The sequence below is a fragment of the Engystomops pustulosus genome, chromosome 7 (assembly GCF_040894005.1).
Source record: "Engystomops pustulosus chromosome 7, aEngPut4.maternal, whole genome shotgun sequence".
Classification (NCBI taxonomy): Eukaryota; Metazoa; Chordata; class Amphibia; order Anura; family Leptodactylidae; genus Engystomops; species Engystomops pustulosus.
The window spans coordinates 159,200,138-159,314,074 of NC_092417.1; the positions used below are offsets into that span (position 1 = coordinate 159,200,138).

General features: G+C 45.7%; 2 long non-coding RNA genes across 2 annotated transcripts; one reads left to right on the top strand and one right to left on the bottom strand.

The window, feature by feature from the left end:
• Positions 1 to 39,238: 39,238 nt before the first annotated feature.
• LOC140069031 (uncharacterized) lies at positions 39,239 to 41,520 on the bottom strand. The gene is made up of 3 exons (XR_011848683.1): positions 41,074 to 41,520; positions 39,704 to 40,052; positions 39,239 to 39,567 (listed from the first exon to the last, which is right to left on the bottom strand). It is a non-coding gene; the product is annotated as an uncharacterized lncRNA (long non-coding RNA).
• A 2,971-nt stretch (positions 41,521 to 44,491) lies between these two features.
• On the top strand, positions 44,492 to 113,209 carry LOC140069032 (uncharacterized). Its single transcript, XR_011848684.1, has 3 exons — positions 44,492 to 44,607; positions 106,944 to 107,067; positions 112,906 to 113,209. It is a non-coding gene; the product is annotated as an uncharacterized lncRNA (long non-coding RNA).
• Positions 113,210 to 113,937: the final 728 nt, after the last annotated feature.

A 113,937-nucleotide genomic window follows, 5' to 3' on the forward strand; every position in this document is an offset into this window, starting at 1 on the left:
CGAGACAGATTTGTGCACTATAACCGACAAAAAAATTCTGCACTGAATGGGCGTTTTGGTGCTTAGTCGGACCGTGCGCCACATTTATCATGAGGAGTCCAACAGAATTGTGTTGTACGTCCTATGTTAAAGGTGCACTCTTTTGGGGCAGTACAGGGGGCACCAGATTCATGAAGAACGGGCACCAGAAATCCTGAATCTGTTGCCCCCTGCACACTACACAGGCAAACTGCACAGAGTACACACTGCGCTGCTTTAGATAAATGTTGCCCATGGTCTTCATGAATCTAGCGCCCCCTGCGCTGCTCCAGCAGAATGCACCATTATTTTTTTTTTTTGGTGCACTTGGTTCATGCTGCAGAATTGTAGCACACGGTCCGACTAAGCAGTAACATGTCCCCGTTAGTGCACATTTTTTCTATCTTCTTGGACACAATAGGGGTCATTTACTAAGGGCCCGAATCGCTTTTTTTTCGTCGGGTTTCCCGAAAATTACCGATTTGCGCCGAATTGCCCGCGTTTGTGGCGCATCGGCGCCGGCATGCACACGACGGACGGAAATTGGGGGGCGTGGCCGTCGGAAAACCCAACGGATTCGGAAAAAACGCAGAGTTAAAAAAAAAAATGTGTCGCTTGACACACGCTTACCTGCACCCAGGATAGCTCGGTGAACTCCAGTGAACTGTGACGGACTTCAGCGCAGCAGTGACACCTGGTGGACATTGGGCGCACTAAATTAGTGAATCTCCGGAAGACCCGAATCAGCGTCAGAGCACCCATCGCAATTGTTACTGGTTGGGGGTCTGGGATATAGGTACCCAAACAGGTGTTTAAAATTTGGACAAATCTGCTCATCACTAGTCTTGAATGAGAAAGATTAAGTTGACACAACTCACATGATAATATTTCACTTATACATAACATAGATACAGTATATTAACATAGCAGAAAGATGTCCTCTATCTGCTGGGAGATAAGTGTTTTGTACAGACAGTTAACTATTCTATCAGTCAGTGATGCAGATAACAGATATGGTAATGTTCACCTGAACTGTGCAATAAATAACTGGGCAGTGCCCACACTATGACATGTAATGGGAGTAGCCACGGAACAAGATGGAACATCTGGCTACGTAAATGGAGTAAGCACACAATGCAAATGTGCGTGAATATGGCTGTGAAAAGACTAAGGGAAGGATTAGTAGGTGCACACAGAAATTTACTCTCTAGCCCCACCGGTCCTGAACAATTGGTGGCATTCATTTTTGCACCCGAAACATCGGGTCCGCTCCGCTAATCTCTAGTCTCTAGAGATGAGCGAGCACTAAAATGCTCGGGTGCTCGTTATTCGAGACGAACTTTTCCCGATGCTCGAGTGCTCGTCTCGAATAACGAACCCCATTGAAGTCAATGGGAGACTCGAGCATTTTTCAAGGGGACCAAGGCTCTGCACAGGGAAGCTTGGCCAAACACCTGGGAACCTCAGAAAAGGATGGAAACACCACGGAAATGGACAGGAAACAGCAGGGGCAGCATGCATGGATGCCTCTGAGGCTGCCTAATCGCACCATTATGCCAAAATTATGGGCAACAGCATGGCCATGACAGAGTGACAGAATGAAGCTAGATAGCATCTAAAACAGTGATGGGCAACCTTTTGAACTTGGTGTGTCAAAGTTCGCCAAAAAAACGAGCATAACTCGGGTGGTGTGTCACCTTGAGAAAAAAAAACATAATTTTGTGATATTTAGAGTTTAAATAACAAATATGTATAATTATTTAACTTACCTGCTTATTGACTTCTTTGTTAATCTGTCAGTTGGTTTCTTTTGTTGGTCTTACTGTTATTTAACTTGTGTGGGGTGCCATGAACTAAGATAAGTGAGGGGGAGGGGGAATTCTTCCAGTGATAGCGAACCTGTGGCAGTCCAGCAACAGCTGGACTGCCACAGGTTCGCCATCACCAGTCTATATGCAGCTATTCTATACATATAATGACCTAGTGACTTTTTTGTTGCTGAATTTCAATTGAAGGTTGGTATTTCGTACACTTCATGCCCAAGCAAGCGCTACTAAGTCCATCTGTCAATCTGTTTCTTTTGTTGTTTTTCATATTATTTAATGCTGAGAATAAGGTCTCACAAAAGTACGTAGAGGGAAAAATAATAAGTAAAGCCATTGCTATATTTTTCAGGGTGCTAAAAGTGTCTGGTAACCGGTTCCAGGCACTCCAAATTTCCTGTTCATAGTGGCACTCCTTTTGATTCTCCAAGCGGCACCTTTCTAGATTATCAAGATTTGACCTCAAGTCAACAAACGCCTGACCCCAGATGCTGTCCTGAAATTCTGCAAGTTGCATCTCCAAATCATCAATTTGTATCCATATTGACCATTTAATTCCAAACTACTGTAGACTACTACATCAGGATACTTAATTATTTTCATGGTCTGTTCTAGGCTTCTACCTTTATTAAATCTATCACTGAACTGGTCAAGTAAGGAGTCTAAAACATGCTGGTACTTTATATGCAAGGGTTTCATTTCATTTTGTAACTTTTCAACTCTCCAGTGGCCGCGTGTCACTGAAAATGGCTACGTGTGTCAGTGCTGACACGCGTGTCATAGGTTCGCCATCACTGATCTAAAACATCCAATAATTGACCCTGACACTATAGGGGACGGCATGCAGAGGCAGCGGCAGCAGGCTAGAGAGTGGCATGGCGACATACCCTAAATGGACTCAGGCTTCAAACCAATGGGTGGCAGAGAGGAACCAAAGGAGGTGAGCAAGAAGCGCTCAAATAATATCGGTACATGATAAAAGTTTGCCAGTATATTTTGTGGATTACACAGCAGGGTGGCGACAAAGTTAACATGGAAGCCATGAAAACAACCCAAAATTCTGCCTGACACAGCTCGTTTGATAAGGGGACCATGTATGGAGGCAGTGAACTAGTAGTAGATTAAAGGTGCTGCAGTTAAAACTATGTTAGTTGGATCTTGGCATGGAGCTGGCGCTCCGCTGCCAGGCGAGCTTTCGCCAATCCAAGCCCCTGTCTCTAGGCTACTCCCCAAACAGCACTTCTAAGAACCTTTTGTATAAGATCAAGTGTAGTAGCGTTCTTATAAGTTTAGGATATGCCGGGTGAGGGGAATGTAAACAGATGCGCAAGAAGCGCTGAAATAATATCGGTAAATGATAAAAGTTTGCAAGTATATTTTGTGGATTACACAGCAGGGTGGCGACAAAGTTAACAAGTTTGATGTGGAATGCCCTGTAATAGCTCTTGGGCGGTGTGCCTTTTATCGCCTAGGCTCAGCAGTTTGAGCACCGCCTGCTGTCGCTTAGCGACGGCACTGCTGCTGTGCCTAGAGCTACCGACTGATGGCGCCATGCCCACGGATGGTAATTCGGAGGAGGAGGAGGTGGAGGAGGGTTGGGAGGAGGTATAGTAGGCCTTTGAGACCTGGACCGAGGTAGGCCCCGCAATTCTCTGCGTCGGCAGTATATGACCAGCCCCAGGGTCAGACTCGGTCCCAGCCTGCACCAAGTTAAGTGTAGTAGCGTTCTTATAAGTTTGGGATATGGTGGGTGAGGGGAATGTAAACAGATGCGCAAGAAGCGCATGATGCGCATGGAGCTGGCGCTCCGCTGCCAGGCGAGCTTTCGCCAATCCAAGCCCCTGTCTCTAGGCTACTCCCCAAACAGCACTTCTAAGAACCTTTTGTATAAGATCAAGTGTAGTAGCGTTCTTATAAGTTTAGGATATGCCGGGTGAGGGGAATGTAAACAGATGCGCAAGAAGCGCTGAAATAATATTGGTAAATGATAAAAGTTTGCCAGTATATTTTGTGGATAACACAGCAGGGTGGCGACAAAGTTAACAACTTTGATGTGGAATCCATGAAAACAACCCAAATTTCTGCCTGACACACCTCGTTTGATAAAGGGACGATGTATGGAGGCAGCTATATGGACGACTTTTGGAGGTAGCAATGGAGACAACGTGTGGAAGGTGCTATGGAGACAATTTAATTTGGATAGTGCCTGTATGTGGCAGTCCCAAAAATTTTTCAAACCAGAGGAGCAGGTAGGTGGCCCTCCAGTAAAATGGAATAGATTGAGTGCCTGTATGTGGCAGTCCAAAAAAATTTTCAAACCAGAGGAGCAGGTAGGTGGCCCTCCAGAAAAATTGAATAGATTGAGTGCCTGTATGTGGCACTCCCAAAAATTGTTTAAAACAGAGGACCGGGTAGGTGGCCCTCCAGAAAAATTGAATAGATTGAGTGCCTGTATGTGGCACTCCCAAAAATTGTTTAAAACAGAGGACCGGGTAGGTGGCCCTCCAGAAAAATTGAATAGATTGAGTGCCTGTATGTGGCACTCCCAAAAATTGTTTAAAACAGAGGACCGGGTAGGTGGCCCTCCAGAAAAATTGAATAGATTGAGTGCCTGTATGTGGCACTCCCAAAAATTGTTTAAAACAGAGGACCGGGTCGGTGGCCCTCCAGAAAAATTAAATGCATAAAGTACTATAGCTAGAGCCAGTGGGCCCTGTCAAAAAATAGCCAGTTTCCTCTGCTTTACTGTACAAAGAGGAGGAGAAGGAGGAAAATGAGGAGGAGGAGGAGTGGATCAATTATTCAGGTTGAGCTTCCTTCACCTGGTGGAGATTGGAAATTATGAGAAATCCAGCCTTTATTCACTTTAATAAGCGTCAGCCTGTCAGCGCTGTCAGTCGACAGGCGTGTACGCTTATCGGTGATGATGCCACCAGCTGCACTGAAAACCCGCTCGGACAAGACGCTAGCGGCAGGGCAGGCAAGAACCTCCAAGGCGTACAGCGCCAGTTCGTGCCACATGTCCAGCTTTGAAACCCAGTAGTTGTAGGGAGCTGTGTGATCATTTAGGACGATGGTATGGTCAGCTACGTACTCCCTCACCATCTTTCTGTAAAGATCAGCCCTACTCTGCCGAGACTGGGGACAGGTGACAGTGTCTTGCTGGGGTGACATAAAGCTGGCAAAAGCCTTGTAAAGCGTACCCTTGCCAGTGCTGGACAAGCTGCCTGCTCGCCTACTCTCCCTCGCTACTTGTCCCGCAGAACTACGCACTCTGCCGCTAGCGCTGTCAGAAGGGAAATACTGTTTCAGCTTGTGCACCAGGGCCTGCTGGTATTCATGCATTCTCACACTCCTTTCCTCTGCAGGGATGAGAGTGGAAAGATTTTGCTTGTACCGTGGGTCCAGGAGAGTGAACACCCAGTAATCGGTGCTGGAATAAATTCTTTGAACGCGAGGGTCACGGGATAGGCAGCCTAGCATGAAATCTGCCATATGCGCCAGAGTACCAACGCGTAAGAATTCACTCCCCTCACTGGCCTGACTGTCCATTTCCTCCTCCTCCAACTCCTCCAACTCCTCTTCTTCTGCCCATACACGCTGAACAGTGAAGGACTCAACAATGGTCCCCTCTTGTGTCTCGCCAACATTCTCCTCCTCTTCCTCCTCATCCTCCTCCACCTCCTCCGATATGCGCTGAGAAACAGACCTGAGGGTGCTTTGGCTATCAACAAGGGAATCTTCTTCCCCCGTCTCTTGTGACGAGCGCAAAGCTTCTGACTTCATGCTGATCAGAGAGTTTTTCAACAGGCCAAGCAGCGGGATGGTGAGGCTGATGATGGCGGCATCGCCACTGACCATCTGTGTTGACTCCTCAAAGTTACTCAGCACCTGACAGATATCAGACATCCACGTCCACTCCTCATTGTAGACTTGAGGAAGCTGACTGACCTGACTACCAGTTCTGGTGGAAGTTGACATCTGGCAGTCTACAATCGCTCGGCGCTGCTGGTAAACTCTGGATAACATGGTCAGTGTTGAATTCCACCTCGTGGGCACGTCGCACAACAGTCGGTGAGCGGGCAGTTGGAGGCGGCGCTGTGCTGCCCTGAGAGTGGCAGCATCTGTGCTGGACTTCCTGAAATGCGCACAGATGCGGCGCACCTTCGTGAGCAAATCAGACAGATTGGGGTATGTCTTGAGGAAAGGCTGAACTATCAGATTTAACACATGGGCCAGGCATGGCACATGTGTCAGTCTGCCGAGTTGCAGAGCCGCCACCAGGTTACGGCCGTTGTCACACACAACCATGCCTGGCTTCAGGTTCAGCGGTGCCAGCCACAGATCAGTCTGCGCTGTGATGCCCTGTAATAGCTCTTGGGCGGTGTGCCTTTTATCGCCTAGGCTCAGCAGTTTGAGCACCGCCTGCTGTCGCTTAGCGACGGCACTGCTGCTGTGCCTAGAGCTACCGACTGATGGCGCCGTGCCCACGGATGGTAGTTCGGAGGAGGAGGTGGAGGAGGGGTGGGAGGAGGAGGAGGCATAGTAGGCCTGAAACACCTGGACCGAGGTAGGCCCCGCAATCCTCGGCGTCGGCAGTATATGACCAGCCGCAGGGTCAGACTCGCTCCCAGCCTCCACCAAGTTAACCCAATGTGCCGTCAGCGATATATAGTGGCCCTGCCCGGCAGCACTCGTCCACGTGTCCGTGGTCAGGTGGACCTTGTCAGAAACGGCGTTGGTCAGGGCACGGATGATGTTGTCTGACACGTGCTGGTGCAGGGCTGGGACGGCACATCGGGAAAAGTATTGGCGGCTGGGGACCGAATACCGAGGGGCGGCCGCCGCCATGAGGTTGCGAAAGGCCTCGGTCTCTACTAGCCTATAGGGCAGCATCTCCAGGCTAAGCAATCTGGAGATGTGCACATTAAGGGCTTGGGCGTGCGGGTGGGTTGCACTATATTTGCGTTTCCGCTCCAGCGTCTGGGGTATGGAGAGCTGAACGCTGGTGGATGCTGTGGAGGATCGTGGAGGCGACGATGGGGTTTTTGTGGCAGGGTCCTGGGCAGCTGACACAGGGGAAGGAGCAGTGGTGTGCACGGCCGGAGGTGAACGGGCTTGTTGCCACTGAGTGGGGTGTTTAGCATTCATATGCCTGCGCATACTGGTGGTAGTTAAGCTAGTAGTGGTGGAACCCCTGCTGAGCCTGGTTTGGCAAATGTTGCACACCACAGTCCGTCGGTCATCCGGTGTTTCCTTAAAGAACCTCCAGACTTCTGAAGATCTAGCCCTCGCCGCAAGAGCCCTCGCCACGGGAGCTTCACTAGTTGACACATTTGGCGCTGATGCACCAGCTCTGGCCCTGCCTCTCCGTCTGGCCCCACCACTGCCTCTTCCAACCTGTTCTGGTCGAGGACTCTCCTCCGTCTCAGAAGCACTGTGTTCACCCGGCCTCTCAACCCAGCTTGGGTCTGTCACCTCATCATCCTCCGATCCCTCAGTCTGCTCCCCCCTCGGACTTCCTGCCCTGACAACAACTTCCCCACTGTCTGACAACCGTGTCTCCTCATCGTCGGACACCTCTTTACACACTTCCACTATGTCAAGAAGGTCATCATCACCCACAGACTGTGACTGGTGGAAAACCTGGGCATCGGAAAATTGCTCAGCAGCAACCGGACAAGTGGTTTGTGACTGTGGGAAGGGTCCAGAAAACAGTTCCTCAGAGTATGCCGGTTCAAATGCCAAATTTTCCTGGGAGGGGGCAGACTGGGGGGGAGGAGGCTGAGGTGCAGGAGCTGGAGGAGTGGCGATTTCGGTGACATGGGTGGACTGCGTGGAAGACTGACTGGTGGACAAATTGCTCGAAGCATTGTCAGCAATCCACGACATCACCTGTTCGCACTGTTCTGGCCTCAACAGTGCTCTACCACGAGTCCCAGTAACTTCAGACATGAACCTAGGGAGTGTAGCTCTGCGGCGTTCCCCTGCTCCCTCATAAGCAGGTGGTGTCTCACCCCGGCCAGGACCACGGCCTCTGACCCCTGCAGTAGTTGGACGCCCACGTACCCGCCCTCGTCCTCTACCCCTAGCCCTCGGGTTAAACATTTTTAAAATGAGAGTTATAGCTTTAATTTTTTTTAAACTTTTTTTTGTGTTTTTTTTTTGTGTTTTTGAGTTTTTAAAACCAAACGATGCTATCCTATTGCTATGGCTATTTTCTAGCCAAGTATGAAAGCACACTACTATGCCAGATGAGATGACACTGAGTTATTAAACAAAATAAACGTAAAATAAAAAAGGACAAATGGCAGACTGTGCCTAATTGAAATCCAACCCCTACTAAATTTTCCCACTTCGGTCTTTGCAATGGATATGTGCGTCACTAAGCGCAAAACACAGCGGTCGCAAATCTCACTACAAATTGCTCACAATTGGCTAGTAGATGCACTGCAGCAAGTACAGCCACCAGCAGATCAACCAGAAATCAAATATATAACGCTACTGTAGGCGTAAGTAAGCCGTTTGGATTCTCCTATGGCTATTTTCTAGCCAAGTATGAAAGCACACTACTATGCCAGATGAGATGACGCTGAGTTATTAAACAAAATAAACGTAAAATAAAAAAGGACAAATGGCAGACTGTGCCTAATTGAAATCCAACCCCTACTAAATTTTCCCACTTCGGTCTTTGCAATGGATATGTGCGTCACTAAGCGCAAAACACAGCGGTCGCAAGTCTCACTACAAATTGCTCACAATTGGCTAGTAGATGCACTGCAGCAAGTACAGCCACCAGCAGATCAACCAGAAATCAAATATATAACGCTACTGTAGGCGTAAGTAAGCCGTTTGGATTCTCCTATGGCTATTTTCTAGCCAAGTATGAAAGCACACTACTATGCCAGATGAGATGACGCTGAGTTATTAAACAAAATAAACGTAAAATAAAAAAGGACAAATGGCAGACTGTGCCTAATTGAAATCCAACCCCTACTAAATTTTCCCACTTCGGTCTTTGCAATGGATATGTGCGTCACTAAGCGCAAAACACAGCGGTCGCAAGTCTCACTACAAATTGCTCACAATTGGCTAGTAGATGCACTGCAGCAAGTACAGCCACCAGCAGATCAACCAGAAATCAAATATATAACGCTACTGTAGGCGTAAGTAAGCCGTTTGGATTCTCCTATGGCTATTTTCTAGCCAAGTATGAAAGCACACTACTATGCCAGATGAGATGACACTGAGTTATTAAACAAAATAAACGTAAAATAAAAAAGGAAAAATGGCAGACTGTGCCTAATTGAAATCCAACCCCTACTAAATTTTCCCACTTTGGTGTTTGAGGTGGATATGTGTGCCACTAAGAGCTAAACACAACGGTAGCAAGTCCCCCTGCTAATTCCTCACAAAATGGTACTAGATGCAAATAAAAAAAAAAAAAAGTAGAACGTTATTGTAGCCCTAAGAAGGGCTGTTGGGTTCTTGGAGAATCACTCCTGCCTAACAGTAAGCTAATAGAACACCCTAACGCTTTCCCTGACCAGCAGCAGCTCTCTCCCTAGCGGCATCCAGACACAGAATGATCCGAGCAGCGCGGGCAGCGGCTAGTCTATCCCAGGGTCACCTGATCTGGCCAGCCAACCACTGCTATCGACGTGTAAGGGTACCACGTCATGCTGGGTGGAGTGCAGAGTCTCCTGGCTTGTGATTGGCTCTGTTTCTGGCCGCCAAAAAGCAAAACGGCGGGAGCTGCCATTTTCTCGAGCGGGCGAAGTATTCGTCCGAGCAACGAGCAGTTTCGAGTACGCTAATGCTCGAACGAGCATCAAGCTCGGACGAGCATGTTCGCTCATCTCTACTAGTCTCCATGGCTACATAAGTACAAACAAACGCGTCTACCTTCTGTCTAGCACTTCTTGGAAATCTATAGAGTAGAAAAGGTGTTTTGGTACTTTGTAACTAGAGATGAGTGAATGAATACATTGGTTTGTAGATTTGGTATGAATCTGCTATTGATGTGTCGTTCGCGAACGAGCCGGCTCTTGTTCGTGAAGGACAGGATCCGACTCCCTTCAGTGAGCCAATGCCCCCAACCGGATCACCATGCCCCCTTTAACCTAACATAATCTGGTTAAAAGTGGAGTGGTGTGGGGTGATTGACCGGCTCTTCTAAGTGAGCGGAGCCTAATGAGTCAGATCACTAAGAAGAGCCGGAAGTCCCATCTCTAGAATTTGCCATATTTCATTAATCGAATCCGATCTTTTCTTATTTGCTAAGGACCATGCAATCGTTCAAAATTGCGCCTGCTACTGCCTTTATTCATTGCAGAGTTTAAGGAGAAGGGATGGGCAAAGGAAAATGTAAAAAAAAAAGTCAAAACTTAAAACAATCTCCAGAACAATTGTGGCAACATCTGTTCAGACTGATTTCATTCCAATCCCACCTTGTCCTTGGCATGCCCCTCCAACCACTGACATGGAAGTGGTGTTCATGTATGGGGTGGGCATCCAGTAGTGATGGTAAGGCTCCATGATCTGCTGGAAGTCCACAGGAAATTGATTGCCCGAAAAAGACCCAGGGCTCCTCTGGACACAAAAGGAAGGTTTACCAGGTTGATTAGGTGATCCTATTAGGGGTTCGTACTTAACCTGAACCCTTCACGATAATCCTGTCCTGGGGTCACCTTTCCCTTTACTCCTGCTTTTTGCCTTTACAAGTTTTGTAAATGTTATAGTCCAATAAACTGCTGCCTAATTCCCATATCACTTTAAACACATAATACGATATGTTCGTGGCCCGAAGTTAAATTTGCTAAATGTTGCCAGTCTTTGTTCCTGTACGATAGGGGCATGTGAGGGCGCTGTCCTCATCTCTCCAAGATTTACTTTCCAGGGGAGATTGTCCTGTAAAATATAAAAAAAAAAACATTCACGACTTTTACGGATACAAAGTTGTTGCGGAATCCAACATTTGTCTTTCCTTACTTATTATATTTTATAGGTGTTGAGTACGAGGCAGTAAAGTCCAACCAATAACATCCAGGGCGGACAGTAAATCCCCGGAATGTCCTCTCTATTGCTGGCGACTCTTCAATTCGCTTTGCAGGGACATTTTGCTCATTTGGCCCTGCAGTCATGTCTGTGTTATTATAGACTATTGGCGGCTTATTGTTACTTGAACGCCAAGTTAAACTGAGTTACATAAGAGCATTTCTTTGCCTGTCCATGTAACTATATTCCACTACAATTTTTTTTTTACAATTTTTAGTTATTTATTTATTTACTTTCTTTTTGTAAATCTAGTATAATTGTAAGAATTGGGACAAAACCTTGGAACTCTCTTGATTCCAAGCAGAGCAGACAAGGTTAGGTATGAACCGAAATATGAGGGTGGTACTGGGTAATACTGTTATTGTAGAGATGATACAGTGGTGCTACAAAAAGGGACTTTTATCATAAAGGTAGGTATAAAATCAGGGTGGAGTCTAGGGCAGTACCAACAGCTTATAGGTGATGGAGGTGGTGGAAGACTCCCTTTGTGACCACTTCTGAACTTGTATAATGACTTCTTTAACCAGGGCCAGATTATAGGGAGGGTTCAGGGGGCGCGCGACCCAGGGCCCCCACCACTTTAGTCATAAGTGACCCCCCCTCACCAGCAGCGCTGCTACCTCCAAGCTGTGTCTGACTCTTTAGCAATGTTAGTGAGACTGTGCCTGCTCAGCCTGCCATACTCAATCTCACTCTATATGTTTTTCATGGGCTGTGCTGCATGTAGAATGACACCTAATCTTAGTACCTAACACTGGTTGGCTGAATAGGTTGCCAACCAGGTCCTAACCAATCAATGATAGGTTTATTTCCTCAAAGATCACTAGGCCCAATCTGTGATAGGAGGAAAGAGAACTCTTGAGGAAACAGTGGCGCGTGGGCTGGCACAGTGACCTAGATTAGCAGTCAATATTACTATTACGGCCACTGTGCCAGCTGGACCAGCAGCTAGGCGAACATGGAAGTAGGAAAAGGTTTAGAATATTTATGATAATTTGTGCCCAAAGGGTCTCCACCTCATCACAACTATCACAAGATGCAAATTCCATAAGCAAGCATTTCAATCTTTAACCTCGAAAGTTGATTCCATTGAGTGTTTCACTCTTTGTTTCATTGCAACCAATTGGTAAGATCAAAGAAAGTAATTTTTTTGCTCATTAATGTGCACTCTGCCCCCATCTTGACAGAAAAATGACAGAAATGTAGATATTATTGGTAATTTATTAAACAAGAAAAACTGTAATATCACATGGTGATAAGTATTCGGACCCTCTGCTCAGTATTAAGTAGAAGCAGCTTTGGAGCTGGTGCAGCCCGGAGTCTTCTTGGGAAGATGCAACAATTTTTCACCCCTGGATTTGGGGATCCTCTGCCTCTTCCTTGTAGATCCTCTCCAGTTCCTTCCGGTTGGATGGTGAACGATGGTGGAAATCATTTTCCAGTCTCTCCAGAGATGCTCAATTAGGTTTAGGTCCGGGCTCTGGCTGAGCCAGTCAGGAATGGTCACAGAGTTGTTCTGAAGCCTCTGTTTTGTTATTTTTACCTGTGTGCTTAGGGTCACCTTGTTGTGGTCTAAACACAATGGTGGGGAGGTACGGAATCATAAGGCAAACAAGTTGTCAAGATCATAGAAATGGTCAGAATACAGCAAAGCAGAAGATCTTGAGTTGAGGAGGAGCAAGAATTTGAGGAGTTCATGGACGCCGCCCCAGTAGCTGACTGACATAGTTATCCAGCTATCACAGAATTCACACCGGACACTCACTTGCTCCAAGAGGACACCACCCGGCTTTCCATAGGTTCTGACCTCAGAATTGAAATCTATGCTAACCTCTGGTACAGGTTATAGTAAATATGGAGGGCCAAGGTATCCTTGCTATAGCCCTCCTTATACCCAAAAGTTTTCTGATGTGACAAGCAGGGCGTAAATATATTAGAAGTTGCAATCTACATGCTTTCCATGCCAGAAAACTGCTATACTGACATGATAAAATGGGCTTATAGTATTTTTCATGATCCCTCAAAGGTACATGCATTTATTCAATTGTCAATATAGTCATAAAGACAATGAAGAATGTCGCTTTTGGAATTTCACAAAGCTTCAGAAATTGCTTCATTCCAATAAAAATGTGTTGTACTTGTCGGACACAACTCAGTAAACCTGACAGGTATAGTAAGAGTTGTATCTGTGGAATTGCACTTCCATCAGCAAAGTGTATGGACCCTGATCCTTGTTAATGGTCAAACCTGAAATGATCATTAACAAAATCACCAGTATTAGTTGCTGTACACATTTTTAAAAGACGAATTACAACTTGAGGTCATAAGGTTAAATACCAGAGTAGAGTTTCACTTGAATCTACTCACTTTAGTAGTGAAAATTAGGACATTTATAGGGTTTCTCGAAATAGTAATGTTTCAAAGAAAATAGTGTAACGTCAAAGCATCTTATAGTGAAGGACTGGTTAACAACTTGGCACAGGGGTTGTTCTACAAACTGGTAGAATTTTTTTTGTATCTGTGAAGTAATTTGCCACATTTGGGAAGAAATCCTATATTTTTTTAAGAGCATATAGGGCATCATGTATAATTAATAAAGAATATGTAGAAGCATGTATTTATTGTCTATGTCATCTTGACTCCTTCTTCTCTTCTGTTGTGACTCAGATAATACAGTTTATAATCCCCATAATTTCCCTGGGTTATGTCTCAAAAACTCCAAAGCTTGGATTTAGTCTTTGTTGTGCAGCTTCACCCAATTCCGATTGCCTCCTGTATGTAATAGTTTTATCTTTGTCAGCTCTTACAAGCAGTAGGCTGGGGAGGGGACACATAGATTATGAGGATATATAATAAAAAGGAACAAATATTGTTGCATCTTTTCAAATCTTTTAGAGAAAACACTTTCATTTTTACGTAAGTGGTGTAATGTTTGTTTAAAGTACAACTGTAAAGTATAAAAAACTTTTGCCTAAAACTGCACTAAGTGAAAAGGATTTACTATAGTTAGATATCTGCAGCTGTTTAACAGCTAACACAAGTTTTACCTTGCCCCCCAGGCTAATCTCCATTTGTCATGCTTACTTGATGCCATGGTAATCCGTATAGTACAGGTAAAGATGACAGGAGACTTGTTGAGGGGGGCTGTAGGACCTGTAGTGATCACATGCTTCAGGTCGTCCAATTACAAACAAGCTGTCCTACATCATTAGGAAGTACTTAGTACTTTGATGGCAAAGGGCCTTCAGTGATGTCACAAACATGTGACTCATCCCATGCTATAGATCGGCCAATTACAAACTTGCTGTCTTCGCCTAGCTTCATTGCTCTGAGCTAATGTCACAACCTGGAAGGGCCACCCACATCAGGAATAGCTGATTCCAAATCTAATGTTAAATATACCAGATAAATTATAGGCTAGAATTAAGCCAGCAGCATAATACAGATATCATTGGAATTGTTATCAAAGTCTCTCTCCAGCTGTCCTAACAATATTTTTTTTTGTCAGTAACTTTACATTTACACTTTAACTGTATTTGCACAATGCAAAACTCTATAGGACACAACCTTCTGTAGCACATAATAAAGAACCATACCAAACAAGGAAAGTTGAAAAAGATAAAAGTTAAAGAGGTTGGCCACGTGTCTATTAGACACTTCTCCAAATGTACATGTACCGGTGTCTTTGTTGCCTTTAAAAGCTTCTCCTTGTTCTCAGCATGGTGCCCTCTGTATAAACACACATCTGCTGTTTCTCTCACTGCTCTAGGTCATCCTTATGATGTCTGTCCACACTGACAGAGACAGGAAGAGAGGAGGGAGGGAGCAGGATAATTCTTACTCTCCAGCTACAGTTCCTCCTATTCAGCAGAGCTGAGAGATGTAAAGAAAGAAGCACAGACGGTCTGCACACAGATAAAAAAGTAAGTAGCTGGACTGCTGAAACCCTTGATGAACATTCAGGGATTATCCACAAGGCAATAAAGGCACATGTAACTATGTAAAATAGTGGTCAGCTCCTTCAAGTTTGTCACGTTAAGAGCCAAAACAAATCCAAATTACTGGGCCGATCAGGATGAACATTTATCTCTGTGGTTCTGGCAGAATTTATGATCCATCAGTTTTCCACCATTGATTTGCATTAACTACCCCAGAAAGAGTACAGCAGAATTTTAGAACATTTTTCTAATTTATTACAATTCAAAAGTTATATATTTTACATGGAACACCAGGGGGTGGGGTGCTGTGGCGGTGGTCGTGACTCATTGGTTTTGACAATTTTGGTATTATTGAAAAAATGGGTGACCATCGCCACACTCTTGTTCTTGTGGATTTTATTAGATGTTTTTAATTGTTTATTGTTTGATGGCCATATTTAATGTTAATAAAGTTTGTATAATGATCTCATTGAAGTAAGTAGTAATGAGTATGATTTATTGATTAGGAATATTTAGGTCCTATACACCTCTATTGGTATTCTATGTTTTGTATTGGTAATAGGAGCTGTTTACCTAGTATTGGGTTTTCTTTTTTTGGTATTTATTATATATTTTACATGGTTGTGAGAATTCTCGTTGATGCGTATTGCCTCATATCAATTACTACAATATATAATGATATATGATATATTTTCTCTATACTTTTAGGTAAATCTCTGGACACGGGCTGTGTCTGGCAATGATTAAAAGATGTGGGGCCACTTACTGGTGATAAGAGGTGAGATATGTTGGTCACTAAGTTATCCCCAAGTGAGGGTCAACAGTTTCCTCAAACTTTCCTGTTATATCGGTTCTATTAAACCCCAGTCCTGTTATTTCGGATCGCCATACGTATGGACTCTACCTGCCCAGGTGTGGCATGGTTGAGTCCCACTTTATGCATAGGTTGCGGGAATGCAGGGAAGAGGGGAAATACTGAGAGGATGTTCTCTCTCCTTACGCTTGTGTTTCAGATTCCTCTCGTATAGAAAACATGTCTTCCCATCCTCTGTCTCTCACCCGACAAGCAGCAGTACAGAAAGCTTACAGTGATCATAAAGTCATGATCAGTCACATGCTTCTGACATCACAGGTCCTTATCCTCCTTTATTCATGTTGGGCCAGGAGAGGGCAGTGCAAAGATCGGATACAAAGCTTTGTCAGCACTTCACCCAATTTCCAGGAGAGTCTGGCAGTGTTGGATTCCCCTGACCTTCGGACTATAAAATACAGGCACTTTCAAACAAGATTTATAATCTGAAAAATATGGTGTGTAAAATTGAAAAATTTCAATAAAAATGATCAGATAAAAAAAAAATAGTACTCAGTTTTCAGACCCTTTACTATGATACATAACTTTTGGCCCATTGATTATCTTTTAGATGTTTGTAAACATTGATTAGAGTCCAAATTCAGATAAACGCCAATGATTGGACATGATTTGGAGAGGTGTAACCCTGTCTGTAAGGTCTAACAGTGGACGGAACATTTCATAGCAAGAACCAAGACGTAAATCACCAATCTGTACTTTATGGCAAAGGTTTTTCAGTGGCTGGAACAGGAAGACCAGTCACGGCTCAAGAGACGCTCAATGGAGCCAAGAGCCAAGTAAGGAGATTTTCCTAAAAATAGCCTGACCCAAAGTGATCTGGACATTCTCTGAACTGGGCTGAAGGTTCACCTTCCAAAAAGACATTTGGGCACATTACTAAGAACAGTGCTGTGTACTCTAAATGCAGTTTGGCTGTGTAGTGTGCAGGGGGTGCCAGATTCTGGATTTCTGATGCACATTCTTCATGAATGAGTGTTCCAACTTTTTTTTCTATCAAACTTTGCATGACAAATGTGGTGCACGGTCTGACTGAGCACCATCACCCCGTTTCAGTTCAGAAATTTGTGTTGCATAAAGAATAGTGCATCGAGCGCCACAAAGTGTCTCAGATACTTCTTAAATAAATGTTCAAGAATTTTGCACTGAAAAGAACGTGCAAAGTTAGACAGAAAACTGGCACAATCATCTTAGTAAATGTGGGCCAATGTCCCTATATCAGGACACTTCTTTAAATGGCTCAGCCAAACCCAATTGAACATTTCTGGAGAGACCAAAAAAAATGTCTGTCGCCAACCAACTTGAAAGAGTTTCATACCTGGTGTGTAAATTCCGTGGTATCATACCCAACTAGACTGGTGAAAATGAGGTTCAATGTCAATAAATGTAAGGTTATGCACCTGGGGGCTAATAATCCAAAGGCAAAATATGTCCTTAGGGGAGTAAATCTGGGAGAGTCCCTTGTCGAGAAGGACCTGGGTGACTAGTAGATCATAGATTAAATAACAGCATGCAATATCAATCAGCTGCCTCTAAAGCTAGTAGGATCATGTCATGTATCAGCAGTGGTCTGGACTCTCGTGATAGGGATGTAATATTACCACTGTATAAGGCATAGGGTTCAGCCTCACCTGGAATATGCCATCCAGTTCTGGGCTCTGGTCCATAAAAAGGATGCCCTGGAGCTGGAGAGGGTAGAGCCACAAAAGCCACAAAAAAGGATTAGATTTATTTAATCTCAGGAAGATACAACAAGGGGGGACATGATCAGTGGTTAAACAAGACTCCTTTAGGGAGTCCCGGTGAGAACTTAGGATCAGTGCCCGTATACCTTAACCCTCACTGCTGCCCCCAGTCGCACACATTGGGGCACATTTACTTACCCGGTCCCTGCGTGATCCTCGAGGTGCGTTGTCGGACGAGGATGAAGTTTGCCGCGATTCACTAAGATCGTGCGCCCGATATCCTGCATGTGTCGCTTCCCCGCTCAGGTCCGCCGGAGTTCACCTTCTTCTTCCCGGTGCATGTAAGTGCATGGCTTGCAACACAATTTTGAATGTTAAATCCCGCCCTGAGTCTGAATAAGTTGGGTTGTCCGACGGCTACGGCCCCCCGATTTTGTCGCATGAAAGTCGGTGCAATTGTGCCAAAATCCGATTGCGTGCACCAAAATCGCCTGTTAAATGCGGCGCAATATGGAAATAGTCAAGAAACCCGTTCGGAAATGCGGTGTGCAGACCCTTAGTAAATGTGCCCCATTATGTACATTGGGGCACATTTGCTTACCTTGTCCCTGTGCGATCCTGGATGTGCGTTGTCCGCTGGAATCCACATCTGCCGCGATTCATGAAGATCGTGCACCCGAGTTCCTACATATGTCGCTTCCCCACTGAGATCCGCTGGAGTTCACCTTCTTCTTCCTGGGGTATGTGAGTGCATGTCTTGCGCATGTCTTGCATGTCCGCGGACCCTTAGTAAATAAACCCCATTATGTTCACCCCATTCTCACGATGTGGCGTGGCCGCCACCGGATAGCTATCATGAAGCCAGGATTTGAATCATACGCTGGTGCATCATAAATAGATTATAGGTTTAACTTCACAAACCTACCGTATGTCTAGAATCATCTGTAACACATTCAAATACATGATACATAAGGTCAGACGTGGTTTTTCTATCCCATTTCATCCACTTTATCTAGATTTTGGCATTTTAAAAACGTTACAATCATAAAAAATGATACAAAACAAGAGAAACTTTATTGATGTTTTGCACTAAAGTAAATTCCACTCCCTCGGCATGCACTGATATGTGGTTGGACTTTGCGTTGGCGTCTTATCACTTACACGTGTCATAACAATTCCTTACATGAGCTTCTTTTTACAATTGTTTTTATTATGCAGAAACCAAGCGGGTGAGGGTCATTTTTTTCACCCATTAGGGTCTTGTTAACAGGTGTTTATAGGTTTCTAATTAAAGAAAGTTAAAAAGTGGCCAATCCCAGATCAGCAAAACTTAAAAAATGTAAAGGAAATCTACCATTTGCTTTCATGCATTGTGAACCAAACATACCTTGAGAATGCTGTAGCTACACTGATGCAGAAACATATCTTGTTTTATCCCTGAGCCGAGTGGTTTTCCTCAAAAAACAATCATAAAATTATGATAATGAGACTTTGTCGCTTCTGTGTCAGCTCCGACTCTTACCCTAACTATGCATGGCTTCAGCCTTGTCCTGCCCAGCATAAGTCGAGAATACGTCATCACTGTGTTGTCCCTGACAGGCAGAAGTAATCAATCCCTGCACCACCCCCCAGCTGCTGTACATGAGTCATCCAGTTCAGTTTGATAAGTCCTGTCTGGACAGTTCAGGCAGCTCCATGTAATGTGTTTATGAATGACAAGCTGAATACAATCCAGCTTTCCCAAGGTCCTGTATTTTATAATTGTGTTTTGTGCAAAACCACTTGGATCAGGGATTAAACAAGATATGTTTCTGCATCAGTGCAGCTAAAGATTCCTCAAGGTATGTTTGGTTCACAATGCATGAAAACAAATGGTAAATTTCCTTTAAGGGGATATGAGAGAAACATGTTTTAGCTAAAAGAATGGTGCCACTTGGTTAATAGGGCTGTTTGGGAAGCTGTCACTAGCTGCATATGTGAAAATTTAAGAGCTTGAAATAATGTTTGAAAAATGTTGCACCCCTTAGCCTTATAAACAATCAGCAATATAGTGCAGTTTACATTCTAACAAAGATCATGTTTAGAGATAGAAAGAGCCGACGTTTCCATTAATTATTATATGACATACTTTTATGGTAACAGGGTATATCATGCACCCTGTGCGGGGAAAGCTCTGCCGATTATCCAGACAGGGGTCAAGGCCCCAGCTTACAAGTACAGAAGTAACTATCTGCACAATCTTCACCTTTAAGAGGACTTTATACCAATGGCATGTGTGCAGGCTCGGTCTGGCCCGCCGGGGGGCCGGGTAATTCCCCGGTGGGCCCCGACTCCGGTCATTATGGCAGGGGCCTCCGTTCATATCCATCGGAGGCCCCTGCCAGTGGCTGCAATAGTACTCGTTGCGGCTGAAACGGCCGCACGAGTACTATTCCTGCAGTCAAAGCTGTCAGTGTGACGCGGCCGGCTGCTTTGCGGCGCACGTCACACTGTAACTTAGATGCGCGCGCCGCGTCGTGACGTCATTGCGCGGCCGCGCCGTGACGTAACGACGTGGGCGCGCATCTCTCCCCCGTCCCACGGCAGCAGCAGAGACAGGACGCAGGATGAGGTGAGTACATTTTTTTTTTCTATTGGCAAAACAGATGGAGGTGGGGGGCTAACTATTATATGAAGGGGGGTTAATGTGTATGGGGGGGGAGGTAACTATTATATGAAGGGGGTTAATGTGTATGGGGGGGCTAACTATTATATGAAGGGGGGGGTTAATGTGTATGGGGGGCCTAACTATTATATGAAGGGGGTTAATGTGTATGGGGGCCTAACTATTATATGAAGGGGGGGGGGTTAATGTGTATGGGGGGCCTAACTATTATATGAAGGGGGGTTAATGTGCATGGGGGGCCTAACTATTATATGAAGGGGAGGTTAATGTGTATGGGGGGCCTAACTATTATATGAAGGGGGATTCATGTGTATGGGGGGGCCTAACTATTATATGAAGGGGGATTAATGTGTATGGGGGGGCCTAACTATTATATGAAGGGGAGGTTAATGTGTATGGGGGGGCTAACTATTATATGAAGGGGGGGTTAATGTGTATGGGGGGCCTAACTATTATATGAAGGGGGGTTAATGTGTATGGGGGGGGGCTAACTATTATATGAAGGGGGTTAATGTGTATGGGGGGCCTAACTATTATATGAAGGGGGTTAATGTGTATGGGGGGGCCTAACTATTATAGGAAGGGGGGTTAATGTGTATGGGGGGGTAACTATAATATGAAGGGGGATTTAATGTGTATGGAGGGGCCTAACTATATTATGAAGGGGGGTTTAATGTGTATGGGGGGGGGCCTAACTTTAATATGAAGGGGGGTTTAATGTGTATGGGGGCCTAACTATAATATGAAAGGGGGGAGGTTTAATATGTATGGGGGCCTAACTATAATATGAAGCTGGGTTTAATGTGTATGGGGGGGGGGGGTAACATGTATGGGGGGGTCTTACTAGAATCTGGAGGGTGGATGGCAATGTGTATGGGGGGTCTTACTAGAATCTGGAGGGGGCAGTGTGTATGGAGGGTGCCTATTTAAAATCTGGAGGGGGGCAAATGTTAAATTCTTGGGGGTGGTGTATAATAAGGGGGACAGTGTGTATGGAGGTGGAGGGGGGGATGTATAATAAGTGGGGCAGTGTGTATATACAATATACAGAAATAAAACTATTTATATGTAGATGGAACGTGTCAGCAGGGAGTTTCCCAGTAACCAGCGACCTGTGCAGCAAGTCATTCACTTTATATTATAATACAATTAAATAATGTGCAGATACTATGTGTAAATAAATAGGAGGCAAGTTGTAGAAATGTATAACTGAAGGGATGCTATATGCGCATTAATAAATTGGAGGGGATTATATGTATACAGGCAGTCCCCTAGTTAAGGACACCCGACTTACAGACAACCCATAGTTACAGACGGACCCCTCTGCCCACTGTGACCTCTGGTGAAGCTCTCTGGATGCTTTAAAATAGTCCCAGATTGCAATAATCAGCTTAAAATTGTCTGCAATGAAGCTTTATTGATAATTCTTGGTCCTATTACAGCAAAAAAATTTGAAACTCCAATTGTCACTGGGGCAAAAAAAAAAAATTGTCGGGAACTACAATGATAAAATATACAGTTTCGACTTACATACAAATTCAACTTAAGAACAAACCTACAGTCCCTATCTTGTATGTAACCCGGGGACTGCCTGTAATTATAATTAGGACATGGTATAAAAACGTATTAGTACATTTTGTATAAAAATAATAAGTAGATTGTTATATAACACATTTCTTAGTAGGGGAAATGTATGAAAATAATTAGAAGGGACATTAAATAGATAAATTAATTCATTAAAATAATTCACAGGGGAACCAAATATTATGTAATTAATGGGGGGAACCATACTTTTTAAAGGCACGGTATTATTTATTCACAGACTGTAATGTAGTAATATATTTGGGGGTAACAATGTAATTTTTGATATGCTGGGGGCACAGAGGGGTTTCTTATGTAGATTCTTTATACGTACAGTGTGGGACATTGTTTTATCCAGGTGACATTATACTGTAAGTAATTGTGGTATTTTTAGGGGCGCATTGCGGCGGATCTGCTTCCCAGAGCTGAACACATCTGCCAGAAAATTCTGCAACCAGATTTTACGATGATTCTGGTTGTGAAGGAGAAGACAAGTCACCTGTGAGGTACTAGATGCTACTTCTTCCTGTGTCAGATCAGTATTGTAGTCACTGACTAACCTTCTAGTGTGAGACAGGTCTCAGAGTATGTACGGTTACATCTATAGGGTCAGAGAGCCAGGTGTGACTTGTCTATGTGGTGCGGGATGCCAGAGTAGGGTAGCATTTCCTTATTGAAAGGTCGGTGTGCAGTGCGAACACTTACATCCCTAACCATAGTCCGGCCGCCAGCAGAAAGCCCTTGAAACCAGTGGTAATTCTTATACCATTCCTAACATTATTGCCCCGGAGTTGACGTCACCCCTGCAGGGAGAAAGGGCTTAGCTTATCCGTTGCTTCACTGCCCCTGCTAGTGCGTATAAATTCCCTTATTCCAGAATATTTCTATGTAGTAGTAGGTGGGCCCCCAAAATCAATTTCACTGGTGGGCCCCAGGTATCCCAGTCCGACCCTGCATGTGTGTGGAAAAAAAAGAAATCCGGATCATGGAAACACTGAAGTGTAGTATGGTGTAGTTATACTAAATGGACACTAGATGGCGATGTTTAAAATGTATAGAAGATGAGCAGAGTGAAAGATAAAAAGTTGTCTAAACTTTCTCAAAAGTCACTCCCATTACACACAGTACAAGTGGTGACCCAACCTAATCCTGGATATTGGGGATTATAAATTGTCTATATGTCTCTAGCTTACAGAGATGAGTGGACCCCCAACGGTTGTGTTCGGGGGTTCGACTGTGTGACCAGGACATATTGCCGAATTGGTGGCACTCCGGTAAATTGACAGCTAACTATGTGTAGAAAACGATAAATATCATTACTGTGAAAGAAAACCACTTTATTATACAGTGAAACCTGCAAAGCATAGAAAACATCCAAAGTTTATTTAAAGGTGGTCTTTTGTTGGGGGTGGTCTACTCATCTGCAAAATGATGGGTGGAACCGAAAGTCTATCACAGAAGTTTTGGTCTGCAAATGCACAGTCATCTTCTCATTGAGCGCCCGGCTGGTAGATTTGGTGGAAGATTTGCTTTTACTAGCATTTTCGTAAATCCCCTTTAAGAAGCATTTGCACCATTTTTGGAAGATTTTGTACTTAAACTATGGCGATGATACCGGGCGGTGGTCACTGAGAAGGTGTTATTCTATCTGTGTGAGGTCACTTGGGGACATTATGCCGTGTGGGGGCCACAAATCATATATTGTTATGTGCTGGGGTATTTAACTGGAGGAGTTAAAGGGAACCACACATCTCCCCAAAACAGTACCTTTAAGTGGAGTTCAAAAGTGTTCCTTTTATGTCTCTATTAGTGATGAACAGACCTGTTAAAATTCAAAACTAAAATGTAAAAACCTGTACCCCAACCAGCAACATCCATGATCGGTGCCAGCTGAGGTCAAAGGTGTTTAAAACTGTTTAAAGGACATCTACCACCAGGATGAAGGATAGTAAAACGAGCAAAGGTGTGCGCCTCCGCTGGCAAGATCCCCTCTTCTTCAAGCTTTCTATTCACTTGTTTTTAAGAAAAAAATTATTAAAAATTATATAAATGAGTCCGAGGGGGTCTGGGCTCCATTAACAGCCAGAGCCCCTCAAGCTAATTTTCAGAATTTTGAAAGCCTCTTTTTGTAAAAAACCAGGGCATACAAAGCTAAAACAAGAGCATATCCTGCCATAGGGGGTGCACACCAGTATGTCAGTGTGCTTGGTGTGCAAACCTTCATCCTGGTGGGAGATGTCCTTTAAATGCCACTGGCAAAGTCGCCATGAGCATTTAAGTTACTGTGACTGTGCCGCCATTTTGGGGAGGGTCGTCGCTCCTGATGAAGTTATCGCAGAGCAGCCGAAGTTATTTAAATTCTACTGGTGACTTTACCAGTGACATTTTAAGAGTTAATGCACTGATCACAGGCATTAATGGTGGGAAATGGGGAGATTGAGTCAAAGCTGGACTTCTAATGAACTTTGTGACCTATACTCGCAAAGTTCAAGTCCGCTCAACACTAGTCTTGTTTGTTGCCACTATTGGTGTAAAAATAACTTTTATTTCTCCTCTTGAACTGTATAATTTAGGAGGCAGGAGAACTGGCATACAGTTAAGTTTCCCCGCTTGACCTTTAGAATGACAGGTGCTGTCTGGAAAGTTGTTTACACTTTAGAATCCTGTTGCCATAGAATATTATGGGGACTTATGTAAGTCTATGGGAGAATGCTTTGTAATTGTTTTTTAGCCAAATTGTAACCACTCCTCTCCTGGTAGAAAGTATAAAAGAAATATAGTCCCAGTCCTTAGTGTCTTGCAGTTAGGGAAAAGAGCTTGGAGGAGACGACTGCAAGTCTACCGGAGCAACCAGAAGAAGAAGCTGAGATGGGAATACCCTGCCCTAGATCCTGAGCTCCAGCCTGTGACCAGGGTACCTTCTTAGAAAGAGAGGGACTGCTAGCTAGCTTCAGGGAGAAGATGGGGGAAGTCAGCCCTTTGATTTGCTTGTATTGTTTTGCACTGTAAAGAAGGAAACTGTTTGCTGCAGACCCTGACTCTCTGGACTTATTTCCCATTTGGGTCCCTCACGCCTTACTATCCCTTCCAGAGACCAGCAACACATGGTCCCACCTCAACACTGTCTGACGGACCCAGCATAGCGTTGGGGCCACCTCTAACCTGTGCACTGCATAGGCCTGCGCCATCAGGGGATGCACAGGGCCTGAATCATGCTCAAACACGCACTGCGCATGCGCAGGAACTTGGACAAAGAAGAGGCTTTCATGGCTGAAGAGGAGGTTGGGTTTAGACTGTGAGCAACAGAGAGGAGACAAAGTTTCCTGTCCTCCTTCACATTTTTTTCAGTACGCAAGAGGAGGAATGAAAGTTATTTTTACACGGATAGTGGCAGCAAAAATTGAAATGAAGATATGAAAGGAATATTATAACACTCCACTTAAAGGTCCTGTGTTTAGGTTTGTACAGGGGATCTGTAGTAACAGGTTCCCTTTAAGGGAGAATTACACTTTACAAATATGAGCAATATCACTGTATGGGGGTGAAAAGAACAGGAATTGGTAGGAGATGGGGGTAATCTTAGGGTCACATCAGGGAATTCTGTAACCATTGCATGTGACCTATCATTGGCTGGACTCTTGGTGGTCACATCCCTGGTATCGCTGGTAGAAACCACCAGTAATAGTCTTTCCTTACAATTATTTTACACTTTTTTTGACTTTACCTACTTAAAACATTCCTACTCCTCTCCACCTTGAAGACTATTTTCAACAATCTGGTATATGAGGGTCTTCGTCCCGACCCCCCGACCCTCCGCCCATCAAGGCTTCTTCACAGGGCAGGTGATATATGTATATATAATTAGTACAGACACCATCAATATAACATCCCATTCATTACTTTGTAGTCTGTTTTCCACCTTTCAGCAAGTAAAGAAGCACATGTTCCCGGGGAGGTAAGTGGCCTCACAAAAGACTATCTGTCAGGAAGGAGAAGATTGTGAGCAGATCTGCAAATGAGAAAGCAAATACATTAAATGAATAGATGGGGCATTAGCGGCCGCGATGATGACACAAGCGCAATCGCTGTTTATTTTTGTTTTCGGGTTTATTTAGCGTTTATTTGGTCGTATTTAGTTTCCCCTGAGGAGCATTTAGAGGAACTAATGGGTTAAAAATATGCCCGAGGATACTTACAAGATACAAGACGGCGTCTGTCTCCCTCCGTACACTTCATGCGTCACTCATTCGTCCGTGGCACCTCAAGGGACTCTTGTGTAAGAAAAAGCCTGAAACTGATTAAATAGATGTTTGTGAATTAGGAAAAAAATCCTTTTAAAATGGCTACAGCCCTCACTTTCCTCAAATTTCAATGAAGACTTTGATTGGTTACTATATAGCAATATTATAAAAAAAAATGTCAGATTCTACGATGCATCTCATGACCACTAGGTGGCAGAAACACAGAATACATAAGATGATTGGGTGTTGTGAAATAAAAATTTAAAAAACTCCTTTAAGAGGTTTTCACTTCATAGCAAGCTAGCCCCTATCCACAGGGGGATAGCGATGGAACCACCACCGTTCACGAGAACGGTGGTCCAATGTCCCCCTGTCGCACCCTGATATGACTGAAACAGTCGGTCACGCATGTGCAGGTTGTCCCGTTGCTCTCTAAGGAGCTGACAGATATAGCCGAACACCATACTTGCCAATCTTCATCAGCTCCATAGAGATGAATGGGGCAGCCTGTGCATGCGCGACCGGCTGCTCTTATCATCTGATGGTTGTGATGGGGGTACAATGGACCCTCACCGATCAGCAAGTTAGACTCTATCTTGTGTATAGGGCCCCTTTAATGACCGCCATATCTGGATTAAAGGGACCTCTTCTGGCACAACGCCATTCGGTTCCATAAACGAAAAAGTTGCAGGGCAGCCCAGCTCCTGGGATTGGGAAAAGCTCTGTCTCTAAGTGGGTTCAGAGGAGCAAGCTCTGCCACCCATTGGCACCCCACAGCTGCAATGGTGTTGCACAGCAGCTTGGGGTCCAGTGATGGACCTCAGCAGGGTCCTAACTACAGGGGTAGCAGATGTATCAAAAATATTCATATGGCCCATAATCGGTGGTTCCACATATTTTCTTATTCCCTAAGGATTATAAATTACCCAGATTATTTTTTCTCAGAATTTCTGCTATGGTGATTATGATCGACTTTCTGCTCCATAAACTCAGAAGTTCAAAGGTTCTTCTATGTCTAGTGGAAAAAAACGACAGCATTTTCCGATGGTTTTATGACTAATGTTTGTTTTTTTGCTGACTTCCTTTCAGGTGGGAATCCGTCCTGTGTTCCACACTATAAATTATACATATTTTATGCAGAGGTCGGATTGTAAATCATTGGGATGAAGCTTTCCAGGGGTTATTGTCTTCTGCATATTTCAGCTGTGGTTTTACGTAAAATCATTGATGAATGTATCACAGACAGAGATGCAGTCCTGCTGCCTCCGAGTTTTTAACCGATACACAATGGGGGGGAGGGGGTCATTTATCGTAGGGTTTTCTCGGGTTTTTCGGTTATATTAACCTTTTTTGGTGCATTTGGATATATGCGCCAAAGTTTGCGACTTTTTTTGTGTTGCACTTGATATATAGTCCAGAGGTGGGCGTTAAAAAAAAAAGGGGGGTCATTTACTAAGGGCCCAATTCGCGTTTTCCCGGCGTGTTACCCGAATATTTCCGATTTGCGCCGATTTTCCCTGTATTGCCCTGGGATTTTGGCGCACGTGATCGGATTGTGGCGCATTGGCGCTGGCATGCACCCGACGGAAATCGGGAGGCGTGGCCGAACGAAAACCCGACGGATTCAGAAAAAACGCTGCATTTAATTAAAAAAAAGTGTCGCGGAACTCGCTCTTACCTTCACTCGGTCCGGCTTGGTGAAGATCAGTGCATTCCGGGGAACTTCAGCGCAGCAGCGCCACCTGGTGGACGTCGGAAGAACTGCCTTAGTGAATCCCGGCCGGACCCGAATCCACCGCAGAGAACGCGCCGCTGGATCGCGAATGGTCAGGTAAGTAAATCTGCCCCCTTGTCTCAAATTGTAGTTAAAAGGTGACATTTTGGCACGAATACATTTCAGTACAAAGCAGACGAATGAACTATTTTAGAACAGTGTTGCAAAAGAATTTGGAACTTTTCTGCAACTTTTTTTAAAATCACATGTGTCTGATATATCAACCTCTTAGATAAATGAAAAAAAAGGGGGAAAAAGTTTATATAACACAACAATGTTCCCTTTTAAAGAATATTTTATGGATTTTTTTAATCCAAGGGCAGCATAGGATACAGGGGGAAAATTCCACTTTCTATTACTGTAATTTACTCAGTCTGGGACAGCAGGACTCATAGGTTTTCATAGTCCTGGTGGCATATTCTTGGGATTTGTTGGATGCTAGTCTACAGAGGAGTTTTAGGGATTTGCCATCCAGATCTGTGTACAGTCATTACACTTTTGTGTGTGTTCTTAGTAGCAGCAGGACTGTGAAAAATTGATTCATATCCCCAGGATTGGGGATAATACACTGTATCCTGTGATTCACTAAGATCTTGTTCCCGATATCCTGCATGTGTCGCTTCCCCGCTCAGGTCCGACAGAGTTTTCTTTTCTTCCTGGTCGGATCGTCCGACGGCCTCCCCCCCCCAATTTCAGTCGCATGAATGCCAGCGCAGATGCGCCACAATCCGATTGTGTGCGACACAATCCCCTGTTAACTACCTGTCCCAACGGCGCAAATCCAGAAAACGTCTGAAGATCCGGCCGTGGACTCCTCTGTTCTCAAGGACTTCTGTAGTATTAAACCAGAAGCCCTCTTCTCATAGTAGAAGCTCAGTGGAGAGAGCTAAGAGCACAGCTGTGTCAGGACAAACCTGGTATTCAAATACATTTTTATAGTCTTATTTCTAACAACATACAAATGTTATTTGTAATCATACCTGTGTGTATGTTTATAAATCATATTTTAGCTTGGGGTTGTGTCCTCACACTGCTGTGCTCTTAGCTCTCTACATTGAACTGCTTCACATATCCTACCCTCTTTTGCTCTGAGTTAGTGCTGTTATATTCAACCAGAAACCTGCTAGAGGTTTTCTTATAGAAAAGGGGATGAGGCACTTTGGAGTAGCTTGGTGTAGAGAGTTAAGAGCAAAGCTGTGTGAGGGCACATCTTCAGTGAATGTGGAGAATTACTAACAATATAAGTGTATATAAACCCTGTACCCTGATGATCTAAGCACATTGTCAGCACACAGCATCTCATAGCACTAGAGGGATCATGAAGTGTCTGCTTAGAGAGTCCCCGCCCACACTGTGGAATATTACATTGACCATCACTGAGTGATAGGAGCTAAAACAGCAATAAAACTGAGTAAAATTGTAAAATAAGGGGCTAAAAATGATCTTTATTGTATAAACATCACTAGGGGATTAAAATTTGAAAAATTTCTTTCATGGGCAAACCCCTTTAAATATCCTAGAGCCAAAAATTCTGTATTAAAAATTTCATAAATAATTGGGTCTGTCCCATTGCCAGGAATGGACAAGTCTTCTATAATCTGAAGCCCTACATAATATTTCTGCTTTCCTCATCCGGGTTTTAGAATGTATCAAGTTTTATCATAACTAAAAAAAAAAATCTAATATTTGCTGATATTTTGCAGAGGAAGCCGGAGAAATGTATCCGAGCTTCTGCTGGTGCTGAGTTCATTGCAGCAGCTGGATTTTCACTTCCATTGCAGAGATCCAGTAATGAGTAATGAGAGCTCGGCTTGTTTCTGGCCCCGTCCCAGGTAGAACGTATGTCCCTGTTGGACTCCGCTTATTTGCATTTCCAAGATAAACAGACTCTGCTCCGTAACGCCAGAGGCGCTTTACGCTGAACACTGGTCAGTTGTAACTTGGCATCTGCACAATAGCGGCTGTAAGCTGAGGCCACACTTCACAATGCCTGGCATTAGAAGGTACTGCTCCATTCATTAACTATCCAACATCTGGTCTTATTGGTCCTGGAGGACAGTGGTCCCCAACTTTTTATCACCAGGGACCAGCTTCACACCACCCCCCTTTTTCCCATTCCTAACCCAATGTCCCCTTTTCCACAGCCCCATCTCCTTTCATGCAGCTGTCCTCCTTAAAATGCCCCGTTCCCTGAAACCGCCCCCTGATATTGCCTATTACCTGGAGAGCCCCCCATTTATAGTGTCCTCTTTTCTGACCCCCCCTCCTTATAGTGCCCCCATTTCTGCAGACCCCTTAATAATGCCCCTGTTTCTGTATGTCCCCTTTTTTGAATCCCCAATCCTAAAGTGTACATTTATCTGTAGCCCCCTCCTTATAATGCCCTCTTTACTGTAGCCCCCTCCTTATAATGCCCCCTTTACTGTAGCCCCCTCCTTATAATGCCCTCTTTACTGTAGCCCCCTCCTTATAATGCCCTCTTTACTGTAGCCCCTCCTTATAATGCCCTCTTTACTGTAGCCCCTCCTTATAATGCCCTCTTTACTGTAGCCCCCTTCTTATAATGCCCTCTTTACTGTAGCCCCTACTTATAATGCCCTCTTTACTGTAGCCCCCTCCTTAAATGTCCTCTTTACTGTTGCCCCTCCTTATAATGCCCTATTTACTGTAGCCCCTACTTATAATGCCCTCTTTACTGTTGCCCCTACTTATAATGCCCTCTTTACTGTTGCCCCTCCTTATAATGCCCTCTTTACTGTTGCCCCTACTTATAATGCCCTCTTTACTGTAGCCCCTCCTTATAATGCCCTCTTTACTGTAGCCCCCTCTTTATAATGCCCTCTTTACTGTAGCCCCCTCTTTATAATGCCCTCTTTACTGTAGCCCCTACTTATAATACCCTCTTTACTGTAGCCCCCTCTTTATAATGCCCTCTTTACTGTAGCCCCTCCTTATAATGCCCTCTTTACTGTAGCCCCTACTTATAATGCCCTCTTTACTGTAGCCCCCTCTTTATAATGCCCTCTTTACTGTAGCCCCTCCTTATAATGCCCTCTTTACTGTAGCCCCTCCTTATAATGCCCTCTTTACTGTAGCCCCTACTTATAATGCCCTCTTTACTGTAGCCCTACTTATAATGCCATCTTTACTGTAGCCCCCTCCTTATAATGCCATCTTTATTGTAGCCCCCTCCTTATAATGCCCTCTTTACTGTTGCCCCTCCTTATAATGCCCTCTTTACTGTTGCCCCTACTTATAATGCCCTCTTTACTGTAGCCCCTCCTTATAACGCCCTCTTTACTGTAGCCCCCTCTTTATAATGTCCTCTTTACTGTAGCCCCCTCCTTATAATGCCATCTTTACTGTTGCCCCTACATATAATGCCCTCTTTACTGTAGCCCCTCCTTATAATGCCCTCTTTACTGTAGCCCCTACTTATAATGCCCTCTTTACTGTAGCCCCCTCTTTATAATGCCCTCTTTACTGTAGCCCCTCCTTATAATGCCCTCTTTACTGTAGCCCCTACTTATAATGCCCTCTTTACTGTAGCCCCTACTTATAATACCCTCTTTACTGTAGCCCCCTCTTTATAATGCCCTCTTTACTGTAGCCCCTCCTTATAATGCCCTCTTTACTGTAGCCACTCCTTATAATGCCCTCTTTACTGTAGCCCCTACTTATAATGCCCTCTTTACTGTAGCCCCCTACTTATAATGCCCTCTTTACTGTAGCCCCTACTTATAATGCCATCTGTATTGTAGCCCCCTACTTATAATGCCCTCTTTACTGTAGCCCCTACTTATAATGCCCTCTTTACTGTAGCCCCCTACTTATAATGCCCTCTTCACTGTAGCCCTACTTATAATGCCCTCTTTACTGTAGCCCCCTCCTTATAATGCCCTCTTTACTGTAGCCCCCTCCTTATAATACCCTCTTTACTGTAGCCCCCTCCTTATAATGCCCTCTTTACTGTAGCCCCCTACTTATAATGCCCTCTTTACTGTAGCCCCTACTTATAATGCCCTCTTCACTGTAGCCCTACTTATAATGCCCTCTTTACTGTAGCCCCCTCCTTATAATACCCTCTTTACTGTAGCCCCTCCTTATAATGCCATCTTTATTGTAGCCCCCTCCTTATAATGCCCTCTTTACTGTAGCCCCTACTTATAATGCCATCTGTATTGTAGCCCCCCCCCCCCCCCAGACAGTACAGGCCACAGAAATCGGGGTTATTGGAATGAGGGGGCAACAGAAAAAGAGCTTTATTAACACAACCTTTTCTCTATTTACCTTAAATATAAGGGCCATATGTGCAACCCCCACCCCGTATATACACCCCCTCTATCCACATTCACTGTGAATAAAAACAAAAACAACCATGTACTCAACAATAAGCAGGTCTTCATACAGGGACATTTTTTAATAACATCCAATTAAAGAAATATATCTAAATAGCAGATAAATTAAATTGGATGACAATATCTGGACCGCTGCTGTAGGATACTTCATAATGGGGCTCATTTACTTACCTGGTCCCTGCGCAATCCCCGATCCGGACTGTCCGACAAGGATGACCTCTGCCGCGATTCATGAAGATCATGTGCCCGATATCCTGCATGTGTCGCTTCCCCGCTCAGGTCCGCTGGAGTTCACCATCTTCCTCCCAGAGCATGTAAGTGCTTGGCTTGCAACACAATTTTTAAGTTAAATACCATGGTTGGTCTGAATCCGTCGGATCGTCCGATGGCTAGGCCTCCGATTTGTATCGCATGTAAGCCGGCGTGATTGTGCCAAAATCCGATCGCGTGCGCCAAAAACCCCTTCTAAATCCCTGTTCCAGCAGAAACGCAAAACGGAAATCGCTGGGATGTCCGACGAAAGTTCGGTCCGCGGGGCCCTTAGTAAATAAGCCCCAATGTCTTTGATTCTTAAAGAAGTTTTACAGTGATATTATAATCATCATTGGGGAGTGGGGAAAAATAGTAATAGGCACCCATCTCCCTCTGGCTGCACAGGATGGAATTAAATGTATGGTGTTTGTTTTCCTGGACAATCCCTTTAAGCTGGCTGTATATTATAGTTGAAGGGGCTCTACCTGTTATCCTTTATCAACAGGGGGTTTGACTGATTGAGGGTCCGGCCACTGGAACCCCCACCAATCTGGCACTCTCATAAACAGTGAATGGTAGAATCAATGATAGCCAAGTGCTGTGCTTGGCAACTTCAAGCACTCCCATAGTATTGAATGGAGCAGCAGGACGTTTACTCAACCTTTTGGTCCAGCAATAAGTAAGAAGGAAAACCACCTTATAGGTGGGGTCGCAGCAGTCGGTCCTATGAGTAGAAAACTAAAATTAAGCTTTAATACCAGTCAATCCCAACAATTTTAGTAATCTTTATAAAGGCTATGTTGGTCTCCATATTCTTTATAAGTGGCTGAGGAGAGAGGGATCAAGGAATCGAGTTCTCCTTAATAATAATACTAATTCTTTAGTATTATGCACAAAGCATGTCAAATTGGTCCCTGTCCCCATGGGGCTCACAATCTAAACAACCTACCAGTATGTTTTGGAGTATGGGAGGAAACCCACGCAAACACGGAGAGAACATACAAACTCTTTGCAGATGTTGACCCGGGTGGGATTTGAACCCAGGACCCCAGCACTGCAAGGCAGAGGTGCTACTCACCCACTGTGCCGCCCCTACCATATGGAGAGTTTACCAATTAAGGCCGCCTTGTAGGCATGTGGAGACTTATAGCCATTGACGCTCCACTAGGGAATTCTGGGAAATATGCAAATACATTCTCCAGAATGGGAAAATGAAAACCATGCCTCTTTTGCTACCTCGTTAGAAAGCTCCCTTAACACCAAGCGAAGGGATCAGGCAGCTCTAGTAGAACATGGTCAATCCTTTTGTTCTCAATGATTATCAGGGATAATGTACAGATCACACTGTGCGTCTTCAGTCCTAGTTGGCCTTAACCAGGAAAAGTCAAATAGTTTCACGCCCTTTCATAGGTAAGGTTCAAGTTTGACCCACTTCAAGGCTCGGCTTAACCATGTGTCACAATATTTTCATCACAGTGTTGGTAAAAGTTACCCTTCTCTGATTTTCTCCTGCCCTCAATGTTTATGATATAGAGATCTTTCTATATCCAAGAACATCCAGTGGTCAAAAGAAACAGTCAGACTGTCAAGGGCTCACCCTATTTTGGATGGGATGACGCAATTGTCCTTTGTGTAGACCAATGGGGGTCATTTACTAAGGGCCCAATCGCTTTTTCACGACGTGTTACCCGAATATTTCCGATTTGCGCCGATTTTCCATGAATTGCCCCGGGTTTTTGGCGCACGCGATCGGATTGTGGCACATCGGCGCTGGCATGCACGCGACGGAAATCGGGGGGCGTGGCCGAATGAAAACCCGACGGATTCGGAAAAACCGCCGCATTTAAGACAAAAAATTGGTTGCACGCGCCATACTTACATGCACAAGGAAGAGATCAGTGAACTCCGACGCAACTCGGCGGACCTCGGCGCAGCAGCGACACCTGGTGGACATCGGGCACAGGACCTTCATGAATCGCCGGAAGACCCGAACGCTCGTCCGATAAGCCGCCGCTGGAACGCGCAATGGACCGGGTAAGTAAATGTGCCCCAATGTTTAGTGACAGAACATCCTGAGACCTCCAATGTAATCCAGTCTTCAATGGCCAGGATTAAGTTAAAGAATTTGGACCTCATCTGTCCTCTTCTACATTCTGTTGGAAGATCAATGTACCATCGTTAGGAAGGAAGGATCAGTTTGGATAAATATAGCTTCTAGGACAGTGGTAGCAAACCTATGGCATGGGTGCCAAAGGTGGCACTCAAAGACCTCTCTGTGGGCACGCAAAGCACAACCTTAAAGGAGCACAACCTCGGCTAACTGGGACTACAGAAGGAGCAAGAAGGTATGGACAGGCTTGGATAATCATTGGAGCTCCTGGAGGAAAGCTACAGTAATATTACAAATTTCTCCTCCTTCTTTCTACTGTATTCATGCCCTCAAGACGCCAATACAATTGAAAGCTGTGACAGAGCAGTATTAAATTGCTTCTTAAATTGCTGTGTTGGCACTTTGCAGTAAGTGAGTTTTGGGCACTCCGTCTCTCTGTCGCCATCCCTGTTCTAGGAGGTTAACCAATGGGCAGTCGGACTGAATTTAAGCTCTTGAGAACTTACAGAACTTATGGACTATTCAACACCATGTTCATTTTGAGATGCCTACATGTTCTCTTCTTCTGGAACTAATGGACACCCTGTGTGACTTTTCTCAAGAGAAGCCTACAACAGATTTTGGTGCTTTATATGCAACCCCTAATGACCAACCCTGTTATGAAAGCCTGGAACCTATTGAAGGACACGTCAATGTTTGTAAGAAAATGCCTTTTCATAAAGTGGGAATAGATGTCTATCAAGCACTACCAAAGGGTGGTCCACCACAAGCTCAGAGATTTCTTTTCTTGGACATTCCAGACACCAATGAAGAAGAGTTTGGAGAAACTTCCTCAACTCAATTTTTCTCCATGACATCATTGCAATTGTCCTATTATATTGGAAATCCCATTGTTCGTCATCCACAGCCTGTGGTATTAGATGTTGGACTTCCACATCGTCGTTTCTGGAAGGTTTCTGCTGGAAGACGCCAGTGAGGTCTACATTTTTGTAGATTAAGAGACTTAAAAGTCCTCCAGCTGCCGAGTATGAACCACACGCACTCAATCCCTGTTTTGTGTTTGGAGATTTTGTGCACTTTTAGTTCTTCCAAGAGTCTGCCACATATTTATTGCTTGAATTTATATCTATGAGGATGTTTTTGGAAGCCAGCGCCCCTTACTCGGGAAATAGTGCAAATTACATCTATCCAGTGGAGAGGTGGTGAGCATTTTAGCCGTCTGTTCTTGTAGACCTCACTAGAGATGGAAATCCTAAAGCCATGTTCTGCCAAAAGGTTTATGTGAACTAAAGCTGCAGCAGTGTTGAAGGTTCAGGGTGTCCAGGGGTGCAAAATAGTCACGGTCAAGGTATTTAAATACCATATGTGGTTAGGGTAAGGAATCTGTGCCCAGGAGCCACCCCAGTAACACTGTCAAGAATGAGTGCAAAAGGTAGAAGAAAACTAGAAACATGCTACCTGCAGATAGCCCACTATGTATAATCTGCTCAGCTCCTCCTGCTCTATAACATGCTGCCAGCAGATAGGACACTATGCATAATCTGCTCATCCCCTCCTGCTCTATAACGTGCTGCCTGCAGATAGAACATTATAGATAATCTGCTCAGCTCCTCCTGCTCTATAACATGCTGCCTGCAGAAAGGACACTATGTATAATGTGTTCAGCTCCTCCTGCTCTATAACATGCTTCCTGCAAATAGGGCACAATGTACACTCTGCTCAGCTCCTCCTGCTCTATAACATGCTGCCTGCAGAAAGGACACTATGTATAATGTGTTCAGCTGCTCCTGCTCTATAACATGCTTCCTGCAAATAGGGCACAATGTACACTCTGCTCAGCTCCTCCTGCTCTATAACATGCTGCCTGCAGATAGGACACAGTGTACAATCTGCTCAGCTCCTCCTGCTCTATAACATGCTGCCTGCAGAAAGGACACTATGTATAATGTGTTCAGCTCTTCCTGCTCTATAACATGCTGCAAGCAGATAGGACACTATGTACAGTCTGCTTAGCTCCCCTTGCTCTATAACATGATGCTAGCACTCCTCTGTACTGTGTATAACACTCGGGAGACCCCCCCTGTACTGTGTATAACACTAAGGAGACCCCCCCCTGTACTGTGTATAACACTCGGGAGACCCCCCTGTACTGCGTATAACATCAGGAGACCCCCCCTTTAGTGTGTATAACACTCAGGAGACCCTCCTGTACTGTGTATAACACTCGGGAGACCCCCCTGTACTATGTATAACACTCGGGAGACCCCCCTGTACTATGTATAACACTCGGGAGACCCCCCTGTACTGTGTATAACACTCGGGAGACCCCCCTGTACTGTGTATAACACTCGGGAGACCCCCCTGTACTATGTATAACACTCGGGAGACCCCCTGTACTGTGTATAACACTCGGGAGACCCCCCTGTACTGTGTATAACACTCGGGAGACCCCCCCTGTACTGTGTATAACACTCGGGAGACCCCCCCTGTACTGTGTATAACACTCGGGAGACCCCCCTGTACTGTGTATAACACTCGGGAGACCCCCCTGTACTGTGTATAACACTCGGGAGACCCCCCCTGTACTGTGTATAACACTCGGGAGACCCCCCTGTACTGTGTATAACACTCGGGAGACCCCCCTGTACTGTGTATAACACTCGGGAGACCCCCCTGTACTGTGTATGTATAGAAAAGGTGGACAAGGAGAGACCAGAAAGTGGGTTTTAGTGGAGCCTATCATGGATCCAGTACAGCAGACCATAGTCTCCTGACACTGACATAAGCCGTTTAATGGTCAAAAGTCAAAAACCTCAGTATAAAGGTTGTGTAGATGTTCAGATCTTCATGGTCATAGACGTCCAGCTCTGACACCAGGGGCGGGAGGACGCGTCTATAGGGGCGGGAGGACGCGTCTATTGGCCTAATGAAAGAACAAAGATATATCACTACTTACATCCTCATCAAGTGGCTGCTACATGCTACAAGACTGGACCCATCTGGAATGATCCATATCTAGTGTCCGCTAGCAGTGATGATACCACATGGACATCGCCTAGATGGGAATATCTTATGGACATTGCTCACTAGTAGAGAAGTGATAGGTTTCCATCTATGTGGCAGAGTATAGACTATCAGGACTTACAGGTTCGGTAGGTTACAGGTCATCTAGAAGAACTTCTTATCCTTGGGGATGAAGTGCAGAGCAGTCAAGAATGAAGTTCAAGAATGAAAGCTGCAAAAAAAAAAAAAAAAATTCTGGATTATCTTCATTGGAAAGTCTCACATTAGGTCATATAATCCAACGCAAAAGCCAAAAAATCAGTCAGTGTATGTTATAAATATATTTTTTGAGCTCCCATAATGCACTTTTCCAAACTAAGAGGAAAACAGCAGTAGCATCAACTTAGCTGTAGACATGTAATAGTAAAATAGTGTGTGATATCGGGACAAGAGAAGTTAATTAGATAATTTGCAAAGTCACTGACAAGTTCTGAAGACTCCGATCTGCAGAATCTCAGATCTCCCTGATGTGTCCTTGTCACAATGTACTGATGTGCGTTCCACCTACCTCAGAACTCATCCTCATTGACCTGGGTGGAAGCGTCAACCATAAGGAATGGTCCATGGGTTTCACGTGGATCAAGGTGACTTTTGGCCCAAGGCTGAGCTCTTCCTCTGTCACTTGGCATCCAAAGTCCTTGGTGCTCGGTCTGTTGAGAGCCGGCGTGAAAGGAGTCACCTCCACTGATTCCCGGCACTACAGAGGAAACATGAGAGAAAGCTGATGATGATGTGTGTATCACGAGTCCAGTCACTTGTGAATGAGATCCTGAGATACACGACATGTATCACCAGGCTGAGATACATGTCCTAGACTGAGATTTCCTCACCATGCAGAAGAGGCTCCTCAGTCTTTGTCTCCATCGTGATCCAGATGATCTTCTTCTGGTTCATCCTGTTGAGAATTTGGATACACAGAAATTTAGAGTGATAGAAAGCAAATGAATCCTCCATTCAGCTATAAACATGGGTCCAGACTTACTATGGAAAAGCACCAAAAATTGTACACACAGCGGACACCACACACTAAATGACTATATAGTAATGGCCTCCTTACCGATCTAACAATCCAGCAGGGCTCAGGTGACTCCGGCATCAGCTCTCCTGGTCCATCATCAGTAGCAGCGGCAAAATTATACAAGGCAGGAGAAGGACCTGCTGTGGGACATAAAATAGAAACATTACTTTCAGATCAATGACATCTTATTGAGGAGGTGAACCCCAGATATCCCCAATATCACATGTTATGTATAATGTGGTGATGGCTGATGACGTCTCTAGAATTATTTACCCCGTCCTCGTATGAATTAATCCATGCGTGTTCAGCCTCCGGCTCCAGTGCCCTGCGGGTCAGAACTTGGACATGGTGTGCCCAGTAAGATTATCCTATAGGGGAGAGAGAAGAACAGAATTTTGGGTCAGTGAAATTATTTGTGGTTCCACATGATGGAGACGTCTCCAGAAGGAATCATGCAAAGTAACATAGACCTTCAGGAGCGGAGATGGTGGAGACCACTGGTGGAGTATAGGAGGACATTGGTGGAAACCAATAAACCAGGATCAATTACTCATACACATATCTGTTACCCATAGACTCCTTCCTTCTAAAATCAACCTTTATCATTCTGCTGATGAGCCAGAAGCGATCTGGGGGGTATTACCAGTGTCCCTCTGTGCTGTAACTCCACAGACCGTTACCCAGTCTCCTCCCCAGGAGGGAAGTGCTGGGGGAGAAGGAGGTGGGGAAGACAGTGTAATAGTCTGTAGAGTCTCTGGTAACAAACCCAAGAGTTCTATAGGCTCATTGGCATCATTTTAAAAGTTGAATTTAGAAGGAAGGAGACCATAGATAACAAATATAAGAAGATTACCACAGTCACGGTGCCTGGATCTAAGAAACGTACAGCGGACACCAGATGTAACTATTACATCTAAATTTGTAAATCATGTACTTGATAACACGCTCTAGTTTATCTTGCGTCTATTAGAGAATATTAGTAAATCTGCCCCATTGTCTATAAGTCGTGTGTGGATCATAGAGGAGAAGAGACATTACCGTGATGATGCAGTCCAAGTCCAGCGGCTGTTTTCCTGTACTATACTCAGGAGCCGGATCCAGGGGTAGGAAATTCTCCTGTCAATACATATTAAGTGTCAAATTTGAATCATTTTCCCTCAATTAATCATCACCTCCATCATCATCATCAATAACATCAGCAGCAGTTATGGGACATGGTGAGTCCATGACTATATAGTAATGGCCTCCTTACCGATCTAACAATCCAGCAGGGGGGCTCAGGTGACTCCGGCATCAGCTCTCCTGGTCCATCCTGTGCAGCAGCGGCCAAATTATAGAAGGCAGGAGAAGGACCTAGCTGTGGGACATAAAAATAGAAACATTACTTTCAGATCAATGACATCTTATTGATAAGATGTCATGGAGGAGGTGAACCCCAGATAACCCCAATATCACATGTTATGTATAATGTGGTGACGGCTGATGACGTCTCTAGAATTATTTACCCCGTCGTTGTAGGATTTAATCCATGTGCGCCTAGCCTCCGGCTCCAGTGCCCTGCGGGACAGGACTTGGACACGGGTGCGCCCAGTAAGTTTATCCTATAGGGGAGAGAGAAGAACAGAATTTTGGGTCAGTGAAATTATTTGTGGCTCCACATGATGGAGACGTCTCTAGAAGGAATCATGCAAAGTAACCATAGACCTTCAGGAGCGGAGATGGTGGAGACCACTAGTGGAGTATAGGAGGACATTGGTGGAAAGAGACATTGATATAACCAGAAATGAGTAAAGATGTAGTAGACGGCTCTAGAACATCTTCAATATCACATAGTCTATCTCTCAGAGCATTATGGGTAATACCAGGCTGTATACAGCAGTGATAGAGAAAGTAAATGGAGAAAGATTCTATTGCTATGGTAACCAGTACACACATCCGCCATCTTTATTTTAGAGTAAATTACGGTATACAATTTTTGCAATTTCTTCACATAAAGTTTATAATTTTAAACTGTTATCAGCAAGAGGAGTGTAAGAATGAGTCTGGGGGTGACATATTATAACTCGTGCACAGTAGATACAGGGTTTAGATCTTCCCCTCACCCTCCCAGACACCTCAATGTCACCCTAATGACAGATCTAGGATGTCAGTATAACCAGGAATGGGTGGAGGGGACATCAGGACCTGGACATAATGTCACCATGTTTTATATCAAGTCCTCTAGGGACAGGGGTCTGGGGGTAAATCTTCTTCCTGCTCCTCTGGACACACATCACTATCAATAATGTCCCAAATGTAGAACAGAAACCAAAAATGAGAGCAGATATTCCCCAGGATCCGTGTCGGACTGTCCCACCAGAGGATCGGAGGCTCCAACCTTATACTGGATTACAAAGATACAGCAGAAGACAACTAAATTTGGAAGCTGGAAGGGTCTTTTTTTGAGTTGAATGTGAAGAGGGTCCTCCAGAATAATGTTATCTGGTGGACCTAAGTAGCCCAACTACGACACCGCCCAGGATTCCCCTTATCTACATTACAATCCGACCGTCTATTTCCTGATGTCTAAATTTCACCACTAAAAATAATCCTGATATCCGTCAGTAAATAAAGTCTACTTACCAAAAATCTTTCCATCATTCGTCTGTAAAACAGCAACAAAATCTCCTCTTCACTCTCCACTCCTCTACTATACAACCCTCAGAGAATTATGCGTACACAGCGGGAGTTTTATAGCAGTGATGACATCACAGCGGGTATGACATCATGTTAAGAACTCAGTTGAATGGGGAGGATTCTGATTCCATGGCAACCCAGTACAGGGAGCGGCCATCTTGTATAATAAATGATGGAGACATGATAAATGTATATTAAATATGGCAAATTTAACCCTTTTGACTCTCTTCTATTCCGGGAGTTACTCATATATCAGTATATCAACTTCTGATAGGACAGCCAAAATATTTCTGCCTAAACCCAAAGACATTTGTATAATAGTGTCCAGGTGGTGACCTCATACCTGCCATACAGGGCCGCATCTGCCATGAGGCGAGATGAAAATCTCGCCTCAGGCGGCAGAATGCGGATCCCTGTAAAGGGCGGCGAAATTCGCCGCTCTAAAGTGGGCGATTCGGCCGCCCGTTAACGCCCGAATCGCCCACTAGCTAAATAAATCGTGCCTGTCTCTTTAAGACACAGGCGCGATTTATATGCGGAGCGACGCAGCGCCTTTCCGGCTGCTGCGTCGCTCCGTTCTAATCAGTGACACAGGCGTCATGACGTCACGCCGCCTCTCTCTCACAGGAGAGCCGCGTGAAACCGGGACCCGCGCGCCGAGGGAGCAGCTGCCTGCAGGTGAGTATATATTTTATTATTTTTCCTCTTCTTTCATTCATTTATCTATACATTATATGTGGCCATAATTGTTGTATACTGTGGGGGGGGGGATTGTATACATTACATGGAGCCAGAATTGTTTTATACTGGGGGGGGGGGTACTGTATATATTTTATGGGGCCAGAATTGTTTTATACCGAGGTGGGGGGGGGGGGGGTACTGTATATATTTTATGGGGCCAGAATTGTTTTATACTGGGGGGGGGGGGGGGGGTACTGTATATATTTTATGGGGCCAGAATTGTTTTACACTGGGGGGGGGGGGGTACTGTATATATTATATGGGGCCAGATTCATTTAAACTGGGGTGGGGGGTGCTCTATATATTATATGGGGCCAGAATAATTTTACACTGGCGGGCTGTATATTGTATGAGGCCAGTTTATTCTTTTCCTGGGGGGGTTATATATTTATATGGGTCCAGATTTCAACTGGGGGGCTGTATATGGGATACAGTATAATACTAAGCTGGGGGGCTGTATATGGGATACAGTATAATACTAAGCTGGGGGCTGTATATGGGATACAGTATATTACTAAGCTGGGGGCTGTATATGGGATACAGTATAATACTAAGCTGGGGGCTGTATATGGGATACAGTATATTACTAAGCTGGGGGCTGTATATGGGATACAGTATATTACTAAGCTGGGGGGCTGTATATGGGATACAGTATAATACTAAGCTGGGGGCTGTATATGGGATACAGTATATTACTAAGCTGGGGGCTGTATATGGGATACAGTATATTACTAAGCTGGGGGCTGTATATGGGATACAGTATAATACTAAGCTGGGGGACTGTATATGGGGTACAGTATATTACTAAGCTGGGGGCTGTATATGGGATACAGTATATTACTAAGCTGGGGGGATGTATATGGGATACAGTATATTACTAAGCTGGGGGCTGTATATGGGATACAGTATATTACTAAGCTGGGGGCTGTATATGGGATACAGTATAATACTAAGCTGGGGGCTGTATATGGGATACAGTATATTACTAAGCTGGGGGGGCTGTATATGGGATACAGTATATTACTAAGCTGGGGGGATGTATATGGGATACAGTATATTACTAAGCTGGGGGATGTATATGGGATACAGTATATTACTAAGCTGGGGGCTGTATATGGGATACAGTATATTACTAAGCTGGGGGATGTATATGGGATACAGTATATTACTAAGCTGGGGGATGTATATGGGGTACAGTATATTACTAAGCTGGGGGTGTATATGGGATACAGTATATTACTAAGCTGGGAGGATGTATATGGGATACAGTATATTACTAAGCTGGGGGGCTGTATATGGGATACAGTATATTACTAAGCTGGGGGATGTATATGGGATACAGTATATTACTAAGCTGGGGGGGCTGTATATGGGGTACAATATATTACTAAGCTGGGGGGGCTGTATATGGGATACAGTATATTACTAAGCTGGGGGGATGTATATGGGATACAGTATATTACTAAGCTGGGGGGCTGTATATGGGATACAGTTTATTACTAAGCTGGGAGGGGGCTGTATATATGATATAGTATATTACTAAGCTGGGGGGATGTATATGGGATACAGTATATTACTAAGCTGGGGGGATGTATATGGGGTACAGTATATTACTAAGCTGGGGGCTGTATATGGGATACAGTATATTACTAAGCTGGGGGCTGTATATGGGATACAGTATAATACTAAGCTGGGGGCTGTATATGGGATACAGTATATTACTAAGCTGGGGGCTGTATATGGGATACAGTATAATACTAAGCTGGGGGCTGTATATGGGATACAGTATATTACTAAGCTGGGGGCCTGTATATGGGATACAGTATATCACTAAGCTGGGGGGATGTATATGGGGTACAGTATATTACTAAGCTGGGGGGCTGTATATGGGGTACAGTATATCACTAAGCTGGGGTGGTGTATATGGGATACAGTATATTACTAAGCTGGGGGGGCTGTATATGGGATACAGTATATTACTAAGCTGGGGGGCTGTATATGGGATACAGTATATTACTAAGCTGGGGGGATGTATATGGGATACAGTATATTACTAAGCTGGGGGGCTGTATATGGGATACAGTATATTACTAAGCTGGGGGGCTGTATATGGGATACAGTATATTACTAAGCTGGGGGGCTGTATATGGGATACAGTATATTACTAAGCTGGGGGGATGTATATGGGATACAGTATATTACTAAGCTGGGGGGCTGTATATGGGATACAGTATATTACTAAGCTGGGGGCTGTATATGGGATACAGTATATTACTAAGCTGGGGGGGGCTGTATATGGGATACAGTATAATACTAAGCTGGGGGGCTGTATATTCACATTGGTCAGGGGAGCACTGTATGTAAAATCATGTAACATAATAACAGAGTGGGATATATTAGTTATAGGATACAATAGATTACTTTGCATAATTTAAGCTAAATGTTAGGGGTCTGTATTAATAAATTGGGGGTGTTGTATATTGATTGGTGCTGTGTATGCTATAATTCCAGTAGAATATACATAATGAAGGGATGTTTTATATGTGGGAGAGTGCGGTCAGTTGTGTTGTGAGGGGTATATACTTCATACTGTAAGTGACTGTGGTATTTTTAGGGACGCCGGGTGGAGATGTGCTGCACGGAGCTGAAGATATCCGGCCGTGAACTCAGCCTTGATACGTCATGGATTGGAGAACCCGGAATAAAGTCCTCCTGATGGAAGAGATTGTCATCTATAAGGTACTAGATGCCACTAATGACTCCGAGAACCTGTAGTCAGTCACACAGTGTCAGGGAGCTGCCTGTGGGGATGTTAATTGTTAGTAAAGTTTTCAGCATTTACTTAACAGGGAGCCGGGGGGGGGGCAGCATTTTAATATTCGCCTCAGGCAGCAAATATGCTAGAATCGGCCCTGGCTAGCAGATAGGACACCATGTGCAATCTGCTCAGCACTTCCTGCTCTATAACATGCTGCCTGCAGATAGGACACTATGTACAATCTACTTGGCTACTCTTGGTCTATAACATGTTGCTAGCAAATCTTAAAGGACATCTACCGCCAGGATCAAGGATTGTAAAACAATCCCCCTTTGGCAGGATCAGATAATATTTTAGTTTTTTATACCCTGGCTTTTACAAATGAGCCACCTGAGGGGCTCTGGGCTCCATAGGTGCTAATGGAGACTGTAGCCCCTCAGGCTCATTTGCATGATTTTACCTTTTTTGCCTGCAGATAGGACACTATGTACAATCTGCTCAGCTCCTCCTGCTCTATAATATGCTGTCTGCTGATAGGACACTATGTACAATCTGCTCAGCTCCTCCTGCTCTATAACAAGCTGCCTCCAGATAGCGCACTATGTACAATTTGCTGAGATCCTTCTGCTCTATAACATGCTGCCTGCAGATAGGACACTATGCACAATCTCCTCAGCTCCTCTTGCTCTATGACATGCTGCCTGCATATAGGACACTATGTACAATCTGTTCAACTCCTCCTGCTCTATAACATACTGCCTGCAGATAGGACACTATGGGGGTCATTTACTAAGGGCCCGAATCGCGTTTTCCCGACGTGTTACCCGAATATTTCCGATTTGCGCCGATTGTACCTGAATTGCCCCGGGATTGTGTCGCACGCGATCGGATTGTGGCGCATCGGCGCCGGCATGCGCGCGACGGAAATCGGGGGGCGTGGCCGAACGAAAACCCGACGTATTCGGAAAAACCGCCGCATTTAAAAACCGAAAAAGTGTCGCTTGGGGACCGCTTACCTTCACCTGGTCCGAGGTGGTGCATTCCGGCGCGTGGAGATGATTTTCAGCGCAGCAGCGCCACCTGGTGGACGGCGGAGGAACTGCCTTCATGAATCCCGGACGGACCCGAATCCAGAGCAGAGAACGCGCCGCTGGATCGCGAATGGGCCGGGTAAGTAAATTTGCCCCTATGTACAATCTGCTCAGCTCCTCCTGCTCTATAACATGCTGCCTCCAGATAGGACACTATGTACAATCTGCTGAGCTCCTTCTGCTCTATAACATACTGCCTGCAGATAGGACACTATGTACAATCTGCTCAGCTCCTTCTGCTCTATAACATACTGCCTGCAGATAGGACACTATGTACAATCTGCTCAGCTCCTTCTGCTCTATAACATGCTGCCTCCAGATAGGACACTATGTACAATCTGCTGAGCTCCTTCTGCTCTATAACATACTGCCTGCAGATAGGACACTATGTACAATCTGCTCAGCTCCTTCTGCTCTATAACATACTGCCTGCAGATAGGACACTATGTACAATATGCTCAGCTCCTTCTGCTCTATAACATACTGCCTGCAGATAGGACACTATGTACAATCTGCTCAGCTCCTTCTGCTCTATAACATGCTGCCTACAGATAGGACACTATGTACAATCTGCTGAGCTCCTTCTGCTCTATAACATACTGCCTGCAGATAGGACACTATGTACAATCTGCTCAGCTCCTTCTGCTCTATAACATACTGCCTGCAGATAGGACACTATGTACAATCTGCTCAGCTCCTTCTGCTCTATAACATGCCGCCTACATATAGGACACTATGTACAATATGCTGAGCTCCTTCTGTTCTATAACTTGCTGCCTGCAGATAGGACACTATGTACAATCTGCTCAGCTCCTTCTGCTCTATAACATGCCGCCTGCATATAGGACACTATGTACAATCTGCTCAGCTCCTCCTGCTCTATAACTTGCTGCCTGCAGATAGGACACTATGTACAATATGCTGAGCTCCTTCTGTTCTATAACATGCTGCCTGCAGGAATAATCCATGTATTCATGTAAGTTGTAATTGTATCAGTTTTCTGTGTATCTAATGGTCTATAATTAAAATGTTTCCATACATTGTACAATATAACAATAATTGTGTATGGTATATAAGAAAACACTTGAAAAAAAACCCATGGAAAATGAAAATGTGCAGAAAAGTAGCAAATTTTATTTTTTTTTTAGAGAGGGAGAGAATCCAGAAGTCTATGTCAGCAATGAAATCTAAACTAGTGGGTTATTGAGCCCGGAATTTAAAATCGGGAACATATTTCCAGCTGAACGTGTCAGTCACATGTAGATGAGGACAGGATAAATATTTTTGGAGATATTACTACTTGGAGCGTCAGCTATAAAACCCGCTCTGTAAAGCCCAGACAGGCAGCTCCATTTATGGGGGATTAAGTGGTGACGTAAAAGTCCCATTCATGTAATGAATACTCCGGATCTGTTTATATTGGGAACATAAAGGAAACAGAAGCAGTTGTTACATTCTCCTCCATCCAGGGAGTAACGCTCTGTTTCTGCAGAATATCACTCCAACTGATTATACTGATTCCAATCACAATGGGGGTCATTTACTAAGGGCCCGATTCGTGTTTTCCCGACGTGTTACCCGAATATTTCCGATTTGCGCCGATTTTCCCTGTATTGCTCCGGGATTTTGACGCACGCGATTGGATTTTGTCGCATTGGCGCTGGCATGCACGCGACGGAAATCGGGGGCGTGGCCGAACGAAAACCCGAAGGATTCGGAAAAACCGCCGCATTTAAAAAATAAAAAGTGTCGCGGAGCTTGCACTTACCTTCACCAGGAATAGGCCGGTGAACTTGAGTGCATTCAGCGCAGCAGCGCCACCTGGTGGACGCCTTAGTGAATCTTGGGCGGACCCGAATCCACCGCAGAGAATGCGCCGCTGGATCGTGAATGGACCGGGTAAGTAAATCTGCCCCAATGTTTGGTATATAAACTGTACACTAACAATATATACAGTATACAGGTGGTCCCCTACTTAACAACACCCAACTTACAGACGACCCCTAGTTACAAACGGACCTCTGGATGTTGGTAATTTACTGAACTTTAGTCCTAGGCTACAATAATCAGTTATAACAGTTATCACAGGCGTCTGTAATGAATCTTTATTGGTAATCCTGGTTCGTATGACAATCCAACATTTTAAAAATCCAATTGTCACAGAGACCAAAAAAATTAGAATTCAACTTAAGAACCAACCTACAGAACCTATCTTGTACATAACCCGGGGACTGCCTGTATTCTTTTATGAAAAAGAAGAATTTGTCAGTTGCCTCCAATTCAAGACTGTTTTAACCGTAGGGTACAGGCCTTGTGGCAGTCGGGGGCCCCATGTCAGTCCCAAATTCCACTCTGTATTCAATAACAATGGGGCAGATTTACTTACCCGGCCAATTCGCGATCCAGCGGTGCGTTCTCTGCGCTGGATTCGGGTCCGGCCGGGATTTATGAAGGTAGTTCCTCCGCCGTCCACCAGGTGGCGCTGCAGCGCAGAAAAGCATATGAATAGAGATGAGCGAACATGCTCGTCCGAGCTTGATGCTCGGTCGAGCATTAGGGTACTCGAAACTGCTCGTTACTCGGACGAATACTTCGCCCGCTCGAGAAAATGGCAGCTCCCGCCGTTTTGCTTTTTGGCGGCCAGAAACAGAGCCAATCACAAGCCAGGAGACTCTGCACTCCACCCAGCATGACGTGGTACCCTTACACGTCGATAGCAGTGGTTGGCTGGCCAGATCAGGTGACCCTGGGATAGACTAGCCCCTGCCTGCGCTGCTCGGATCATTCTGTCTCTGGATGCCGCTAGGGAGAGAGCTGCTGCTGGTCAGGGAAAGCGTTAGGGTGTTCTATTAGCTTACTGTTAGGCAGGAGTGATTCTCCAAGAACCCAACAGCCCTTCTTAGGGCTACAATAACGTTCTACTTTTTTTATTTTAATTTGCATCTATTACCATTTTGTGAGGAATTAGCAGGGGGACTTGCTACCGTTGTGTTTAGCTCTTAGTGGCACACATATCCATAGCAAAGACCGAAGTGGGAAAATTCAGTAGGGGTTGGATTTCTATTAGGCAATAACTCAGTGTCATCTCATCTGGCATAGTAGTGTGCTTCCTTTGATACTTGGCTAGAAAATAGCCATAGGAGAATACAAACAGCTTCTTGAAGCCTACAGTAGCGTTCTATATATTTGATTTCTGGTTGATCTGCTGGTGGCTTTAGTTTCTGCAGTGCATGTACTTGCCAATTCTGAGCAATTTGTAGTGAGACTTGCGACCGCTGTGTTCTGCGCTTAGTGGCGCACATATCCATAGCAAAGGCCGAAGTGGGAAAATTCAGTAGGGGTTGGATTTCTATTAGGCAATAACTCAGTGTCATCTCATCTGGCATAGTAGTGTGCTTCCTTTGATACTTGGCTAGAAAATAGCCATAGGAGAATACAAACAGCTTCTTGAAGCCTACAGTAGCGTTCTATATATTTGATTTCTGGTTGATCTGCTGGTGGCTGTAGTTTCTGCAGTGCATGTACTTGCCAATTCTGAGCAATTTGTAGTGAGACTTGCGACCGCTGTGTTCTGCGCTTAGTGGCGCACATATCCATAGCAAAGGCCGAAGTGGCAAAATTCAGTAGGGGTTGGATTTCTATTAGGCACTAACTCAGTGTCATCTCATCTGGCATAGTAGTGTGCTTCCTTTGATACTTGGCTAGAAAATAGCCATAGCAATAGGATAGGATTGTTTGGTTTTAAAAACTCAAAAAAAAACAAAAAACACAAAAAAAAAAAAAAAAACACAAAAAAACACAAAAAAAAACAAAAAGAAGTAAAAAAAAAAAAAAAAAGTTATAACTCTCATTTTAAAAATGTTTAACCCGAGGGCTAGGGGTAGAGGACGAGGGCGGGGACGTGGGCGTCCAACTACTGCAGGGGTCAGAGGCCGTGGTCCTGGGCGGGGTGAGACACCACCTGCTGATGAGGGAGCAGGGGAACGCCGCAGAGCTACACTCCCTAGGTTCATGTCTGAAGTTACTGGGATTCGTGGTAGAGCACTGTTGAGGCCAGAACAGTGCGAACAGGTGATGTCGTGGATTGCTGACAATGCTTCGAGCAATTTGTCCACCACCAGTCAGTCTTCCACGCAGTCCACCCATGTCACCGAAATCCCCACTCCTCCAGCTCCTGCACCTCAGCCTCCTCCCCCCCAGTCTGCCCCCTCCCAGGAAAATTTGCCATTTGAACCGGCATACTCTGAGGAACTGTTTTCTGGACCCTTCCCACAGTCACAAACCACTTGTCCGGTTGCTGCTGAGCAATTTTCCGATGCCCAGGTTTTCCACCAGTCACAGTCTGTGGGTGATGATGACCTTCTTGACGTAGTGGAAGTGTGTAAAGAGGTGTCCGACGATGAGGAGACACGGTTGTCAGACAGTGGGGAAGTTGTTGTCAGGGCAGGAAGTCCGAGGGGGGAGCAGACTGAGGGATCGGAGGATGATGAGGTGACAGACCCAAGCTGGGTTGAGAGGCCGGGTGAACACAGTGCTTCTGAGACGGAGGAGAGTCCTCGACCTGAACAGGTTGGAAGAGGCAGTGGTGGGGCCAGACGGAGAGGCAGGGCCAGAGCTGGTGCATCAGCGCCACTGTCAACTAGTGAAGCTCCCGTGGTGAGGGCTCTTGCGGCGAGGGCTAGATCTTCAGAAGTGTGGAGGTTCTTTAAGGAAACACCGGATGACCGACGGACTGTGGTGTGCAACATTTGCCAAACCAGGCTCAGCAGGGGTTCCACCACTACTAGCTTAACTACCACCAGTATGCGCAGGCATATGAATGCTAAGCACCCCACTCAGTGGCAACAAGCCCGTTCACCTCCGGCCGTGCACACCACTGCTCCTTCCCCTGTGTCAGCTGCTAGTCAGCCCCCTGCCCAGGACCCTGGCACAAAAACCCCATCGTCGCCTCCACGATCCTCCACAGCATCCACCAGCGTTCAGCTCTCCATACCCCAGACGCTGGAGCGGAAACGCAAATATAGTGCAACCCACCCGCACGCCCAAGCCCTTAATGTGCACATCTCCAGATTGCTTAGCCTGGAGATGCTGCCCTATAGGCTAGTAGAGACCGAGGCCTTTCGCAACCTCATGGCGGCGGCCGCCCCTCGGTATTCGGTCCCCAGCCGCCACTACTTTTCCCGATGTGCCGTCCCAGCCCTGCACCAGCACGTGTCAGACAACATCATCCGTGCCCTGACCAACGCCGTTTCTGACAAGGTCCACCTGACCACGGACACGTGGACGAGTGCTGCCGGGCAGGGCCACTATATATCGCTGACGGCACATTGGGTTAACTTGGTGGAGGCTGGGACCGAGTCTGACTCTGGGGCTGCTCATATACTGCCGACGCCGAGGATTGCGGGGCCTACCTCGGTCCAGGTGTTTCAGGCCTACTATGCCTCCTCCTCCTCCCACCCCTCCTCCACCTCCTCCTCCGAACTACCATCCGTGGGCACGGCGCCATCAGTCGGTAGCTCTAGGCACAGCAGCACTGCCGTCGCTAAGCGACAGCAGGCGGTGCTCAAACTGCTGAGCCTAGGCGACAAAAGGCACACCGCCCAAGAGCTATTACAGGGCATCACGGCGCAGACTGATCTGTGGCTGGCACCGCTGAACCTCAAGCCGGGAATGGTTGTGTGTGACAACGGCCGTAACCTGGTGGCGGCTCTGCAACTCGGCAGACTGACACATGTGCCATGCCTGGCCCATGTGTTAAATCTGATAGTGCAGCGTTTCCTCAAGACATACCCCAATCTGTCTGATTTGCTCACGAAGGTGCGCCGCATCTGTGCGCATTTCAGGAAGTCCAGCCCAGATGCTGCCACTCTCAGGGCAGCGCAGCGCCGCCTCCAACTGCCCGCTCACCGACTGTTGTGCGACGTGCCCACGAGGTGGAATTCAACACTGACCATGTTATCCAGAGTTTACCAGCAGCGCAGAGCGATTGTAGACTGCCAGATGTCAACTTCCACCAGAACTGGTAGTCAGGTCAGTCAGCTTCCTCAAGTCTACAATGAGGAGTGGACGTGGATGTCTGATATCTGTCAGGTGCTGAGTAACTTTGAGGAGTCAACACAGATGGTCAGTGGCGATGCCGCCATCATCAGCCTCACCATCCCGCTGCTTGGCCTGTTGAAAAACTCTCTGGTCAGCATGAAGTCGGAAGCTTTGCGCTCGTCACAAGAGACGGGGGAAGAATATTCCCTTGTTGATAGCCAAAGCACCCTAAGGTCTGTTTCTCAGCGCATATCGGAGGAGGTGGAGGTGGATGAGGAGGAAGAGGAGGAGAATGTTGGCGAGACACAAGAGGGGACCATTGTTGAGTCCTTCACTGTTCAGCGTGTATGGGCAGAAGAAGAGGAGTTGGAGGAGTTGGAGGAGGAGGAAATGGACAGTCAGGCCAGTGAGGGGAGTGAATTCTTACGCGTTGGTACTCTGGCGCATATGGCAGATTTCATGCTAGGCTGCCTATCCCGTGACCCTCGCGTTCAAAGAATTTATTCCAGCACCGATTACTGGGTGTTCACTCTCCTGGACCCACGGTACAAGCAAAATCTTTCCACTCTCATCCCTGCAGAGGAAAGGAGTGTGAGAATGCATGAATACCAGCAGGCCCTGGTGCACAAGCTGAAACAGTATTTCCCTTCTGACAGCGCTAGCGGCAGAGTGCGTAGTTCTGCGGGACAAGTAGCGAGGGAGAGTAGGCGAGCAGGCAGCTTGTCCAGCACTGGCAAGGGTACGCTTTACAAGGCTTTTGCCAGCTTTATGTCACCCCAGCAAGACACTGTCACCTGTCCCCAGTCTCGGCAGAGTAGGGCTGATCTTTACAGAAAGATGGTGAGGGAGTACGTAGCTGACCATACCATCGTCCTAAATGATCACACAGCTCCCTACAACTACTGGGTTTCAAAGCTGGACATGTGGCACGAACTGGCGCTGTACGCCTTGGAGGTTCTTGCCTGCCCTGCCGCTAGCGTCTTGTCCGAGCGGGTTTTCAGTGCAGCTGGTGGCATCATCACCGATAAGCGTACACGCCTGTCGACTGACAGCGCTGACAGGCTGACGCTTATTAAAATGAATAAAGGCTGGATTTCTCAGAATTTCCAATCTCCACCAGGTGAAGGAAGCTCAACCTGAATAATTGATCCACTCCTCCTCCTCCTCCTCATTTTCCTCCTTCTCCTCCTCTTTGTACAGTAAAGCAGAGGAAAATGGCTATTTTTTGACAGGGCCCACTGGCTCTTGCTATAGTACTTCATGCATTTAATTTTTCTGGAGGGCCACCTACCCGGTCCTCTGTTTGAAACAATTTTTGTGAGTGCCACATACAGGCACTCAATCTATTCCATTTTTCTGGAGGGCCACCTACCCGGTCCTCTGTTTTAAAAAATTTTTGGGACTGCCACATACAGGCACTCAATCTATTCCATTTTACTGGAGGGCCACCTACCTGCTCCTCTGGTTTGAAACATTTTTGGGACTGCCACATACAGGCACTCAATCTATTCCATTTTACTGCAGGGCCACCTACCTGCTCCTCTGGTTTGAACAATTTTTGGGACTGCCACATACAGGCACTCAATCTATTCCATTTTACTGGAGGGCCACCTACCTGCTCCTCTGGTTTGAAGAATTTTTGGGACTGCCACATACAGGCACTCAATCTATTCCATTTTACTGGAGGGCCACCTACCTGCTCCTCTGGTTTGAAACATTTTTGGGACTGCCACATACAGGCACTCAATCTATTCCATTTTACTGGAGGGCCACCTACCTGCTCCTCTGGTTTGAAACATTTTTGGGACTGCCACATACAGGCACTCAATCTATTCCATTTTACTGCAGGGCCACCTACCTGCTCCTCTGGTTTGAACAATTTTTGGGACTGCCACATACAGGCACTCAATCTATTCCATTTTACTGGAGGGCCACCTACCTGCTCCTCTGGTTTGAAACATTTTTGGGACTGCCACATACAGGCACTCAATCTATTCCATTTTACTGCAGGGCCACCTACCTGCTCCTCTGGTTTGAAGAATTTTTGGGACTGCCACATACAGGCACTCAATCTATTCCATTTTACTGGAGGGCCACCTACCTGCTCCTCTGGTTTGAAGAATTTTTGGGACTGCCACATACAGGCACTCAATCTATTCCATTTTACTGGAGGGCCACCTACCTGCTCCTCTGGTTTGAAACATTTTTGGGACTGCCACATACAGGCACTCAATCTATTCCATTTTACTGGAGGGCCACCTACCTGCTCCTCTGGTTTGAAAAATGTTTGGGACTGCCACATACAGGCACTATCCAAATTAAATTGTCTCCATAGCAGCCTCCACACGTTGTCTCCATTGCTACCTCCAAAAGTCGTCCATATAGCTGCCTCCATACATCGTCCCTTTATCAAACGAGGTGTGTCAGGCAGAAATTTGGGTTGTTTTCATGGATTCCACATCAAAGTTGTTAACTTTGTCGCCACCCTGCTGTGTTATCCACAAAATATACTGGCAAACTTTTACCATTTAGGGATATTATTTCAGCGCTTCTTGCGCATCTGTTTACATTCCCCTCACCCGGCATATCCTAAACTTATAAGAACGCTACTACACTTGATCTTATACAAAAGGTTCTTAGAAGTGCTGTTTGGGGAGTAGCCTAGAGACAGGGGCTTGGATTGGCGAAAGCTCGCCTGGCAGCGGAGCGCCAGCTCCATGCGCATCATGCGCTTCTTGCGCATCTGTTTACATTCCCCTCACCCGCCATATCCCAAACTTATAAGAACGCTACTACACTTAACTTGGTGCAGGCTGGGACCGAGTCTGACCCTGGGGCTGCTCATATACTGGCGACGCAGAGAATTGCGGGGCCTACCTCGGTCCAGGTCTCAAAGGCCTACTATACCTCCTCCCACCCCTCCTCCACCTCCTCCTCCTCCGAATTACCATCCGTGGGCATGGCGCCATCAGTCGGTAGCTCTAGGCACAGCAGCAGTGCCGTCGCTAAGCGACAGCAGGCGGTGCTGAAACTGCTGAGCCTAGGCGATAAAAGGCACACCGCCCAAGAGCTATTACAGGGCATTCCACATCAAAGTTGTTAACTTTGTCGCCACCCTGCTGTGTAATCCACAAAATATACTGGCAAACTTTTACCATTTAGGGATATTATTTCAGCGCTTCTTGCGCATCTGTTTACATTCCCCTCACCCGGCATATCCTAAACTTATAAGAACGCTACTACACTTGATCTTATACAAAAGGTTCTTAGAAGTGCTGTTTGGGGAGTAGCCTAGAGACAGGGGCTTGGATTGGCGAAAGCTCGCCTGGCTGCAGAGCGCCAGCTCCATCACAAGATCCAACTAACATAGTTGCAGCACCTTTAATCTACTACTAGTTCACTGCCTCCATAATAATAATAATCTTTATTTATATAGCGTCATCATATTCTGCAGCGCTTTACAAATCATAGGAAACAAATACAAATGTAATGTAACAGAGCACAACATTTGTATGGAATAACAGGAGTGAGGTCCCTGCTCGCCAGAGCTTACGGTTTATGAAGATGATGGGGTAACACGAGGTAAAAGAATATTTAATGGTCAAGCCATTCTTCTTAGGGAATAGAAAAAAATATAATAAATGGAATTGCTGTCGCTTGAAACACTCAGCCGTCATCTTATATACCAGGTCCAGGGTGAATGGGACTGCAGAGAAGTCTGGTGCCTGTTGGTTGCTGGATAACAGATGGGAGGACGACACAGGACGGGTTAGTAGAAGAGTTAAAACTTCATGCAGTTAATGAGTGTTATAGGCTTGCCTAAAGAAATGGGTTTTAAGAGCACGTTTGAAACTTTGGAGGTTAGGTATTAGTCCGGGGCAGAGCATTCCATAGAATTGGTGCAGCTCTAGAGAAGTCTTGGAGACGCGAGTGGGAGGTCCGCACTAGGGTAGAGGTTAATCTAAGATCACTGGCGGATCTAAGAGCACGGGTTGGGCGATAGACTGAGATAAGAGAGGAGAGGTAGGGGGGTGCAGCATTATACAGAGCTTTATGGATGAGGGTTATTATTATTTTAAACTATTCGAAAGGAGACTGGCAGCAAGTGCAGCGACTGGCATGAACTTTAAGCATACATGGTCCCCTTATCAAACGAGCTGTGTCAGGCAGAATTTGGGGTTGTTTTCATGGCTTCCATGTTAACTTTGTCGCCACCCTGCTGTGTAATCCACAAAATATACTGGCAAACTTTTATCATGTAGCGATATTATTTGAGCGCTTCTTGCTCACCTCCTTTGGTTCCTCTCTGCCACCCATTGGTTTGAAGCCTGAGTCCATTTAGGGTATGTCGCCATGCCACTCTCTAGCCTGCCGCTGCTGCCTCTGCATGCCGTCCCCTATAGTGTCAGGGTCAATTATTGCATGTTTTAGATGCTATCTAGCTTCATTCTGTCACTCTGTCATGGCCATGCTGTTGCCCATAATTTTGGCATAATGGTGCGATTAAGCAGCCTCAGAGGCATCCATGCATGCTGCCCCTGCTGTTTCCTGTCCATTTCCGTGGTGTTTCCATCCTTTTCTGAGGTTCCCAGGTGTTTGGCCAAGCTTCCCTGTGCAGAGCCTTGGTCCCCTTGAAAAATGCTCGAGTCTCCCATTGACTTCAATGGGGTTCGTTATTCGAGACGAGCACTCGAGCATCGGGAAAAGTTCGTCTCGAATAACGAGTACCCGAGCATTTTAGTGTTCGCTCATCTCTACATATGAACTCTCCGGAATACACCGAGCTGGACCAAGTGAAGGTAAGCGCTTCCCAAGCGACACATTTTCGGTTTTTAAATGCTGCGGTTTTTCCGAATACGTCGGGTTTTCGTTCAGCCACGCCCCCCGATTTCCGTTGCGCGCATGCCAGCGCCGATGCGCCACAATTCGATCGTGTGCGCCAAAATCCCGGGGCAATACAGGGGAAATCGGCGCAAATCAGAAATATTCGGGTAACACGTCGGGAAAACGCGAATCGGGCCCTTAGTAAATGACCCCCAGTATGTCTATAAAGTAACGTGTGTCTGTCTATAAAGTATGGACACATCACAGTAGTACTACTTCTCCTATCCTGTATATATGGGCAAGGTGTCAGGATTCAGGGGACATGGGTGGCAGGAGCACTCGTGACACAAGGTACAGTACTACTTCTATTACCCTGTATGTATGCACTATGTATGGACAGTACTACTACTCCTAGCATGTATATAGTGGCACTGCTCATCACTGCTGCACCTATCCTGCATATATTGACACTGCACAGAACTACTACTCCTATCCTGCATTAATGGGCACAGCTCAGTACTAGTACTCCTATCTTACATTAATGGGCACAGCTCATCACTACTACTCCTATGTATATGTACACTTATACGTATATGTAACACTTTACTACTCCTAATATACACTCACCGGCCACTTTATTACAGGTTAAGATTAAGACGGTATACCGTCGAAACGCGTCAACCGATTTGTATCCTCATTGTATGACTTTTTAATTAATAAAGAAGAAGAATTTGGCATCTTACCCCTGTGGAGTGTCTCGTGTCGTGCCGGTCCCAAGTTGTTTTTCCTCTTATGCTACATGGCTATGGTCTGCGTTTTCCGAGCACCAGGACATCCACACAGCGAGAGTACAGCCAAGACGGTCTGAAGGTTGGGTGAGCCGGCTTCATTTTCTTTACCTTTGTCTACATAGTAGTGGAGGTTGAACTTTTTTGGCCACTTTATTAGGTACACCTGTCCAACTGCTCGTTAACACTTAATTTCTAATCAGCCAATCACATGGCGGCAACTCAGTGCATTTAGGCATGTAGACATGGTCAAGACAATCTCCTGCAGTTCAAACCGAGCATCAGTATGGGGAAGAAAGGTGATTTGATGCCTTTGAACGTGGCATGGTTGTTGGTGCCAGAAGGGCTGGTCTGAGTATTTCAGAAACTGCTGATCTACTGGGATTTTCACGCACAACCATCTCTAGGGTTTCCAGAGAATGGTCCGAAAAAGAAAAAACATCCAGTGAGCGGCAGTTCTGTGGGCGGAAATGCCTTGTTGATGCCAGAGGTCAGAGGAGAATGGGCAGACTGGTTCGAGCTAATAGAAAGGCAACAGTGACTCAAATCGCCACCCGTTACAACCAAGGTAGGCAGAAGAGCATCTCTGAACGCACAGTACGTCGAACTTTCAGGCAGATGGGCTACAGCAGCAGAAGACCACACTGGGTGCCACTCCTTTCAGCTAAGAACAGGAAACTGAGGCTACAATTTGCACAAGCTCATCGAAATTGTACAGTAGAAGATTGGAAAAACGTTGCCTGGTCTGATGAGTCTCGATTTCTGCTGCGACATTCGGATGGTAGGGTCAGAATTTGGCGTCAACAACATGAAAGCATGGATCCATCCTGCCTTGTATCAACGGTTCAGGCTGGTGGTGGTGGTGTCATGGTGTGGGGAATATTTTCTTGGCACTCTTTGGGCCCCTTGGTACCAATTGAGCATCGTTGCAACGCCACAGCCTACCTGAGTATTGTTGCTGACCATGTCCATCCCTTTATGAGCACAATGTACCCTGTAACATCTGATGGCTACTTTCAGCAGGATAATGCGCCATGTCATAAAGCTGGAATCATCTCAGACTGGTTTCTTGAACATGACAATGAGGTCACTGGACTCAAATGGCCTCCACAGTCACCAGATCTCAATCCAATAGAGCATCTTTGGGATGTGGTGGAACGGGAGATTCCCATCATGGATGTGCAGCCGACAAATCTGCGGCAACTGTGTGATGCCATCATGTCAATATGGACCAAAATCTCTGAGGAGCTTCCAGCACCTTGTTGTATCTATGCCAGGCAAAAGGGGGTCCAACCCGTTACTAGCATGGTGTACCTAATAAAGTGGCCGGTGAGTGTATATATATACTACAAAGAACTACTAATCCTTTCATATACATGGCCACTTCACAGTACTACCACTCCCATTCTGTATATATGGCAACTGCACAGTACTACTACTCTTATCCCGTGTATATGGGCACAGCACAATACTACTACTCCTATCCTTTAAATATAGGCATAGCACAGTACTACTACTCCTATCCTGTATATATGGGCACAGCACAATACTACTACTCTTATCATGTATTTATGGGCACAGCACAGTACTACTACTCTTATCCTGCATATATAGGCACAGCACAGTACTACTACTCCTCTTATCCTGCATATATAGGCACAGCACAGTACTACTACTCCTCTTATGCGGTATATATAGGCACAACACAATACTACTACTCTTATCCTGCATATATAGGCACAGCACAGTACTACTACTCCTCTTATCCGGTATATATAAGCACAACACAATACTACTACTCTTATCCTGTATATATGTGCACAGCACAGTACTACTCCTCCTTTCCTGTATATATAGGCACAGCATAGTACTACTATTCTTATCCTGTATATATGTACACAGCACAGTACTACGACTCCTATCCTGTATATATGGGCACAGCACAGTACTACTACTCCTATCCTGTATATATAGGCACAGCACAGTACTACTCCTCCTATCCTGTATATATAGGCACAGCACAGTACTACTACTCCTATCCTGTATATATAGGCACAGCACAGTACTACTATTCTTATCCTGTATATATAGGCACAGCACAGTACTACTACTCCTATCCTGTATATATAGGCACAGCACAGTACTACTACTCCTATCCTGTATATATAGGCACAGCACAGTACTACTGGAGGTCTTCTTTAATAAGAACATAATTTAATAAAATTACAATATCTGCTACATCTAGTTGCACATGCTTAGCGCAGCAGAAATTTGCTGTCAGGTTCCCTTTAAATTAAGCGTTGTGAAATAAAGTTTTGACATGTACCAAGTGGCCACTCCGATCTACTCCGGCTTGGATATAACTTGGCAGAGATGTCCTACAATACTAAAACAATGTACTTGCAAAAGGTCGCTCATAGTCCACACCTATCTTCCAAAAAGTTGTGTGAAGTCAAACAAAGTAGACAATGATTTGGCTGAGAATTAATACAGATGGAAAATTTTAAGACGTATTATGTAATTCTGAAAGTGTCATTACCACATGAAATAAAAAAGCTATAGTTTTAACCATTCCCTATTCTGAAATGTTCCATGTATGGCTTCACGCTGGCACGTGAGACAGAACATGTGTCCTAGTATTAGGTTGCCCAGGTAGACGTTGTCTCCACTGCACCAGATAGTCGCCAATCCATAAAATCCCAAATCCTCCTCTAACGTTAAACACAAACAATGTGTGAGCTGAATGCAAAAAAACTAAATGAAACAAAGAAAGTCTATGTTAATATCTGTCAAGGCCAGGAGCACGTTCAGCCAACGTTTTACACAAACCATGTGCTCTTTGTGTTCTTCCATAAAGCTTGTGATCATTCATACTTTTTTCCGGTTTGTGCCGATTTTCCCTGAATTGCCCCAGGTTTTTGACGCACGCGATCGGATTGTGGGGCATCGGTGTCCAAACGAAAACCCGACGGATTCGGAAAAACCGCCGGATTTTTTTAAAAAAAAGTGCCGCTTGACACACACTTACCTTCACCCAGCAATGGATCGTGAACTCCGGTGGACCTCGGTGGACTTCAGCGCAGCAGCGACACCTGGTGGACGTCGGAGGAACTGCCTTAGTGAATCGCCAGAAGACCCGAATCCTCCGCAGAGAATGTGCCGCTGGATCGCGAATGGACCGGGTAAGTAAATCTGCCCCATTCTCTAATGTAAAAATAATAGCAGGAAACAGGTTTCCCAAGGGTCCACTAATACAATAGAAGGTCAATTAGACCTCCATGGTCCACCACGGCTATGGTCCAGACGTTGCTCGGGTCTCCACATCCTGATGTCTCCTGAAACACCAAAAAATAGATTTAGATGCAATGGTAGGCTGAGGATCTCAGACAACTTCCTGTGAGTAGTAGGACAACAGGAAGTAACCATGTAAAGGAGGAGGTCTCATAATAATGATATGAGATGACAGTTCTATCATGGTGTCTGACTGCTGTGAGTATGATAATGATGGTGCCAAATTGTCTATGGCAACAGTTGACCACACTCACTCTTTTGCTCCTGATCTTCATCTTGCATGGCATCTTTTAAGCCTAAACTTATGTAAGTTGAGCCGTTACTACTCTACATGGCAGTAATATTAATATAGTGTTATTAATATCATTGAAGTCATGTATCTCACGAAGGCTGCACACCAGCAACCTCAAGTGGTTATGTCATCTGGACCACGGCCCAAAATTTTAACCTGATCTCAGGGTTTGGTTATTTTTACCAGGTATTTGTCTCAATTTTTTTTGTATCTCTTTTCCTCCATAAATCTGGAGTTAATCTTGGAGGATTTTGTGGGTATCTACATGTTCCTCTATAACATTCAGTACAACGTGTTTTTGAAGAAGGACATGGCCTGTCACATTCATTTTCTTCTAGTAGAAGGTGCCAGGTTATTGAAATGTCAATGTGATAAGCAAAGTCATGTCTGGTGGGCTACTATATTACACAGTTCTTCTCCGAGTGGTAAAGCAGCATATCTATTGAGGGTCAGCATTGTGTTAGCAGAAGTGGATTGGGGTTTAATAATAATAATAATTCTTTATTTATATAGCGCACACAGATTACGCAGCGCTGCACAAAGCATGTCAAATCGGTCCCTGTCCCTGGGGCTCACAATCTAAACAACCTAACAGTAAGTTTTTGGAGTGTGCGAGGAAACCGGAGTACCCGCAGGAAACCCACGCAAACACGGAGAGAACATACAAACTCTTTGCAGATGTTGACCTGGGTGGGAAAAGAACCCAGGACCCCAGTGCTGCAAGGCAGAAGTGCTACCCCCAGGGCCACCAGATAAAATAATTCTGGAGGCTTTCTTTCCAGGTAATAGATCCCACAAGTCTCCAAAATAGTTTGCCTTGTGGTCAATTTATGGGGTCCAGTGTTTTAAGCAACCGTTCCTGGAGAAGTGACTCAATCCCATCATACTATGGCCCCCATCTTTGAACCCAAAGCATAGGTAGTGTTATGGGTAAATTTACTCCTACGGATAGACTGGGAAATTTGTCAATTCTTCTTACTTTTCTGATGGACCAATAGAGTAAGGGAATAAAAAACAATTGGCCAATAGCTGAAAGTAACCAACAGGTTGTAAAATGCGTTAGAATAATAGAAAACAGTCCCGTAAAATAAAGATCAGTCTTCTTGGCAGGTTAGATACAAGGATCCTGCCGTGCTGGAGGACAAGGCACCACAGGCTGATTATCCACAGCTTTAGTAAAGTGGATATAGATATCGAGTGGAACAAATTTGGCAGTGGTGCATTGTGGGTTTGGTTGAAGCCAACAATGGTTTTGGACTACCACGGCGTGACCAGCCACCTCTCCTCGTATTAAATCAATATCTTTATGGGCTGCTCCAGAGACTATGTGTAGTCTGTAATCTGTTCTTGGCATTTACTAAGCCGTCTGGGAGCAAGATGAGAAATAATCCCAACACATGAAGCCGAATGGAAAAGTTCCACAACCACAATCTCTGTAAATGTTTAAGTTTTACTAAAATATTTGTCTTTTTGCTTAAGTGTGATCATGGTGTCTGGGTAGGTATCATTTCTTAAAAGCAAATTCTTCATCATAATTATTTCTTTACCAGACTTTCCTGATGATTAAATGTTTTCTTTACAGACATAAAAAATGTTTAGGTTGATTGTTTTTTTTTTTTTTTAAATTACCCACAATTCCACACTCTTATCATGTATTACATAGGCCATCTGCAAGGACCTTGAATGACCTTCGAATTCCTGGCTGACAATCACATTTTGATGGTTTCCAAAATGAATTAAAAAATACTCCGATAGGAAAATACTAGGGAAAGAAAGGGGTTTTTATATAAAAATACATGGAGCAGTCAATGTATGTTTCCAGTTTCTTGTTATAACATTTAGGCTAAGGCTCCATGGTAACATTTTGTTACCGTAAAAGAGCATAACCGCGAGGGTTGAAGAGTCATTTAACAATCCTAACAATATCGACATTTATTATTATCCTTGAGATAAGTTTGAGACATGGAGGCACATTGACTTACCCCGTCCAGTCGCGTTCCCGCGGCGCGTTGTCCGACGAGGATTCGGGTCTCCCGGGATTCACTAAGGTCGTGCGCCCGAGGGCGCCGGAGTTCACCTTCTTCTTCCTGGTGCATGTGAGTGCTTGATCTTGCGGCAAAAATCGTTTTTTAAATTCCGTGTTCAACGGCCACGCCCGTGAAAGCCGGTGCTGATGCGCCACAATCGCGTGTACCAAAATCCCGGGACAATACGGCGCAAAACGGAAATATTCTGGAAATCCGACGAAAGTGCGGCGTTCGGACCCTTAGTAAATGAGCCCCATGGTGTTTAAGTGTTCTTACTTACAGTCCCAGACCCCGGTAAAACAGTGGTACAAAATTATTCAAGGTTAGAGGGACTTGAGAAGGTTGCATTGGGTTTCTAGTCACACCGCGAAGCCCCATTTCTCTCACCAATACCATTTTTAAGCACCCTTCTGGAAGCCCTCTCTGACCTCCTGCAGCCCTTTCCAGTGTGGGCTGACATCTCATCATCACTTAAATTTCTGCCAGACCGGGATGAGGTGCCAGGTCATGGCAGACAGGCCCAATAGAGCCTCCATAACCTAGTCTTGGTACGAGCCCAGGATTCACCCCATTTCTGTTACTGGGCTCCATGATTAGACTAGGAGGTCATGGAAGGCTTATTAGACCTCCTGGAGAAGTTTTCTATAAGTTGACACCTTGGTTGTGGCAGGATTTCTGCCAAGAATATGTAGCCACCCTCCTGGAGCCTTGGCTTGGTCTGTGGAGACCTTGTCCTCACACTCTGAGACTTTTAGGAAGGACGCTGCATGGTGGATGCTCTATGTTCCACCGTGAGGATCCACATTCCAGGGCCTAGTCAGGACTTCAGAAGGGAGTCTACTTTTTGAGAGACTCCTGCTCCTGGCTATGCTGGTAACGGCTTTAGGAAGTCAGTCATGGCATGCTCAAACTTGTATTCATACTGATATTTATTTGGGTCCTCAAACCTGGACTCCAGCCAGGATTTCAGGTTCAACACCGATTGTGGGGGTTACCGGTGGTGGGGGTAAGATAACCAAACGTTTAGGTTCAGTCGAATCAGAACTTGATTGGTACCCTTCACGTGAGGCTTATTTACTGTTACACTTTTATCTTCTTCAACCACACACGTTGTACATAGCTCGGGCTGGCCAAGTGAGGCAGGCAGAGAGATAATGCTACTATATAACAAGCAGCAGAACTCAACAAGCTCCCTGTGTGATCTGGAACTGAACCAGAGCCTTTATCAGGCCGAAAGACATAACCTAATAATCCGATTTTCAATATTTTCGTATCCTACTGCATCACTCAAGGGAATTGGGTCTGTCATAGTGAAAATCGTCCTCCGAGCAGTCCTATGTACTTACATGTATTGCACAAGAGAAATCCGAGAATGCGTTTGCAAACTCAACCAACGCGGCTGCCAAGGTCTGCTGGCACATGGGCTTTCTGATAATACACAACAGATAATATAGTCCATGGTTTGTTTTGTTGTGTCCAGTGTTTCCATGACTGCAGGAACTAAGTTTTTCCCTCAAAGGAACTGTGTCACATTCAAGGCACCGCGCCAAAAGCAATGTATAGTTTCCACTGTATAGATCCCAGGCGTGAGACCTGGAGGAATGTATGTTAAAGTCATCAGTAACACTTCATGTCCCAACGAGGTTCGAGAATAGAACATTACTGAATCTAGATATTGACTTCCAACTCTATTATACTTCACTAATCGCTTGATAAGACTGATACACCTTAATATAATAAGTATATATTTAATCAAAAGGGACCACACAAATACGTCCGTCCATTGTTTCTTACATGGATCTCTTCTGTAGATGACTTATGATAAGTTCTTACTAACAGTCGTAGTATATTCATCTTTATCATGTCGGACTCATGCTGAAGTCAAAATGTTGGGCCATCCTTAGGTTGGATGGTACCCTGTGGTGAGTTGACTCTTGGAGTCCTGGCTTGGTTGGAAGTGTCAGGGGTCACATGATCACTATGGCCTATCAGTGTTGTCACTGTTGTCACTTCTGTGAGCAATGATAACGTGACCACCTACATTTCCAACTAAGATGGAAGCGTATTCCGAGAAACTGAAATGTGCCATGGGGACTGAGAAGCAGGATAAATGTATTCTATATTTCATTTATTAAAGGGAGTATGTCACAAGGAATGTCATGTTTAACTGATGACAGGTTCCAATAGCCTATGCTATGCTGATTTTAAAAATGCCTTTGTCAACCATTCTGAATAATTTCAGTACTTTGTAATAGTTTGCATTACATGGCTCCCTGCCAGCAGCGTGTGGTGGACCCTGGGGGAGTGTTTGCTGCAGCCTGTGCCTCCTCCTGCATTCTCCCTCTCCTCCTTGCCATCCCCTCCCCATCCCTCCCCTGTCTACTCTATGCACATGACAGGAAGTGGGGAGGGGGAGGGAGCTGTGTGAGTGTGGAGGAGACTGACACAGGCAGACACAGGGTGCAGCTGCCCCTCCCTGGGGACTTACCAAATGCTGCCGGCAGGGAGCCTGGTAGCTTAGGCAATTTAAACCTGTCACCAGCTAAAAATCACATTTCTAGTGACAGGTTCCCTTTAAGTCATCAGGAGATTTCTGCTGATTCTGGAACCCACTTTAAAGGGCGCCTGTCACCACATATTTCACAAATAAAGATGAGATGACCCGTAGTTTCAGTTCGGGTTTGCACGGTCCATCTGGCAAATGGATGCCTCATTATGCTAGCAATTGCTATGATTGGCCAGTGGGCATTTAATCATGGTCATGGCTATTAGCAAGGGGCATCTATTTGGAGGATTGGCTTTACGCCAAATCTGAACACAAAGTGAGACAGCTTATCTCTACTCACAAATACTGCCAGTGACCGGTTTCCATAGAGCTCCTTTAACTAAATGCCACCCTTATTTTAGTTAAAAATCAACTTTGCTATTTTACCTGGTTTACAGTGAGATCATAGGGGGCGATTGCTTGTCCAAAGGCCTCATTCTCGCCATTGAGCACTTAAAGGGGTATTCCCATCTGGCCGTTTACATTTACTTAAATTCTTTTGCCATATATAAACATTTCTTCAATTGGATGTTATTAAAAAAATGTTCCTGTGTGAAGATAATTTCTCATAAATGTAGTCATGTTGTCCCTTAGAAACGAGATAGCTTCCTCGGATACGACCACTTCACATTCTGGCAACGGTTGGTGGACATGTGCTATTGAGCCCTGCCTGACCACATGGCTTCAGCGATCATTACCACAGGACGGCTGTGGGACCTGCTGTAACCCCCGGACATTTCATAATCAGAAACGTTTTGGTTTTTTGTGCAATCCCTCCAGCAGAGGTGGCCGTATCCAAGGACACAGTCTTGTATTTAAGGGGCCATATGACTACATTTATGAGAAATTATCTTCACACAGGAACATTTTTTTTAAAAACATCTAATTGAAGAAATGTTTATATATGGCAGATTAATGAAACAGAATGTGAATGCCCAGACGAGAATACCTCTTTAATGTCATGTGACCATGGTGATGTCTTATAACAGTGGTGGCGAACCTATGGCACGCCTGCCAGAGAGGGCACGCCGAGCCCTCTCTGTGGGCACGCGGACCATCTCCCCTGCTTTCTATATATAAATCATTAGAACTCCCGGCAGGCAGGAAAAGCTGCCGATCGCCGAGAGCTCCAGTGATCTCTTTCACTGAAGGCTGCGTCTGACCTGCTCTGTGCTCATTAGTGCTGCCTAGAGACACAGCAGCAGGTCAGTGCCCGCCCCTCCACTCCCTCCCCCTCCCCCTTCAGCCCGGGAACACGATGAGAGTGAGAGAGAACTGCCGGAGCTTACAGCAGCCTGTGCACAGTGAGTACAGAAGTGCAGCAGGAGGGCAGGAGCTGCTCTGTGTGCATTACACAGGCAGCAGGCAGGCAGCTTTGGGACACTGAACAACTGTAGGTGCTTATTGTTTAGTGTCCCAAACTGCCCTGTATGACACATGTCTGTGGCCACATGTATACTGCCCCTGGTCCAGTTCTCCTGTCACTGTGCCATGCTGCCAGTGACCCTGGGGTGCGCTATACTGCCCTCACTGACAGCATGGCACAGGTGCCCAGAGCTCCGGACCAAGGGCAGTATATATATATATGTATATGTATGTGTGTGGCCACAGACATGTGTCATGTGGTGATTTGATGGTAAATTCACCTGCCTGATTGCATGTAGATTTGCTGTTCAGTGCACCCACCCTCCACCACACAACACACACTTTACCCTACACACCCCTGCCAAATTCAACAATCCTTCATATTGCCACTGGATGGGGGAAGTGATCCTCAGTGGATGGGGGTAGTGATCCTCAGTGGATGGGGGTAGTGATCCTCAGTGGATGGGGGTAGTGATCCTCAGTGGATGGGGGTAGGGATCCTCAGTGGATGGGGGTAGTGTTCCTCAGTGGATGGGGGTAGTGATCCTCAGTGGATGGGGGTAGTGATCCTCAGTGGATGGGGGTAGGGATCCTCAGTGGATGGGGGTAGTGTTCCTCAGTGGATGGGGGTAGTGTTCCTCACTGGATGGGGGTAGTGTCCCTCACTGGATGGGGGTAGTGTTCCTCAGTGGATGGGGGTAGTGTTCCTCACTGGATGGGGGTAGTGTCCCTCACTGGATGGGGGTAGTGTTCCTCGCTGGATGGGGGTAGTGCTCCTCACTGGATGGGGGAAGTGATCCTCGCTGGATGGGGGTAGTGCTCCTCACTGGATGGGGGTAGTGTTCCTCACTGGATGGGGGTAGTGATCCTCACTGGATGGCGGTAGTGTCCCTCACTGGATGGGGGTAGTGATCCTCACTGGATGGGGGTAGTGATCCTCACTGGATGGGGGTAGTGTTCCTCACTGGATGGGGGTAGTGTTCCTCACTGGATGGGGGTAGTGTTCCTCACTGGATGGGGGTAGTGATCCTCACTGGATGGGGGTAGTGTCGCTCACTGGATGGGGGTAGTGTTCCTCACTAGATGGGGGTAGTGATCCTCACTGGATGGGGGTAGTGTCCCTCACTGGATGGGGGTAGTGTTCCTCACTGGATGGGGGTAGTGATCCTCACTGGATGGGGGTAGTGTTCCTCACTGGATGGGGGTAGTGTCCCTCACTGGATGGGGGTAGTGATCCTCACTGGATGGGGGTAGTGATCCTCACTGGATGGGGGTAGTGTTCCTCACTGGATGGGGGTAGTGTCCCTCACTGGATGGGGGTAGTGTCCCTCACTGGATGGGGGTAGTGATCCTCACTGGATGGGGGTAGTGTCGCTCACTGGATGGGGGTAGTGTTCCTCGCTGGATGGGGGTAGTGTTCCTCACTGGATGGGGGTAGTGTTCCTCACTGGATGGGGGTAATGATCCTCACTGGATGGGGGTAGTGATCCTCACTGGATGGGGGTAGTGTTCCTCACTGGATGGGGGTAGTGTCCCTCACTGGATGGGGGTAGTGATCCTCACTGGACGGGGGTAGTGATCCTCACTGGATGGGGGTAGTGATCCTCACTGGATGGGGGTAGTGATCCTCACTGGATGGGGGTAGTGTTCCTCACTGGATGGGGGTAGTGTCCCTCACTGGATGGGGGTAGTGATCCTCACTGGATGGGGGTAGTGATCCTCACTGGATGGGGGTAGTGATCCTCACTGGATGGGGGTAGTGTTCCTCACTGGATGGGGGTAGTGTCCCTCACTGGATGGGGGTAGTGATCCTCACTGGATGGGGGTAGTGATCCTCACTGGATGGGGGTAGTGTTCCTCACTGGATGGGGGTAGTGTCCCTCACTGGATGGGGGTAGTGATCCTCACTGGATGGGGGTAGTGTTCCTCACTGGATGGGGGTAGTGTTCCTCACTGGATGGGGGTAGTGATCCTCACTGGATGGGGGTAGTGATCCTCACTGGATGGGGGTAGTGTTCCTCACTGGATGGGGGTAGTGTCCCTCACTGGATGGGGGTAGTGTCCCTCACTGGATGGGGGTAGTGATCCTCACTGGATGGGGGTAGTGTCGCTCACTGGATGGGGGTAGTGTCCCTCACTGGATGGGGGTAGTGTTCCTCACTGGATGGGGTAGTGTTCCTCACTGGATGGGGGTAGTGATCCTCACTGGATGGGGGTAGTGATCCTCACTGGATGGGGGTAGTGTTCCTCACTGGATGGGGGTAGTGTCCCTCACTGGATGGGGGTAGTGATCCTCACTGGATGGGGGTAGTGATCCTCACTGGATGGGGGTAGTGATCCTCACTGGATGGGGGTAGTGTTCCTCACTGGATGGGGGTAGTGTTCCTCATTGGATGGGGGTAGTGTCCCTCACTGGATGGGGGTAGTGATCCTCACTGGATGGGGGTAGTGTCCCTCACTGGATGGGGGTAGTGATCCTCACTGGATGGGGGTAGTGATCCTCACTGGATGGGGGTAGTGTCCCTCACTGGATGGGGGTAGTGATCCTCACTGGATGGGGGTAGTGTTCCTCACTGGATGGGGGTAGTGTTCCTCACTGGATGGGGGTAGTGATCCTCACTGGATGGGGGTAGTGATCCTCACTGGCTGGGGGTAGTGTCCCTCACTGGATGGGGGTAGTGATCCTCACTGGATGGGGGTAGTGATCCTCACTGGATGGGGGTAGTGATCCTCACTGGATGGGGGTAGTGATCCTCACTGGATGGGGGTAGTGTTCCTCACTGGATGGGGGTAGTGTTCCTCATTGGATGGGGGTAGTGTCCCTCACTGGATGGGGGTAGTGATCCTCACTGGATGGGGGTAGTGATCCTCACTGGATGGGGGTAGTGTCCCTCACTGGATGGGGGTAGTGATCCTCAGTGGATGGGGGTAGTGTCCCTCACTGGATGGGGGTAGTGATCCTCACTGGATGGGGGTAGTGTTCCTCACTGGATGGGGGTAGTGTTCCTCACTGGATGGGGGTAGTGTTCCTCACTGGATGGGGGTAGTGTTCCTCACTGGATGGGGGTAGTGTTCCTCACTGGATGGGGGTAGTGTTCCTCACTGGATGGGGGTAGTGTTCCTCACTGGATGGGGGTAGTGTTCCTCACTGGATGGGGGTAGTGTCCCTCACTGGATGGGGGTAGTGATCCTCACTGGATGGGGGTAGTGATCCTCACTGGATGGGGGTAGTGTTCCTCACTGGATGGGGGTAGTGATCCTCACTGGATGGGGGTAGTGATCCTCAGTGGATGGGGGTAGTGTCCCTCACTGGATGGGGGTAGTGTTCCTCACTGGATGGGGGTAGTGATCCTCACTGGATGGGGGTAGTGATCCTCACTGGATGGGGGTAGTGTCCCTCACTGGATGGGGGTAGTGTTCCTCACTGGATGGGGGTAGTGATCCTCACTGGATGGGGGTAGTGATTCTCACTGGATGGGGGTAGTGTCCCTCACTGGATGGGGGTAGTGATCCTCACTGGATGGGGGTAGTGTTCCTCACTGGATGGGGGTAGTGTTCCTCACTGGATGGGGGTAGTGATCCTCACTGGATGGGGGTAGTGTCCCTCACTGGATGGGGGTAGTGATCCTCACTGGATGGGGGTAGTGATCCTCACTGGATGGGGGTAGTGATCCTCACTGGATGGGGGTAGTGTTCCTCACTGGATGGGGGTAGTGTCCCTCACTGGATGGGGGTAGTGATCCTCACTGGATGGGGGTAGTGATCCTCACTGGATGGGGGTAGTGATCCTCACTGGATGGGGGTAGTGTTCCTCACTGGATGGGGGTAGTGTCCCTCACTGGATGGGGGTAGTGATCCTCACTGGATGGGGGTAGTGATCCTCACTGGATGGGGGTAGTGATCCTCACTGGATGGGGGTAGTGTTCCTCACTGGATGGGGGTAGTGCTCCTCACTGTATTTTCTCCTGCTTTCTGATATAATTAGTGATGTTGGTCTTTCTTTAGTGATCTGTTTATTATCAGTATGGTGGTATTTATCTTGTTGTACTGTAATGGTCATCATGTAGCAGTATTATATGTCCCTTATAGAGTGGTATGGTGTGATTTTAGGCTAAATAGACGTGTTGGCACTTTGCGATGATTACATGGACTTTGGATTGGAGTTTGGGCACTCGGTCTCTAAAAGGTTCGCCATCACTGTCATATAAGGTTCTTTACGCGCTAACATTAGCAAAATCTACCCCATGTATGTATCTAATCATATGAAATCACAGCAGCCTCCATGGACTTTTACTTCTTCCCATCCTCCATGGACTTCTTATTCCCTTTAAGTCAGAGGCACCCTGTCATCAGAAATCCACCTATTAAGGTAGATCTGATGGTAGGTGGCAAGTAATGTTCTAAATTCTAATCTAGTTTTACCTAATCCTAAAATACTTCCTAAACTAAACCACACTTTATTTATATAATACGCTAATTATCGGCAGGGGCTACTGGGGAATGAAGTGGCCTTTGCTCCCACTGCCCAGAAAGGCTACTCCATGCCCTAGTAACCTCTGCTGAGAGTTAGCATATTGGGGTCATTTACTAAGGGCCCGAATCGCTATTTTTCGTCGGGTTTCCTGAATATTACTGTTTTGCGCCGTTTTTCCCTGAATTGCCCCGAGTTTTTGACGCACGCGATCGGATTGTGGCGCAACGGCGGCGGCATCCACGCGACGGAAATCGGGGGGCGTCGATCTAGCACAACCTGACGGATTCGGAAAAACCGCTGTATTTTTTTTAAAAAGTGTCGCTTGACACACGCTTACCTGCACCCAGCATAGGATGATGAACTCCGGCGGACTTCAGCGCACCTGGTGCACATTGGGCACACTACCTTAGTGAATCGCCGGAAGACCCGAATCATCGACGGAGAACACGCCGCTGGATCGCGACAGGACCGGGTAAGTAAATGTGCCCCATTATCTAAATAAAGTGTGGTTTAGTTTAGGAATTATTTTAGGATCAGGTAAAACTAGATTAGGATTTAGCACGTTACTAGCCACTTACCATGAGATTAGTATTTTTCTGATAGTAGATTTCCTTGAAGTTCCAATTCCATTTTTTTTATTGTTGCTTACATTTTTTTCTATTGAAATTGCTACGTAAGGCCTTACTTTTTCTGAGACCAGCTAGATTTTTCAATGGTAAAAATTTGTGTTTGTTGTTTTCTTTGGGGCAATTAAATGCAAACAAAATATATCACCTGCTTATTTTAAAAATTACAGACACCATCGTCCTAATGTAGGTAATATTAATGTTAGGTTGGATTTAGGCTTCTGTTCTTCTGATGACTGGTGATCTGTGGTGGGGTAAACCCCTTTGTGGTGAAATGATTCTGCAAACATTTAGGAATCTATGGACAAGTTCTACAAATCAGGAGTATAATGAATCGTAAGGGACCATATGAAAGTGGCAGAGATTGGGGCAGATTTACTTACCCGGCCCATTCGCGATCCAGCGGCGCGTTCTCTGCGCTGGATTCGGGTCCGGACGGGATTTATGAAGGCAATTCCTCCGCCGTCCACCAGGTGGCGCTGCTGCGCTGAAAAGCATCTGAACTGGATTACACCGAGCTGGACCAAGTGAAGGTAAGCGCGTCCCAAGCGTCACATTTTCCGTTTTTAAATGCGGCGGTTTTTCCGAATACCGAATACGTTTTCGGCCATGCCCCCCCATTTCCGCCGCGCGCATGCCGGCGCCGATGCGCCAAAATCCCGGGGCAATACAGGGGAAATCGGCCCAAATCGCAAATATTCGAGTAACACGTCGGGAAAACGCGAATCGGGCCTTTAGTAAATGACCCCCATTGTGACATAAACATGTGACACTTAGGATTTTTCAGAATTTTTTTGCTTCCGCTGACAGTAATTTTTTTTTCAAAGCGTCTTAATCCTAATTAACCGAAACCGAAAACCAAAGTCTAGACACTAGAATCTGTTCTAACTTTGGATAAATCTAATAAATTCTCTAAAGAAATCAATGTTCTCTTGCATTGACATGTGTAACTTTGCTTACTTAGAATTTTTGTGGTTAATGTAGGATATTAGCCAGTTGGCATATTCTCTGCAGCTGGTACAGTTCTGCCATTGGTTTTATCCCTAAGGAAAACATTTTTACATAATGGAACTTTTACTTTGGGAAATTTTTAGCATTGCATAAGTTTACAACTAGTGTTTTCTCTCTACTGCCAGATTTAAAACAAATATCCATCTGTATATGGTCCTGTCAGGGTTACAGGGAAATGGCACAGGTTCGGGGTACAAATTCAGGAACAGGGAACAGGCTAAGGAACATGGTACAGAGTACAGGTACGGGGTTCCGGATCAGACAGGACAAAAGGTTTGGGGTTCTGGATCAGGTTGGGATTCAGGTTTCCGGATCAAGCAGGATACAGGGTTCAGGGTTTTGAATCAGGTTGGGGTTCAGGCAGGATACAAGATTCAAGGTTCCAAATCAGTTTGGGGATCAGGCAGGATATGTGCTTAGCCAGGAGACTGACAAAAAACAATGGGGGTCATTTACTAAGGGCCTGATTCGCGTTTTCCCGACGTGTTACCCGAATATTTCCGATTTGTGCCAATTTACCTTGTATTGCCCCGGGATTTTGGCGCATGCGATCGGATTGTGGTACATCGGCGCTGGCATGCACGCAACGGAAATCGGGGGGCGTGGCCGAACGAAAACCCGACAGATTCGGAAAAACCGCCGCATTTTTAAAAAAGTGTCACGGGACACGCGCTTACCTTCACCAGGTATAGGATTGAGCATTCCAGCGGACCTCGGGGAACTTCAGCGCAGCAGCGACATCTGTTGGACGTCGGAGGAGCTGCCTTAGTGAATCGCGAATCGCCGGAAGACACGAATCCACCGCACAGAACGCGCCGCTGGATCGCGAATGGGCCGGGTAAGTTAATCGGCCCTAATGGGGCACATTTACTAAGGGTCTGCGGGCTGCATTTTCGCCGGATTTCCCGACTTTTTCTGTTTTGCGCCGCATTTAAATGGCGTTTTTGGCGCACACGATCAGATTTTTGGCGCAATCGCACCGACTTTCATGCGACACAAATCAGGGTCGTCGCCATCGGACAACCCGACTGATTCGGATAAAGCTCAGGATTTAACATTCCAAATTGTGCCGCAAGCCATGCACTTACATGCACCGGGAAGAAGATGGTGAATTCCGGCGGACCGGAGCAGGGAAACGACACAGGCAGGAAATTGGACGCACAATCTTAGTGAATTGTGGCAGCTTCAAATCCTCAATGCACCTCGGGGATCGCGATGGGACGGGTAAGTAAATGTGCCCCAATGTCCTTTAAGGGATCTTCCAGGAATCCAGGAAGAGTCCATCAGGCAATGGTGAAATTGTACTTACCCTGCTCTGACTCCCAGTGTCCCCCTGGTCTGCGGCACTGACAGCTTGGCTGGGATATCACTTGTGACATAAGAGTCAGTGACTTCCGTACTCCTGTCATGGCCATCAACGTTGAAGTCTAGAAGACCACTGCAATGCTGGAACTGGTATCCAAAGATTGGAAAGTTCCATTCCTTTTTTTTTCGTTCCCTTTAAAGTCAATTTAAAAAAATTCCTGTAGAAATTAGCGATATTAAGATTTGATTTCTTTTCCTTTGAAAATGAACCATTTCAACACTGTGGTCCATTTCAGGGTTCGGTAGGTTTACATGAGCCGTGAAATGTTCCAATTAGGAGAAAAAGAACACAGAAAACTAAGAAAATATGTAAAACCATCAATGAGAAGCGTTGATTGTGTCTGTGAATGAATGGATAATGGGGCAGCTGAGGATTCAGTTGGCCAGTTGTCGGTGGTGCGGGACTTACCTACAGGACTAATGAGCTCACCGAGGAATGTGCCGGGTGTTTAAGAAGCTTAAGGAGAATGGAAGAGTAAACAGAATTACATGGCAGCACGCTGACCACAATATCAACCCATCCCAGAGGCAGGGTACTTTTATTTACTTTGTGGTTTATGTTCCCGAAATGTAACCATATTTCAGTGATGGCTTCATAGACCTCACGATCAACCAGATGGTATCAAGACCAACAGAAGGGCACGAGTTCACTGCCTAGAAGGGTTGTCTAAATTCTTTAAAAATAGTCTTAAAGCAGGAAAATAGTCATAAAAAAATGTAAGTCAAATGATAATCCACCACAACGTTCCAGTAACTACCACCGGTCCTATTGACTTTTCCAGCAGCATTGGTGGTACATGCTCACATGACCACCGCAGTCTTGTGCTACCTCTAAGTAATGTAGACAGCCTGCGGCTTGTTCCTCCTGTAATACTGTAATACATTATTCTGGAGAAAAAAGACGATTCATTAAAGGAATTGATAGTAGCCATGATGCCAGTGATGGAGAACATAGTGTCCATCGATTGTCTGGACTTGTGAGAGCGCAGAAGAGCAGTCACTGCATCATAGACTTAGTGGCGTATACCTAAACTTACGCTACCACCCCCTGTCCCACACATTACACAGATATGCTACACATAGATATACACACAGCCCTATACTCATATACCTTATATAAAATGTACAGCAGCCTCCCCTTAATAAGATGTCCAACAACTTCCCCTCACTAACAAAATGTCAACAGCAGCCTCCCCTCAATAATAGAATGTCCAGCTGCAGCCTCCCCTCAATAATCAAATGTCCAGCAGAAGCTGCACTCCATAACATGTCCAGCAGCAGCCTCCCTTCAACAAAATGTCCAGCAGCAGCTTCCCCTCAACAAAATGTCCAGCAGCAGCTTCCCCTCAATAATAAAATGTCCAGCAGCAGTCTCCCTCATCAATAAAATGTCCAGCAGAAGCTGACACTCAATAAAATGTCTAGCTGCAGCCTCCCCTCGTCAATAAAGTGTCCAGCAGCAGCCTCCCCTCAACAAAATGTCCAGCAGCAGCTACCCCTCAATAATAAAATATCCAGCAGCAGTCTCACCTCATCAATAAAATGTTCAGCAGAAGCTGACACTCAATAACATTTCCTGAAGCAGCCTCCCCGCAATAAAATGTCCAGCAGCAGTCTCCCCTCATCAATAAAATGTCCAGCAGAAGCTGCCACTCAATAAAATATCCAGCTGCAGTCTCCCTCATTAATATAATGTCCAGCAGAAACTGCTAATCACTAAGATGTCCAGCAGCAGCCCCACTCAATAAAATGTCAAGAAGCAGCCTCCCCTCATTACAAAAATATCAAGTAGAAGCTTCCACTCAATAAGATGTCCAGCGGCAGCTTCCCCTGAATAAAATTTCCAGCAGCAGTCTACCCTCATTAATGAAATGATACTGAAAGTTAGGATTGGGTACCAGAACTCGAACGCTCAACGCCATTGGCAACACCCCCGCTTCTTTTACCCTTTATAGGTACTCAAATATCTGGCAGCGCTCACACTCCACCATTTCTTAGGATTCATGCACCCATCACATCAGTGAGCTTTGCCAGTGATTGGTGCAGGGTGTTGAGCCCAAACACGTGACTACTTGCTGAAGTCCCCCAATGTGTGTCACGGACCTGAACATAGTGGTCATAGGTAGAGATGAGGTAGAGATGAGCGAGTATACTCGTCCGAGCTTGATGCTTGTTCGAGTATTAAGGTACTCGAAACGGCTCGTTGCTCGGACGAGTATTTCCCCTGCTCGAGATCGAGCATTTAATTAAAAAAAACACAGTGAAGAACAATGAAGAATAGAATAAAAACAGTGAACACAGGATCATTTAAGTGAAAAACACAGTGAAGAACACAGTGAAGAATAGATTACAGATGTTCTGCACATCTGCTTACTTGTCGGAAGATACGGGCGGAACGGTGCGAACAAAATAGTATGTGAAGAACAATATATATGTGTGAAGAACACATTGAACAACACGGTGAGCAGGACAGAGACAACGAGGAGCAGCACAGAGACACCGGGGAGCAGCACAGAGACACCGGGGAGCAGCACAGAGACACCGGGGAGCAGCAGCACGGAGACACCGGGGAGCAGCGCAGAGGCATCGGGGAGCAGCGCAGAGACACCGGGGAGCAGCAGCACGGAGACACCGGGGAGCAGCAGCACGGAGACATCGGGGGAACAGCAGCACAGAGACATCGGGGGAACAGCAGCACGGAGACACCGGGGCTGAAGGGTGCCCCCGACTGCATATGGAGGGCACCCACTGACTGGGGGTGTCCTAGTGTTGCAATTTATTACATAGGACGTTTGCACTTTAAATAGGGGTGGTATTTGCTTCCTCTCTCCTCCCTGCTGCTGCTGCTCAGCCCCTCCCATAGCTGAGCCTTTATAGGGCAGGCACTGGGCCTGCACTTCCTCTTGCCCGCGCCATCTTCAAGCTGTCCCTCCCTCCCTCCCTACTGTTACTTGGTTTTTGTTTTTTGATGTTTTCGGTTTTCAGTGATCATTTCAAGTCACAGCTGAAGGAAAATAAGAATTGATGTGGATTTTGCCCGGAAGTCGAAGTGCTGATTCGGGAGTCCGGTTGAGCAAACCGCTTCGGGCAGCTATGGTTTACAAAGAGATGGATGAAAATTGTGGTTAATTTTTTGAGAGTATTAAGTAATAATTGTTTTCGGTGATCATCAGCTGATGGAAAATGAGAATTGATGTGAAATTTGCTCGGAAGTCGAAGTGCTAATTCGGGAGTCCGGTTGAGCAAACCGCTTTGGGCAGCGATGGTTTACAAAGAGACGGACGGAGATTGTGGTTAATTTTGAGTATTAAAGTAATAATGGTTTTCGGTGATCATCTCAAGTCACAGCTGGCGGAAAAGAGAATTGATGTGAATTTTTTCGGAAGTCGAAGTGTTGGTTCGGGAGTCCGGATGAGCAAACCACTTTGGCAGCTATGGTTTCCAAAGAAACGAACAGAGATTGCGGTTGATTTTGAGAATATTAAAATAATAATAATTGTGTTTATCAGCAATAAATAGCTGTGACCTTTTCTGCCCAACAGGAAGCCTCGTGTCATCATTTCTTAGTTATGTTTAGTTATAAATGGTTTATGGGGTTAATGTTACGGGTAGGATTATGTATCTTTACTAAAGTGCCTTAATGTGTAGTTAAATAGGTAATGTTTACTACCTCCCAGTCAGCAAGGAGACACCGGGGCAGCACGGAGACATCGGGGCAGCACGGAGACATCGGGGCAGCACGGAGACATCGGGGCAGCACGGAGACATCGGGGCAGCACGGAGACATCAGGCAGAACGGAGACACCGGGGCAGCACGGAGACATCGGGGCAGAACGGAGACACCGGGGCAGCACGGAGACACCGGGGCAGCACGGAGACATCGGGCAGCACGGAGACATCGGGGCAGCACGGAGACATCAGGCAGAACGGAGACACCGGGGCAGCATGGAGACATCTGGGCAGCACGGAGACACCGGGGCAGCACGGAGACATCGGGCAGAATGGAGACATTGGGGCAGCACGGAGACACCGGGGCAGCACGGAGACATCGGGGCAGCACGGAGACATCGGACAGAACGGAGACATCGGGCAGAACGGAGACACCGGGGAGCAGCAGCACGGATCCTGGGACAGCGTATCTCCCGACAAATAAGCAGATCTGCCGAACATCTGTAATCTATTCTTCACTGTGTTTTTCACTTAAATGATCCTGTGGTCACTGTTTTTAATCTATTCTTCACTGTTCTTCACATCTGCTAACTTGTCGGGAGATAATATACGCGTGGAACAGTGAAGAATAGATTGCAGATGTTTGCATACATTTGCTAACTTATCAGAAGACATTCTTTTTCAATTAAATAACACATTTTATTCCCGAACCATGGTCCCTTTGAAAAATGCTCGGGTCTCCCATTGACTTCAATGGGGCTCGTTATTCGAGACGAGCACTCGAGCATCAGGAAAAGTTCGTCTCGAATAACGAGCACTCGAGCATTTTAGTGCTCGCTCATCTCTAGTCATAGGTCATTAGCCAAATGTATATCACTTAAGTGGTCTCAACGATATATATACCTTGGAAATCTAAACATATTCTTACAAATTATATATATATATTAAATCAACGAAAATGTCAGCACTCCACATTAGTGGAAAAAAACTTCGTGTTTATTCCACCTCCCGCAACGTTTCGGCTGTTGTTCAGCCTTTGTCAAGCGAGGTGTGTCTAATTACATACAGATATTTATAGTCGCAGTGCAATGACATCATGAACAATTGTAAACATTACATGTGTATACAAGATCGTGTTTTCATTTCATACAATAATATAAAGACCAGTAGATCAATAAGTGCAACAGTGAAATGACAATCCTAGGATGGTACAATATCCAAACTTGCAAATTGTGACTTAGATCAGTGAACATAACTCACCCATGTGGAGCCTCCTTTACAGAAAAAATCAAAATATCCGCAAGTCGCGTCAGTCGCGTCTCAGCAGCACTACTGCGCATGCTCTTGACCCGTAGTGGGGAGCAGATCAGAAGTGCGCATGTCACGCATGCGCAGAAACTATTAGAGTAACCGCGGACGCCATCTTGGAAGAGGGTATCTCCGCTTAATGCAGGATTGAAAGGTAACGTATTGCTATTCATTAGTGGCGCAGGCGCGGACCTCGTCATAGTATCCGTAAGCGCCATATTAAAGAAGGGAAAAGGTCTGCAGCAAATAGAACGATTAGAAAAAACACTATCTATATTAACGGTACCCCTTGGTTCAGGTCAAAAAGAGTACCATGATGAGTACCACACCGACCCCAAACATATGGGCGATTTGGGAGTAATCACAGATACTCAAAAGTACAGTGTCACAAATAATGTGGGTAACAACGAGTGCATAGGACTGCACAACGTGTAAAAAGGAGAACTACAGCCTGCAACAGGCTGACACACCTCGCTTGACAAAGGCTGAACAACAGCCGAAACATTGCGGGAGGTGGAATAAACACGAAGTTTTTTTCACTAATGTGGAGTGCTGCCATTTTCGTTGATTTAATGGGGCAGATTTACTTACCCAGTCCGTTCGCGATCCAGCGGCGCGTTCTCTGCGCTGGATTCGGGTCCGGCCGGGATTCATCAAAGCAGTTCCTCTGACGTCCACCAGGTGGCGCTGCTGCGCTGAAGTCCGCTGGAATGCCTCGAAATACACCGGCCTATCCAGGATGAAGGTGAGTGAAATTTTCGCGACACAAATTTTTTTTTAAATGCGGCGGTTTTTCCGAATCCGTCGGGTTTTCGTTCGGCCACGCCCCCCGATTTCCATCGCGCGCATGCCGTCGCCGATGCGCCACAATCCGATCGCGTGCGCCAAAAACCCGGGGCAATTCAGGTACAATCGGCGCAAATCGGAAATATTCGGGTAACACGTCGGGAAAACGCGAATCGGGCCCTTAGTAAATGATCCCCAATGTCTATTGGACTCTGACTGGTTAGAGTCAAGGATAGCACCCATTACTACCTCTTACTAGGACTGTGCTGCTGCTTTTTCGACTTTGTATATATATATATATATATATGGTATACACAGTATTTATGTTCAATCACTGGGAGTCAATGCTGTGGTATACAATTTATGCCACATTTCATCTGGACTCAGCTTTTGTTCTCTTCCCGATGGCTAACAATACAATCATTGTACTAGATACAGTCGCCTTCTCCCAATCATTTTGCTATTTTAGTCTTCATCACTAGATGGCGCCTACACATATCCTTATGTTGTATGTGTATATTTTGCGGTTGTATTTTTTTTTCCTTTTCTGTCATTTTATGAATATGAACACTTTGAAAATGATTTGTTAGTGTAGATTGTGTTCTGAGAGACAACAATTTTTATTTCTCATTAAGGGGGTTTTGTCTTTTGCAGAACAAGCTATATTTTACACAGATACCATTGTAGTGATGGCATTTGTATTACGGTAGGTTTTATTACAATTTTGTTTTGCACAGTGATCAAAACAGCAATAAGTTTATTTAAAATACAGCTCATGATGAGGCCCTAACGAGAGTTAGAGAGCATGTCCAATTTTAGTAATGAAATTGGAACGGATATTATACTTTATGTTGACACACAATATTGATCCTTGGGATGTGACATTTATCAAATTGGAGAATTGGAAGTGATTCCAAAGGATTTAAATATTGAATATGTACAATCTGCTCAGCTCTTCCTCCAGTGTAACATGCTGCCTGCAGATAGGACACTATGTACAATCTCCTCCTCTCTTCCTGCTTTATAACATACAGCCTTCAGATAGGACACTGTACAATCTGCTCAGCTCCTCCTGCTCTATAACATGCTGCCTGCAGATAGGACACTATGTACAATCTGCTCAGCTCCTCCTACTCTATAACATGCTGCCTGCAGATAGGACACTATGTATAATGTGTTCAGCTCTTCCTGCTCTATAACATGCTGCAAGTAGATAGGACACTATGTACAATGTGCTCAGCTCCACCTGCTCTATAACATGCTGCCTGCAGATAGGACACTATGTACAATCTGCTCAGCTCCTCCTGCTCTATAACATGCTGCCTGCAGATAGAACACTATGTACAATCTGCTCAGCTCCTCCTGCTCTATAACATGCTGCCTTCAGATAGAACACTATGTACAATCTGCTCAGCTCCTCCATCTTTATAAAATGCTACCTGCAAACAGGACGCTATGTAAATTCTACTCGGCTCCATCTGCTCTATAACATGCTGTCTGCAGATAGGACACTATGTACAATCTGCTTAGCTCCTCCTGCTCTATAACATGCTGCCTGCAGATAGACCACTATGTGCAATCTGCTCAGCTCCTCCTGCTCTATAACATGCTGCCTGCAGATAGGAAACTATGTACAATCTGCTCAGCTCCTCCTGCTCTATAAGATGCTGCCTGCAGATAGACCACTATGCACAATCTGATCAGCTCCTCCTGCTCTATAACATGCTGCCTGCAGATAGGACACTTTGTACAATCTGCTCAGCTCCTCCTGCTTTATAACATACTACCTGCAAACAGGACACTATGTAAACTCTACTCGGCTCCTCCTGCTCTATAACATGCTGTCTGCAGATAGACCACTATGTACAATCTGCTCAGCTCCTCCTGCTCTATAACATGCTGCCTTCAGATAGACCACTATGTACAATCTGCTCAGCTCCTCCTGCTCTATAACATGCTGCCTGCAGATAGGACACTATGTAAACTCTACTTGGCTCCTCCTGCTCTATAACATGCTGTCTGCAGGTAGACCACTATGTACAATCTGATCAGCTCCTCCTGCTCTATAACATGCTGCCTGCAGATAGGACTTTTTTTACAATCTGCTCAGCTCCTCCTGCTTTATAACATACTACCTGCAAACAGGACACTATGTAAACTCTACTCGGCTCCTCCTGCTCTATAACATGCTGTCTGCAGATAGACCACTATGTACAATCTGCTCAGCTCCTCCTGCTCTATAACATGCTGCCTTCAGATAGACCACTATGTACAATCTGCTCAGCTCCTCCTGCTCTATAACATGCTGCCTGCAGATAGGACACTATGTAAACTCTACTTGGCTCCTCCTGCTCTATAACATGCTGTCTGCAGGTAGACCACTATGTACAATCTGCTCAGCTCCTCCTGCTCTAAAACATGCTGCCTGCAGATAATGGTTGATATTTATTAATGATCATTCATAACCTGATTGAATAATGTGAATAATGTCATTGATTGGTCGTTTTCGTTCCCCGGATCACTGGATCGGATGTCTCCTATAAGTAAGCAGTTGTCTTCTCTGCAGCCGCTCATTAGGAGAGCGTTGTTGACACAGTAACGTTTGGCTCTGACCCTTGTAACATGGAAGGAATCACCGCTGGCAAAACAGAATGGAACGGAGAAACCACAAAAGACAATTCTGTGATGAGTTTCTCTTATGTGACCCTGAAAGCCAATTGTTAATGGAGTTCTTGTGTGTAAAGCGATCTACCACACATGTGTAAATCCTAACGTGCTGTAATGGGAATATAACTGACCTCTCTCCTGTGTCTGGGGGGAGCAGTTACTTTTCTTACCAAATTTCCTCTCTCAAAATTAAAAATATGATCACATGTGTCACCGACAAATTGTAGAGTCACAATGGGGGTCATTTACTAAGGGCCCGATTCGCGTTTTCCCGACGTGTTACCCGAATATTTCCGATTTGCGGCGATTGTACCTGAATTGCCCCGGGATTTTGGCGCACGCGACCGGATTGTGGCGCATCGGCGCCGGCATGCGCACGACGGAAATCGGGGGGCGTGGCAAACGAAAACCCAACGTATTCAGAAAAACCGCCGCATTTAAGAACGGAAAAAGTGTCGCTCGGGATGCGCTTACCTTCACTCAGCCTGAGCCGGTGAACTCCAGCGCGTTCCAATTCTTTCCAGCGCAGCAGCGCCACCTGGTGGACGGCGGAGGAACTACCTTATTAAATCCCGGCCGGACCCAAATCCAGCGCAGAGAACGCGCCGCTGGATCGCGAATGGACCGGGTAAGTAAATCTGCCCCAATAACTCACTATTCCACAAGTCACTTACTGACGCTCACGTGTCTCTGTGTGTGCCGCAATTACCCAAAAATCTTTCAGGGGGTTTCTTTCCTTATAATTTATAATTTTCACTTTACCATATTGAGAATCAGGTTGAGAGAAGCAATGAGAGAGAGGCAGAGAGAGAAAGTGAAAAAAGAGACAGACAGGGAAAGAGAGATATATAGAGAGAGACAGACAGATAAAGAAAGAGAGAGAAATGGACAGAGAGAGACAGAGAAAGACACAGAGAAATAGAGAGACATAGAGAAAGAGACAAAGAAAGAGAGACAGAAAGAGAGAGACAGAAAGAGAAAATGAGAGACAGAGAGAAAGGGGGAGAGAGACACACACAGATAGAGATATAGGGGCACATTTATTAGGGGACCGAATTGCGCACTTTTGTCGGGTTTCCCGAATAATTCCCTTGTGCGCCAAATTGCCCCAGGTTTTTGGCGCACGTGATCGGATTTTGGCGCATCAGCACCAGCTTGCACCGGACAACCCGACGGATTCGGAAAAACTGCGGAATTTAAACATTTGTGTCGCAAGATCAGCACTTACATACACCGGGAAGAAGCAGGTGAACTCCGGCGGACCTGAGCAGCAACAACACCTGCTGGATATCGGGCACACGACCTTAGTTAATCCTGGCAGACCCGAATCCTTGTCCGAGTCACTGGATCGCGACTAGACCGTAAATGAGCCCCATAGAGATAGATAAATAGAAAAATAGATAGATAGATATTAAATATTTTTTGTTAACCCATTCTATTTTGTTATAGCTAAGAGCAGTTATTTACTATCTTGGGCAATGCCGTGGCTACAGCTAATATATATATATATATACAGGGTCTAACAAAAAGGTTGGGACGGTGGAATATCTTGCAAAATACACATGGGATCGAAAAACTAAAAATATACGTGTCATTAAACATTTATCTAATTATACCAAACTCTGCCTCTCACACATCGGGGGCTGGTGTAATGTGAGTCCCCACCTCTCACACATCGGGGGCTGGTGTAATGTGATACCCCTCCTCTCACACATCAGGGGCTGGTGTAATGTGATACCCCTCCTCTCACACTTCGGGGGCTGGTGTAATGTGAGTCCTCACCTCTCACACATCAGGGGCTGGTGTAATGCGAGTCTCCACCTCTCACACATCAGGGGCTGGTGTAATGCGAGTCTCCACCTCTCACACATTGGGAGATGGTGTAATGTGAGTCCCCACCTCTCACACATCGGGGGCTGGTGTAATGTGAGTCCCCTCCTCTCACACATCGGGGGCTGGTGTAATGTGATACCCCTCCTCTCACACATCAGGGGCTGGTGTAATGTGATACCCCTCCTCTCACACTTCGGGGGCTGGTGTAATGTGAGTCCTCACCTCTCACACATCAGGGGCTGGTGTAATGCGAGTCTCCACCTCTCACACATCGGGGGCTGGTGTAATGTGAGTCCCCACCTCTCACACATTGGGAGATGGTGTAATGTGAGTCCCCACCTCTCACACATCAGGGGATGGTGTAATGTGAGTCCCCACCTCTCACACATCGGGGGCTGGTGTAATGTGAGTCCTCACCTCTCACACATCGGGGGCCGGTGTAATGTGAGTCCCTGCCTCTCACACATCAGGGGATGGTGTAATGTGAGTCCCCACCTCTCACACATCGGGGGCTGGTGTAATGTGAGTCCCCACCTCTCACACATCGGGGGCTGGTGTAATGTGAGTCCCTGCCTCTCACACATCAGGGGATGGTGTAATGTGAGTCCCCACCTCTCACACATCGGGGGCTGGTGTAATGTGAGTCCCTGCCTCTCACACATCAGGGGATGGTATAATGTGAGTCACCACCTCTCACACATTGGGGGCTGGTGTAATGTGAGTCCCTGCCTCTCACACATCAGGGGCTGGTGTAATGTGAGTCCTCACCTCTCACACATCGGGGGCTGGTGTAATGTGAGTCCCTGCCTCTCACACATCAGGGGATGGTATAATGTGAGTCACCACCTCTCACACATTGGGGGCTGGTGTAATGTGAGTCCCCACCTCTCACACATCAGGGGCTGGTGTAATGTGAGTCCTCACCTCTCACACATCGGGGGCTGGTGTAATGCGAGTCCCCACCTCTCACACATCGGGGGCTGGTATAATGTGAGTCACCACCTCTCACACATTGGGGGCTGGTGTAATGTGATACCCCTCCTCTCACACATCGAGGGCTGGTGTAATGTGAGTCCCCACCTCTCACACATCGGGGGCTGGTGTAATGTGAGTCCCCACCTCTCACACATCGGGGGCTGGTGTAATGTGATACCCCTCCTCTCACACATCAGGGGCTGGTGTAATGTGAGTCCCCTCCTCTCACACATCGGGGGTTGGTGTAATGTGAGTACCCGCCTCTCACACATTGGAAGCTGGTGTAATGTGAGTCCCCACCTCTCACACATCAGGGGCTGGTGTAATGTGAGTCCCCACCTCTCACACATCAGGGGATGGTGTAATGTGAGTCCCCACCTCTCACACATCAGGGGATGGTGTAATGTGAGTCCCCTCCTCTCACACATCGGGGGTTGGTGTAATGTGAGTCCCCGCCTCTCACACATCAGGGGCTGGTGTAATGTGAGTCCCCACCTCTCACACATCAGGGGCTGGGGTTATGTGAGTCCCGGCCTCTCACACATCAGGGGCTGGGGTTATGTGAGTCCCTGCCTCTCACACATCAGGGGCTGGGGTTATGTGAGTCCCTGCCTCTCACACATCGAGGGCTGGTGTAATGTGATACCCCTCCTCTCACACATCTAGGGCTGGTGTAATGTGAGTCCCCACCTCTCACACATCGGGGGCTGGTGTAATGTGAGTCCCCACCTCTCACACATCAGGGGATGGTGTAATGTGATACCCCTCCTCTCACACATCAGGGGCTGGTGTAATGTGAGTCCCCTCCTCTCACACATCGGGGGTTGGTGTAATGTGAGTCCCCGCATCTCTCACACATTGGGGGCTGGTGTAATGTGAGTCCCCACCTCTCACACATTGGGGGCTGGTGTAATGTGAGTCCCCACCTCTCACACATCAGGGGCTGGTGTAATGTGAGTCCCCACCTCTCACACATTGGGGGCTGGTGTAATGTGAGTCCCCACCTCTCACACATCGGGAGCTGGTGTAAAGTGAGTCACCACCTCTCACACATCGGGGGCTGGTGTAATGTGAGTCCCTACCTCTCACACATCGGGGGTTGGTGTAATGTGAGTCCCCACCTCTCACACATCAGGGGCTGGTGTAATGTGATACCCCTCCTCTCACACATCAGGGGCTGGTGTAATGTGAGTCCCCACCTCTCACACATTGGGGGTTAGTGTAATGTTAGTCCCCACCTCTCACACATCAGGGGCTGGTGTAATGTGAGTCCCCACCTCTCACACATTGGGGGCTGGTGTAATGTGAGTTCCGGCCTCTAACACATCTGGGGCTGGTGCAATGTGAGTCCCTGCCTCTCACACATCGGGGGCTGGTGTAATGTGAGTCCCCTCCTCTCACACATCGGGGACTGGTGTAATGTGAGTCCCCACCTCTCACACATCAGGGGATGGTGTAATGTGAGTCCCTGCCTCTCACACATTGGGGGTTAGTGTAATGTTAGTCCCCACCTCTCACACATCAGGGGCTGGTGTAATGTGAGTCCCCACCTCTCACACATTGGGGGCTGGTGTAATGTGAGTCCCGGCCTTTCACACATCTGGGGCTGGTGCAATGTGAGTCCCTGCCTCTCACACATCGGGGGCTGGTGTAATGTGAGTCCCCTCCTCTCACACATCGGGGACTGGTGTAATGTGAGTCCCCACCTCTCACACATCAGGGGATGGTGTAATGTGAGTCCCTGCCTCTCACACATCGGGGGATGGTGTAATGTGAGTCCCCTCCTCTCACACATCGAGGGTTGGTGTAATGTGAGTCCCCGCCTCTCACACATCAGGGGCTGGTGTAATGTGAGTCCCCACCTCTCACACATTGGGGGCTGGTGTAATGTGAGTCCCGGCCTTTCACACATCTGGGGCTGGTGCAATGTGAGTCCCTGCCTCTCACACATCGGGGGCTGGTGTAATGTGAGTCCCTGCCTCCTACACATCAGGGGCTGGTGTAATGTGATACCCCTCCTCTCACACATCGGGGACTGGTGTAATGTGAGTCCCCACCTCTCACACATCAGGGGATGGTGTAATGTGAGTCCCTGCCTCTCACACATCGGGGGCTGGTGTAATGTGAGTCCCTGCCTCTCACACATCGGGGGCTGGTGTAATGTGAGTCACTGTCTCTTACACATCGGGGTTGGTGTAATGTGAATCCCTGCCTCTCACACATCAGAGCTGTGATTAACATAAGTCTCCTCCCCCTTTTCTTGTTGCCTACAAAGTTTTCAAATATTGAATGCTATACATTTGGTGCTCGAATTTGGTAACATTGGAAGCTTTTAGAAAAATATTGCATACTTTTTTTTTTAGATTTTATGTGTATATCGTCCAACGTTTTTGCTCACATTTCGATTTTTTGGAGATTATAGAGCCATCTGTCACCAAAATTGAAAATGTCAAATCAATGTTAATTTTCCTGGGGAATCCAAAACTGCAATAAAAAATGTGGGTTCCCATTTAAGATTTTAAAGTTGCCCTATTGTTCCATGCCCAAGGGGTGGGGGTAGGGGGCCAATTTTGATACAATTGGATAGATTTTAGAAGATATTTGAAACATATATAACCTGATGTAAACTAACTGCATCAGAGGAAATTTCACCACACAGTAAGGTAAGTGCTATGAAGCTGCTGCACAGAGGGGCTCTGGTAACGCTCCCAGAGCACTTCTGGCTCATTAGCAAAATTTTATAAGAAGATTTCCACAGTCACGGTACCTGGATCAAGGAGTAAGTGCCCCTGGTTTATCATTTAAAATGGGATGTTTCATTGTCGTTTTTTAAAATTTAGGAGACTTCAAGTAAATGCCAGTAGAGACACATCAGGGGAGCTGACTGCTCTTCTGTGAAGTTGAGCTCAATTTTGGATCTGAAAACCCACCATGAAGATATTATTTTGACTTTAAAAAACATCTGAGTTAGAAATTCTGAATGGAAAACACATGGGAATAAGATGGGTATTAGCAGAAGACGGGACTACAGGGTGGTCTATTATTTAGTGATTTTCCCCTTTACTACTGGAAAAAGGGAAGTAAATACACAGAAATGAATGTAGAGGAAGAGATCACCGTCTACCAAATGTAGATACATTTCTGCAGGTCCATTGCCCCAGGTATATTACTGTGTCTGCGCCAGTTTTGTGTCTTAGTTTGCATGAAAAAAAAGTGTCTTTGGAGCTTGCACATGTATTTATTATGTTTTTACGCCACTATTGTGTCGCTGTTGCATTTTGTGTGACACTTTGAAAAACTGTGCATCTAAAGGGGCATGGCAGTGCTTAGTCATAGTTAGAAGTCTTCACTATGTAGATAGCATATTGGGGCAGATTTACTTACCCGGTCCATTCGCGATCCAGCGGCGCTTTCTCTGCGGTGGATTCAGGTCCGGCCGGGATTCACTAAGGTAGTTCCTCCGACGTCCACCAGGTGGCGCTGCTGCGCTGAAGTCCGCCGAAATGCACTCAAGTTCACCGGCCTATTCCTAGAGAAGGTAAGTGCAAGTTTCGCAGCACTTTTTTTTTTTAAATGCGGCGGTTTTTCCGAATCCGTAGGGTTTTCGTTCGGCCACGCCCCCCCCATTTCCTTTGCATGCATGCCAGCGCCGATGCGCTACCATCCGATAGCGTGTGCCAAAATCCCGGCGCAATTCAGGGGAAATCGGCACAAATCGGAAATATTCGGGTAACACGTCGGGAAAACGCGAATCGGGCCCTTAGCAAATGACCCCCAATATGTACAATCTGATCAGCTCCTCCTGCTCTATAACATGCTGCATGCAGATAGGACACTATTTACACTCTGTTCAGCTCCTCCTGCTCTATAACATGCTGCCTGCAGATAGGACACTATGTACAATCTGCTCAGCTCCTCCTGCTCTATAATATGCTGCCTGCAGATAGGACACTATGTACAATCTTCTCTGGTCCTCCTGCTCTATAACATGCTGCTTGCAGATAGGACACTATGTTCAATCTGCTCAGCTCCTCCTGCTCTATAACATGTTTTTTGCATGCAGAACACAGGACACAGACAGTTCTCCAGTACATATACTCATTGTGGCACATCTTATGTAAGTGTAAGAGATTATTAGGACCGGCATACTACACTACCAAACTTGCTCTATTGTGTTTACTGATCTGTGAAAACCACAGAACGTAATTTCTCATTGCGCACACGGAAATTTGGCCGAGTTCATCCTGTAGTAATTCATTCAGGATTAAACATGTAAACTGTCTGCCAGAACATCATTTATCCAATATAAAGTCAGAATTTTTAATAATTGTCTTTTCTATTGCCAGCAGGTTGTTTTGTTACAATCACTTTTATTGCCTTATTTAGAAGATGAATCCTGATCCCTGTTTCTCACCACTTCTATCAGTCGTTCAGTGTGAATGGAGACATGTCCTGTCTTGTATCATATCCCAGAAGTAATCCCACAGTCATCAAAGGCTAATTATTTATCATCTGTGTTATACTATGGGGTGCGGTTTATACCTCTCTAAATGTAGGCTCCATGTATGACAGTTTGTAAGTCATCCATATCAGAATGGAACTCGGCAGAGAGGTTGTTCCAAACATCTTGGAGAACTAAGAAGAGATCTGTGGATGGAGATGTGTCCCGATCCTTCTCCTCATCCCAGACAGACAGATATGATGATGTGATCAGGGCTCGATCGGGGTCCCCTAATCCCTTCCTGGACTCTTTGAATTTCTTTATGCTGGTGTTAATGACCTTGGTTGGATGTTTGGAATCATTGGGGCAGATTTACTTACCCGGCCCCTTCGCGATCCAGCGGCGCGTTCTCTGAACAGGATTCGGGTCCGGATGGGATTTATGAAGGTAGTTCCTCCGCCGTCCACCAGGTGGCGCTGCTGTGCTGAAAATCATCTGAACAGAATACATCGAGCTGGACCAGGTGAAGGTAAGCGCTTCCCAAGCGACACATTTTCGGTTTTTAAATGCGGCGTTTTTTCCGAATACGTTGGGTTTTCGTTCGGCCACGCCCCCCGATTTCCGTCGCGTGCATGCCAGCGCCGATGCGCCACAATCCGATCGCGTGCGCCAAAATCCCAGGCCAATTCAGGTACAATCGGCGCAAATCGGAAATATTCGGGTAACACGTCGGGAAAACGTGAATCGGGCCCTTAGTAAATGACCCCCATTGTCCTGCTGCAGGTTTTAACAATTCTGTTTTTGAAATGATTTTTGGTTTGGGCGCTTTTTTTTTTTTCCATATCTGCCTAAAACTTTTACACAGTGCTGTAATTGTAGATCTCAACTATTTGCCCAGGCTTCACCCTTTGATAGCTATGTATAGGGTGCAACAAGACTAAAATAGTATCTATTAAATTAACAATGCAATGATCAATGATCGTATAAGCCACTAACCACATCAGGGTGACCTTGTTTTAGTGGGTCCTTACAGGATAGGGTGCGGCATCACATGGCGCCCACCACCCCTTTAACACAGTATCAGCAAGGACCGAGCAGTAGGGGATTATAATATAGGCGGTTTGGGCAGTAGCCCGGGGCCCAAGTCCTCTAGGGGCCAGGGCCACTCAAACCGTCCACGGAATTTTATACTCAAAAGAATCTGCACCCATTAAAAATCCTCATACATCTCTTCCTGCTCTCAATACACATGTACACAAGAGCCAATTCAGGACCTATGAAGGTCCTCCAAAGGTCCTGAAATTACAGACTGAAAGCAGCAGAAGGGACCCATCCTCCATTCCCCATGAAGCTGATTCTAGTACCAGATGTAGGAAGCGACTTCAGACTTGTAGGGGCTATAATATTCACACAGCCCTGGGCCCAAGGCAGTCTTAATCAGCCCCTGGGACCAAGACCCAGTAGCCCCCCAGCACCCATACTGACATATCCTTAGAAACAGTGGATGCCATTCCATGTAAACAGTTCTTGAATGCTCACCATTCCATGTGGTCTCATAAACTGAATGGGAGTAAGTATAGGGCCACTATAAGCAGTCTGCTGCCAATTAAAAACAACTGGATCGAATGGGGCGGAGTGCTGGTACCAGAATAGGAGACTACATATAGTGGCCGCCTACTGCTCTCATTCAGAACATTCAGGACCGGTTTACATAGTGTGGTTCACATGCCATCTGCTGTTTCTGTGGTGTGGTGCTGGTGGGGTCACGAGGCCCCGGAGCCATGGGGGCTTAGCCTATCAGTATGGTACTGGGGGGGCTGCTGGGTCCTGCTTCCTGCTGGTGCTGTGTCTCAGCAGCGATGGACACCATGTGATGCCGCACCCTATAGTTAAGGGACACACTAAAACGAGGTCCCTGTGAAGTGGTTAGTGGCTTATACAATTTAAGCAAACTATAACTAAGGACCTTGCTTTGTTAGTGTGCCTAGTGGTCTGAATCATGGTGATATATTATATTATATATTCCATTGCTTTTGCAGCGATTCACCTCTTTCTAAAACTTTGCTTATACCTTTAGACTATTCTTCTGCATTACCATTTTGTACCTCGCTGCCATCTTGGTTTTGACTCGGTTTGCCTGAATTTGCTATTTATCTGTCTTGCCTCTCTTGTTTGCTTGTCTGTCTTACTGTTCAATGCACATACCCAGGGTAGGGACTATTGCTCTGAGGTTAAGCACAGGTCTGACAAGTAGGCAGGGACAGAGGTAATGGAAATCGAAGGTCTCACACTTCTCTGTCTCAACACACTGATTATTTTACCTACTCTCTCAGTTGATAATTTCCAGCTTTTTAGAGTATTCTATTCATAACAGTCGTCAGTTTTATCATTTTATCCTGCACTTAGATCACCTGATCGTGTTGGATCTTGTATTAAACCACATTTTACACCCGGTGCTGTAGGGCTAGGAGAGGCCGACAGTAAAGACAGTTACAAGAGGATCTTCTGCCAAGTAGACTGGCTCATGATGTTACTGTTATGATAATCTTAATATGAAAGAATTTATTGTTTGTGGTTTTTAAAGGCATTTTAATGATTTTTATCATATTAAACCATTGAATTATGTTTTATTAGTGGGTATTAACATGGTTGGGGCTACGCTTCAGCACCAGGGGCATAACTAGGAGATCTGCATGGACCCCACCTTCCCCTTAAACATTAAAAATACACATTTATAAACTCATACAGGCGGTCCCCTACTTAAGAACACCCGACTTACTAACAGACCTCTGGATGTTGGTAATTTACTGTACTTTAGTCCTAGGCTACAATGATCAGCTGTAACAGTTACCACAGGTGTCTGCAATGCAGATTTATTGTTAATCCTGGTTCTTATGACAATCCAACATTTTAAGATTCAATTGTCACAGAGACCAAAAAAGTAACCGTATACAGCTTATCTACATCCACATATAGTATATGCAAATCATATACACTCATATACAGTATACACACATCATGTACATACATTAAAGTAATCCCATAAACATAATGTATACATACATACATACAGTATATGAACATCATATATAACCATACATACAGTATATATACACACATACACATAGTACTGTATATGCACATAATTTTCATGCACATACAGTATATAAACAGCATATGTATCTATACATACAGCATATACACATCATATTCACTCATATACACACCCTATAAGAAGAGTATACACACTTACTGCCCAGCAGTCTTCTCTTCTTCAGTTCATGCTGTCACCTTCTCATTACAGGGGGACAGAAGGTCACAGATAAGGAAGGAGCACATGGAGGAAGGAGACAGCAGGAGATTCCAAGTCCTGCCAATAATGGAGGAGCTATGGCTGACAAATATGGTGGAACCTATGGCTGGCTATAGTGGAGGAGCTGTGGTTGGCAATTAAAGGGGAGATATGAGGCAATTAAAGGGGAGCTATCGCTGGAAATTATGGAGGAGCTTTGGCTGACACATATGGAGGAGCTATGGCTGGCAATTATTGGAGCCCATGGCTGACAATTTTGGGGAAGCTGTGGTTGGCAATTATGGAGGAGCTATGGCTGGCAATTATGGAGGAGCTATGGCTGACAATTTTGGGGAAGCTGTGGATGGCTATTATGGAGGAGCTATAGCTTGCAATTATTGGAGCCTATGGCTGGCAATTATGGGAGCTGACAATTTTGGGGAAGCTGTGGATGGCAATTATGGAGGAGCTGTGGCTGGCAATTATGCAGGGAAAGCTGGCAATTAGGGTGGTCATAAGCTGACAATGGTGGGGTGCTAGATTTGGCAATTATGGTAGAGCTGGGGCTTGCAATTATGGAGTCTTTGGCTGACAATTTTGGGGAAGCTGTGGCTGGCAATTAAATGAGAGCTATGGTTAGTAATAACGGAGGAGCTGCGGCTGGTGACTATGCGGGGCAATAGCTGAAAACTAGGGGAGCCTGAGACTGACAATAATGGGATGCTAGGATTAAGAAATGATGGTGAGCTGTGGCTGACAACTATGTGAGGGGGGTGCTGTGACTGGGAATTCTGGGGGGAAAAATGCTGTGTTGGTAAGCAATTATAGGAGGTAACAGACTAGCAATCTTTTGTCTTTGCATATTTAATTTATTTATTTATTTTTTTATCACAGATTTTGTAATGTATCTGTAAGACTTTTCACCTGACCATGATTTTCGGCCCAGTTTCCCTGAAGTAACTGTAGGAATCACGTCTGCAGTCACTGGTGTTGATCCATAACACATAACAGTATACACATTGTAGGTAAATATATTGATATCAATATTAAGCATGACGTTTCATAATTTATTAGCTACTGTAAAATTGAGAATTCAACTGCAGCTCAAAGAACTTTTTATTTTTATGGCCAAGTATAATAAATAGTAAATTAACAAAGGTTCCTATTCAAGGGTATGAAAAAAATTGTGAAAATAAGATTGAATATTTTGGGAGCTGCATAGTATAAAACGCTCTCACTATAAAGATTGGCTTTTACACCCAAACATTGTTATTTGTTATTTGTAGATGCCTGACTTTAAAAAAAACTTTATCACAAATTTCAGTGGACATTGGGGCTGATTTATTTACCCGATCCAGTCGCAATCCAGCGGCGGGTTCTCCCACGCTGATTCGGGTCCGGCCGAGATTCACTAAGGTCCGTGCGCCGATATCCACTAGGTGTCGCTGCTGCGCCGAGGTTCGCTGGAGTTCACCAGAGTTCACCTTCTATTTCTTGGTGCAGGTAAGTGCGTGTCAAGCGACACTTTTTTTTAAAATACCGCGATTTTTCCGAATTTGTCAGGTTTTCCGACGGCCATGCCCCCTGATTTACCTTGCATGCATGCTGGTGCGATTGCTGCAAAATCCGATCGCGTGCACCAAAAACCCAGGGCAATTCGTCGCAAATCGGAAAAATTCAGGAAACCAGACGAAAAAAAGCGATTCGGGCCCTTAGTAAATTTTTCACACTTTTTATACCTCTATAACTATATTTCTCTGTGAAATTTTAATTTCATTTACATGACAGGAAAAAGATGCAATCCATTTAACCCTCTAGACACCGCCCTTTTCCGTTTTTGTGTTCCCTTTCTCAAGTTCCGCATTTCAAAAACCACACCTATTTTATTTTCCCATCAACACAGAGCTCTATGGGGGCTTGTTTCCTGCAGGACAAGTTGTATTTTCTAGTGGCAGCTTTGAATATTTTATGCATGAATGTGGTGAAATTGCTGAAAAAATGTAAAGACTTACAGTTCCTTTACTGTAGAATTTGCAGAACATCTCAGCAGCAGCAACAAGCTGTGCAGCTTTCCACGCTGATGGCATGTAATGGATGTGCAAAGTCACTGGTTCAGGTAAAGATAAACTTCCCTTTTTTGTTTATGGGGTAGGAACTGGTCATGAACATCATAGTTACATAGTTTATACAGTTGAAAAAAAGACACTTGTCCATCAAGTTCAACCAAGGAAGGGTAGGGATTGGATGAGGAAGGGATTTAGGGAAAACAATCCTATATAGCAGTGGTGGCGAACCTATGGCACGCGTGCCAGACAGGGCACGCAGAGCCCTCTCTGCTGGCACGCACGCCATCATCCTCCACCGTCTGGTGGAGACTGGGACCTTGAGAGAGAGAGGCACGCAGGTCCTCAGTTTAGAAGCATCTACAGCATCAGATACAGAGCAGGCAGGTCACACTGCACGGGGTAGATGCAGTTCTTCTAAATTAAGGACCTGCGGGCCCCTCCGATGCAGCACTTGGCCGGGTGCAGGACAATTTCTGTGCTCCTGTCAGAGGAGCCACTGCTCTAATAGAAGATCCCAGTGCAGCGCTGGGAGCAGGAAGCAGCATGGAGAGCTTGTACCTCCCCCTCCTACTAGGAGACCTGAAGTGGAGCCGGGACAGAGAGAGAGGGGGAGGGGGAGGCTGTGACCCGGAACATCCAGAGGCTGCTGTGTGCCTTCCTCATAGATAACTGTAAGTTGTACAGTGTCAAATTTGTTTGTACAGTTCACATACATATATACCTGTGCTATGCATATATGTGTGTGTATATGTGACATTTACACACATATGTATAACACAGATATATAATATGTCTTTGTTATGCACTTGTGTGTGTTTATGTCTGTGTTATGTGTATATAAGTATATGTGTGTGTCTGTATCTGTGCTGTGCATATTTGTGTGTATATGTGTATATATATGTGCCATACATACTGTATATATGTGTGTACTGTATGACTGTGTTATGCATACTGTGCCCACATGTATCATGTATATATATGTGTGCACTGTATATGTCTGTGTTATGCATACTGTATATATGTGTGTGCACTGTATATGTCTGTGTTATGTGTATATAAGTATATGTGTATCTGTGCTGTGCATATTTGTATGTATATGTGTATATATATGTGCCATGCATACTGTATATATGTGTGCACTGTATGTCTGTGTTATGCATACTGTATATATGTGTGCACTGTATATGTCTGTGTTATGAATACTGTATATATGTGTGTACTGTATATGTCTGTGTTATGAATACTGTATATATGTGTGCACTGTATATGTCTGTGTTATGCATACTGTATATATGTGTGCACTGTATATGTCTGTGTTATGCATACTGTATATATGTGTGTACTGTATGTCTGTGTTATGCATACTGTATATATGTGTGCACTGTATGTCTGTGTTATGCATACTGTATATACGTGAGCACTGTATATGTCTGTGTTATGCATACTGTATATATGTGAGCACTGTATATGTCTGTGTTATGCATACTGTATATATGTGTGCACTGTATATGTCTGTGTTATGCATACTGTATATATGTGTGCACTGTATATGTCTGTGTTATGCATACTGTATATATGTGTGTACTGTATATGTCTGTGTTATGAATACTGTATATGTGTGTGTACTGTATGTCTGTGTTATGCATACTGTATATATCTGTGTTATGCATACTGTATATATGTGTGCACTGTATATATCTGTGTTATGCATACTGTATATATCTGTGTACTGTATATGTCTGTGTTATGCATACTGTATATATGTGTGCACTGTATATGTCTGTGTTATGAATACTGTATATGTCTGTGTTATGAATACTGTATATATGTGTGCACTGTATATATCTGTGTTATGAATACTGTATATATGTGTGCACTGTATATATCTGTGTTATGCATACTGTATATATGTGTGCACTGTATATGTCTGTGTTATGAATACTGTATATGTGTGTGCACTGTATATGTCTGTGTTATGAATACTGTATATGTGTGTGTGTGCACTGTATATATCTGTGTTATGAATACTGTATATGTCTGTGTTATGAATACTGTATATGTGTGTGTGTGCACTGTATATATCTGTGTTATGAATACTGTATATATGTGTGCACTGTATATATCTGTGTTATGCATACTGTACATATGTGTGCACTGTATATGTCTGTGTTATGCATACTGTATATATGTGTGCACTGTATATGTCTGTGTTATGCATACTGTATATATGTGTGCACTGTATATGTCTGTGTTATGCATACTGTATATATGTGTGCACTGTATATGTCTGTGTTATGCATACTGTATATGTGTGTGTGTGCACTGTATATATCTGTGTTATGCATACTGTATATGTGTGTGTGTGTACTGTATATGCCTGTGTTATGCATACTAATAGTGGTGGTATACATGTGGCAGTATTATTTGGCCCTTATATAGGTAATATTGCTCTAAATTAGCATGTTGGCACTTTGCGGTAGACAAGTGGGTTTTGGCTTGCAGTTTGGGCACTCGATAGCTAAAAGGTTCGCCATCACTGCTATATAGCATAACAATCAATGTTATTTATGTGTAAAAAGGCATCTAGACCCTTCTTGAAGCTCTCTGCTGTCCCTGCTGTGACCAGCGCCTGAGGCAGGCTATGCCACAGATTGACAGTTCTCATAGTAAAAAAGCCCTGTCGCCTCTGGTGATTAAACCTTGTTTTCTCCAAACAGAGACAGTGCCCCCTCGTCTTTTGATTAGCAGCAACATCAGCAGAGGCGTGTTCTTTAAAAAATCCTCCAAGAAAAGATTCAGAACCCAGAACTGAACCTAAAATTATAGAGTTTTATATCACTCTAGACTCAGTCCCAGGAGACCAACCAATGGAACAGCCTGCTTTGTACCAGGTGATTCATAATATAAACATCATAAACTTGCATACCAGCTTGGACCACTAAGTGGTACTGTTATTACCCACTGATGCAGCCTAAATTGGAGGACGTCTAGAAATTTCTTGGGAAAACTAAATTATAGTCTTCAGAAAGCTGGATCTCTGATTTACAGATCCTAGGAGGTTGATCAGGCCTACTGGGCCCACTGCAGTGAGATGGCAACATTAGAAATTTTTCGAAATACGCAGGTAAGCTACATGTTGTGGACTATACAAGTCTGTATGGAATATATTCACACGGAGAATCTTCGAAATGAAGACGAGGATTGAGATTGTGATACATTTGACCTATCAAAAGCAACAGGAATTTCTTCAACTGGTTAAGGCTACATGCACACTGCCGGGAGCCCGTCGCACCGTAGCACGGCGGGGACACTGCAGCGCGGGGAGAGGAGGAGGAGGTGAGCGCAGCTCACCCCCGCTCCTCTCCATAGGAAGTTATGGCGCACGGCGGCGTAATATGGGAAAAGATAGGACATAGCACGTGTGCAGCACCGTACCGCTCCTGTACAGGGCCGTGAGCCCATAGAAGTGTATGGGGGACATATATCGGCCATATATACGTCCCCCATACATGTGTGTGAATGCAGCAAACTCTTTTTCTTGCAGTATAATGGTTAATTAATAATGGTTGATTAATATAAAGGTTAATTACCGTATATACTCGTGTATAAGCCGAGTTTCTCAGCACGAAAAATGTGCTGAAAAACCTCGGCTTATACACAAGTCAATGATAAAAAAAAATTAATACTCACCCTCCGGTGTCCCCGATGTTCATCGCGGCTCCCGATCCCTGTCGCGGCTCCCCGTGTCTCCTCTTCCGTCTTCTATCCTCTCTAGCCGGCAGAGTCACGTCCATGCGATCTGCCAGCTGTCGCACACTATGATGCAGCGCTGTCGCCGCTGATGACGTCATCCGCGGCGACAGCGTCGCATCACAGTGTGCAACGGCCGGTGTGATCTCCCGGCCAGAGAAGAGTGAAGAGTGAAGAAGCCGCCGGGAGCCGCTATGGGGATCGGAAGCCGCCGGGAGCCGCGACGAACATCGGGGACAACGGAAGGTGAGTATTAAGTTTATTTTTTTATCTGTATCCTACACAGGCTGTATACTAATGGGGGCAGGCTGTATACTAATGGGGGCAGGCTGTATACTAATGGGGGCAGGCTGTATACTAATGGGGGCAGGCTGTATACTGATGGGGCAGGCTGTATACTGATGGGGCAGGCGGAAGGCTGTATACTGATGGGGGCAGGCTGTATACTGATGGGGGCAGGCTGTATACTGATGGGGCAGGCTGTATACTGACGGGGCAGGCTGTATACTGACGGGGCAGGCTGTATACTGACGGGGCAGGCTGTATACTGATGGGTGCAGGCTGTATACTGATGGGTGCAGGCTGTATACTGATGGGTGCAGGCTGTATACTGATGGGGCAGGCTGTATACTGATGGGGCAGGCTGTATACTGATGGGTGCCGGCTGTATACTGATGGGGCAGGCTGTATACTGATGGGGCAGGCTGTATACTGATGGGGCCGGCTGTATACTGATGGGTGCCGGCTGTATACTGATGGGGGCAGGCTGTATACTGATGGGGGCAGGCTGTATACTGATGGGGGCAGGCTGTATACTGATGGAGCAGGCTGTATACTACTTGGGGCTGCTGTATGCTACGTGGAGCTGGCTGTATACTACATGGGGGCTGGTTGGCTGTATACTACATGGGGCTGGCTGGCTGTATACTACACCCTCGGCTTATACTCGAGTCAATATGTTTTCCCAGTTTTCTGTTGTAAAATTAGGGGACTAAATTAATTTACATATCTTTTCTCAATTTCCCCGGGGGACATGTAAGTCCCCTATGCCTACATATGTCTCCACAAGGGGATAGAGTTTCCCTCTGACCGACATAAAACATGAAACACAAATTCAAGGCAAATAAACACTATTGTGATTCTTCTTCATCTTCCAAGCATAACATATACACACAACAAGACAATATACAGGAAACGGCTCTGTAGTTTGTATACACTTCCTCGTGTGATTTATAATGTGTGGTCTGTAACTATTTCCTAGTTATAAAACGGGGGATCAACCGAGGGCAAAGATGTTTGTCCCAGATTTATTTATTTTTAAATATTTTATTAAAATGTTCACATTATAACAGATATGAAATAGTACAAGCATTTAGGACCACATTCATTCTCACAACTACTCACCAGATTTTCATCATGTTGGTAGAATCTGACCGATCTTATTCTATACAAAGTGGATGTATACAAGTTACATGATGGCATTAGTGGGAATATAAAGAATTGCCCTCCTGTTATGTATAGAGAGAGTAGGTAGGGATGCAGTATGGGGGGGGCAAACGCAGCGAGTGCCCCCCCCAACCACCCTTATACCACTGTTACCACCAACCAGTGACCATATAGTGGTAGGTACTGGTACTTCTACCCGCTGCATCGTGGATTTCTCACGTTTACAACAATATATAGTTGGGGACATATTTAGATCCGCAACATAAAAGGCAGAAATATGTTAAAGTCTTTACATGTTCATGTTAAATGTGTCTGTCCATGATCTTCCATTTATATCCATCAACCTGACATTCTGAACTGAGCTTTGCCCTCAAATACAGTATAAGAGTAGTAGTACTGTGCTGTGCCAATATATACAGGATAGGAGTAGTAGTACTGTGCTGTGTCCATATATACAGGATAGGAGTAGTAGTATTGTGCTGTGCCCATATATACAGGATAGGAGTAGTAGTACTGTGCTGTGCCCATATATACAGGATAGGAGTAGTAGTACTGTGCTGTGTCCATATATACAGGATAGGAGTAGTAGTACTGTGCTGTGTCCAAATATACAGGATAGGGGTAGTAGTAGTGTGCTGTGCCCATATATACAGGATAGGAGTAGTAGTACTGTGCTGTGCCCATATATACAGGATAGGAGTAGTAGTACTGTGCTGTGTCCATATATACAGGATAGAAGTAGTAGTACTGTGCTGTGCCCATATATACAGGATAGGAGTAGTAGTACTGTGCTGTGCCCATATATACAGGATAGAAGTAGTAGTAATGTGCTGTGCCCATATATACAGGATAGAAGTAGTAGTAATGTGCTGTGCCTATATATACAGGATAGGAGTAGTAGTACTGTGCTGTGCCCATATATACAGGATAGAAGTAGTAGTACTGTGCTGTGCCCATATATACAGGATAGAAGTAGTAGTAATGTGCTGTGCCTATATATACAGGATAGGAGTAGTAGTACTGTGCTGTGTCCATATATACAGGATAGGAGTAGTAGTACTGTGCTGTGTCCATATAACCAGGATAGGGGTAGTAGTACTGTGCTGTGCCCATATATACAGGATAGGAGTAGTAGTACTGTGCTGTGCCCATATATACAGGATATGAGTAGTAGTACTGTGCTGTGCTCATAAATACAGGATAAGAGTAGTAGTACTGTGCTGTGCTCATAAATACAGGATAAGAGTAGTAGTACTGTGCTGTATCCATACATACAGGATAGGAGTAGTAGTACTGTGCTGTGTCCATATATACAGGATAGGAGTAGTAGTACTGTGCTGTGTCCATATATACATGATAGAAGTAGTAGTACTGTGCTGCCCCCTTATATGAAGGGTAGGAGTTGTAGTACTGTGCTGTCCCCTTATATACAATATAGGAGTAGTAGTACTGTGCTGTGCACCTATATACAGTATAAGAGTAGTAGTACTGTGCTGTGCCCATATATACAGGATAGGAGTAGTAGTACTGTGCCTTTCCCTTATATACAGTATAGGAGTAGTAGTCCTGTGCTGTCCCCTTATATACAATATGGTAGTAGTAGTATGATATATATATGATAGGTGTAGCAGATTGTACACAGTGGGGTACATTTACTTACCCGGTCCAGTCGCGATCCAGCGGCGTGTTGTCCAACGTGGATTCGGGTTCTGCCAGGATTCACTAACGTCGTGCGCCCGATATCCAGCAGGTGTCGCTGCTGCGCCGAGGTCCGCCGGAGTTCACCTTCTTCTTCCCGGTGCATGTAAGTGCTGATCTTGTGACACAATTCTTTTTTAAAATTTTGTGGTTTGTCCGAATCCGTCGTGTTGTCCGACGACCACGACCCCCCCCCCCCGATTTCTGTTGCGACGCCAATGCGCCACAATCCGGTTGCATGCGCAAAAACCCGGGGCAATTTAACGCAGGACCCTTAGTAAATGTGCGCCAGGGTCCTTTCTGCATGCATCATGTTATGGAGCAGGGGTCAGGAACCTTTTTGGCTGAGAGAGCCATAAGCGCCACATATTTTGAAATGTTATTCCGTAAGAGCCGTACAATATGCACATGCCACCCAGTAGATAGGTAGCCCCCGCACATATCCCCAGTAGACAGGTAGCCAGAGCATATGTCCCCAAGTAGATTGGTAGCCACAGCACATACCCCCAGTACATAGGTAGCCACAGCACATACCCCCAGTACATAGGTAGCCGCAGCACATGCCCCCCAGTACATAGGAAGCATCAGCACATGCCCCCCAGTACATAGGTAGCCATAGCACATGCCCCCCAGTACATAGGTAGCCGCAGAACCTGCTTCCCAGAAGAAAGTTAGTCACAGCAAAAATAAAAAATAAATGAATATTCACCTACCTGCGCTCCTAGCCAGCTCCTCATTGCTCCCACGCTCTTCTCTTTGACACAGACTTACACGATGGCAGCGATGGTGCCAAAGGTGCCAGGGTCGCACGAAGGATGTAAGCAGCGGTTACATTGCTGCCTGTGTCCAGTGATAAGTCTAAGACACACACAGCAGCCATCGCTGTCTGAGAGCCAGATGCAGTGAACAAAAGAGCCACATCTGGCTCCCGAGCCATAGGTTCCCTACCCCTGTTACAGAGCAATAGTTGCATAGAAAATTGTACATAGGGCACATTTACTTACCCGCGCCACAAAAAGGATCACGTGCATCACAATCGCAACACATCCGCTATTTAAATACCTGTACAAGCCTTTTTTCCATTGAAAAAAGGTGCACTGTCTGAAAAAAGTGCGTCGCAAAGCCGTAGTAAATGTGCCCCAGTGTCCTATCTGCAAGCAGCATGTTATAGAGAAGGAGGAGCTGAGCAGATTGTACATAGTGTCCTATCTGCAAGCAGCATGTTATAGAGCAGGAGGAGCTGAGCAGATTGTACATAGTGTCCTATCTGCAGGCAGCATGTTATAGAGCCGGAGTAGCTGAGCAGATTGTACATAGTGTCCTATCTGCAGGCAGCATGTTATAGAGCCGGAGGAGCTGAGCAGATTGTACATAGTGTCCTATCTGCAGGCAGTATGTTATAGAGCAGGAGGAGGTGAGCAGATTGTACATAGTGTCCTATATGCAGGCAGCATGTTATATAGCAGGAAGAGCTGAGCAGAAGTACATAGTGTCCTATCTGCAGGCAGCATGTTATAGAGCAGGAGGAGCTGAGCAGATTGTACATAGTGTCCTATCTGCAAACAGTATGTTATAGAGCAGGAGGAGCTGAGCAGATTGTACATAGTGTCCTATCTGCAGACAGCATGTTATAGAACAGGAGGAGCAGAATGTACATAGCGTCTCTATCTGCAAGCAGCATGTTATAGAGCAGGAGGAGCTGAGCAGATTGTACATAGTGTCCTATCTGCAAACAGTATGTTATAGAGCAGGAGGAGCTGAGCAGATTGTACATAGTGTCCTATCTGCAGACAGCATGTTATAGAACAGGAGGAGCAGAATGTACATAGCGTCTCTATCTGCAAGCAGCATGTTATAGAGCAGGAGGAGCTGAGCAGATTGTACATAGTGTCCTATCTGCAAACAGTATGTTATAGAGCAGGAGGAGCTGAGCAGATTGTACATAGTGTCCTATCTGCAGACAGCATGTTATAGAACAGGAGGAGCAGAATGTACATAGCGTCTCTATCTGCAAGCAGCATGTTATAGAGCAGGAGGAGCTGAGCAGATTGTACACAGTGTCCTATCTGCGAACAGCATGTTATAGAGCAGGAGGAGGTGAGCAGAAGTACATAGTGTCCTATCTGCAGGCAGCATGTTATACTACCTTAGTGAATCGCCGGAGGACCCGAATCCTACACACAGAACACGCCGCTGGATCGCGAATGGACCGGGTAAGTAAATCTGCCCCATAGTGTCCTTTCTGCATGCAGCATGTTATAGAGCAGTAGGAGCAGATTGTACATAGTTTCCTATCTGCAGGCAGCATGTTATAGAGCAGGAGGAGCAGATTGTACATAGTTTCCTATCTGCAGGCAGCATGTTATAGAGCAGGAGGAGCAGATTGTACATGGTGTAATAATCATCAGTTTGTTATAAAGCCTTGGAGCATTGTATAGTCAGTATCTAATAAGATACAGCTTAATATTCCAAGCTCATATGGTTTTCACTGTGGAGATTGATATTTAGAAGGGATTTACTGTAAACTATTGCGTTCCATATGGAGAATAATGGCCGTTTCTGTGGATGTGTATTAGTACTTTATCTCCAGCTGTTTTATAGGATGTAAGAGCAAAATAGTTTACATGAGCATAAAGGTAAGAAGCTCTCGTCTCTTCATCTGGCCTCCACATGGCGGCGGGGAGGACGCTGGGACCGGGATTGTATCAGCAGACACAGAGGAACCTTCTTCTCGGCCGAATAGACGCCACATTTGTGTTCGCTCCACACAGAGAAATCTTTCAAAACATTTTTAGAACATTTAATACGAGGGAAACCAAGAAGCATCAGGTTAAAACAACAGTAGATGTTTGGTGCTATTGATGTATGTGCCCGCAGCGGTATAATCCAGAGCAGTGTGGCACAACATCTGGATGTCTGGATATTTTAGCCTTGTCACTAATAATTTCTGAACATATTCCAAAGCCCTGGGATCGCAGCGCACAACCTTTACCAATAGGATTCCGGTAAGACATCGCAGCTTGTGCAGGACAAACTTTACATATATTGGGGCACATTTAGGCTAAATTCACACTATTGTGTACCCACAGTACCATAGCACGGTGTGCACACGTCAGTACCGGGGAGAGGAAGAGGGGATGAGCGCTGCTCACCCCTGCCCCTCTCCATAGAGAAACATGTCCTATCTTTCTCCCGGCTAAATAACGGTATGGCGCAACATGAGGGAGGAGCTATACAGGATTACAAAGATGGAGGCAGCCTGCAGACAAGTCACATGTCTCTGAGTTAAAGAAAGCCGCAGGATGATCAGGCCTAGAGCGTCCACACCAACTGGATTACCTGGCAAAATTTTGTAATTGCCCGGACTCCAAGTCATTGTATATGAGCGCAGTGGTGCTGTGCCAAAGTAGTGTTTGTTATTTGTAAACCCCCCCACCCCCACCCTTTTGGACATATATTTTAAAACACCTGATCCTGAATAATCCTTTTAAGTTTCAGTATATTCTCTGCTTATCAGAGAAGATAATAAGCAAGTCCAAATGGTATTAAAAACAAGACAAATTTATCAACTGTTTAAAGACTTTTACACCAAAAAACTGACTAGGATGGGCTGAGAAAGGGGTCGTGGCTTTGCAGGAATACATCATGCGCCAAAAATTATGCAGACGCAACATTCCGGTGCCATTTTCAAGCTCAAACATGACCAACTACTACGACAAGATATAGTAATAAATCTGGCAGTCTAGTCTAACTTTAAAGAGAATGGGGGTCATTTACTAAGGGCCTGATTCGCGTTTTCCTGACGTGTTACCTGAATATTTCCGTTTTGCGCTGATTTTCCCTGTATTGCCCCGGAATTTTGGCGCATGCGATCAGATTGTGGCACATCGGCATGCACGCGACGAAAACCCGACGGATTCGGAAAAAACGCTGCATTTTTTAAAAAAAAGTGTTGCGGGACTCGAGCTTACCTTCACCAGGTATAGGCTTGTGCATTCCGGCGGACCTCGGGGAACTTCAGCGCAGCAGCAACATCTGGTGGGCGGCGGAGGAACTACCTTAGTGAATCGCCGGACGACCCGAATCCACCACACAGAACACACCAATGGATCGCGAATGAGCCGGGTAAGTAAATCTGCCCCAATCTGTCAGCAGGTTTTATCTAAACTACATGTCCTTCTCTCTTTTAAGTGAAATCTAACCCCTCTATAATAAATCTCACCCAAAGTCAGGCAAATATGACTCTTCTGACCTTATTGACACATGAGATGAATCAAGTTTAGTGGTTGCAGGGGGAGTGTAAATTCAGAAGTCCCTATCTTTGGTTCCATAGCACCTAGAAACATGCTGCTGGTGTCATATTAAAGATAAAATTCCACTTAAAGTTAATTTTATCATACTCCATGGAATACATAGGAATTTTTTAAATGAATGTAAATACAAAAAAAATGTAAAAATTATTGACATCCTTCACAAATGGGTTTCCTACTACAGTCCCGATAAGAGTAATTCTGTGAAGACCACCTTGAACTCTGACATGGTAGTCCTTACAAAGTAGAATATGCAGAAACCTATTCCATTATATAACCCATAAGGCATAATAATAGCCTCCTTGTATCTTTACCTATATCATAGCATTGACTTGCAGGACGAGTCCGAGAATCATCCAAGATCCCGAGCTTCAGACTTCGCTAGTGTGAAAGGATGATGTCATTACAGACGTCTTCTGGATTTAATCCTGGAATAAGAGTTCCCTGGAGAACAGTACAGAAGTAAGTGCTAAATTAAGAACAATGATTGGCAATTGTGGGGCTCTACATCATTACTTACTAAGGCAATGAGCTGTGACCGAGCTCATTCCCCATCATGATAGTCACTAGTGGTTGTAAGACTCTGCACACATAAGCGCAATTACTGAAGGTTTTTTCACTATGAACTTTACTTATAGGATAGAGGAACAAAACAGGATAGGAGCAGGGGCGTAACTTCAGGGGGGCAGAGAGTGCAGTTGCAACCGGGCCTAAGAGGTTTAGGGGGCCCATAAGGTGTCACTTTCCCATATGAGAAGACTAGTACAATAAACCATACATTGTGGCTTACTTACTAAGAGTTGCGGATCCGAGTTTTCCGGATTTGCGCAGCTTTGACAGGTATTTAACATGGGATTTCACTGGGATTGACACGCGATCTCGGATTGTCTTTCATGCCGCAGAAATGGGGGGGGGGGGGCGTCGGACGATCCGATTGATTAAGGCACTTTGTAGAATCGGGTAAGTAAGTGTGCCCCAATATATTCTGGGGCCTGGCATAGACTTTGCACTTAGGACCCATCTTAAGTTACAACACTGGATAGGAGCTAGGATCCCATACACCTAGAGAATAGGTAACTACTACCAGAGTAAGTAGTGGTAACCGGACCACGATGTCCATTAGATAGACTAACACAGTGCTTCATCAATCGGAGTGGTGGGCTCTACTGCTACTCCCAGCACTGAATGGCCATTGTAGTGTAGTGATACCCCTTCCCAGGTGGTAACACTAAGCTGTCAATATGTACTTCAGAAGAAATAACATAGAAAAGTTAAAGTGAAGGTTCCAATAGCCTATGCTATGCTGATTTTTAAAATACCTTTGTCAGCATTATGAATACTGCCACTACTTTATAGAATTTTATTTCAGATTACTTGGCTCCCTGCCAGCAGCGTATGGTGAGTCCTGGAGGGCAGCTGCAGCAACCTGTGTGCCTGTGTCTCTTCATCCATTCTTCCTGATCACCATCCCCCTCTCTCCTCACATGACAGGAAGGGAGGGACGGAAGGAGCTGGATGAGTGTGGAGAGAGACTCACCACACGGTGCTGGCAGGGAGCCAGGTAATGTGAAATAAAGTTATATAGAGTATTGAAAGCATAGCATAGGCCAGTGATGGCGAACCTTTTAGAGACTGAGTGCCCAAACTACAACCCAAAACCTAATTACTTATGGCAAAGTGCCAGTACGGCAATTTAACCAGAAAACTGACGGTTTCGTTTAGAATCAATTTACACAGGACTGTCTGAGCTCGGATTCCAGCAGTCCTATACACACTGAAACGCCACTTTTACACCATTTTACATCACATAAAAGAGTAATAAAAAGTTATCAAAAGGTATCAAAAGGTCACGCAGTCCTCAAAATGGTAGCAATGAAAACAACGGCTCATTAAGCAAAAAAACCCAAATCTCCCCAGCTCCGTGCACTAAAGTTATTAGCGTCACAAGATGGCGGAACTATTTTCTTTTTCGTACACTGTTTTAATTATAGAAAAAGTATTAAAACACAATAAAACCTACAAATCTGGTATCACTGTGATAGGACCGAACCAAAGAATAAAGGAGACAAATGATTTGGAGCGCACAGCGAAAGTATTAACATCTACAGCTTCCCAGTACATGACATGGAATAATAAATGAGAAGTAAAATATGTTACGCAAAAAATAAGCCCTCACACAGGTATAAATATATAAATGCACATATAAATTTATAATATAATATGTATAAATACATAAATAAAAATACATATGTTACTTACTCTTGCTCAGGTGTCGTTCCGGGGGGCGGGGGGGGGGGGGGTGCAGCATCTGGAGTTCGGTTCAGTGTGGTTATGAGGCATGAGTTCAAGGGGAGGGGGTGATGGGGGGCAGTGACCGGAGTTGAGCGGGGGGGTGGTGGGGGGGAGTGAGAGAGTGCCCGGAGTTCTTGCGCGGGGGTGGGGGGGGGGGTTGGGCGGCGGGTTGCGGTAGCGGGCATAACAGGCTGGGGTTCGGCCGCCGGGGGGGGCTTGTGGTAGCGGGCGCAGTTTGTGCCGTGAGTTTCGGCACAAACTGCGGGAGGTGCGGGAACGGGCAGGATGGATGCGCTGAATTAAAAAAATAATTAAAAAAATAAATAAATACACTCACCTCAGACTCGTTCCTCCGGCTGATCACTGCAGCGCACACGGAGTAAGGTTGCCCAGCGCTGGCAGCGTAATGACATCATTACGCTGCCAGCGCGGGGATGCTTACCGTCCTGTGCGCTGCAGTGATAAGAGTGACAGAGCAGGCAGTGTCAGCGCCCTGCTCTGTCATGGCTGTTAGCAGTATCGGAGCGCAGCTCCGATTCTGCTAACAGCCATGACAACCAGGTGTGGACAGTGGTTGTCCGCACCTGGCAGTGGTTGGGAGGATGGGGCGCGTGCCAGCAGTGAGGGCTTTGCGTGCCCTCTCTGGCACGCGTGCCATAGGTTCGCCACCGCTGGCATAGGCTATTGGAACCTGTCAACAGCTAAAAATGACATTCTTGATGACAGATTCACTTTAAAACATTGAACTACAGTGTAAGAAAATATGAATTGTTATAATACACTGAATATATTTATTCAAGGTGATAATTGTGTATATACTCGAGTATAAGCCGAGACCCCAAATTTTACCACCAAAAACTGGGAAAACCTATTGACTCGAGTATAAACCAAGGGTGGGAAATGCATTAGTCACAGACCCCCCCCAGTATATAGCCAGCCAGCCCCCTATAGTATACAGCCAGCCCAGCCTGCCCCCAGTAGTATACAGCCATACCAGCCTGCCCCCAGTAGTATACAGCCTGCCCCCAGTAGTATACAGCCTGCCCCCAGTAGTATACAGCCATACCAGCCTGCCCCAGTAGTATACAGCCTGCCCCCAGTAGTATACAGCCTGCCCCTGTAGTATACAGCCACCCCAGCCTGCCCCCAGTAGTATACAGCCAGCCCAGCTTGCCCCCAGTAGTATACAGCCTGCCCCCAGTAGTATACAGCCTGCCCCCAGTAGTATACAGCCAGCCCAGCTTGCCCCCAGTAGTATACAGCCTGCCCCTAGTAGTATACAGCCTGCCCCCAGTAGTATACAGCTTGCCCCCAGTAGTATACAGCTTGCCCCCAGTAGTATACAGCCAGCCCAGCCTGCCGCCAGTAGTATACAGCCACCTCAGCCTGCCCCCAATAGTATACAGCCAGTCCCCAGTAGTATACAGCTTGCCCCCAGTAGTATACAGCTTGCCCCCAGTAGTATACAGCTTGCCCCCAGTAGTATACAGCCTGCCCCCAATAGTATACAGCCAGTCCCCAGTAGTATACAGCTTGCCCCCAGTAGTAAACAGCCTGCCCCCAGTAGTATACAGCATGCCCCCAATAGTATACAGCCTGCCCAGCATTAAAACAAAATAATAAACTTATATACTCACCCTCCGGTGGCCCCGATGTGCAGCGCTGCTCCCCCGATGTCAGCGCGGCTCGTCTTCTGGCTTCCATGCCTGTCTTCTTTCTTCTCTAACGTCGTGCTGGGCACCGCCATTGCTCTCCCCGGCCGGCAGGCGCCTAGTATGACGCGCCGTTGCTGACGTCATACTAGGCGCTGCCCGGGAGAAAAACATGGCGGCGCCCGGCACGATGTTACAGAAGAAAGAAGACAGGCGCGGAGCCCAGAAGACGAGCCGCGCTGACATCGGGGGAGCAGCGCTGCACATCGGGGCCACCGGAGGGTGAGTATATAAGTTTATTATTTTTTAAGTATATATTATTGACTTGTATGTTATTATTGACATCGTATTGATATGTATTGACTCGTGTATAAGCCGAGGGGACATTTTTCAGCACAGTATGTACATATATATAAAAAATATGTACATATATTTTGACAAAGGGATCTTCTACCCCCCTCCTTAAAGATGGGCTGAGAAAAGGGTCCATTCATGTTTATGGATGCGTTGACATAGAAGAACCTATCCATTCTGCTATTTTCTTTGCTTCCGTAGATTTTAATGGAGAGGGGCACATGCCCAACAAACTTTGCATTTGGCTCAGCCATTGGAAGGGAGTCAGCAGTTCTCACAATAGGTGAAGGTCCCAGAGAATGGCCCTTTTTCAATGGCTGAGCCGAATGCAGATTTTGCTGCGCATGCGCCACTCTCCATTCAGGTCTGTTGAACTACCGTATATTCCGGCGTATAAGACGACCTGGTGTATAAGACGACCCCCCTACTTTCCTGTTTAAAATATAGAGTTTAAGATATATTCGCTGTATAAGACTACCCCTTTTCCAACGCATACAAAACACCGGTAAAAATTAAAAAAAAAAAACAGATTTGAATTTAACATGGTCCTTTTTTTAATGTAAATTCTTCTGACATGCAGGTATATAGCAGGAAAACTGTCGCTCATAAACATAAGGCATACAACAACAACATTACCATCGTCCATTTTACTGTAAATGTTACCATACTGTACCTTAAATTTTTATTTTATTAAATATTCCATGCCATGTACTCAGAAGCGGGAAAAAAATTCCAAATGCAATGAAAATGGTGAAAAAAACGCATTTGCGCCATTTTCTTGTGGGCTCGGATATTACGTCTTTCACTGAGCGCCCCAAATGACATGTCTACTTTATTCTTTGGGTCGGTACGATTAAGGGGATACCAAATTTGTATAGGTTTTATAATGTTTTCATACATTTACAAAAATGAAAACCTCCTGTACAAAAATTTATTTTTTGATTTTGCCAAATTCTGGCGCTAATAACTTTTTTATACTTTGGTGTACAGAGCTGTGGGTGGTGTCATTTTTTGCGACATTTGATAATATTTTCAATGATATCATTTTTAGGACTGTGCGACCTTTTGATCACTTTTTATAGATTTTTTTATATTTTTCAAAATGGCAAAAAAGTGCCATTTTCGACTTTGGGCGCTATTTTCCGTTATGGGGTTAAACGCATTGATTTGAAATTTTAGGTTTTTTTATTATCATTTTTTTACTACTACAGTATGGCAGTATATGGGGATTTTCCTCATTCATTACAATGTGCTATCAGCACATTGTAATGAAGGGGTTAAAACGAAATAGCCTTAGGTCTTCGGTCTTCGGAAGAACCGAGGCTACCATGGAGATGGATCGCCGATGGCGTCACAGGGAGCGGCGATCCCGGGTAAGATGGCGGCGCCCATGCGCCGCTATCCTTTTGAGGCTGCCGGCAGCTTTGCCGGCAGCCCACGTTGTGAAAACACCCGCGGGTGTTACTGGTAAGCCTTTGCTGCAATATGCAGCAAAGACTTACTGGCTATGGAGAGGGCTCAGCCCGTGAGCCCTCTCCATGCAGCGCGACCCCAGAGAAGACAGAAGATTTTTCTGTCTTCAAAAGTCGTCTTATACGCCGGAATATACGGTAAATTTTAGATGAAAATACCCCTTTAACGATAAAGCACTGTGTGATCATCAATGAATGAAAATTATACAGTATGGAAACACGGTTTGGCCATCATTCAGGCCTCATGGACCACTAGACCTTCTTAACCGGTACACTGGCTGCTATGTATCTGTCATTGGATAAAAAACTACAAATCATCTCAAACAACGACTTGATCCTCCATGTTACACCCTGGGATGTCAGGAGATTGGTTGTTCCTCGTAAATCTTGTAGACTCCTTCAAGCTTGGACAAGTCATGGCTGAGATTCATTGTCATATTTATGACCACACTGCAATCATTTTGCTGACGGAAATATTATTTTCTTCTCTTTTCCCAAACTTTGATTGATCTCCCCAAATGACGCCCCAGGCATTCAAGCAGATCTCCTGAAATACTTTCCAGCCTTCATGGTCTCCAGCGGCTGCTGTTTCATCAGGGCTTGTTACATTAGTTTCCTAAACTTCTGCTACCGGTTTGGCTCTGGTGAATTTTTCCATTTCAAAATGAAGCTGCGTGTCAGGTCACAGACTCCCGACAGCTCGATGTAAGAGCAGGGGTCACGTGACTTAACGATTTATGAAGCCACAATGACACAAAGTATGTGCTGCAAAGGTACAACGTGGACTAAGAGAAGCCAGAAGGCAAGGAGATAGAGGAGGAACTGGTAACATGGAGGAGGGGGTCTACCCAGGATGCTTTTCAGGGCAGATTGTAATGCGTAATCTTGTAACATCAACTTTTAAAGTAAATTGATAGTTTCCTAATTTTAGCGCTGGGTAGTGCCCTGAGACAGACCTCATTGAATGTGGAGAGCAATCTAATTGCTTAGGAGACAATGTAGGAGAGTATACCTCCTAACTTTTGTAACATAGAAAGAGGGACAAAAAAAATCGATATTTTGCCAGCAGATCTCCCTCTTATTGTTGCCCCCAGTAGCTCCCCCTCTTATTGTTGCTCCCAAAAGCCCCCCCTTCTATTTTACCTTACACGGCAGCACATCCTCTTATTGTGCCCCTCAAGAAGAGCCCCCTCTTATTGTGCCCCCTAGCAGCTCCACCAAATGTTGTGGCAGCCAACAGCTCCCCCTCATATTGTGCCTCCCAATCTGCTCCCCCTCATATCATGCCCCCCAATCAGCTCCAAGTCATATTGTGCCCCCCAAACAGCTCACCCCTATTTTGCCTTCCACAGCAGTCCCGCTCTTATTGTGCCCCCTCAGCAGCTTCTCCTATTTTACCTCACAGAGCAGCTCCCCCTCTAATTGTGCCCCCCAAGCAGTTCCCCCTCTTATTGAGCCCCGTAGCAGCTCCCCCAAATGTTGTGGCCCCTAACATTGCCGCCTACTATTTTGCCTCCCCCATCTTGTCCCCCTTTTACTGTGCCAATCAGCAGCAAATGTCC